At 34.1% G+C, this 144179-nt stretch overlaps 1 protein-coding gene and 1 long non-coding RNA gene across 4 annotated transcripts; both read right to left on the reverse strand.

Moving 5' to 3' along the window:
* Positions 1-4011: 4011 nt before the first annotated feature.
* CDH10 (cadherin 10) lies at positions 4012-100013 on the reverse strand. 3 transcript variants are annotated; one of them, XM_050331409.1, is made up of 13 exons: positions 96799-96868; positions 96415-96632; positions 60535-60913; positions 37469-37763; positions 29055-29174; positions 28277-28444; positions 23096-23283; positions 20071-20324; positions 17184-17320; positions 14734-14855; positions 8128-8236; positions 5954-6205; positions 4012-5081 (listed from the first exon to the last, which is right to left on the reverse strand). In XM_050331409.1, exons 3-13 carry the CDS (start codon positions 60763-60765, stop codon positions 4588-4590), a joined length of 2370 nt encoding a protein of 789 aa, XP_050187366.1. In that variant the 5' UTR covers positions 60766-60913; positions 96415-96632; positions 96799-96868; the 3' UTR covers positions 4012-4587. The 3 variants fall into 3 exon arrangements, with proteins under 3 accessions (XP_050187366.1, XP_050187386.1, XP_050187374.1); XM_050331429.1 differs by lacking the exons at positions 96415-96632; positions 96799-96868 and adding an exon at positions 99998-100013; XM_050331417.1 differs by lacking the exon at positions 96415-96632 and having other exon boundaries at positions 96799-96897.
* Positions 100014-100772: 759 nt separating this feature from the next.
* LOC126641732 (uncharacterized) lies at positions 100773-112142 on the reverse strand. Its single transcript, XR_007629291.1, has 3 exons — positions 111996-112142; positions 102198-102325; positions 100773-101942 (listed from the first exon to the last, which is right to left on the reverse strand). It is a non-coding gene; the product is annotated as an uncharacterized LOC126641732 (long non-coding RNA).
* Between the last annotated feature and the right edge of the window lie 32037 nt (positions 112143-144179).

Raw genomic sequence — 144179 nt, forward strand, 5'->3', positions numbered from 1 at the left:
TCTAGATTTTACATCTGCTGTCATGTAGAAATGACTTTTCAGCCAGTTTAATCATATTAGTATAGAGCTTAAATAAGCTTGTGAAAAACTGGAGAGACAATAGAGAAGCCTAGGATATTTTGTTGCAAAAAAAATTTGTTTTCATGTCTCCTTATATTTGCTATTACTTTCTTATGTTTACTATTTACGTGATGGTTTCGGACATAATAGATAACACTGTTATGAATAAATGAAATTGTTTTAGCATCTTGTGCATCTTGCTGTGAACAGATTACTGCTGGATGATTTCTGTGCTGTCAAGTAAGAGTGTTTGAAGGCATCAGGTAACTTTTCTTGTCAGATCTCTAGTTCACTTATTTGACAAAAGTAAGAAAACCTAAACTCTATTATTTATATTCTTATATCAGATGTATTTTAATAACTAGGTTCCTAAAAGATGAATTGATTTTTCTTTTCAATATTTAATGATGTATCAAAAGAGAATATTTACTTTTTCCCAAATGTTGGATAAACCTAGAGGAGTACTATAAAAAGTTTTATTTCTGATGAATAAAGGCTAACCAGTCTGAAGCAACTTGGAGCAATGACTGGATTTAATTTTCTCCATCATTCATGATGGTCTTTGTGAGTCCCTTCCAACTCAAAATATTCTGTGATTCTGTGATTAACATAACAAGCAGCTCTGTAACCAATAACAAGTGTTTTTGTAGTTAACCCAGTGAAAGCAAATTATAAGAGCAGGTTTGAAGGAGAATAATGTAGCGAATTTTGTTCTCTTTCTTTCAACTTTGTGTGACAGGTAGCACAAGAAGAATTTAAAGAAATCATTATAGGAACCTCTGCCTCAAAGGCAACAGAATCACACTGGAAAATGAGTGAGAGGAATGAGGTGCAAACTCTTGACAGACAGTAATGTAATTGATAAATAGTTTGGCCTGGGAATATCATTATCTATGATTGAAGGAAAAATTGTGAAAATTGGATATTTTTTAAGAGTGAATGAGTCAAAAACATCTGCATATACAGAGCTGGTAGCTGGTGAATATTGACCCGACCATGTGCAATGTGAGGATTTTGTTGGTTTAGGGGCTTGTTTTATTCTCTGGGGTTTTTTACTCTGCTTAGACAGTTCCTACTATCAACCTTTTCCCCAAAGGCCCTATGAAATACTACTATTTTCATTGTTGTTTTTAACATAGGATCTTGTACACATCTGTCTCCATAAAACCCATTTTAAAAAAAACATAATTTTTTTTCTTGCAACAAATTCTAAGAATGCACTGTCTTGTGGGGGTCCGGTGGCTGAAATAGTTTTGATATGCTTCTGAATTTTTAAACATTCAGAAGACCTGTCTTGTAAGCAATTTGTAAGCTCCACTTGAAATGCAATATTAATGTATTTTCTTTGTTATCTGTGGTCCTGTGACATTTTTTTCATAAGAACATATAGAAAATTCATTCAGACTAAACAATATCAGGATCTTATTTACTATTTCTTGTTATGCTTTGTGAAGTTTCATACAACTTCATGTGTCTAGGCTTAGGAGGTGCTACTTGGGAAGCAAGTATCCTGTTTTACATTTTCTCCACTTTGAATCGTCTAGGAGTTTCACTTTCCAATTCCTCACTATTCTAAGGATGTAAGAAGACATTGTGATAGTGCTCTTGACTGCTTTCCTCTCCCTTTCCATGACATATGATACTCACAGCATTCATCTTTTCCTATATGGCCTTACATTTGACTAAGCTGTTATGACTCATCCATGGTGTACAAGACCTTGAGGAACATTGTGGACTATTCTGTTACTGCATGTAATATTAAGGACCAGACTCAGTTACTTAAGTGATACAGGTCCCAAAATAAATCAGATATGACAATGAATTATGACTTCCACAATGTTTTTCTAATGATTTGTCCGCACAGGTGACTGCATATTCCTGTGCACACTTTCACTGTGTTGAAATAGCGTACAGTAAAAAGGTATACCTATTTGTACAGCGGAATTCTACATGCAGAGTAGCATCTATAGTGCTGAAATGAAATTTGGGGGTTGGCTTTTCCTAAAATGTACGGGAGAATAAATCTCCAAGGATATGGCAACAAGAAAATTTCATTTATACTGTTTATATAATAATATTATTACTATGTTTATATACTGTTATGTACTTTCACAGTGTGATTCAGATTCTGCTGAACAGTTATAAAATAACTTCCTTAAACATAATGATAGACAAATATTTCCATATTGTATTATTTGGAAATTAATACTGTGTAATGCAAATCAAAATAATAGAGTCTTATTTGACATTTGCTGATAATTATGAAGAGTGAGGGAGCTATGTGCATTTGTTTTTTCTTTCTGGAAACAAACCAGAGATTTTTACTGAGTTATATCTGAAAGTGTTGTCTTGACCTATTTAACCAAAATTTTGGTTTCAGCAAAGAGGTAAAAAGCCAGCTGCTTTACAGCATATTTTATTTTCTGTCCTACTACATACTCAGTTAAATACATAGGGTGTCACTGATCTCAATGTTGCTGTAGATAGAAAATAGTTTTGAAGGAGTGTCTTTTGTCTATTTATGTATCTAATGGATGAATATTGTTTCTTCCTATTACATGCTGTTAAAGGACTAATGGAGATTTGGAAGTAAAAAAAAATTAGGTCGCATTCACTACATAATTATAAAGAAGATCGGTTGTTTGTATCACCTATAAGACTGCTACAAAGCTTTGTCATGCTGATTATGTGAGGTGTTTCTTAATATTTTCAGAATAATTTTCTATTAAGAAATATAAAAAATCCTTAGTTAATGAAAATATTATTAAATGAAATGAAGAAAAATCCATCATATTCCCAGTTTCTTAATAGATCAAATAGTTTAACTTGATATCAAGTCAATAAAAATTTGATCTTCATTGAATGAAAATAGCTTGCATAATGGTACTGTATTCAGCTTTCAACTTCATTGGGTTTAATCAGTCCACTAAGGAGACTGAAACATCCAACCAAATTAAAATGCAGCATTCCACTTTTCAAAGGACTAATATATTTACACTATATCTTGTTCTTAAGCCAGTAAATGAAGAGAAATAGAGGAGGGATTATCCTTCAGATGTTTTTCTCCCACAGTAACTAAGTAAATACAGACCTTTTGACATCCTGGTTTTCCTCTGAAATTATTTAATCTCAGCACTATTTCAAGATTGCAGTGCTTATTTAGTATAAAATGTGTGTAACCAAAAGATTGAAAGAAAAAAGAGAAAAGAGACATTTTAAAATGTTTTCAGGTACCTCCTTTGCTTTGTGATAACTAAAGTATAATTTTGGTTACAGTTCACTGGTTGGTCAAGTTTCTTCTTACTAGACTTTTCCAAGATATCTTAAAGCTCAGTAGATTGAGTGGGGGCTGTGATAGTTTTACTGACAGTTTCCCAGTCTTCAGACTGAGAGCTTTAAAGGAGATTACATTATCCTCAGGTGTTTGCAATACAGCACACAGTGGTTTGTCATCAAATGATTTGTCTTTGGAAAAATGGAGCTTAAAAATGATTGTTTAAACATATTTTTACACTTGATCCCTGGCAGTTACAGACCATCTCGGATTATGCAATTATGATTCAAAATGGAGAACTATAGAATAAATAAACTGAGATTTTGAAACTAATTTTATGTGTTTGGATAAATTAGTTGTACAGGCTTTTAAAATAAGGCAATTCAAATTGAGGCAAAATGGTGATTCATCTTTCTAGGCTAGAATATGATTAGTTGAGTGCAAAAATAAAATAAAAAAAAATTCTCTTAAACATTAAACTGTAGGAAGCAGACTTTTGAGCAAACAAGTCTATAACTTGATCCTCTCCCAGTGAGCATAAGCACTTCAGACTGTTGTGCGTATAGTGAATACTGCAGCGCACAAGTACTAGAAGTTGGCTTTGCTGTCATTGGAGAAATTCCATGTTCTCTTCAAGCCTGAAATTCGTGGCCAGAACAGGCAGGCAAGCAGCAACATAGTTGTAAAAACTGGTTTATTTTTTAAAAATAAATACAAAAATATAAATATAAAACATTGGCAGATAGAATTTGATGAAATGAAGTTGCACAAACTTTTTTTTTAAACCAGCTGCATATTACACTTATTAACACCACATGTACATTTTGTTTTATTTTAATGTACAGAACAGGACATACTGGATTTTTTTCTTCTTTACCATCTCAAAAGCTTGCAGGGATAAGACATGTACCTAACAGAAGCGGCTTGTACATGAGGTTGCTTAAGGGATTATCACCCTGCCCAAATTTCTGAAGGTAAGATATTCTTTATTTTAATTACTAAAATGGACAACACTGAATTTCCATAGCTTTGGCTCTTGGAAGTTGATTAAATAAAATGCTGTATATATTCCAAGTGGCATCCTACTAGAAAGAATGAATGACATTAATGGACAAGTTTAAAACAAATTTTAAAAGGAAACCATTGTGCTGAGTGGCAGGAAAAAATTTCCTGAATGTTAAATACTGTTGAGTGCAGAAGGTGTCTGTAAAATTACTTCCACTCAAAGGAAAAAAAAATGAAGCTACTGTAGGTTAAGAAGCGTCTTTGTCACTTTCTCCTCCACCGTACATCTCAGCTAGCTTATTAAACCGAGGGCCCCATTCTCGGAGGTAATCATAGTTTTGGTCTCCTTCGGTAGTACCTGACTCCAAGGAGCTCAAAGATTCAGCTATTGAATCGTTTCCTTCATAGGCATAGGTTGCAAGCGAGTCATACGGTGGTGCGGAAGGATCAGTATCATGCTCTTTTAGCCTTTGGTTAATGAAATCTCGGACATCTGTGTTGTCTGGTGCCGAAGGAGTCCTGCGTGGTACAAATAATGTTTCAGGGATAATGTCTCGTCGAAGCTTCTTATCTTCAATAGCTGCAGGATTCCTCAGTGTGCCAATATCAAAGGCTTGGGTGTCTTCCTCTCCACCACCTTCATCATTATAACTCACAATGTTGTCTCTGATGTCCTCTTTAGAGAGGATCAAAGGCTCCTTCTTTCGTTGCCTCTTCAGAGCAGCAAATAGCACCACTATAACTTAAAGAGAGAAACAAAGGATGGAAGATCTCTATTGAACAATTTCTTAGCAGTAAATTCACCAGGTAAAAGAACTACGTTTCAGCTACATTTCAGCAACTCGTTTCTGTTTGATAACTGGATAAACACCTCTATCTGTATTATGGTAGCAAAGTAAGGTCTATATCAAAAAGTGCTATTTTGCACACCAGTGGTGTGCTCTGCTTTACAGGACTGTGAGTTTGTCTGCATGCTCCTTCTGTAAATGTAATGAGCTTTAAAATAGCCAGGTCTATTCTGAAGATATTTTCCCTTTTTCAGGCTCAAAGTACACTGTTAAAAACTGTGTTTGAGGTGAATTATAGGTCATTAGGTGATATTCTGAAAACTACAAAAGGAGGTTTTACAAAATTTTTTATTTATTACAGCTCAGAAACCTATGGATAGACAGTGCTTTAATATAAAAAAATATTGTTTACTATGTTATTATGTGTGAAATATATCCTGTATGTTGACTTTAAATAGTTTTTTTAATAAAAAGAGACGTTTCCTCAAGAAAAATTTAAAATGAAAGACATGAAAGCAGTTTTTGAATATGCTATTCCTCCCTTCTGATATTTCTTTTTTTTTTGGACAATTTAAAAAAGAACATAAATGAGCTTCTGTTAGCACACTGATAGTTGTAACAGTCTGAAACTTGAATTCTTATTTACAGTGTCCAATTAACAGAAAAACAGGGTTTGCCTTTTTTTTTCCCTTTTTGTTTCAAGCTGCAGTTTAATTCTTCTTGCAAAATCCACAATCATTGATTTTATCACCTGCATAGCTTCGTAAAATGAATCAGGACTGAAAGATTTGTTCCTGGGTGGGGGAAGATGCATTTCTTTTCTTACCTAGCAGGATGATGATGCAGAGGAGAATGGCAACCAGTGCCCCCGTGCTGAGGCCGGCAGGGAGGAGCAAGGCCTCAGCACTGCAGGACTGCATGTTCCCCCGGCTGTCGCAGGCACACACTCGAATGGTCAGCGTGCCCGTGCTGCTCTGGATTGGGTAGTCATTGTCCGATATCACCACTGGTAGAAGGTAAGTACTTATTTCATGTCGACTAAAGCCATTCCGTCTTGTCAAAATTCTGGCAGTGTTATCTAGGTTGGTTAAAATATATTGTTGTAGACTACATGAACATAAAATGTATCATTTATAGTAGATGCAAACCACCATATTTTACATCAGCAGTAGCACTTTGAAATAGTTCCTGGTATCATAGTGATATCTCTCTTTTTCTAACAACATTCCCATTTGATCAGAAAGCTATTTATAATTTTTAGGTACATCTGTTCTGCTTCTCTGTGCCTCTGCACCACTTTTGCATGTGATTTGAAAAGAGGATTTCTCAAAGCTTAAAATGTTTTATAGATTAATGCATGTGGTTCGTGACACAGTTGTAGTTCAGGGCTGAAGCCCTGAAATGCAATGGCCAACTGAGAAAAAATAACCTTCCACTTCACGCAGTTCAACAAGCACTCTGCTCTGAAAGATTCTTTCTATGGATCATCTGTGACAACACCCATGGGAATGCTATCTGTCAACTTAGTATGAGATTTGCTACACCAAAACACTTTCAACACACTGTAGAACAATGAATTATGTACCTTAGCACATGGAGTAGATTTTTTTTTTACAGAAATTGTCTCAGGAATTCAGAAAATGTGAAAGACGGTAGGTTTACCTGCACATTTATGAGAAGTGAACTTATTAAACTGTACTGCAGCAGACAAATCTTAGTTGGATGCAGTACACTTCAGCATCAAAAGCTATTCACTGAGCATCCAGAGGGAAGGAAAGGAAGAGAAGGAATGAATAACAGGGAGACTATTTCTTCTGTTGTTAGAGTCACAACACGAGAGTGTCAGCCAACACCAGAGTCATTAATTTTTTAGTCCAAAAGAGAGAAAATTAATATTTAGACTCCACTAAAAGGAAAATTTAATTTTCATTGTATTTTTTGATTGCTTCAGCTCAGTGGTTAGCTATCTTGACAGCCAACTTCAGGCTGAATGAAAATAACCCATGTGCAAAAAGAAAGAAAATCATTGCAGATAGCAAAGAAAGAGCAAGATCCATGCCTCTCTGCACTCCTAGTCACCAGGTGACTATCCTAGTCACCAAGATATAATATTAGTTTAAAATATTAAATTTTTCATAGACTTCAAGATGTGAAATACAAAGTTTTCCTTTATTGCTTCCCTCCATTGTTTTTATGTATTTTTATGTTTTTGTTTTTCAGTCAACATCAAAAATTATGCATCTGATGGATCTTTAAATACCTCTCCAGCTGGGGAATTTATAAGTTACCCACAGTATTTGATTTCAAGTCTTCACTTTCCTTATTGTTAGAATTCTTTTTTCTGCTGTTGCTTGCAGCCTATTACTTCCTGAAATCTTCATCAGGATTATTCCCATTGCCTTTATACCTTTAACACATTTGAAGACTGATACCATGTTCCCCTTGATTTATTTCTTTTGTAATCTAGAATCCTCTCCATTAGTCATACTTATAAAGAAGGTCAAAATGTATAGTCCTCCTTCCCCAACAGAAGCTTCTGAAAATTTTCTCTGATAAAGGAAGATTGACAATGGATCAATAGAAAAACCAAAGTGGCTATGCTCTCAAAACCATCATTTACGTTAATGGTCAGAAGGAAGTAAAACATAAGGCCAAGGGAATCAGAACTATATGACAGAAGGCTAAAGAGTAAAATCTCAACTTGCCAGTTGAAGGCATTTTTAAAGCTTTTTTTTTTTCTACTTTAGTCATGCATTTCATGTATCTCTTACCCCAAGCCAACACATACTGATTTTCTTTATAATTTGTTTTATCACATTTTTGCCTCCCTTAAACAGATAAAAATGTAGAAGTCCTATACCTCAAACATTCAGGCAAAGTATTTGTCTTGCTAGCATCAACCTTCTCTACCAACTGATAGATGTCAAAAGCAAATACATTTCAGGAATGCAGTGTGACAGCAAAGATAAACTCCTTCCTTGGAATAGGCGTGAATTTTACCTTCATTATCCTGAACAGTGAAGTTAGGATTAACGGCAGCTAAACTGAAGAAAAATTTCTGTCCACCAAGAGGGTCATCTTTGTCTACTGCACTTATGGTTTGAATAAGCTGCAGGGAAAAAAACAAGCAAACAAGCAACAAAAAAACCCCAAATACATCTAGGTTTTTGATACGGTTGTCTGATCAAGGAAGAAAAAATATTAAAATAACAATATTCAAACATATTGATTTAATAATATATTAACTGAACAAATATTAAACAAGTGTACTATATAAGTTTTTCCCACAAGAACATCTTTATCTTTCATGTGGTAGTACATGTACACCTATATTTTTATAGCTACATGTGGACAAAACTTGCTAAAAATAGTTTCAGCTGTAGCCTAAGTATTTTTTATTCTTCATCTCTGATTCATCATTTTAATTCAAATCATAACCTAAGACAGTACTTCACAGGAAGTTTTCTGTTTTTGTGATAAAAATAGTATTTTACCAAACAGATATTTCTGATAGGGAAGTTAAAGCTTAAAATTAAATTTCAAAATTAAATCATTTGTTTCTAAACATGATTTTTCTATTTAGTAGTGTAGCAAAACACATGAGTATGATTCCTGAGATGAAAAAGGCCAGTTAGATTATATATATATTTCAATTCTTATAAAACACAGTACATTCTAGAGACGCACCACCTCAGTGTGGGATGACAATCAGGTGTCACAATTCTCAGAGTAAGCTGCATCAGGTCAGTTTAACACTTGCACTGAGTGTTTTCTCCAATGCCTACAAGATATTGTGGGTATTTTTGGGAAAGTAATGGCAAACTCTTTATCAACATTTGTTTATCTGTTAGATAAGTGAATGTGTGACTTTTTCACTGAAGTTTCTATATCTAAGGGAGGAAAAATATTGTTTCCCAAACAAAATAAATTTTGGCATATTTATTGCTTAATTTTAGAGTGGGACATTTTTATACCACAGCGATAAAAAATGAACTTATAGCTGGATTTTTGTGCATGCATGCTTGAATGTTCAGTTATGTTCTTAAGTTTAACTTCCAAAAATAGATTAATCTTTAGTCTCCATCATTTTTCTTCTTGACTTCTTATCCATCATTTTAAATTGCACTGATTTTTCAACCATGGAATTACATCTAATTTTTAACAGTGCTCATTCCCTGTGGCATACTTGTTAAACCCTGTTTGTTTTTCCTCTTCCAGTTCTTTCAAATACAGACATTACTCTTCATTTCACAGCTTTTGTCAGGTCTGATCATCTTTAATATCAACAACTACAATGTACTCCTGTTTGCCCTAACAAATGCATGACTAACTCACAACTTCTCTATTGTCCATCCAGAAAACAGCAATAAATTTCTTCATGAGGCAAGGATCAGATTTCTTTAAATATAGCAGCTTCCTTACTTTCTCAACTGGAGTTTTGTCTTTCTCTAAATCTGTTTTCTTACATGATCCCCCAGTAACTTACAAAACAAACAAAACTGATAATCCAAGCATAGAATATTATTTATTTTTCAGGAAAGAATATTTTAATTATTTATTGAGTAATTAGCTTATAAATATTGAGAGGTATGAAAAAAAATAAATCAAGAAAACACTAGTCCATTTTAATTCACAACTAGAGAACATGAAGACCATCAGTTAGGATGATGAAAATAAACTGATTTTCTGAGTGTTCATACTTGTAGTTTAAAAAGAGTACGTAGAAATGAAAGCATTATATTGCACAGTTTCAAACTATTTCCTGATAATATTGGTTACTTCATCAGTGTGATATGTCCTGCATTGACATGTGGTTTCAAACACTGTTTTTATCTCTTAGACCTGTCAGCCATGGGAAACCCCTGTTATACCCCCTGTAAGTTGCTTCTTCTTGCTATCAATGCTGCAAAGGAGTAGCTGCAGGGAAGCCAAGGATGTTACTCTGTATGATAACAGTCAGGAAATTAAGTAGTCATGAGGGTTGTGAGTCACTAAAAAACTGATTACAGAGTGGAAACAAGTTTGCTGTATAGCCTACTTATTCCAACAAAATTCATCTTTCTGCTTGGTAGGCTGCTTTTGACCATCAGTTCTATCAACTGTTTAAGTAAACATGTTTTTTTTTTTTTTAATTCACTATATATTTGCTTTTAAATGCAGTACAAATTCTGTAACAGGTAATGTGCTATTAAGGAAAAAAAAAAAAAGCAGAACTTTTCAGAAACTGTAAATAAATTTGCAGTTCAAAAACTTTCTCTTACCAGAGTAAAAAAAGTAAAACTTTGAGAGTTTTTGAAAAAGGTAAGGCAAAAGGAAAATTCTGATACCAGTAAAACCACTAGAAGGTATCAGATCTATGGAAATATACTGAAAAAAACTATGGTAAGAATGAATCAGGGGACCTGGAAAAAAAAGAGAAAAAAAAATTCAAGTAAATTGACTACAAATTGTAGTATCTCAAAAGAAGAGAGGGAGATGCAATAAACACAGATAAAATAAGGCTTCAAGATTGAAGGATATAAGAAAGTTCTATAAAAACATCTGAAAAAAAAAAGAAGAGAAAATTGAAAGCTAGGAAATGAAACCACAAGAAATTTAGTTTTTCAATAGATATAAATTTTAGTCATTTTTAGAAAGACACCTGGTGAATATAACAAGGAAATTGCTGGAAATATAAAGATACCAAAGGTATGTTTAAGCACAGTTATAGAGAGAAAAATATCCCTGATGAAGATTGTTATATGGGTCAGATGTGTTGATATGAAGAGGAGTAACATAAAAAGAATTAGTTCAAGAAACCTACTGTGTTTATATAATTTATGCTGAATTAAGATATTATGAGTTAGACCTCTTTATATAACATGGGGACATATGAAAAGAAGAGTGGGTGAGTATAGATTTTGTAAAATGAAGGCTAATAACAGGAAGATTGTAATGAGCCTGCTTGGAGACCCAAACAAATGGAAATACATCTTTCCTCACTACTGCTGTGGGTTTGAAAGCTGTAGAGAGCCATGTTGTTTACCTACTCTTACCTCTGATTCACGGAGGTAGTCCTTTGGAAAAGAACACATGGGACCAGTAAGCCATTAGGCACCCTTGTTGGTATATTTTAGGTATACAACCCTCCCAGACACACATGGGGAGTTACAATGGCCCAGAGTAGAAGATGATGAATGGCCGAAGGGAAATGAAAGAAAAGCAAGCAGTTTCCCATTTAAACATCACAACATAGTTGTGTCAGGTGCAGGTGCCCCCAGTGCTGGCCGTAGGTGTCTGCCGGCATGGCCCCTGGATGGGGACCCCAGCGCAGGGCATGGCTGAGCCCCTCAACCACGGGCGGGAAGATGGGCAAGAGCCCCTGGAAAAGCCTGGGCAAGGGAGGGCAAAACACTTCCCAGTAGCCAGGGCTGAGGGAGGGGAACCGGGTGAGAAACAGCCCTGAGAGCCCTGAGGGCAGAGTGGGAGGAGGATAGGAGGGGAGAGACCTTGGCAGGGATGCCCTGCGGTCTGGGAGAGATCCGCGGTAGGATAGGTGTTTTCCTGCAGAGCTGGAGGTGACCCCATGCTGCAGGAGATTTATCCTGAAAGACTGCCATGCATGGGGAATACTCAGGCTCAAAGAGGAAAAAGAATGAGGAGGAAGGAATGTCAGAGACAAGAAGGTAGAGCAGTCAGTAGTGAAGGGGTGAAGGCGAACCTGGGAAGAAAGTAAGACGACGGGAAAGTGTTTCTTTTGTATTTGTTTTTCACCATCCTACTCTATTTTTAACTGATGGTATATTAATTTTCCCCAAGTTTAATCTATTTTACCAGTTATGGAAATTGATAAGTCTGAAGCCATTTCCTTTCTCATATTTTCTCCCCCTGTACTGTTGAGGAGGGAGGAAGTGGCTGGTTGGGCAGGTCAGCTCCTGCATTCTTTTCTTTTGGCAGGTCATTTGCAAAGAGAGAAGTAGGACATCTCTTCTGACCTTTACTATAGGGAAAAAATATATAGAAAAATCATACTCAACTTCCATGCAAAAATCTCTCTAAAGCAGAACTGATTTCTGCTTTCTACACTGCTTCCTATTTTTTACAGTAGAGGACCTTTGGAGGCTGGCTGCTGAGCTGCCAGACGTGTGACAGCTGGGAGCTGACAAAACCAGTGGGATTCCATCTGTCCAGATGCCCAGCTCCTGGCTCTTCTCACCTGGGGGTGGAGGACAGCTGAACTTCTTTGGTTACGAAGCTGCAGCAGTCTGAGCATGTCGCTGCTTTCCTTCCCTGACCTCCTACTGAGTCAGCCTTGTACAGCTCACATGAATGCCTGTGTCCTCTTTATGCCATCACACCAAGACTGTCCTCATTTTCAGGGGGTCGAAAGAACAGCAACCACCAAAATAGCATTCTGCCAGAGGTGCTGCTTGAGCTTTTTGAGATAGGATATTCACATTGTTTGTAAGGTCACAGCACGATCTGACATCAGCAGTAGTAGCAAGCAGGAAAACAATCACAGGCCTTTTGAGTCATTCAGACTACAAAAGTCACATTTCTCTCTTCCTATATATTTTCATATATGTGTATATACATGTATGTACACCCACATTTATCAGTATCACATATAGTGTGTGTATCTAATGTGTATGTATATATATAATTTAGGCTTCTTTATAAATTAAATAAATGGAAAACTATAATATTCATTAAAGTGTCTGTCTTTAGTAAGAAATAAAGTGAATACCACAGAATTTGTGACTGATGAAGCATCATTAGTTTCAGTGACCTACTGGAAGATACATATTTGATCATGGATCAAAAGTAATTACAAAAACCTGAAAGGGAAGAGAAATAGCATAAATGTGGGAGGAATCAAGCTTAGACAACCATGTTCAGTTGGGATTGATTAGATTCAGTCTCTCAGGACAGACTGAATTTGAAAATAACAAGTCTTATTTATGATCTACCAGTAAACAAGAAGAACATAATTACATTCAAATAGATTATTCATGTTATCCTGCATTGCAATTTTTCTCTTCCTGTAAATTACTTTCTCTAAGCCATCATTCACAACTCAGGTTTCTTAAAAAATGTTTATATTAATGGCCATTTTAGTAAATTTGGCAGGGTTTTTTTTCTGATAAAGAAGATGCTGTTGAGCTCTATAACAATTTAAATAAACCTTTGTGGGTGCATACACTTATTTAGCTTCACATTTTTTAGTCATAAATGATTAGTGTTATTTTATTCAACTTTTTAACTGACAATCTATTCTGAATGTAAACAGAAAAACAATGCAATGTAGAAATAACTTTTATATTTACTTTTAAATTATAGTGACCTGGATAATCTAGATAGTGGAGAAAAATCAGAGTTTCTTAAAATATATTTACATGGAAACTTAACTGTTATATTAACATTTTCTGTAAACTCCATTATTAGTATCCTGTATATAAATATTCTGAAACTTCAGGTGAATAAAATTTGTGGATTAATGCATTTAGACTTTTTTTTATTTAACCCAGGATTTTTTTTGTGAAACTGGAAGAGGAAAATTCAGTGTTCTTGTTTTCCAATTCTTAATCCATATGTCATATTGAAACTTATTAAAATATTAGTTTAGTATTTATAGAAGACATTACAACTGTCAAAAATTCTACATTTTTAGCCACTGATTTCCTTTTATCTAACAGCTTGAATTATCTTACAACTGTCAAACCAGACAAATGCCCTTGCTCAGTACCTCCAGATATTTTATGCATTACAGATTTGGGCCTTAAATCTTTTGTTCTAATTTCCAGCTGATGTCACTTTGGAATGAATAAAGGCAACCTGAATGTAAAATTTGTAATACAACCTGAATGCTATACCTGTGGGACTCAAACAGGTACGACAAGCTGGCACTTCTGCCATGTTCTATTCAAAAGTACTGAAAGGGTTGCACTGAGTTACTACTGCTACCATTTTAAAGGCATTATTACTGGCTGATTGTGCTCTGGGACATGTAATAGGAAAACATTTTTTTAACAGTTCTAATAAGCAGCTGTCTATTAGGAATTGGATATTAAGTAGTGCAGTCATTTCAATTAAATTGAGGTATACATTGTATAGCCTCTAAGAGGCAAACCAAAATATTATGTTACCAGTTTAAAAAAGCATGTTTTTTTTTCTTTTTCAGAAGTTTTTGATGTGATAATGAAAGATAAATCTAACAATTAAAAAAAAAGTGTGGCAGATGTAGTTGTTTGTAATCACCATCAGCATGGATTGAAATATATCTGAATTTTGCTATTTGAGAGTTAATGAAAAAATAGATCAAATGTTTTAGTAGTTACATATAGTGTTTTACTTTGTGAAATTAATGGCAAAACAAATTATTATCATGTCTCTTGTACACATCTAGTCAGGATTTAAGAGTACTACAGGATAAGGTAAAGAAAATTGATGTTGTTGCAATATACTGAGATTTCACTCTAAACCTCACCTACAGAACTACTTTGCTTTCATTTTTAACATTTCAGAAACTATTTCAGATATGATTTTTCTCAAGCAACAGGCAAGAATGATCTACAGTTGCATGCTGTAGCAAAACTGGATAGTAGGCAGTGTTTATCAGAGGCATACCTGTCCAGCTCTTGCATTTTCACAGACAAAAGTATCGTAGAATACAGCAAACTGTGGAGCATTGTCATTAACATCCAAAATTCTTACATAAACAGGAACACGAGTAGTATCTTTGGGGTTGTCTGACAGTAGAAGAGAGAAGAAAAAAGAGATTATTTTCTTACTAAGAATTTTCTGTTTTCTTCCAAATTTCTTGAGCAATAATCTTGTAAGATTAGGTTTGAATTTGATCAATATTTAGCATACAAACTCGTAACATGTAAGAATCAGGCCTTCTGAAAAATAAGGAAATTATTTGTTTAGAGCAAATAAAGTATTAGTATCTCATGAGTAATTAAGATTTTATATGAAAATAGAGGATGCAAATGTTAATCTATTAAAATTTAGTGTATTAAAGTCTGACATTACAATCATAACAAATTTGATTATTTGATAGGCTCAAGGTTTTGTAAGATTTTGATGTTTAATTTTAAAATTATTTGTGTTCTCATTTGTTTTAGAGAGAAGACATTACTGACTTTATGCATTATATTGGGTTTTGTTGGGATATAGTTAATTTAGTCAATGACATGCATATATATTTTGAACATTTATCAAGCCTGACTTTCCTCTTTTGTGCCTAAAGAAATTCCAACAAAACAGATAAAAGTAACACCCAAAAGAATCTGCAACAGAATTTATTAAAATGGGTGTTTATGTGTTTGAATTTCCTTAAAAAATATGAAGGTAGATTTTCAGACATCAGGTTAAGAAACAAAAATAGTAACCTCCCCCTTGCCAAATGCCAAAACCCTAATTTTATTTATAGAGTTCTCTTCTATTAGTATGGGTTAGTTCAGGAATACAAGTGTCCTTGTTCTCACTTGCTATCCAAAGAATATGAAGTAATGCCTGGGTGTAAAAAAGTGCAGCCGTTTCTTGGAATTCTGGTGGATGGTAGCTAAATACTATATGATTTTCGCAATATGAATGGAATGGGATAAGTAACAACAGTGAGAGATAATTCCAAATTACTGATTCCCCTCTTCCCCTGTTTTATTCTGCTTCAAATATTAGGAGCAGCTGGAATTATGTTCACTTGTTATCAGTAACACCTTTGCTAAAAAGTATGATAAGGATCTTTTTGGCATCCTGAATTGTTGAAAATGCCAGGTTTAGGACACAGTTTTTCATAGCCTTTTGCATATTTGTACTAACTTTTCAAATAATTTCTAGTCTTTACACTGCTTTCCCATTTTGTAATGGGTAACATTTGTAAAGATTTAAAGACCTAAATCTCTCCCTTAACTTCTTCCTCCAAAGCTAACACATCTCTTTGGAGAATGCTAGCTACTCCCAATATGTCCAGAATGTAAATTTGCTCTAAGTTTCATGACAAGGAAATAAGTTGAGCACTGAAATATAATTATACAAGGAGGCAAAGTTTTTTCATTATATAAATCTGAAAAGTATTTGCACAACATTGGACAGCACTCTGAAGGGTTCCAAGCTCAGGCTAATGCATCACAAGAAAAAAAAAAAGTCTTAAAAAAAAAGAGTACAGTTGTTTGATGTTTGTTTGTTTGTTTGTTTGTGTGTGGGTTTCTTTTGTGTTGTATTTTAGGGGTTTTTTGGTGGTTTTTTTGGTTTGTTTTTGTTTGTTTGTTTGGTTTTTTTTAGAGAGTGATTAATTGTCAGGGCACAATGTTCCATTTCGTTCTCTACAGTGTAGCTCTTGCCAGCCATGTTTCACTGCTGATCAGTATTTTTTTACATTTTTTTTTCAACTGACATAAAGTTAACCCTAAAAAATAAGTGACTTCGAAAACAAGTGGTTCTTAGTAGTAGCTGATTTCAAAGGTCAGACCTTTGTCCTTCAGAAAATCTTCTGTCCATTGATTAGATCTAATCTCAATAATGTAGCAGACTTAGGAGGACCTCTGCTTTTCTCTTTGTACTATTAACATGAAAATATCCACAGAGAGATTATTTAAATAATCCAAGAAAGGCTACATCGTAGGATCAAATTGAACAGAACTTGTAAGATATATTGATTCCAAGAGCTGTAGGTGTAGATACTATAGGAAGAGGTAATGAAAGGATTTTTAAAGAAAATGAAGAAAACAATAGAGATAAAAACATAGATTACCATTCTAAACTGCTATTTTAACAGCAAAATCATGTTACAGTCCTCCAAGAAAAGGAAGAAAACAGAATTACTCCAGTGATATTATTTAATTTGGTAACATTTGAGAAATAACTTGGACATTAAAGGTCAGCGATGGATGTAGGTGAGGAAAGAAGCAGTGAGGAAACAGTCATTGCTAGCTTCCCACAATTTGCCTTTCCAAAACATCTAGTAGAAAGGGAAAGGAGGTAAGAAAGGGAGGGTTTTTTCCTCACAAAGTCACAGGTGTAACTTTACAAGCTAAGGAAAACTGAAAGGAAAAAGGAAAACCAAATTAGCTTACTGATCTCAGATGCTATAACACTGAGATTGTGCCACTGTGATATTTCACGGTCAAGTGGCTTAGATGTATAGATGGATCCGTTTCCAGAATGAATGTTAAATATCCTGTCAAGGTCAGTGTGACGATCCAGAGAAAACCTAAATATAACAAAGAAATAGAAAGTATTGTCAATATTATAGAAGATGGAAGAAAGCATTTATTACAAGTCAATATAGGTTTTACGTTCTACGTGTTACATTACAAAGGTTAGTTTTGAGATGACATATATTTAGTTTCTATAAACACTTCCAAAAATTCTGAATATTAGCGCCATAGAATAAGGAATGAAAATTGGAAGAATTTAAAAAGTATGATGCAATAGTGTAATATTTGATAATCAGAGCTTTTACAGACATATATGAGAATCATAAAAAAGGTCCAAATTTCAATAAAATAATTTAAAAAAAAATAATCTTGAAAGGAAAGTTGTCTTTGATATACTGTTTTTTTTAGATTGAGACTAAACAGTAATTTATGAGTTTTTCAAAAGTATTGCTATAAGTTTACCTTCTACACTTCAGGATATAATAATTCACTAGAGATCAGGTTAAAAAAAATCTGTATGCAGAACTTTCATGAAGAGACGTTACAGGGCCTTCTGTATTACTGTAGTTGTTATACTTCTGCAGGCAAAACATCTCCTAACATAATATGCCGGCGTCAAACTATTATCAGAAAATTGCTCTTTCCTCCATTTTTTTCCCTGATATTGAACACTGCTTTCAATTAGGATTGAATCTTTGATGTGGAATTTAATGTAGGATTTTGCCAAATACAGAACGTTTATCAGTGTATGTGGCAGAATTGGGCCAAGTTTAAAAAAGAAGCTAGTACAATTGTACAGTGCAATAGAAACAGTTGTTCATGTTTCTATAAAATTTTATGAGTTATCTAAACGGTTCATTAAGTGTATCTGGTTTCACTTACAGTATTTAACTAAACTGAGCCAAATTAAAATTGTTGAGATATGAAAATAATATTTATACAGTCTTAGTGGCTATTGTTTGCTCACTCTACCAGACACAATAGAAGTAAATATGCAAAACAAACAAAATTCCAACAAACAAATCAACACCAAAATGAATACAAAAACAAAACAAAAGAAAATTAGAACAGTCAAAAATGACTTCTGAAAGTGCAATAAAGACTTCCTCAAATTATTTTTTTTTACTGCTAGCTTACTATAATAACTGTTAGTTACAATGAAATAGAAAACACTATTTGGTAGAGAAATTATATTTAAGACTATTTGGCTTGTATGATAAACATTTCATTTTACTTCATGCATGGTATTTGTTTTATTGAGGACAAGAACTTATATCATCAGCACTCTACCTAACAGTTTTTCAATAGGCAATAATCACTTCTCTAGCTAACAAGATCTGTTCTACATTGTTTCATTAAAACATGAGATAAGCACATATTTTTACCCCATCATATTACTTCTAATGGGATACAAATCGTACCAAAATTATTATTTCCAGAAAATACCTTCATATCCATTGAACAGAAATAGAAATTAGTCAACAGGAAGCTATTTGCATTTAATTTACAGGAAGTCTAAATTACATGCATTTTAAAATAAACAGATAAACAGGAAAAAAACCACCCAAACCTGAATCAATTCCACATTCTTAATCTCTGATTTTTTTTTAAATAACAGTGTTAAAGTATTATAGAAACTACTCTAATTTCAACATATGATAACCTTCAGACTACATTAGTTTAAAATGTTAGCTGTTTAATTCTGTACAAACATATTGTACTTTTTATTTGGTATTGATCTTATAAGAAATAAAAGCTTGTAAAAACTTATCCTAGGTAGTTATTATTTGAATGAATATACAAGGTTGCTTTGCAAGTTGAGGAACAGAACAAATGCCCTTCAAATAGTTTTAAAACTCTTGTTTTCAAATAGATAATATTAAGTGAAAGCTGAAATTACTGTACTATGAATAACGATATCACATATAACTTTGATCTTTTTCTTCAAGAGAACTAAATCTAGGTTTAGTGCTCCTGCTCAATTTTTTAGAAATTTCTTTACTCTTGCAACTATTGGTTTTCTCCACCTTCCTCTTCTAAATTATTTCCAATGTGAGAATGAAAAAACCCAACAGGATGTAAAAAAAAAGTATACAAAATAATCGTAACTTACAGTCTGTGTAAATAATAGTGATGAGGGAAATGCCTACAACAGTTCTTCAGTTCAAGTTATGTCAGATACAAAATAAGCAAAAGCTCCAAGTTTGCTCTTTTTCAGTCACAATTAAGATGCTATAACTACTAAACTTGGCAGTTAGCTCATGTAATTAAATTAAAGTTGCAATGTTAAGTTATTTATATATTCTTAAATTTTAAAGGTGTACTGTTATGTCTTATCTTTTCCATAAGTATGACTCACCATAGGAGAAAACAAGATTCATTTTCAGTTTCTAATCCACCTGGGCCTTATGAATATGTGGCAAAATTGACTATAAAGTCAGTAAATAAGGTTCTTTTGTCACAGTGTAAATTTGGTACTTTTTTTGGTATTTGAGACAGTATATATCCAACTTGGAAAGCACTGTCTTACATTTTTCTTAAAGCTTAAGAGTTTCAGAAAACTAAACTAATACCCTCCCCCCAAATATAGTTTATAACATACTCTTGTGTGCAAGTGACTGGTTGCTCCCCAGTGTGTTTGGAGGTTTACAGATTAGCATCATTCTCAGTTCTGTCTATCTATGGCACACAAATAACAGACGAAACACTACCACCTTATTCCTGTGAATAATGTGTACATGAAAATTCAAGCTGTATTACTCTTTATCTTAATTTCTTTGAGTTTACAAAGTCTTAGTATTACCTTATCGGACTTGAGGCTGAATCAGGATCCCTTGCCATTACCGTTCCTATTATTGTCCCCAATTCAATATCTTCATGCACCTCAAAAAGGTAAGAAGATCTGCTGAAAATGGGAGGTTCATCTACATCTTCTACAGAGATTTTCACAATAGTTGTATCTTTGAAAGGCCCAAGATAATAGAAGCGTGGATCCACATGAGTATTCTCAGCTTCTACTTTCAAAGTATAAAGTCGTCTTGTCTCATAATCCAGTGGCTAAAATAAAAATTGCGACAAAGTTTATTAAATTACATTTATATATTGACAGATATACCTATCCACATTATGGAAACTGAAGAGGACTCAAGCCTTATCAGATACTGCCTTCCACTGTGGGAATACCAAAACAATTCAGATTTTCCCCATCACAGGAATTACTTCATCTAGTAAAAAATGTCCATGGTTTTTAGACAAAGTGTCTCTTCCTAAACATTAGTTGAATTACCGCAGCATCAATGACAAAAAGTTTTTCAGTGTAAATAAACCAATTATTTTTTGCAGCTGTTTCATAAGAACATGGATTTGAAACAATCACAGAAGCATTTAAAATACTTGAAATACAGAGTGGAAATAGTAACATTTCAGAACAAGGTGCTCAACACTAATATTTCTCAGGAAATACTGTAAACTCCTGGAAAATTTAAATGGCCAGAATATTCTTATTGTCAGTCCTACGTAGCTGGTCTTAAATAACAGGAATGTTTCTGGTGTCTTTTAAGTAGGGTCTATACCTAGAGAGACAGTAAGAGCTTAATCTTGTTCCTTTTCATTTAATTTAGTGAATCCAGCAGCAGAGTTTTTTTGCAATATAGAGTTGACACTTCTGTCAGCAGTTCGTTTTTAAAATGGAAGGAGGAACAGCTCAGGGTTATAATTAGAAATCATTTTGGATAGAAAAGAATTCTATTCCTTCAAATTTTTCTAGCTGTCATAGATGAAAAATGTTAGCTAATTAATGATTCTGAGGAAATGAGCAAGATGAGAATTTACCTTTCTGACACAAAGAAGACTTCATTAACTCCCACAAAATCTCAGAGAGATATAGAACTAGTAGTTTTCATTCATCAAAATGGGTGGTTGAAGACTTATTTTTCTTCTGCCTAACTGCTTTTAAATACTAATTAATGTTCACAAAAGATGCAAAGTGACAGATTAGATATTTAAATACACTATTCAAGAGCAGAAAGATGCAGTACAGTGAAAGAATGAGTTTCTTCACTGCCCCAGACTTGTTTCAAAAAAGTAGTTAGAGCAGATGGGAGAATATCTGTGAATACAATTGAAAAATGCAACACAGTGCTATTTAACCTAGATCTACAACTATTGGTGTGTTTATAAAGTGCAGCATGCTGCTGTTAAAGGATGATGGCTTCAGGCCTGGAAGCAAAAAAAAAAAGATTCTAAATTCTAGTTCTACCTTATTCTAATTATGTGGCTTAATTTGCCAGAATGTGCACAATGAATATGTAAGCTTGCTACTACAACATACATATCCAATTTGAACATCTCTTCCACCTACACTGCAAAATATGGATGTGAAACCTGAGGATTAAACAGGTATTCCAACACATCAATAGTAATGAATTAAACTGTTGCCCAAATGTATGAAACTGTGGCAAATCAATTATTTTGTCTGTGAGAACTTGTATAGAAAAAATTGTATAGAAAAAGTTCTTTTACAGCAGATATTAAAATCAGACTTAATAACTTTAGGGCATAGTAAAGGAACACCAGCTATTTGTAGTTATTCACCACTGAAAACAGAAATTACAATCAATGGGGATAAATAGTAAAAATAAAAGTCCAGATTATTTTACTAAATCAATGAACTCAGCATTCTCATCTTCTTCCTTGCTAGTTAGTGTTGTTGTCTATGCTATTCAATAAACTACTTATTCATCAATAAGAGAAAGGATGCTTAAAAATGCATATTCTGTCAGACTGTTAATGAAAAAATCAGAAGATTTTGTTCATCAGTATTTATTAGTGACATTTTTCAAAGTGCTGTATTATAACTTATGGGGTTTTTTATGCTTGATTCTGCTACTGGAGTGGTTTTTCAAGACTCTATTAATTCAATATAACAGTAGACCCCAAACTTTGTTTTGTCGCTCTTTCCCAGGTAAACTACTACCCTGACTATGAACACAGAAGAACAGAGATTAAAGAGGAACACCCTCTTATCTTTGCAGAACTTATCTTTTCCTTGATTGCCATTGTCAAGAGATGTGGAGATATATTTTAGATCTGTTTGAAAAGCTAATATAAACAGTGTTTTATGATGGAAATGACACCTGAACTCATTAGAAGCACATCTCAAAAGCCCAAAGACAAGGACCAGGAGATTTCTGGAAGAGAATTTTTTGAGGAGCAGGCAAGTGGCATTTCTAACTGTGAGATAAGCACTTAGAAGATAAGCATCTGAAAGTGCCCTGACAATGCAAGACAGAGGGCAGAACTAAATCTAGCTCTGAAACAGGAACACCATTATTACATACATACAACTCATGTGGTAACAGTCTGATATGCTGCAAACAGAAACTTGAGCTTGAAACTCAACTTTCATGAGTGTGTTTGTGTTCTGGCATTCACTGGTCACCCAAGGAGATGAGAATCTCGCAGATAAGGAAAACCTATGTCTCCAAGTAGTGAGTGAATTGCTGATAACTTGCTGAACAAAATAGGTTACATGAATACGAAAGAAGTCTGCATTTGAAATCACAGAGATAATTAGTGCTAACACATTGGGGCTGGTCCTTTTTTTCATACTTTGCTGGCAACAACGCTTTACACCTATGCTGCGTCTCCACTATAGTTACCGACTTTTTTTTCCAGTTCATCTTAAAAGGAAACAGTTTCTTTCAGTCACTGATTGAGGATGCTTGCAGATGTTAAGCAGTTAGCATTTCATCACGTGATCTAAGCAATGAATATTTGTGATATAATATTAACAGAAAAATCATTTAGTGAATGCTGTTAATAGACACCTTTCGCACAGTTATGATGCCTTCCTGTGTGTCCTTCTGTGTCACAATATCAAACATGTCGGTCCCATCACCATCTATAATTCTGTACTCTACTTCTGCATTTTTTCCAGTGTCTGCATCTGTGGCTTTAACGCTGCCAATGGCTGTCCCAACTGGGGAGGACTCGGGAACCCGGAGATGGACAGTACCTGTCAAAGAGACAAAGAGCCACTCAGGACACCCACAAGACTGTACACATGCACTAAGTAGCATTGTGTCACACAGTAGCTGATAACATATTTCGGTGCACCTTTTATTCTAGAGACCTTGCCATTTAATACCAAGTGGAGGAGCAAATTCTGAGGCAGAGAACTATGCAGAGGAAAGCTCTAGATAGAAAACTGCAACAAAATTGTAGAAAAAACAGAGTCATAGAAAAATAGGCTTGAGAAGGACCTCTATTCTGTCTCAAAGAATCAACTGCCTGTACTTCTCTTGCCCTTCTTTTTCTTTCATTCCTGAAACATCATGTGGAAAGACTGTGTTCTTGCCAGGTTTCACTCTACTTTTTTCCCTTTGATAGCTAATCTTTGGGATACATTTTACATCTATTTTATCATGGAAGCAATAGAAAGGACAAAATTCCTTGACTTCACTGGTCAATTCTAAGAAACGGACTGACATTTCAGCTTTCAAAATTAGATAGTCAGATATCATACTAAATAAATTTGAGCAACATATTAATGCAAGGGTAGGCTTTTGAAAATCCACAAGCAGGTGTGCCTATACTTGTTAAAGCAGTTAATTTATATTTAAATGGGTCTATGAACATTGCAATTTTAGGGTTTTTCCACTTTTCTTGGCTCAGTTGTATCCCTTTATTGTAGTGTCATACATCTGATAAAGCACATATGAATAAAACTGTCATAATTCAGACGTGTTGCAGTAAATTGAAAATAAACATCTTACCATATATTTTAGTATTCTATGTCCTAGGCTTAGAGTGAAAACTGTAAATAAGATTCGAGATATTTGGTCCCATCTATCAGAACACATGTTATAAAAAACACGTGGGGGACCTAATGCACTATGAAGAATCCTCAGAAAAAGATTTTAAAATTAATGCAGATACAGTTGTCATTTCAAAGATGAAAGTGAAGTCATCAAATCTTTATTGAAAAATATTTTCTTCTATGGCCTTAGTTAAGTTTTCCAAGATTTGCTGTTCTACTTAGGGACTACCTAAATTGAGTCAGTTAGAAACATAGTTTAGTTGACAATAACAATAAAAGTGGAATTAGCAAAGGCCAGCAACTACGACAGTACAGAACTGAACATCCTACCCAAAAAGCAGCACATATATGCATTGTCATAAATAAGCAGTACAGAAAAGTCCATAAAGGTAGCTATTAGTTTTGTGCAATCAAGAAGAATCATGAGGAGAGAGCAGTGGCAAGGCTGTACAAGAAAGCCACTGGCAACATGATTCTATTATATCTTCAGGAAAGCACAGGTGAGGATTACTGGTGTATTACAAGCCAGCTACAGAGTGATACTCAGTGAAAAAAACCCTATTGTTCATCAGGTCATTTGAGATTTTCTTTCTGCTTCTACAGAGCTAATTTACAGAGCTAATTTTTTTCTGTTCTATTATTATGTTACCACTTGACAAGCCTAAAAAACCCTCCCAAAATTAAAAAATAAATACATTCACCTTAGTTTGTAATTAAATTTTGAATGAAAAATATTGAATTTTAATCTCTTCATATAATTTTACTTAGGCAGCTTTTAATATGAAACTGACACATAGCAGCAGAATGAATACTTTATGACCATGTACACTCCACATTCTATTTATATGTATTTATTTTTGTCAGTTACATTTTGGTGTTTAATCAAGTGATTTATCCAGCATTTGCTTTAACATTTTTATTACCTTTATCTAATACCTAAATCTGTATACTTTGCTACATTAGTAGAGAATCTCTCTGTAATCATCTAGTGGTTAAAAAAAAAAAAAATGGCCTCAGTACCCATTAGTATTTAATCAGTACTACATGAGAATATGGTGGAAGACTGTGGTGGTTTTTTTGGTTTTTTTTTGTTTTTTCCAGTTAATATTCATGCACTGTCATTATTTTTATGGAGTGTTAACTATTCGCCACATTTTTTTCTGGAGTGCTTAAAACTACATCCCTAAGCCATGACTTGTGGACATTACTTTGACTCCCAATGCAATACCCAAGTCATTAATTTAGTCTACAAAGTGGTAAGAGCTCATATCTTGAATTGCTAATAAGGTAGTGGAAACAGAGAGTGAAAATAACCAGAAACCTATAATCTGAAAGATAATTTTTAATCTAATCTATCCATTTATAGAAATCTCCACCATAGTATGAGACACTTCATTTTATTATTTATGTCACTGGAGACATTCAATGCATTGATTAAGTATGGGGTGCAGTGCAGCTTTATACACTGTGTCAGAACACAAATTTCACTGGACTAGAATTATGCTTGCAAAACTCTGCTGTCAATCTTATTTCTCTCTTCTCAGGAAAAGTAGTTTACTGTTTGCATTTACTTCAGTGGATGATGTTTTTTCATCTGTCTGTCAGGAAAAGAAATGGGAGGATCAAGGAAAGGAAAACTTTTCCATATACTAAGGAGAGTGGAAATCAACTGATAAGATTAAAGTCTACACACTTTGGACTGCAAATACTTCAATCAGTCATAAAGAATGAAAAAACAATCTTATTTTTTTGTTTACCCTTCTTTTGATTCACTTTTGAATAAGCATATAATGTAAATATTTTTATAGAGTACTACAGGCTGTAGTCTCACAGGAGACATGGGCTGCCATAATTTAGTTGCACTGAGTTTCAGTCAGACTCAGGCTTCTAAGCCCATAAATTACTTTTTCCCTTTACCATTGGTCAACACTATCTCCTTACTTCTGAGAACACTTGAAAATATTACAGTTGAAATAGAGATCCAGTGTCTGAGGTCTTTGATGACCTTTCTGCAACACCATGAAAAAGTTTTCAATTTTATCATTTCCTCAGAAGAAGAACCACTGCTATCTGTATGGTTTCCAGTATATGTTTAGGAAGAGAAAAATATTCTGAAGAACGCTTGTTCCATAGTCTAAACAGAGGAACTAGTGACTCCTTTTTTTTTTTTTTTTTTTTAAGTATGATAAAGTGAATTCTGTGAATTTTCCACAATTATAATATGAGTTTCTTGTGGGAGATATTTAAGCTGGTTTGAAACATTTTATTGAAACATATAGTTATAATATGCTGAGTCCTGTGAAAACATAATGGGCATTTTAATACTTTTCCTGGTAATTCATAAATCTGATATGAATATTATTGTCTCATGAACCTATTACATCTGGATTTTTATTAATGGAATAAAAATAATTTAACTTAATCACTTTCAATTCCAGTAGTCTCATGAACTCAACTCCAGTAGTCTGTTAAAATCATGAATCATTATAATGTCTATTTGCATTTTGAGATTAAATATAATGATTTTTTTGAAATTCAATAGCTATTTTTACTTTTATATATGTCTAGTACAATTACTCATCCTTATAAATGTTTTAGTTTTCATTTCCAGCAAAATATACATTTATATCTAGCAAAGAAATTAGCAGAGAGAAAGTAGAGAGAAAAATAAAACAACAATAAAAAGTTCATAAGGAGTAAGATTAAAAGTTTCTTTAAAACAAAGGACACATCTGATTTAACCTGACATTACAGAGAGGCTACATCAAGTTGTCATCTGACTCAAATATGATATTGGACTTCCAGATAAATCATGTAAAAATGATCGAGAAAGTTGATTCCATCATTTTTACCTCTAATTTTACACACTGTTTAAGAAACAAGAAAAAGAAAAGAATAAATACACATGTTTGAAGCTTATATGCTTTCTTAAATTTAACTGTTAACATTTTCTTTTCTTTGAACATTACAAAGACTTTGAATAGTCTTCCTCAATATGTCCGGGAAGGAACAATATAGCACTCCTCACCTACGCAATGATGGAAATACCATTATCGTTTATATACAAATGGATATTGTAAAAATAATAAACAAATTAAAAATTTATACATAGAATACATAAAATGATAATTTAATAACTAGTTCTGTCCAGAATAGCACATCTATGGAAATGCAGAAATTCTGTTCACTTGATTGTTCATGACTTTTTTGAGTGTGTATATGAAATCATATGCTGATAAACAACTTAGCTAAAACCATATATATTAATTGCAATATTAAATTGAACAAAATTTTGCCCTCCATTTCTGCCATAAAGAGCATCATTTGAAGCTGATTCTGTTATTTTGGTCCTAAAGAGTGCATCTGTAGCTACTGGATTCAGTAGAATTGTACAGAAGAAAAAATGTCTGGTGAGGATACTCTAAATCCTTGATGTATTAAGTAAGTCCAAATCATCTTGCAAATATTAAAACTTTAATTAATGCAAAAGGCTTCAAATGTATTTAAAATACTTAACCTTTACACATTTGATGTTACATCATTTAATATTTCTATATTAGATAGAGACTGAGAACATTTTTATGTTTTAGTTTGAGGATACAAAATCTTGATAGCTCTACTATCAGAAGGTAAAAAGCATTATAAAAAGCGTCACTAAACTTAAAAATTAAAAATTACCAAAAAAGTTAAATATTATTTACTTTACTTTTGGAAATTTTCTATTAGGTTTTATAGCTCTGTAGCTGAAAAAGTACAAATCTGTTTGATTCCCTTCAAGTAATTTCTTTTCCATGGTCTTCATGATTAAATATTTAAGCAGACACTACAATTCAAACATTTCTGCATATCTAGAATTACTACATGTTTTATTCTCCAGTGGGGGAGTGTGTGGGATTTAAGCAATAGGTAAGGAAAAAGAAAAAACATTGCTCTAATGCTCTTATGAGTCCACCTAACATCCCTTACCATACTACTGGGAAGTATTCCGGGTCTGCTGCAGTTATATTTGACCACGTAACTGATTTCTAACAAACAAATGCTGTAACATTTAATATACTGCTTTAATAATCATAATCAGTACATAAGCCTTTTGTTTATGTGTGCCCCATAATCTAGGTTTACTCTAAATTAAACCAGATGGTGACTGCTTAACTCTTACAGTACAAGGCAACTGTTAAATGCAGCTTACTCTGGGGGAATCGAGGTGGATTGTCGTTGACATCGGTCAAAGTGATGTTCACGGTGGTGGTCCCTGATAATCCACCCATCTGGCCTCCCATGTCCTTTGCCTGGATAACTACTTGGTACTGCTCCCTGTTCTCTCTGTTCATGTTGGGCAAAGCAGTCCTGATGATGCCTAAAATAAATAAAGAATTTAAAATAAAATTGTTAATAATATCTCTATGTTTTATGTACAGCAATCTGCTACATCTTTTTTTTTTTATTAGTCTTGAAATCTACCTCTAAAATGTTCATTTAATGTTTCAAAGTACAAATTTCCATCCATAAGTTTTATAATAATGTTTTTATAATAGCCTTTAGTACAGGCTATCTCTTGGTTGAAGACTTAGTTCTATATCACAGCTCCCTTTCCAGTTTCATGCAAAGAATTATTCAAAATATTTATGCACAAGGTTTATAAGTAGAAAGAAGACTTTTTATTAATCCAAGTAGAGCCATTAAAAAAAAAGAAGAACATCTTCTAGGATGCAAGGATTCTAGGATTCTAGGATTCTTCTTGCCTATATTGGAAATGCTGTTACTTAGTTCTTAAACTGTCAATTGTACCAATGTAAAATTACTTCATACATAACTCAGAGTTTTTATATGTATTACAAAAATTACATATAATGAAAAAAACACCAAGAAATAATAATTTGTTATTTTTCAATGTGATCTGAGTTATTTTAAATGAAAGAAAAAGTTTAAAGTTTATGGTAAATGAAAATAAAGAAAATTTTCCTGACCTGTTTCTGGCTCCACAGAGAAATATGGCTGTCCCTGAAGTATGCTGTAAATTATTCTGGCACTGTTTCCATATGAAGGATCATCGGCGTCATTTGCTGTAACTTGCACCACAGAAGTACCTTAAACATTCAAAGTCAACTTAGTTTCACTTGGCACTACGTGGAGGTTTAAGAGCATTAATTTCTGTTCCAACACACACCAAAGAGAATTTCAGCAATGTCAGCTGGATTTCCCAAATGTATTTGTGATCTTAGAGCCAACTCCAGGTTCATTCTTCCCTATTTCAGAGTCTCTTTCTACACAAATTGAATCTAAACTTCTCTAATCCCACAAGTGTAATTAGGATTTAATTAGTAAATGTAAACAATAGCTATGGTTGATCTGAATTCTTACCTTTACCCAGCTACAATAACTTCAGGTACTCACTTCCTTCAGAAGACATTTGTTTTTATTACACTGATTTTTCCAGGTTTGGAGCGGTTGTTGGTGGTTTTTTTGTTTTGTTTTGTATTATTATGTTGAATGATATCAAGATGATATGAAACTACACATGCAGGAACATGACAGAAAAAGATGATTAAATAGGTCATTGGAACTTGTGAAAAACAAGTCATCAGTTCTCCTGCTTTCTATGTGTTACTATAGATAGATACTACCAGAGGCAATGTTGCCACATGAACTTTGAAATCTGATGGTTATTTAGACTACAGAAAATTAAAAATATAGGAAACAATTGAAAAAAACAAGGAAAAAAGTCATCACACACATGTGCCTGGTTAGCCATGGGCTAATCTGAGGATCAGAAGACTTTAAAACTTATTTCTCCTTTTATCCCAATTCTTTCAAAATTCTTTTTCCCACCAAATACTGCCAAATATTACAAAATAAAGCATCTGTAAATCTAAGACCCTTATCACATCTATTTATTCCCTTTCATAGTGTGACTATACTATGTATTTATTCCACAAATTACATAGAATGGCAAGTAGAAGCAAATGCTAAGCTTCCTCCATTTATTTGGTATTTCATGACATGATGACAAATCTACTTTTCCTGAGTAAATTGTTCAATCATAGCACCAGTATAAAGGGAATTAGCACGTGCCTAACTGTTGAAACAGAGATTAGTTCTCAGAAATGTTCAGTTTTCAACTGCTAGACAATGGAAATACTTGTTTCAGTGAGTTCCTAAAACTACTTGCATTTCATAAAGAAAGCAAAATAGGCAGATTCCTGGTTGCATTATTTCATATTAAAATGGAATGAATCACAGATTTAACTGAGCAAAGTCCTAAACACAAAATAAAATTAAGAAAAGATAAAAAATTTTAAAAAAATGGTTTATTTGCACTGAAAAAAGATAAAAATTGCTACACAAGTATAATGAAAATAAAAGTTATGAGTAGTTTTTACTGTGTTAATGATTGTTTTACTTAGCATCTAGACTATGGCTGAACCTGAAAATCTGAATATCTTTTAAACATAAGAATGTAGGGGTGATAAATCTGTCCTAAAAGCTTTTTCTCTTTATGATTCACAAATGTCTTATGCCTTCAGCCACACTGGATTCCATTTGTAAATATATGTCTACATAACTGTTCCATTAAAAGATACAGAGGCATTTTTGTTGAATATATTTAAGTTCTGAGGATGTTGCCTGGAAATGCATTTTTTGGACCATCCTACATTCTAGCAATCTGCAATGCTAGAATGTACACTTGCTCCTAAAGAATATTTTCTCTGAAATAGCAAAGATATGTAAAAGAAAGATAAGAGAAATCACGTTCAGTACCTGAAGTGCTTCAAGTTAAAAAAAAAAAAAGTGCAAAAAAATATCAAACCATCGAGTACATTGACCAACATAGGATTATCCAAGTAAAGTTTACAACTCCTACATTTTATGTACCTGCAAACAGAGCAATGTCTGAACAGTACAATGCATTAATCAGAAAAGTCTATGTTGCAAACCCATGAATGACAATATTTTGTCTCTGATACATGTAACTGCATCATTTCTTGTTTCTGATTTTTACATTTTCTTCATATGTTCAAACTAGAAGTATTCATGAATAGGTCAATTGTATGAGATTTTTATTTCATGTTAGTTTAAAAAAACATGGAGAATCAACTTTGAAGGATAATTGGGAAGAAGTAAAGAGTATGTTCCATAGCTCTAAAATATAATAATTCTGTTTGAAATGTAATAATATGTATCTGTTATTGATGCCTTAATTATGAGTGTCACAATGAAAGTAAAATAATTAATATTATTTTAATACACATGCACGTGAAACAGAACAAATTGTATCATCTATTCTTCTCTCTAGCCACAATGAGCATGGCTGCATATATACACCCCAAAAAATCTATCAGACACTTCTGAAAACTGTAGATTTGAACGTGTTTCCTTTACAGTCTATGGGAAGAGACTTGGGCTCCTTACTTTTATCGCTATCACACAGGGCAATCTACTTGGTGGGATGTGCTCAGGACAAGGTACACCCCCTTACCCAGAAGCAGTAAGGATGATTTGTACCATTTAATGTTACCTCATTTCTTTGGTTTTTACAGGCCATGGGTTAGTTACTTGGCAGGGCAAGTGCAAGAGCACCACTACATTTCCATGTGCCATTCAGGATGCAAAACTCTCCATTTTGATCTTGGCTCTCACTCATAAGTATAAAAGAGAAATGATCTCTAGGTTTTCACAGAGGGATCAGTGATTCCTATGAAAAACCTGACAGAAACCATGCCAAGAAGCAAACAGGAGTAGTATTATCCATGTATCAGTTACATTGTGCACATCAGTTGTCAAACCACCAGCTGGTTTTGCTTTGTGTCAGTACACTGAAGATCACTGATACCCAATAATACAAATACATTATAATGGTCTGAAACCCGGACCAAAAATCCAAAGGCGTTGAAGATGATCAGTTGTGACAAGGTTTAAAAACTACAGTATGGGTGTCACTTAGCGAGCACTGCTTGGTGTAGGCCTTGGTCTATCTTCTATATAGACACGAGTTGCTTTTGATGAAGTTGGTCTTCGGCCCTCAGATCGTAATCTGAACTCTATAGGAGGGCATGAAGGACACAGTGCTAATATACTGGAGAGCTGGAGATGGACTTCTTTTTACAAGGGCATGTAGTGATAGGACTAGGGGGAATGGTTTCAAACTGACAGCAAGTAGGTTTAGTTTGGGTAACAGGAAGAAATTCTTTACTGTGAGGGGGGTGAGATACTGGAAAAGGTTGACCAAAGAAGTTGTGGATGACCCATTCTTGGAAGTGTTCAAGGCCAGGTTGGGTGGGGCTCTGTGCTACATAGTCAAGTGGGTGACATCCCTGCCCTCAGCAGGGGCAGTTGGAACTAGATGATCTTTAAGGTCACTTCCAACTCAAGCCATTCTATAGACCTATAAATATGCATTTATGATGCATATGTATTAATAAAAGTCACTGAAGATAATTATTTAGCAAAAGGAATCCACAAAATAACCATTGTAGAGCTGAATTCTAGACTTAAATTTTATCTTTTCTTTGCTCACAACTGAGTTATGTGATATTTACCTAGAGCAAGTACCCTCCATAGTAAATTATCCATACAAATAACAAGCCAAATTAATAGAAATTTTCTGCTCTTTCTAATGGAAAAGTGAGGAAATAATCAAACACTTTCTCCCCTGAAATAAAGTATTTAATGCTGCAGAATACAGAAAAGAACATGAATGGGTTGTATATTCAGAGAAGTTGATGTCAGAAAGGTCTTTGACTACATGGTACTCTTGTAACTTAGAAAACACTAAGTTGTAAAAAATCATATCAGTGGAAATTTTTAATTCTTTTAAAATATCCCTTTCAAGGAAAAAGAATGTTTAATCTTAACAGGGGTTTTCTTCTTTGTTTTATCTATTTTTTTAACTTTTGTCTTATCTCCTTACAGTAGGATTTGTGTGCAGAGTGAAATTGAACTTGGTAAAAAATCTAAAATTATAATAATTTGGGTTTTCAAAATCTGTCATTATTGATATAAAATTATAAGTCAAAAGTTGCAAAAGGATTTGGTGAGAGAACTCTATATGAAAAAAAAAAATTCTATGTTAGTAGGAAACCAGAAGGAAATGCTATAAGATAAATGCCATGGCAGAGAGGACTAAGCACTGAGAATTGATGAACAGCACTAATGAGGGATTATATAGGAAGCCTAGGTAAAAAGGTAAGCAATAATATCTCTAACTGCTGTCTGACGAGAAAGGAAAAATATAATGAGAGGTAGAGATGACAGGCTACCTGTAGGACACACAACATGTACTTCACGTGTAAACCTGGAGGGAGGTGACATCTCCTGAAGCATATATGATATGATATCCCTAATTTAGAAGCAAAGATACAAGATGGAATAAGAATAAGGAATGTTTAGGGTATATATAGAGGCTGTGAAGATAAGAAAAAAAAGTCTAAGTAGAAAGTTCTGAAAGTTTTTATAAATATACTAGTAGGCAATATCCATGGAAAAATCCATATAGAGGAAAATAAACTCATGTACAGTTCTGAAAAGAAACCTTCAAATGAGCAGATAGAGATATGGAACAAATATGACGGACAGAGCAGAAGATTGTCATCAAAACCATAAGAATATTGTGAGTCATAAACTTTGAAAGTATGGAAAGGAAACAGTGAAAAGACAAAATATCTAGTAATCAGTAAAAAGACTTCAGGAGAAGAAGTTGTCTTCCAGGATATTGATCCAGCTGCAAGATCCTGAAGTAGGTGCATTTATGTCTGCCTTCCCTATGTTTAATGAGCAGCAGAAGAAAGATGAAGAAGGCAACAAAGAATTTATGGTCCCTTGTCAACACACTCTGTTTGATAACAGAAATAGCCATATGCTCAAGTATTCCTCTGGTTAATGCCACATCTGAGGGCAAAATCAAAACTGCTGGTTTTTGTCTGAATGAGGCTGGTGGCTGGCTACATCATTGTTTGATAACTTAAGGATGGGGGCAGATGGAGTAGATAAAGATTTAATAGTCTTTTTCCTAGTTTCTAGCCATCTTTGTAGTACCTCATAGTACAGGATGGTTTAGGACGGAGCAAACCTTGTACCCTAAGGGTGCACAGATCTCAATTATTTCAAGTTTTTGCTACTTGTGCACTTCTTTCTTTTCTTGATATGATACTATTTTTATCTTCTTTCTGATACTCAGATGAGTGCATACAGAGTTCATATAAACATCTCATCACTGTGGCTACAACTGATGTCTATAAATTGACAACATAGTGGCAAAACTGCAGAATAGCTGACTTTATGACACTTCCTAAAGTGCAGATAAGATTAAGCCCATTTGCAACAGTGATATTCAGTACTGGGATTGAGAGGGCAGGCACCAGATAATAGCAGAAGTTTTGAGAATGCAATCTCAGAATAACATAAATACAAGGTACAAATACAAGTTGTAAGTTACTAATCATATTACAGACTGACCTGGATTTAAAGTACAACAAAGAAAAAAGAACCCATATTTATCATCTCTAAAACATCACTTCTGTGGTGAAAATATAAAAGATGATGACAACATCTACAGGAATCGGAACCAATGGACAAAAATGATTGTTCCAGCATTGCCTCACTCAATAAAAGGCAAGACATCTGATGAATGTTTACTGCAGCAGATCCTCTATCACATTTGGTAGTGAAAGAGCCATGCCTTTTCATTTTCTATCCAATCCATGTTACTATTACCACTCACCAATACTACTTATACATAAAATGACCTTTCTCTATATAGTTGGTTTAAATAAATTATAATAATAATAATATAATGGACTAGTAATGGGCAACTTCCAATACTATAACTGAAAAATAAAAATAATGAGAGAGTAAATAGAGCAATGCAGGAATTTCTTCCTATTTTCCTTCAAATGGGGAGGTCCAGTTATCATAACAAATATAATTGTTTCCTTTTTTCATAAGATTTCTCATGTAAATCTTCTCTACTAAAAATGGGTGATGTCAGAAAAAATACTGATTTAAAAAGGTTTTGTAATTGATGTGATAATATACTATTATTACACAAATACACGACTTTTTACATACTGACTTTGTAATTTCTAATTATTATATTTGTCTTAAAATTTTTATGCATCTTATTGTTTTAGAACATTTCTTCCCTTCTCCATTCAGCCTTCATTTTTGAGATTACAGAGTAGGGTTTTTTGAGTTGGAAAATTAAGCTAGTGTTATGCAGGAAATGAATCAAATTTGATGAATACTTTATAGAAACATGTCATCCCCTCATGGACCACAGATATACCTCTATGGATATATGGATATGGATATATAGATACACCTCTAGGGATAAGCCATAAAGCTAAAAGTAATAAAGCTAAAAGTAAATTCTATCTATAAGGTAGGCAGTCAGTCAGTCTAGCAGTTGAATGAACACATTTACAAAATATGGAAACATGATAAGATTTTAAATGAGTTACAGTTCTCTAAATTATGGTAATTTTATTGTCAGAAAAAGTCTATTCATTTCAGCACAAGTATTTGTGAAAGATGCAAAGTTAACACTCTAAATGTAATCAAGCTTTTTTTGTAGGGTGTTTTCAGCTATTGGCTGTTTTTTGATATTTCTCTTATAATCTTATAATCTCTTTTGTTGTTGATGTTGTTATTGTGATGCAGAAAAAATTACAGTTTCAAAATCTGTATGATCTATGTACATGTAAAGATACACTGGAACCTTGCAGTCTGAATATTTTAGAATCATTGAAATATTGCCTTGAATGTTGAAAACATTTTTAAAAAAACCCTTATTTATGGAATTCAGACTGAAAAAATTAGAAATCAGAAGATTATATAACAGTATAATATTTAATAAAAACACTAAATCATGTTCATATATTTTTCCAATCACATTTTAAACAACGCTTTCTGAAATTTATAGAAAGAACATGAGGAATAAAATGAAAACTCTAAGACATATTTTTTCAACCCTACTGTAATCTTGCCATATGCCTCTCTAGAAAGTGCAGCAATGTTCTTTCAAGATGCTTTACCTAAAGCTATATATTTTATGGAAATTTAGAGAACTGAACAGTAAATTAGTAAATTTGTATTACATTTTGTTAGAATTTGGAACAATAAAGATAGAAGACATCAACTATCTTCTTTAAGAGGACAAGTTTGATAAGATTTCAGTACAACCTTATGCAATCACCTGTGAGATTACTTTCTACTTCTGTTTTTAAATTTATTTTCCTTTATAATAAAAACTGCTTGCTAAATGTTAGAACTATTAGAAATTATTCAATCACAAACTAAAACCAGATTGAAATATCTTATTAGGCGTAGAAAATTATTAGTATTATAGCTTCCACATAATTCTATACAGCTTTGTTGAAACCATTCTCTTTCAATAATTATGTATTTTCTTGCTCTTTTAAGATTTTCCAAAGCCCAGAAAGTAAGTACTAAATCTTCAATACCTGTATATGTAAAATGTCTCAAAACACTCTTTGATCTAGTTCAGGCAGTTTCAGTAGTAGTAACTAAAATGGTAATAATAGGCAAAAGATTAATTTATTGTTTGTTTTCTGAACTCAATATTGTTACATCTACAGTTATACAGTGAAAAAAATAATATTAAGTTTTAAAAGAAACTTTGTATATTTTTAAGTTTTTAAAATTAATGCTAAAGAATTGTATGCACTAATTAATAACAGCTCCAAAGTTTTATTGTTTATAAATTTTACCAGTTGGCATGATCCAGGCCACAACTTAAGATAGGAACTGCATATGCTTTGCAAAGAGAAGAAAAGTTAACTCAAACAGCTGTTTAAAATTCTTGGAGCTGCCATTCATGGATGAACTTAGGGAGGAAGAGAAAACACAAAATGATTTGTCTATAGGGTAAAAAAACTGAAAGAAAAGAGAATAAAGAGAGTGTCTACATCCAGACAGTGCATTAACAGCATGAGTTAATGTGTAATTTTCCTCAGCCTCAGAGAGAGTGAAAGTGAAGACAGCTCTCCATTCAATGCCTATTATCACTGGCAACCTCCAGTGAAAATTAAAGAATAAAATTTATTGAGCTTTCAGAAGGCTAATTTAGTCATCTTATTCTAACAGGTCTTAAGGAGGAGGATGAGTCACCATTACCTCCTTTCTATTTATATTTATATTCCAAAGCACTGTAAGCTAATAATTTGAATATTCCACGTAGAAATGGACCTCAGATCATAAAAATCTGTTTCTGGATGCAATTTCAGTAACTGAACAAACAGATCAAAATGAAAAATACTTAACTCATCAGGTAGAATTCCACACATGACTGACTTTTCAGAGGATGGGTAAATAATTTCTCAAGTAACATAGAACAGGTATTTGTGTCGCAATATAAAGCACTCACCTACTACTGACATTTCAGGAACGCTTGCAGTGTAAACTTCTTCTGGAAACGTTGGTTCATTGTCATTGATGTCATGGATCTTAATGACAAACTCAGATTCAGGTTCCACTGGCCTCAGAGTTCTTCTATTGATAGCTTGGGCACGCAGGGTGTAAAAGGCTTTCTCTTCCCTGTCAATTCTCCGAGTAGCATGAATGTCACCTGTTTTCTCATCAATTATAAACAGAGTACCAGCCCCATCTCCTGACAAAATGTATTTGAGGGATCCATCTCCCTTATCCTGGTCAGAATGAAGCTGAAATGGAAAAAAAGAACATTTTTTTTTCAGAAGCAACGAAAAGGATGGGATGTTTTTAAAAATATTAACTATATGTTAAATTATTCGGTGTGTAACAAATATGTTTACTACCAACAAAAGAAATTAATTTTCAGTCACCACTGTCTGACCACCAGTGCTTCCTAACTTAGCTCCAAGAATCTTTTAACTTGACTGTTTTGGCACATTTTAGTTTTGCAGCAACACCTGTTCTCTGCTAAGAAACCTTTGCACCACAGTTCTTAAGGAAGATTTTTATGTTAATACTGACCTTTTCCTTCCTTGAAGAGATCCTATTAAAAATTCACAACTGCTGTGCTAGTTGTAAATTCACTAAGCAGATAAAGAACATGTCTGAATACAAGACAATTAAGGAAATTAGAACAACTGGTTCCGTGTCATAATAATTTTTTAAATATTTCATTACATATAATTTATATTTCTCCTAAACTGAAGAAAATTTAATTTTAAGTCATTATCATTTTCACACCACCAACTAATGTAAATAGCCTAAAGGAAAAAAACCCACAAATTTATTAAGCATTCAGTATTGATATAATATCCATTATATAAATAATACAAAGCTTAACTTCACATATATGACATGCAGTCCTGACTGCCTTTAGACAAAAAATTGTTCAGTTGTGTTGTTCAACACAGCAATGTGGATGGCTCATTTGATCTTTTGGATACACTTAGCATATTTTCTTTCATCACCTTGTTGGCAAGTTCCTTCCAATCTCACTGGTTTCATAATTAACTGAGAGAATCTGGCATTCAGATTTATTTTCACCATGAAATGTATTCTTGTTTGTAAATTTATTTTTGGGTTCAGCAGAAGGATCAAATCAAGTAGAAGCTCTAATTACAAAACTGAAGAGCAAATATAAACTTTTTTAAAATCACACTCAAGCAATATCAGAATATTCTTAAAAAGTTTAAGACTAGTTAGAACTAATGCATGTTTTTTCCTTTCTAAAAGAAGTTATTTGAACACATATTAACATACAAATCAAACATATCAAACATATAGAGTGGACTGGTGGGATAAGCCAGAGTCAAACAATAAAGCCTCTGTCCTAAAACATTATCAAACACTGCTTCCCATACACTTGCAATATGTGGAACAGAAGGAACTTGTGGAATCTTGGATCAAAGCCTTTATGGTAGAAATTTGAAAACTATCATTGTTCTGAACTTTGATTTTCTAGATAAAAGTTTTTTCTATTTTCTCCCAGTTCAGAAAAAAACCTTAAGAAACACTAAATATTTAGACCTATAAACTTTGTTTACATTACACGCATGTATGTTTACTTTACAAAATACACATTTTCTTACTGCTTCTTTTCATTCCATAATAAATAAAGAAATAGGAAATTCCATCAAACATGAAGAGTAGGAAGGTAGAGGTTAAGAAAAATCTTGCAAATAAATGTTTTTCTTTCTTTTTCTTTTGTTTCTCTTGCTGACTTCAAACTGAAGGTTTCAAGCCGTTATCACTGCTCTTTTGGGGAACGAATTTTTACTGTGAACTTTAATCCTTCATGTTCATCTCTTGATGACCCACTAAATTTGTGACCTTTCACCCTTCTAATTAACATTCTTTTTAAGGAACTGGACAGTATCTTAGAGGCTGTGGCCCATTTTATAATGTCATTTAGTGTAACTAGTCCTTCAGTGTTTTCTTTTCAGTTTCTTCCTAGGATATCATCTTATCTTCAGAAACATTTTGGTCCTAGGAACTTACTGCTGGTCCATGACCATTCGATAAAATACTTTTACAGCAGAGTGATGAAGAGGCTACTCTTCCTTAGACATGTGTGACAGAAATACAAAATAAATTTCTGCTTGAGCAAGAAAGATGGAAGGTGGGGAGGAGAAAAGAGGAATCTTGAAATGGGCATATTGTAGTTTTCCCATACGCTTTCTGAAGTTGGGTCTAGCACTGTAAATTCTTTAAAAAGTTGACAATAGTATATCAGTGCTGCAGTGCCTGTTGTTGGACTCAAAAGCAGTTAACAGTCTTGCAAAATCCATTCTAAAAGGCTATCTCCAGAACAGCATAACTCCATGCAAACAGTTCCCAGTAATAGTATCTGGTTAAATTTAATTTACAAATAATGCATGGAAATTGTTTGGAAGAGTGATATTTAGCAAAACCATGTCAGGAACTTGTAAAATAATTACCAATCTCAATATTTTAGTGTCTTAAAATGCTGCCTAGCACTGGAAACCTGAACAATGAAGTGAACAGAACTAAACCAGAAAAATCCCTATAGTAAAAAATACGAAGTTTTGTAACAACTATACTTAGATCCAATTCAGCATGTAAAGATCTTTTAACATACTTTCTTTTCTCATATGTAAGGTGCTATCAATGTTGATGACCTTCCATTGCCTCTCCTGTAGATACGTGTGAGTCTTAGTAAGCTGATTTGAAAATTATTTTTACACCACATATAAAATCATTAACCTATTTACCTCTGTCAGGTTCAAACTTCATGGTTGAGTGGGTTTTTTTGTTTGTTTGTTTTTTCTGTTTGAGAGTTTTTGATTGTTTTTTGGGTTTTGGGGGTTTTTTGGGGGGCGGGGGGGGAGAGTAGTTTGTTTGGTTTTGTGATGTGGTCTTTTTGTATTTTTTTCTTCCCTCCACCCCCCTCCACATATGTAAGATTCTGAGACATCCACAGAAAGACTTCTAAGGAGCTTAGAGTTGTACATCGGAGTAACATATATAAAAGGAATACCAACCTGCATAGTTTAGAAGAACACTTTATTATGTAACACTTTGTATTCTCTAAAAAATGTTAATAATTTCACTTTGGATTGGTTATCCAATTTAAATTAAACATATACACATATAACTGCCCACAGTTATTGTATAAAACCTTCAAATTCAGAATGACATTTTAGAAGGTCTTCTTGGGTGATCAGCAAACAGAAAACTCTGGATACAATCAGCAAGTCTTCCAGACATAATTCAAGGAGTGAAACCATGTACTATATGTAAGCAAGGGAAGAGAATACCTCTCATTTCATTTTCTTTAGCTCTTAATTCCATCCAGATGCCATTAGAGGAACCGAGGTGGCTAAAGACTGCCCTATGTGCTTGACAACCTTGTACAGTGAATTGTTACCCAGCTCTGAAATGCATGAGCAGTGTGTCAATCAGCACTGCAAAGGTTTCTCATTTTACTCAAATACTAAAAACAAATTCTAGAAAATATTTCCCTGCTACTTTTAGTATAAAGTGTTTCCTATAGTTATTTTGGCTAATGGGCATCTGTGATTCATGTCAGCCAAGTTGAGCAATGGAGAGACATCTGTTTCATTTAGCAGTTTTATTGCACAAAATGATCAGCTGTGAAGATGTGGTTTTGTTTTCATATCTGTCACTGATATTTTGCAAACTCCTGTTTTAGTGAATTTCTTTCTCTTCTTCCACAGAAATACTTCCCTTTTCAGTTGTCAGGGGTATATGTATTTTATGTATATTTTTTCTCACTTTATAGAAAATAGAATGTTTGTTGGTATAAATTTATATAGCCCTGTGCATCACACTGTAATTACAATTACTGTGAAAGACATTTTTGCATATTTGGTCTCCTACCTGAACTGGTTGAGCAAACTTTTAAATTCAGAAGGATTTCATGTAAATAAAAAGGAAGCTTGTCTTAAAAAGAAGATAATATTTAGAGAGGGCAACAAAATGGAGTGTTATGTGAATACTTAAAAAAGAAACTGAATTACCAATCCAAGATAGAGGTAAAAACAGGTTCTAAAAGGTGGATTTACTTTGTCTTCAATTGAAGGGAAAAAAACCCCAGAGTTATTTAATATATTACCTTCTTCTTCAAGATTAATGAGACCATAAATAAACTGATTTATTGAAAAGAAGCCACAACCAAATTAAGTTCAATATCTATCTGGATCTGTAAAAGACTTTTGTAAAAATACTTTCAGAAGACTTTAAATTAACAACATAATAATTCTGTTTAAAAATTACTAGAAAATTGCAACACAGGAATTTTATGTTATTTAACTTTATGTTATTTTTGTTATTTGACTGTGATTCAAGTCAAACCTGTCAATTACAGGATTTGGAGCTTTCCCTCCCTCCTCTCCCATGGATTCTACCTGATTCTGAAATCTCCCAAATGAATATAAAGGATGTGGACTCTTTTCTAATAGCATACAAAGTACTAATCCTATTTTCACCAGAAAGTGACAAGATGCTACTGTGAAAAACAGAGAGAGGATTGGGTTAGAGGTATTTTATCATACAAACGAGTTCTGAAATTTGAATTAATTTATGACAATGCCAGCTGAAATCTTCAAGATTTGCCATACCTATTTCTATTTGAATTTCAGATTCAGAAGTTCCTCTGTGATTTTTCAGTGACTAGTACTCAAATAACTAGAGATACAATGGGACTGTATTAAGAAACTGACCTTAAGTTTGGAAACTTACTGTAGACATTAATACAGTTCAAGTTTTTGTAATCTTAATTTAATGTTCTGTAACATACACTTTCAAATACAGGTTATAGTTTTGGAAGTCTTTGTGAAATTATATTCTATTTAAATATTAACATACTAAATGCATTCTTACTCTTTTACTTTGTGATTGTCATTTTTAACTGTGTAATTTAGAAAAAAGTTTACTACTTTCTTCTGCAATGTGTCAATTTTTTATTTAATCCAAGTATCAAAGTAACAATGAGACCTCAGCACATTCCTGGATTACTATCTTTTAGATTTTATTCAAATAAGTCTCAAATGCCTCCTAATTCTGAGGGCAAATTTCTGGACAAAATGTAATCTGTTCATTCTTTTCTACGTGATTATATTAGCCATGTGAAGCCAAAATACACTGTGGAAGCATTTACCTTTTCACTCAGTTTTCTAGTGTATATATAATACTAGCATGTTCACTGGACACTTAGTTGAATAATAATGATTGTCTCTCTAAGCATAATCACAACAATGGGCAGATTTGACATGAAATCAGCAAAAAGTAATTGATATAAAATTCCCACAACAGAGATATTTATTTTAAGCATCATGAACTGAACTAAGAAGTGATAGCGTTGTTTAACATTAACTGCACTTACTTGAGAAGATTTTCAGACTAGCTCATATCCTGTTAGGTATTCTCTCACTTGGTAGATTTAACTGTCATGCTTTAAGCCACATTTTACTCACCAGAGAGGTTCACTTATTTAAATTTATCCTAAAGGTAACATTTCAAGCAACTCCTTTCAGTGATTCTGTAATTTGCATTGTTTTATTGAGACGTTTCACATATTTAATATTCCTATTCAGTTATGTTGTCAGTTTACCTATCCTGTGCTATTGTGTGTTTTATATTTAAATAAGTTATTTATATTAAATATATTATTGATTATTTTTATTTTATATTTAATATTAATAAATTAAAATAGTAATTCAAATATTTTAATATATTATAATTAATTATTTATAATTGATAATTTTTAGCATTTTCCCCACATCCTTGGTGAAATATTTATTACAGAAATAGAAATATTATTTTTCACTGCTCTCTACAAACTCTGCTACTGATATGATCTGCAAGATTCTCTATTTCCAGAAACTAACCATACAACAAAGGTATTTTTTCATCATTAGATTTACATCTTTTCCCCATTATTGTAGTTTATTCTAAAAGGACGATTTACAGGACGTGGAAGGTAAATGGTCTTGTCACTGACTAAATATTCTATGATTTCAGTTGAGAAATTTAGGATTTTTTTTAAAGACATCATAGGAGTAGCAGCAAAGAGTCTTACATAGGTGCACTAACTCAGCACAACAATATCCAATCTCCTTTCTTAAGTCAAAGTCTTTAGCTGATGTTCAGAGGGTTAGAGCAAGGAAGTTTCAGCTTCATTAGGCTGTTGCAGCTTCTACTTCAGAAAACACACAAACATTGAGCTGAGATGACCTAGAGACTAATTGAATTTCATACGTCAAAAAGTTCTTGCATGAGCCAATATACATCTTCTGTTCCAATTTTAATGTAATACAGTCTGCATATCAGGTGATGACAGAAAGTAGAGAGCTGTCAGTGGACCTGAAGTGCCCTTACTTTCTGACAGTTTGATTTAAGAATAGAATTCTTCTGTTAAAAAAAAAAAAAAAAAAGTAAATCCTGACATATGGTAGTCTTTCTCAGACTTGGTTTGAGGTTTTTTAAAGTTCAAATTTTTTGTGCTTTAGGTTGTTTTGCTGGTTCTTGACTAAAATAATAATCTGTACTAAATATTGTATAAAGGATTAAATAGTTTCCAGAACAATCTCTCTATTCCACCAAGGAACAACCTAGGAAGGCAAATATGCTAAAACAATACATACCTTTCACTTACTGAATTCAGAACAGCTTTCAGATATTTGAAAGCTTTGGGTTTTGTCTGTTTAGTTTTGGGGTTTTTTAAAAGAAAAATCATCACTTATCCTTATGTTCTCTGCATTAATCACAATAAAAAAAGTTGTAACGAGCAACTGTAGGTTTGGGTTTTTTTTGTTAACAAGAATTATTTCATTATAGCTTATATATGTTTTCCTGAAGTAGCCTAGTTACTAACAAAATAACCATTAAAACAGCATTAGTTTTTATAAATCTTTATGTACAGTTGGCATCACACATATAAAGCATACCATTTTTTAAAAACAAAAGCAGAATACATTTAGAATCTTGACGCTTAGTTTATTTCACCTACTGTTGGAGACCACTTAAAAACATGTTAAACAAGACTGTCTTTGTTTCCATCTGAAATCATTGTAATACATAAATTGTTAAGACCTGTGAAGGTTTTCTACCTTTATGATGTGTGCATTTTCTCCTCATGCATACTCTATATGTATCTTTGTAAGAGGTGCTCCTAAAAGCAGCAACAAATTTACCAGAGAGAAGTGGATGACCAAGTCTGTCTATCCAGGAAGTGGAAAACATCAACCAAAGTGGAGGGAAGATATCAAAATTAAGGAATAAAAAACAGGAAGAGGGTATTTTAATAATCTCCAAAACAGTGATATCCATGATAATGTAATATTATTGTTAAATTGTCCTGAGGAAGGGAAGAGAGGGAAAGAGAGGGAGTTGACATATTTTTTCATATGTCTCAGGAGACTTCTGGTGAATCTGAACTGATGCTGTATCTAATATAGCATTTAAAACAATGAGGGCTAAAGATATCCTGGATCAATCCTGGCTTCATTTAAATCAAAATGAAGTCACTTGGACCATATATCCAGGAGAGATATATTGATAACTTAAAGATGTAGTCAAGGTGTTAAATGTGGATCCAGTGATAGAAGAGAGGTGGAATATTTCTAAGCTCTTAAAAGCAACTCACATTTTTATTTTTCCTTTAAATTTGTCTCTTCTCTAGTAAGTTATGAAATCTAGTGTTCTAGGGAATAGCATGATCAAGAACACTCTTGTCTATATATCAATTACTAAATAAAGAAGCTGAATTTTAAATCACTATATACAATTACATTACAGAATGGTTGGGATTGGAAGGGACCTCTGACAATCATCTTGTCCAATCCAGTCCAGCTCAAGAAAGATCATCTAGACTCAGTTTCCCAGGACTGTGTTTAGACAGCTTTGAGTATCTTCAAGGATGGAGACTCCACAACCCTCTGCATAACCTGTGCCAGTGCTCAGTCACTCTCACAAAACAAAAGGGTTTCCTGATGTTCAGAGAGCCTCTTGCATTTTCGTTTGTATGCATTATCTCTGAGTCTGTTACTGAGCAATTCAGGAAAGAGCCTGGCTCTGTCCTCTTTGCACCCTCCCTTCAGGTATTTTGTGTGCATTCACAAGATCCAGCTGCACCTTCTCTCCTCTAGTGTGAAGAACTGCAGCTCTCTCAGCCTTTCCTCACATGTGAGGTGCTCCAGTCCCTTCATCATTCTTTGCTGGACTCTCTCCAGTATGTCCATGTCTCTTTTGTACTGGAGAATTGGACACAGGACTCCAGGCGTGGCCTTATCAGTGTTGAGCAGAGAGGAAGGATCTCCTACCTTGACCTGCTGTGAGTATTTGTCTAATGCAGGCATTAGCCTGCTTTGCAGAAAGGGTGCATTGCTGGCTGGTGTTCAGCCTGGTGTCCTGCAGAACCCCCAGGTCCTTTTCTGCCAAGCTGCTTTCCAGCTGCTCAACCCTCAGCATATACTGGTGCCTGGGGCCGTTCCTCCTCAGATGCAGGACTTTGTACTTCACCTTGTTGAGCTTCATGAGGTTCCTGTCAGCCATTTCTCCAGACTGTTGAGGTCCCTCTGGATGGCAGCATGACTGTCTGGCTTATCAGGCACTCCTCCCAGTTTGGTGTCAGCAGCAGACTGGCTAAGGGTACACTGTGCCCCATCATCCAGACCATTAATGAAAATGTTTAGCAGTATTGTACCCAATATTGATCCCTGAGATATACCACTAACTAATGACCTCCAACTAAATTTAATATCCAAACATTCATGGTCATTTCAAGAATAAGTAGTAAATATTTCGTATGCTGATATTAAACATTACTGTACCTGATATTGGTCCCTGCTATATAAAACTACCTCCTGGCCTCCAACTAGACTTTGTGCCACTGATGAACACCCTCTGGACCAGGCCAGTAAGCCAGTTTTCAGTCCTCCTCGCTACTTATCCAGCCTGTACATCAACAGGAAAAGCTTATGGGATAGTGTGTCAAAGGCCTTACTGAAATTCAGGTATACAATTATCCACTGTTCTCCTTTAATTTCCAGGCCATTAGTTTCATTAGAGGTTATCAAGTTTGTCAAGCATGACTTCCCCTTGATGAAGCTATGCTGAATACTTTGGATAATTTTCTTGTCCTTACTGTGCCTGGAAATGCTTTCCAGGATTAGCTACTCCACGACCTTACAACGTATTAAACTAAGGTTGACTGGACCGTAGTTCTCTATGTTCTCCTTCTCGCCCTTCTTGAAGCTGGGGGTGACACTGGATTTTCTTCAACCTTCAAGTACTTTTTCCAGTCACCATGATCAGCAAAAGATTACTAAGAGTGGCTTTGCAGTGAATCAGCCAGTTCCCTCAGCACTAATGGGTGCATCCCATCAGAGCCGGTGGATTTATGAAGGTCCAGGTTGCTCAAATAATCCCAGTATTGAACCTCTTCTGCCAAAGATTCCTCTCTCCAACAGTTTGTTCCCCTCTCTGGGACCTGGGATTCCTGAAGGCTGGTCTTGGCAGTAAAAACTAAGGCAAAGGCAGCATTTGGTATTCCATGTCCTGTGTAGACCAGTCCTCCATCTTATTGAGCAACTGGCCTTTTTATCTCCTATGTACTTATAAAAGTCCTTCTTTCTTTTGACATCCCTGGCCAGATTCAAATCCACTGGGGCTTTAGCTTTCCTAACTTCATCCCTGGAGGCTTGGACAATGTTTCTATATTCCTCCCAAGTTATCACTCCTTGCCTCCATTTTCTGTATGTGTCCTTTTTGTGTTTCAAAGGAGCTCCTTGTTCACCTATGTAGGCGTCCTGGCATTTTTACCTGATTTCTTATTCACTGGGATGGAGAAGCCTTGAGCTTGGAGACGGTGATCCTTCAATATTAACCAGCTTTTGTGTGACTTTTTTTCTCTCTAGGCCCTTATCCTGTGGTACTCCTCTGGCAGATCTTTGAAGAGGCCGAAGTCTGCTCTCCTGAAGTCCAGGACTGCAAGACTGCTTTTCACTCTGCTCACTCTCCTTGGGATTCTGAACTCCACCATCTTGTGGTGACTGCAACAAGGCTACTTTTAATCTTCACATCCTCAACCAAGTCATTCTTTTTGGTTAATATGAAATCCAGCAAAGCACCTCTCCATGTTTACTCCTCAGCCACTTGGAGAAAGTTATCATCAATGCACTCCAGGAACCTTATGTATTGCTTGTGCCTTGCTGTGTAATTTCTCCAAAATATAATGAGGAGTTTGAAATCCCCCAAGAGTATAGGGCCTGTGAATGTGAGGCTGCACCCTCAAGAGGGCCTCATCCACTTGTTCTTCCTGGTCAGGTGGTCTATAGCAAACATTCATTATAATGTTGCCTTTACCTGTCATTTCTTTAATCCTAACTCATTAACTCTCCACTGGCTCTTCTTCCATCCCCAAACAGAACTCCATGCACTCTAGTTGCTCTCTCATATAAAGGGCAACTCCCTCTGTTTGTTTTCCCTTCATGTTCTTCCTAAAGTCTGTATCCCTCAATTGCAACACTCCAGTCAAGGGAACCATCCACCAAATATCCACAATCCCCAAAAAATCACAATCCTGCAGGTGGATACAGGTCTCTAATTAATTGCATTTATTTCCCGTACCACATGCATTATTATACAGGCATTTAAGAGGGGAATTTCAACATGTTGAGTTTCTGGAGACAGTTTTGGGATTTATCCATAAAGTCACCTTGTGGGCACCTAAATTACTTAGGGAATTACAGTCACATAGCAAAATTTAACTGAATTTAATCATGTTAGTATTAACACTGGGTAGGTAGTAATAATTAAAATTTCAATTAAAACCTGTCCTACCAAAGAAGTGTATTTTATTCCTCTATCAGATTGTAAAATAACAAAATAATCAGATTTGGCTATAAATCTTGAAATGTTATGTGTGTATGCATAAAAGACAGCATCATCAGCCCAGTGAAATGTATTCCTCAAATAATTTTAGTGGGGACAAAAAGCACATCCTGATCTTCAGTGCTACAAATTAGGAACTATACTCCACAGTAATTACTTTCCCTTGCACTGTTAATTGCTGGTTTCAAAAAATGTGTTCTGTGTACTACATCACTGACAAAAAGCTATTTCTAACTTACATGAACTCTGGTAATCAGTTGACAGGCTCAGTCAGTATTTCCATAAAACTTCTGTGACATTTGCTGGCATTTGTAAGACATCAGAAGCACCCTCTACCTAATCTCCCTTTCCCTAATTACAAGTAAAATATACTATATTACTTATGCTGCTAGTGTTTCCTTTTCTTTGTGTGTTTTTCTACTGCCTTATACCAAACCCTTCTATTCTTTTTTTTTTGTCTATAAAACAACAGAGATCTTTTGCATTCTCTTCCCCTCCACCCTGAACTAATTTATTTTCATGAAGTTCAACTCTTGCCTGCTGCACTATTAGCTCCTAATTTCTTCCTTTGACAGTAGAAAGAATTCTACATTATCCCTAGAAAACTTCCTAATTCTCTTTTATGGTACATAGTCTTACACAGCACTTGAAACAGTATTCCTTACTCTTTAATGTCTCTGTTTTCTATGGCATGTCGTTATCCCTTCCTAGGAAATACATCAGTGTTATTGGAATCTCTTCCATTATTCTTAAATGGTAAGCCTTGATTAATCCTATACAACTCTTCCCAGTGTCACAACCCTCAGCAGTCCTCTAGCTATTACATTACATTTATTTTACTTGGCTTTTACTAGACAAAATGCCACTCTTGGCTCATAGAGAATGGTCTGTCAAATAACCTGACCTAACTAAAGAGATAATTAAGCAATCAGTTTCCTTATCTTTCAACTGTATTATTTATATAGCAGTCTCATTATCCTTTTTGAATGACCTAAGACATCCTGCTGATTGCTAGAGGTATTCCAAGCCCTCTGTGGCATCTTCAGTAGCAACATTGTGTAAAAATTTGGCCATATTTCTGTGCAGTAGTTCTTCCGAGGGACAAGTAATTTTTAAAACACAACATCGATGGAGAGTTCTGCGAAATTTTCCAAGTAAAAAGATTTATACCAATTTACAAAAGTCCTGTAGCTTTTCTGGCTCTGTCACCTCATAAATATATTTATTGTCTATATGGTTATGCACATTTGACCTCTCCTGAAGCTCATATATTCTATTTGTCACATTAATTTCGCACTTTGCAACTACTTCCACTTTATTAAAATTTTCTTAAATGTTACTAACATAGTCTGAAATACTGTCTTATTCTATCGATCTTTTTGGTTTCCTTCCTCAAAATGGATTGTTTCATGACATTTCTTTAAATTCTCACTTATTAAAACAGAAAATTAAAAAAATAAAACTCTTTTTTTTCCTCCCTGTTTACTTCACGTCTTACACAGTTGTATTAGTCAGTTTTCTCACTGCCAAAATTTAAAATATCAATATCATTTTAATAATGTATTTCTAAGATAGATCTAACAAAGATTGCATACATAGTAATAGTTATGAATTATTGTATTCACTCCACAATAATATTTCTTAAATATTCCTAATTCCTAAATATCCCATTTGTAGTGGAATTAACAATAATAAACATGGAGACTGAAATTTGGATTTATGCATATTCTACAGCAAAAGTCATACCTCAAAAAAGGATATGAAAAAATTGTCATTAGAAGATGACTTTCTTAATATAGAGGGATGAAATCTGTATTACTACTTCATGTTTCTGGATATTAACTGTGAACTATTCTACTAATCCTTGTATTGTAACATATGTACTTCTAAATTACATAGAATTACTAAAATGATTAAAACATATTAGGAATATAACCAAGAAAAGCATTTTCATTATATAAGCCAGTTTCTAAACTAAATGGTAGGAAAAAAGTTGCATCTTTACTCGTGTTTTTGGACAAGGAAGGGACAAAGTTGTGGGGGAGTCCAGCTGGTTCTGGGCTCTCATGTCAAGCTGAGATATGGAAGATGGAACTTCTTACACCTGGCAGAGGGTTACCACGGACAGTGGGGACAGTAACACAGAGTGGGTTTCCTGTTGGGAATGTTAACCTATGGTGTTAGGACATGTGGCTGTGTGTCCAATCATGAGTTGTTATGATAGTGGTAAACCAATGCTGTGTGTACATGTGTCACCCAGAACTGTATAAAGGTAGCTGCACTGTTGCAATAAAAAAACCCTGGTATCCTGAAACCCATGTCGCCTCCTGCCTCGACCGCGACACAAAGTATTGTGTACGCTCATTCTAATGTATCCTGCAGTATTCCAACGTTTTCTACAGAGTAGGTTTGTTTGTGTGGTTTTCTACTTTGTATTTGTTTGGTTTTTGTTCTTCTTTTTCTCACCACAGTTTCACCCTGAAATATTTCAAATCATCAAGTCCAACCTCTATTTCCTGTTTTGGTAATAAACATTGTTTACGTGAGAATTATTATGAAGGGACAAATATTCTCTGGGAAAAAAAAAAAAATTAAAAATCAGAAGTAACCAAAATATTGGCAGTGAAAATTATTCCTAACTTTACACCAGGAGGAAACTTAATATGCTCGTATCTTCCTCCCACTGCTTTGAGATACATACTTAGGCAAGTTGAAAGGAAAGGCAGGATTGAAGGAATAAAAGTTCAGAAGCAGAGAGAGGACATACACTACTGCTTAAATAAAAATGACCCCCAGAAAAGTTAATTTAGTATGGACCTGCATTGCATGATAAATAATGCTCACTCCAGATAGCATAACTGGACTGAAGACCACAGATCTAGGAAACAGAATAAAGGCACAGAATATCTGTGCAGGGCAGTACAAAGAAGTAAGGCTTTTCTACGACTTGCATAAGGGGAACAGAAGTGATGAACAGAATTGCAGTTGAGCACAAAGGTTTTCTTCAGTTGTTACATATTCTTGTAAGTATCCAAAATTTTTTCACACAGAAATTTTGCATTTCCAGTCATCTGAGTCTTACAGCGCAGGCAGAAATCTTTGCAATGTCATAGTTTTAAAAAGTACAATAAATGAATATCCCAGAACATAATCTTCCTTCAGCTCATATTTTCCATCCAGCTGCTTGCATCCAGTCTGTTTGGACATGGCCTTTTTAGTATGCCAAGCCACCTAATCATTCATTAAAAATTTTCTAAGCTTTTAAGTGTGTTCAGATATGTAAAGTACCTTTGCACCTGCACTTCAAACAACTGGATGATCTATGAATTGAATCTTTGAAACAAAAGTAAGACAGCTTCTGTTCTCAGACTTGAGTGTAGAAACTCATCTAGAGTTGTAGATTTAAAACTACTACAGACCAAAATATTGTCATAAATTAGAGGATATTTTTTCCTCTCAATGGTCCAGTCCTCCTTTAATGCTCTGAAATAAACAGCTATTGAAAGACTCAGGAAACAGAAATAACTTTTTGAGGAGGTAACACTGATGAGTTGGACAAGGATGTTTGTTTACTCCTGAAAACAAATCCCACTCTATCTGCTGGAGACTTAGATACATTTTTAGAGCTACTTACTGGTTCAAAAGAGAAGGTATTAGGGGGTTTGAAAGAACTTGCCTTTACAGTCCTTTTGCTTCACCTTACTTTAAATTATCTTCAGACAAAAACACTCTTATAAATATAAGGAAAACCTTCCAGCAAGAAGACATTTTAAAAGAGTAAATATGAACTTTTAACTTATCAAAACTCTCTCCCTCATGGATATTTTGTTGCAAGTCACAAATTTTTTCTTTCCAGTATTACTCCCGGCTCTTCCTTGTTATCTGGGTATACAGGATATTTAAAAGGTCATCTGCATTTGATTTAAAAAAATAATAATCTAGACAGTTAAAAAGAAAAAAGCCTCAAAGGGGCATCACCCTTTGAATTGCTGCTGAAACTATTGGCTATTTATACATTTATAATTTCAAACAAGGTGTAGGTCAAACATTTCTAAAGCTCCCTTTTCTATTATGTTTTTTATTCCCCTGAGTGAATGAATGTACTGTGATGAAGTAGACTCTACTTTTCCTGAGTTGTGGCTTTGAATATAAATCATTTCAGTTTTATCAGTTCTTTCCTTTTTGGGCTATCTTTTTGTGACAAGTGGATACAATTTTAAAAGTGAAAGATAAAGTGAACTGAAAGGAACTGGAGAGTTCAGACCAAACTATTTCCCAGTTTCTTATACTATTTTGAAGCATGATGCCATTTTAAGTAGAATGCAAAATCATATACAAACTCCGAAAGAAAACTACCCAAGAGAGTTACAGCTCTTCTTCATAAAGGAAGCAAAATGCATCTTATTCATGATTTTACACCTTCTGGAAGGATGCCCATAATTTAGACTATCTTCCTTTTAAACGTTCCTGACAACTGATAGACATTATTACACTTTGTGCTTACAGAGATCAGAATTGTCTCTTTCAGAAATTAGTTTCAAAATGGTAGATTACTGCCACTGGGATTACTAGAAAAAAATAAAAATCAAACATTTTAACAGTTTTCTCAGACACTGAGAAAGGCAGTGGCAGAAAACCTGTGCCAGTGACTAGCAAAACCATACTGACCACTCAGTCCCATGTACCACTTCTGATAAAATTGATTAATGACTTGCACTCAAGTGTCAACGTGCAAAAGAAATAAAATGGAGAATTCAAATAATCTTCTTCATTTTTATATAAAAACTAGCTAGTTCTCATTAAACCATTAACTAAAGCAAGCCTGTCAGAATTCAAGAAGTACTTGGTCAATGCTCTCAGGCACATGGTGCGATTCTTGCGGTTGTCTTATGCAGGGCCAGGAGCTGGACTCAGTGGTCCTTGTGGGTGCCCTACAGCTCAGGAGATTCTGTGGTTCTATGATTTGTACATTCCAAATATTTTGCTTTTACCATGCTACCTTGTAGCACTCAATACCATCAGATGTGTAGCTTCCAATTACTTGTCCCTACTCATACTTGCATTGGTTTATGAGTAACTTGAAAAGTATTTGCATAATGGAATAGCATGTGAAACTAATCAGGTGACTGGATGTGGAAAAACATGAAGTGGAATCCCCCAACTGTTTTGAAAAGTGTTATTTGCAAAGCACTCATAGATTAAAACCAAGTATGAACATGATGTGTGATTTTAGCATACTGAGAATTACTGACACATGGACAAAGAAATAATAAAACCCCTGCTTTAATATACATGAGTTGAGCATGTTACCATATAGAATCGTGCCGGGGTGTCCCTGTGTGGGGTGGCCAGAGCTGCCCTGCCCGGACACTGCCGGTTCCAGCAGCTCCAGCGGCCCCAGCGCAGGGCATGGTTGAGCCCCTCAGCCTCATGAAAGCCTGGGTAAGGAAGGGTGAAAATGCTACCTGTGATATATGGCAGCAAATAAGGAATGCATTTTAGTGTTTTACCTCTGAAGTTAAACATATCTGTTGTACAAAAAGTTTTTATACTTGTACAAAAGCTGTACTTGAAACAGAAAACTTTTAAATGCCTGCAAAGAGTCATTTTCGTCAGGAAGAACTGTTAAATTTATTTAATTTTCAACAGTATTATACTTAATAAGTTTAACACTTTTAATGACCACTAATTAGAAGCTGCAATAGACAAACACAAGGTGGGTTTAATATTTTTGTCCCCTCAAGGAAAACCTTAAACCTATAAACAAACTAAAACTGCATGTAGGAGGAGTAAAGTAGAGGAAAATACTCATTGAAATTTTAAATTCTGCTAAAAATAGTTATTAAACTGTTGAAAGTAAGTGGTGAATGCTACAAAGCCTTTTCATTCCTCAAAAAAAATGTCTGTAAATTCCATCCTCTGCCATTCAGAAAAACCCAGTGTCTTGTAGGGATACATCTGGTACAGTAGCTAACAAACAATTCATTTTTTATGAGAATAAAACCTTACTATTCAGCCCAGTCAGCTCCTGGTCTCCAGTACTTTATGCTGCTGTTTCATGAAGCAAGTCAGAGCCTCCAATACACATCGAGGTTTCCAAAGGAATAGTCCTTTTACAAACAGAAAATATGACCCTCTGTACATTTCAGTTTAGAGTAAATGATGAATTTAAGCAGTTATAGAGTAAACTTCCTACTAAGCTGAGACTTTGAGAACTAATTTTTTCTCAGCACTCACTGAGAATCGATCAGCCTTCAGGACAATCCTACAGGAATCTTTAGATACCTCTGATGCCATGGAAAAAATAATATTTCACTCTGACACTCTTGACCTGTGCTGAAATATCTATGAGGTTGCACATGTACATCCAAAACCAAGCTTTCATATCTTGAAATGAATTGGGTGCCTTCAATAACCCTCTTCACAGCCTATGTTTTAAGCCTTCCTGAGAAAGAAATAAATTTCTAAATGTTATTGTTTCTCAAGTGTCATTTCCACTCCACTTTAGTATCTGCAGTAAGGTAGGGCTTTTGAAGATACACAGCTGTAACTTCATTTTTTCTTCCAGCAGTTACACCAAAAACACCTCATGTGGAAACTGTTAAAAGACTAACTGCTCTCTTTCACCTTGACAGATTCAGTCATTTATTCAGTTTGCAGAATATCTTCCCTTCCTTTGCATTCTTCCTTATTTATCCCTGTCACGCAAATCTGCTCTTGCTGAAAATTCAGCCTCTGCAAACTTCAGTGCCACAGAGCTGATTTCCTTCACCTGAAAGGCACTTATACCTCTCAGTCAGATCTTCACACCAGATATTAAGCCTGCATATGAGCACTTGCAATTCAAAATCCTACTCTTTAGTCTTTTGTAGCACCAAAGGTTTTTACAAAAGAAAGAACTATGGTAGAAATACTCTTCAGGAATCTAAATACAGAAATTTTTAAAACGGTTTGGTAAGTCTTCATCTTATGACTACAGTAGCAACATTTCATTGGGATCTTTTTTTGTGTGTGTGTTGCACTTGATGGTGAATCCTTTGAAATCAAAACAACATGCTCTTTTGTATTACCTTCTCCAAAACCAGTACTTTAGGTAACCGTTTCTGCAGAAAGAAAAGACTGTTCAGAATTCCTGCCCAGAATGGTTTCTGACTCTCATTTCTCCCAGGAAATAATTTTGCTTAATCTTTCCTTAAAACTGACTGTTTTTCCAACAGCAACAACCCTATACATATCTGATCTTAGCTAATCTTTATCCTTTCATGTTGACAGAACAAGAATCTTAAGGGAAATACATCTTTTAAACCTCTGATGTTGCCAAATTCTAAGTAAAATATTTTTCACTGGGTTATGGACTATATAGAGCAATACTGATCAATATGAAGGAATACCAGCAATAGTAACTCAAAACACTATATTTAATTCCAATACACATACACCAGAGTACAAGCAACATCTGAGACTTCCCTGCCTTACATCTTTGTGACTGTTATGTGGTGTATCATCTGCAGTGTCAACAGGCAGTTACTGAAACAGTACTTCTGTTCTTGAAACTGTGTCGTGTATGCATAGCCTGCTAAATCTTTGCCTCAGAATTATGTGTGTGTTGGGATTTTTGAAATAAAAGGAAGTAAGTGAGGTTGACATGTTCTACTCTTTAAACCATCAAAGATAATTACTACACTTACAAGCATGCAATAGTGGATACTACCAAGATAATCCTTTACGGTAACAGTTTCAATATGACACACACAAAAATTTATATAAATTTATGTGCAAAATTATGATAAACTATATTTTGAGATACTAAAAAACACTGCAGTGTAACTAAGAACTTCAGTCTATCAAAGTGCTGAAAAATTTGTAAACAGTTGATCCTCTATACAATAAACCCACTGTACTGAAAATTGCTAGAAAAAGTTGCTACCTATCTCAGAAAACAAAGTGGGGAAAATATCTGCAAAACTGAATGAATTACAAGATCTGGTGAAATGGCCCTTAGTGCCATGATATAGTAATTGGAGTTAGATCAGGGGTTGGACTCGATGATCTTGGAGGTCTTTTCCAACCCAATCTATTCTATGATTCTATAAAATAATAAGGAAGTAAAATGAACTGTAATGTGGATAAAGAAATTATTCACAAATTTATTTTTAATGACTGTGGACTAAGATATTGTTGGTACACAGTGGTGCTTCTTTTAGGTAACAAATTTTACAAAATAAGGTCTAGATTTAGTAGAAAAGTTTTTTTCTGGATATGCTCAAAGTAAACTGAAGTTTTTCATAATAAATTTGAAAATGTATAATACTTTGTATTTGCACCACTTTATTTGAAAAATAATAAATGGGTCTTGAAACTGGATACTAAGAAAAAGAAATAAAACTTATAAATCAATTTTCCATAGAATATACATAGAATTTCTGCAGAGAAAAAGACATAAAGGAGATATTGACCATAACTCTAACCCCAAATATTAATAAAGTGGGTTTTCTGATATGAGTTTTAAATATCCTTTTGAATACTCCTGCATTGTTTATCTGCAATTGGGAGAAGTATTTTTTCTGCAGAATTACTGTCTTCTAATATATTTTTGCAAAGACACCTCAAGAATAAATTGTATAATATGTAGACACGTTTAGTTTTCCACATGGTTCTTTTTTATGACTTCAACCTTTACTAGAAATATAATCTGGGGTTCTGCATATACAAAATTCATTTAGATAATTTTGATTTCTACTCTCAAAATGCTGTGTATTACATGAAGTAAAGGAGAACTATCTTCTTTCTTTACTTTGCCACAATTTCACAAGGATAGATGACTTAAAGAAGGAATACTTCAGTTCTTATGGAATTATGTATCCATTAATTCAATGAACCCATTTCCATGATATTTTTCTAGTCAAACGTTCTCAAGGTAATCTAAACAGTGAATAAATGAATGTATGAATTGCACTGTAAATTGTAGACACTAGTTTCAAGAGTAGTGTAATAGTCAACAGTTTTCAAGCTTCCCTGACAGATATATTAGATACAGGTTAAGAAGAAAGAAATAATACATCAGTCATGAGCTCAGAGAGCAAGCGGATATACACCATAAATCCAGATGAATGTGGTAGTCTCTGCTTTGGAAGTTCTGCCGAAGGAATGTTTGTCCTCTAACTATTACTGTCAAATTTAAAATTCGCAGTTAGTACTCGATTTTGACTGAAAATTCTGCATGACAAAAATTGTCTCCTAGTCCTCGACCAAAATCACTGAGTTCTAACTTGTCCTCTTACTACCTCACATAATTTTCAAACATCATCTCCAAACATGTTGCAGAGAAATTAACAGGAAGGTAGCATTTTATGTCACCTATCAAAATCATTTTATCTCTGGATAAGATCAGGTAAAAGGAAACATCCAGAAACACTTTGACTATGCAACTGAAATGGCTCTTGGAAAGGTAAGTGCATTATCAGGGAAAAGAGATAGATAAGTGTAAATTTTATGGTTTTTTTTTACCTAATAACTTGAGATTTTGGACTATCACACTAAAACAGTAATTAGTGTAACAATCAATTTTTAATTCTACATATCTCTTTCCATTTGCTTCCTTTGTGTAAAACTCTCCTTCAGTAAATACAATGCTATGGTACTCTTATTTTGTACTTTTTCTATCCTTTTTCCAACTTACCAGAAAATTACCATAGGGCAACTTTATATACTCAGGTTAATTTTAAATTTTCTTGCTCAAATTAACAACTCCTTTATTCTAAGTAGAGCAAAATAGATGAAAGTGCAGCCTTCACTGGTCCTCAAGTTTCTTTTCAGTTTTGTACTCTTAACCTGTCATTTTACTTATCTTTACTTATCACTTGACGTTTGCAAACAGTTCCCTCAGCCAAAGTAGTCAGTTTTTATCAACATCTTTCTCTTTTTCTAATGCAGATGAGTTAACCTATGTAAATGTTAACCCTTTCCCATGTAAAGAGTCTTCCTTCACTTATTTATGACTGGAAGAAAATTATGAAGTAACACCGCTCACACTGTGATTTGGAACCATAAATATTCAGAAAAAATGCAACAGAAAAAAGTAATCATCAGGCTTCTGAAGGAACCTAAATAATTTGAAACTCAGAGTGCTCTGTAAAGCTGTTTATTTCCTAGGATTTCTTTGAGCAATACACTTTCAGTACAATAGCATAGTGTTTTGATGCAGTGCCCCTTCCTATTTTGTGGGCAAGACCAATTTTCATCAGCTATCAGCCTGATTTGGACTGAGGAACTGACCTACTTACTTCAGAATACATGGGAGGGGTGACTATACACTTGAGAAGTGTATGAAATAAATATAAGGACTATTTACAAGACACTCAACATGCTTTGGAAATGGTGGTATTATTCAAATGTTAGTGTTAATATCACAGACTAAATGCAACAAATAAAAATTGGAAACAAAAAGACAACTTCATCATTCATAAGCCTGCACTCTTAAATTCTTACCTAGTACTTAAATTTCATAAATGTTAGTGTTTCCTTTCACAAATCCTCCAACATTCTTAATTCTTTCAAGAAACATTTTATAATTACCCTGTACACCAGTACATGCTGGAGCCCAGCTGGCTGGATAGCAGTTTTTCAGGGTGGCCTTGGTGTCTTTGTGGACAGCAAGCTGATCAGGAGCCAGAAATGTGCCCTCACAGCAAAGGTCATGAGCACCCTGGGCTCCATTAGAAAGAGCATCACCTAGAGATCAAGAGACAGGATCCTTCCTCTCTCCTCTGCCTTGGTGAGACAAGTCTGCAGTTCTGTGTCAAGGTCTGGGCTCACCAGGTAAAGAGAGATATGGAACTACTGAGTCCATCAAATATCCTGTAAATCGACTAAGGGACTAGGACATTTTTCATTTGAGGAGATGCTGAGAGAGCCGAGACTGTTCAGCCTGGAGAAGGCTCAGCAGGAACCTTATTAATATATATAAATACCTGTTGGGAAGGAGTGAGAGAGACAGGCTCAATTTATTTTCAGTTGTGCTCAGTGACATGACAAGAGGCAATAGGCACAAATTGAAATACAAGAAAGTCCTTTTAAATATAGGAGCAAAATTTTACTGAGTAGGTGGTCAGACACCTGAACAGTTTGCCCAGTTAAATTGTTGAGTCTCTACCTGTGGAGCTATTTAAAATCTAACTGGACATAGTCCTGAGAAAGCTCCAGCTTACCCTACTTTGAGCATGGGTGTTGGGCTAGATGATCTCTAGAGATGCCTTATAGTCTCAGCTGCTCTGATTCTGTGATTTTCAAAAAGTCATTATTTCACTGTAGTATATTTCAAGTTCAAAATCTTTCAAGAAATGAAAAACTAGTTTATACAAAATTGAATTTCTCTGTTTAGCACCAACCATTGGTGTTAACTGGTATCCATTACTGCTGACACCAACTTTCATTCCAAGAAAATTATAATTTTTAATTCATTTTTGTACTCATTTGAATATTATTGAGTGAACATTATGTTTTTCAAAAAATCACACGGCAAAACATAAGCAACAACAGAAAATAATTAAAAGGACACTTTCAATGTCCTTTACATATACCTCTAGTATGCTATCCAGTCATATGGGTCACTCTGCTGACTTCTATTGTAGTTCACTCCCTTACCACCTCATTTCTATCATGTTTGTTAATGAACTTTACTCACTGGAGTTTATTGAAATTCAGGGAGAGTGAAAGAGGAATAATATTTTTTCTTCAAAAAAGATTGCATTCTTCAAACATGAGCATGGAAAAAGAATGCAGTATCTTGTATGAAACATGAAATATTCTGAGATAGAGTTGAAAAATTATTTTATAATGATTTGTAAAATAATATGTTTTGATAAAGAGAACATACTGAGTGGGCTACTGGTAGTAACAATGTGCTGAAGCAAACAAATCTGTCAAAGATATCTGCATTTGTTTCATTCATATATTTCTGAATAGCTTTAACTAGCAACATTAATTTAGTGATTATAGCAGGAGAAACAATATACGTGTTGCCTGTAAATCTCCTTTTTACATATTAGAATACAACATAAAATCTAAGGCTCTGTAGGAAGAGAAACAAACTTTAAAATTATACAGAAAACATAATGAGAAACCTACCTTGCCTACATACTGATAATCAGATCCTGTGTATTCCTCTAAAAGAAAAAACTGATTCCACATCCAGCCTCGCTTCTGGCGGTGAATTGCTTTCCCATCATTCCCTGATGTACGTCCTCCAAAGCTTTTGGGTCTGAGATCAGGAGTCCTTCTAAACAGCATTTCTGTATGGCAGGGATGTGGTAGCCACATCCAGAGCAGCAGAAGTAGTAGGACTTGCTGTATTGTCATAGTTCTCCACTGCTGATGCTCTTCAAGCAGGTTGGCAATGGAGCCTTACAGTTTTGTTTTTCTTGACTTGTTTTTTATGTCTCTAGTTGCAGATGCAGACAAGCAGTTTCCAGCAACTCATCTCTGAACTGTACATATTAACCAAATCCTGAAAGTAAACAGAGAAGAAAGAATGTAAGTGGAAATGCATTCACTCCCTAGTGTCCAATGTCCGTGCTGCTGTGCCCTGTAGATACAGAATACTATGACACAGAAAGCAATCTGGTTAGGAATATAAAGGTTGTTCATATAGGGAGAGCTCTATGAATATGTTAGGTAGCTGCTGTCAGAACATTTCATAAGAAAAAGTAAGGGTGCCATTTAAAACCTTTCAATTTAGAAACTTCTAAGTGTTCTTTATTTAGACTGGTTAATATTGCTCAAACTTACACATTAAATAATGCCTCCTTTGCTTCAAATGTTTTCCACCCAATTTGATTTACAAGAGTTCCAGTGTTTTATTAATCTTACTATCAAGAGACCTGAAACTCTAACACAAAGTAGTTTTAGAAATTACAAAATGGTAAAACATCAGTACTCTAGGGTATTTTAAATGGTAAAAGGGAACATCATATGCATCAGAAGAACTACAACATGACAAGAAGAAAACTTTTAAATACAAAAAGTTCTTGAGATGGTCTTGCAACATGGGGTGATGCAATCTTAGACTTAAAATGTAGGAAGTATTAAGGGTATATTTTCAAGGTATCCTGGATAACTGAACTTAATCTCATTGTGGGAAGTGATATTGCAGAACAAAGGCAAGCCTCTCCCAACTCACATTTGCTTTGTTTCATTTGAGTTTTTTCCTTCTTCTAACAGAACCATGAGATGTTATTTCAGCAAGACAAATTTAGACAGGTTCTTTTAACTTTATTTCCATTCCAACATTTAAGGAATAGCACTTTTCGTTAGTGAGATCATTTGGTAATTGTTTCCTTCAGTAAATCACAGAAAACCTATGACTTGTCATCTTAATAGGGTGTCGTTTCTGCAAATTATAATCAGGGTGGTTTGCATGCCCACAGAAAACGAAATGCATGGTGGTTGCATTTCCTTTTATATTCTTCCATGTGACCCAAAAATCAAGTAGTAAAAAGCTTGGATTGTTTTTTCTCTCTTTGCCGATTTTGACAGGTAAGTAACATTGTATGCAGCAATACCATATGTCCTCTGCTTTCAATAACATTATACTATAGTTCACTATCATCTTAAATATTTCTATTTTTCAAAGAAGATGTATGTAAAAATTTCAGAAATTTTTCCTGTGTTCCAGTTTGATATTGATGTGCTACTTTAACAATTTCCAGTAAGCCTATGTTTATTAAAAGAACTTGTGACAAAATGTCAGGAGTTTCAAGTGGACAGACTATGAAATATAGTGATCTAGTTAAAAGGCTGTGTGTCTATGTGTAGGTGTCTGTCCACCTGTGTTAATAACCAAACAGATTCTTTTCAGGAACCAGCTGTTGTCTTCAGAGTCATATTGCCCCAGGTGAAAATTTTCCCCTCCCTCCCAAGATTTGGAAGAATAAATAACTTTACAAAGCAACTGCTATTAAGGACTTTAACCCCAAACCTGTTCATAGTAACTCACAGATGTCAATTTCCATTTATATCTAAACCAAGTTATGTATCATTTAATTTACTCTTTTTTCCTTTCTCCTAAATTTTGACATTTACTGGATTTGGAAACTTTGATTATTATGTAGAACAATCTGTTCTAATATAAACTACTAAAAACACGCTGAATTATATCAGCATGTAAAAACTGAAGGTGTGGTCCTCCACCTAGGAAATTATTTATCACAACTTGTATTTGCATTCTTTTGAGACAAAGGTATACTGAGTGAGAGAGGAGGGCTATGATTTATTCTCAGTTATAAATATTTCTCAAAGACCATAAGAAATTCAAAGTTGAAATTAACTCTTCAGGATATTATCAGTTTCCTTAAAATTTGGAAAACTATTAGGTATTTTTTTTGAAAAAGGCATATAATATTTTCTTCTTTCTCTTTGTGTGGGTTTGGTTTTTGGTTTTGGGGGGTTTTGTTGTTCTTTTTTCACCTTCTTGTGGCCGTTAGTATATATATTCCATTATACGCACATTATTATTTGATGTAGAAGAGTTGTTAAATGCCTCTTGGGAAATAATGCTTCAATATTAGGGGTTGTTATTGAATTTCCTTCTTGTTAAATTAGGTCAGCAGAATAAAAGCTCAGATGAAATTTGTTAAACTTACAAAAGCAGCTAATGCACATGGACTTGGCAAGCGCAGCTGCTTAATGGATGTACATACCAGCAAGGCCTTTTCCCTCCTTTGAGACTCCTGTTGGAGTTCAGTTTTCTGCTTTAAATGTAATGAGTTTGATAGTAGTGTACACTAAAGCAGTAACATTTACCTCTAAAAATAAGCTAGCAAACAAGAGAAAATGGACCAAACTAATAAAAAGCATTGAATAAAGGAAAATTTTGAAGGGAATTAGAGGAAGGAAATCTTTTAACAGAATATAATATACAGAAACTAGGCAGAAGTCTGAGTTCTGTATTACACTGCATATCTGGATTGTGTGCTGATCTGCCAGACCTGAAAAAGTCAATGGATGAAGATACATTTTTCAACTGCTTGAGTTTCTTGGGGGCTTTGTTTGTTTGTTTGGTTTTGCTTTTTGTTGTTGTGTTTCGGGAGTTTGCTTGTTGGTGCCTTTTTTTTTTTTTTTTTGAAAACTGTCAAAATTTTTACCAAAAAATTGTCTTAGAAGAAGGTATGAGAATTCAGAAGAATTTTAATAGTTTTACTGGCTCCAAGCATTTTTAGAAATTTAGAAATTATTTGAAACAGTTTAAAAACGCTTTAAATAGTTTTAAATGAAATTATTTTGTCAGTCTTTCTCCTCAAATCTCTCTCTAACTCTTCTTCCAGAAGAGTTCACTTATTGAATTTTCCCCAAAATAGAAAAGAAATAGGGGAATAAAACCTTTTAAAAATCTATCTGATATGTCCAAGGTTCCATATTTCTGTGTAATATCCTTCTAATTTACACTAAACTTACTGCAGAGGAACACTGTGCCCGACTGGGCTTTTTTATACAGGGGGTTTATTTTTAATGAGTTTTCTTGGAACAATCTCCAGGAGATGTATCAATCATCACTGAAGCTATTAATCATTTCACCATGAGCTTTCAGGTAATAATTTTCAAACCATTAGGCAGTACTTACTTTCCACAAGTTAATCACTTCTATATCTCTCAGAACTTAAAAGGAAATGTTCTAATGCCACTTCAACTCTATTCACAGAATCTCAGATATGCTGACTTGGAAGAGACCCATGAAGATCATCAAGTCCAACATCTGACCCTGCACAGAACCATCCCCAAGAAATACACCATGTGCCTGAGAGTATCATCCAAACATTTCTTGAACTCTGTCAGGCTTAGTGCTGTGACCACTTTCCTGAGAAGCCTATTCCAGTACTCAACCACCCTCAGGGGGAAGAAGCTTTTTCTAATATCTAACTTAAACCTCCCCTGATTTCAAAAATAATTTTAGCAAAATTTGCAAAATACTTTGCTCCTCAGTCACTCAACTTCCCTCCTCAATAATATCAAAACATACTTCATACAGTTTGAAACTCACAAGAGCTGTATAAGGGGCTATGAATGCCTTTAAATGATGCATATCTCAGAGTTCCATTTACTGGTTGCTCCAGGAGACTGATCTTTTACACTAGGGATGCTATTTCTATATTAAATTATATCCTTTTTTTGTCTGTTTTTTGGCATTACTGTATAGTTGTTTTTGGAATTCATCAGAACTAAATTTAAAGTAGTAATTTTAATATAGATATATAGATCAAAAGCTTGTGTTTGTTTGATTTTTGTAGGGTTTTTTTTATAAAGAAATTTTAGTAAAGCTCTCTTTCTTGTGAAGAGAAAATCTGAACAAAAAAAAATTTACTTGGGATAGCTGCCATTTAAGAATTTTGCTCTGTATTTAACCTTGGCTGGAGACCCTCTGTCATAGTTCCTACAGCCATCAGCCTACAGACAAAGTTCCTATGGCTATCAGCCATGACACACAATTCCTACCATTTTGGTTCTTCCTTGAAGTAGGCAACTTAGTAAGGTACCTCTCTATTTCAGTAGAACTCTGATTCCTGGCTTATGATGTCAGAAATGGAAGTAGGAAGTCACTTAAGTGCAAAAAATACTGCATTTTCAACGAGCCCCAGAAGAACCCTCAACTCAACTAATTTAATTGCTTTAATTTATTTGCCATCTCTTTATCAAAACCAGAAATAAAGTTCTAATGCTTCAGAGAATAGTGTGATGAAACAAGTACTTTAAAAAGCCACCTTTGCAGAAGACTCTAATTCAAAACACAACAATTATTTCCATCTGTATGTATAACCTATTAGTGTAAGTTATCCCTTTAGGGAAAAAGAAGACGATAGATTTTATGAATATTTTTAGGAGTACTTGAAACAGACAAATTAGCTCTGTCAAATGATCAATTCTTAATGGATTCTAATCTCATTATTCCTTGTATTATAGATTTATGTTCACTGCTTTATGTATTATATCCCAATGAAGTAATCTGAAGTCATTCATAATTTAATTGCTTAGTTCTGAACTAAGGAGATAATTGGTAAATTGTCAATAAGCTGCTTATTTCATAGGCTGAAGTAGAACCCTTACACACCACAGTGACCACACTTCAAGTTATTAAATTATAACATGAATTTGCAAAGTAGTCAGCTATACCTTTGAACTTCAGAATTCAGTTCCCTTTATGAAGTCCTGCAAGCCTTGATCTGCTTAGGAATTTAAATTAAATATGCATAGTCCAACGCTAAACTAAAAAAAACTCAGCAACTAACATTTCAGGAATTAGGTATTATAATTAGTAATACTAATCATATTTCCCAATCATAAAAATAATTCATTCAAAGGAGTGTTTTCCATGTTGTTTTCATAATTCATGGGGAAAAAGACTCAAAATCAAGCAGAGAAAACAAAATAAAATTATTATTAAATATTATTAAACACCACCCCGCCCCCCCAAGTTATCATGCAGTACATTGACTTCAAAGTAGAAGGCTAAAAATTTTATCTTCTTTCCAATGGTAGTTCAGTAACTGGATACCCAAAACTGTAGTTAGGCAGATGGAAATGCAGGAAAAAAAAGGAACAAGTAACTCCAAGCAGATGACAAACTGAAGAAGAAGAATTTATCAAACTTTGCCTCCTCTCACTTCCCCTGCTGGGGGGTGGAGAATACAATCCTCCATCCTGTAAAGATCTCTGGATGCCTCACCGCAATCCTTCCATGGTCTTCTTAAAGAAGAATGAAACCCTCAGGCTTAAGACACAGTGCAACACTGAAATCATGAGTAGAAGAGTGCTGTTTATTAATGAGGTTTTCTTCATTAATTAGATTATGTAGGTACCTAACAACAGTTCTTAACTCTCTGCATATGATGAACTCACTTTTTGTCACAGTAAGATATTGAGAGTACTACACTATTGTGGTGATCTCTACACATACACCTAAATTTATCATTTTCACTAAAATTTTGGAGGAGAGGTTATGAGTGCAGGACTGACAAAATGGTAGGTGACTTGTGGACATGCAAAATTTGTATGAAACTTTATAATTTCTGTACCCTGTGAGGTCCCCATAGCATTTCACCATGTGTGGCACCTTGTTCTCCCTTCCAGATGACTCTTTCTTATCTGTTTACTCATACTGAATTAAGTTGCACAGGTCTTGGTAGCTGGTATATACCTGGTATTTCTCTGCATAATTTGGATGAACAAGTATAGAGTCTGCATAAACCCTCTCAGCTGAATTAAAAAAAACAACAAAACACAAAGTATTAAAATAAAGTATTAAAAAAAAAAAAAAAGAAGAAAATATCTGAAATTTGTAGGGTATATTTAAAAAAAAAATTGAAAGATTGTAGGTTGCACAGCATGACAATAAACTACTCTGTGAGTTGACACAGGCAGGCAGCCAGAACAACCACAAAACCATGGCTGACATACAAAGAGGAAATTTATTTCATTACCTCACTAACCAGAGGATCCCAAAGCAGCACCCAGGTTGAGACACACAAGTGGGAATGTTAGGCTTAGTCCACTCTAGAGGGCCTTCTGTTTACACCAATTTATCAAGGGCCCTTGATAGGTAGTATAGGTAGTATACCATCATGCTTTGATCTCCTCTGCTTATTTATCATCTCTGAGCTTTGATCTTCTCTCTCCCAAAACAGGCAGTTCAAGAATGTCCATGAGAATGCCTCTATGTCTCTCAAAACACCTATGTTATCTCTATACAGAAATTCTACTTCTCAAAACAGACAGAGGATAAACAGCAGTAGATGTAATACATGGGGTTTCCCACACTGTTATTGTCCAGGCCCTGGCAATCTCAGCTGCAAGGTCACTTGAGTGAATCTACCATCCTCCTTGCTGTTCTTCTGATTTTAACCCTTTTCTCCTAGGCATAGTTCTGGAGAAAATAATGGAGAAAAAGAGTATAATAGTTCTGAACAATCCCAATGGTGTTTTTTTAATCACTTATCTTGAAAAAGAAAAAAAGAAAAAGAAAAAAAAAAGAAAAAAAAAGAAAAGAAAAAAAAGAAAAAGAAAAAAGAAAAAGAGGAAAAAGAAGATATGCGGACAGGAATATGATTCTTAAGAAATTTAAGAAGTATGAAATAATCGTTCCTCTCTGTTCAGCCTCATTTCTAATTCTGTGTCCACATTTGAACACACATCTAATTATTTACAACATGTAAATTATTAGAAATCAGGTTAGCAATAAAATGTTTAGGGAAAAAAAATGTTATTTACGAGGAAGGAACTACACCTATTTACTCAACCTACAGAAAGAAGAATAGATGATGAAGGTGGTAGTTTTCAGAAACACTGTTGAAAATAAGAAATTATTCTCAGTGCACACCACAGATAGTATAAGCAATTGACTTCACTAACAACCATGGTGATTTAGGCCAAGCAAGTAAAACTTCCTATATATTTGCAGGATTATTTGGCAACTGAAACGAGACGTGGTTGAAGGACTGGAATAACAGTCTGAGAAAACTTTCAGAAATGGGTTGCCTGCAGCCAGTATGATCAGAGTATTTCTCAAGATGTTTTCAAACTCCATCCTGTAAAACTCTATCCCTTCTTTTTCCATGTCATTATTTCTTTTCATTATGTCTTTCTACATCTGGTGCCACTGCTACCAGTGGCCATCCCATTCTCCTATATATGAGTATGTATCATTCATTCCAAATCAACTGCATCTTTTCCATTTATCTGATTTCATCTCAAAAGCAGCTTTAGATTTACTTTATTGGGTTGAAAGCAACTTAAATTCTCTTGCTTACCAACCAGCATAGCATGCTTTTCCATGTCAAATGATACAGTCCCAGACACATGGATCCCCCCCATTTAGATACGGTCTTACCAGTCCTCTGAGTTTCCTTCCATAAGATTTTATAGTTGTATTTCTCCTTTAAATTGTCTGCCATGCTCTCCCAGATAGTGAATTTAGCTCTTTCCTCCTCCACTGCGAATTCATCCCATGTATTTCTTTCTAAATGATTATTCCCTTTGTGTTTAGCCTATGACCATGCTGCCTTCTGAAACATCCAAATTCCATTAGCAGACTTTTTTCTTTTACAAAAAGATAGCCCTCTGTTTCATATACTAAAAAACCCAACTGAAATCCAAACCCACTTATAGTTTTTAGACTTTGATTATGCTTACTAGCTTTTCGCTTTCTCTTCCTTCCTTCTTTTTCAAAAACAAAAGCAACCAAACCAAAACCAACCAACCAAAACAAACATAAAATACTCTCACAATTAAAAAAGCCACAAAACATGTTGTGATATTTAGCAGGTATGCTAGGTGAAGAGTAGAAGAGAGTTACAGTGGAGAGGAGGACGATGACCTGTTCTGATGAGAAGCAGTGAACAAGCTCCAGAATGTTTTCTTCCTCTGAAGAAGAAAACAGTGACTTATCAGTGAAATTAAATCTATTTCCATCAATATCTTGTTGTAATTTAGACACAAGAATATGCTGAAAAGATTTTCTTAACACTCGATTTTCTTCGGCTTTTTCATTACATTCCATCTTTGACAGAGCATGATTTTTCTGGAAACAAAAATATCAGAAAATTCTGTCTGAATTTTGCCAAGAACAAAAACAGAGAGATCACTGAGTATCTAGAACTGGTGACTTAATATTCCTTCTCCTTGTACTGAACTGCTTTCCTGAATGGGGTGAATTATAAAGCATAATGCTGAAGAGTTACCAAGAGGACATTCTTTTCCTTCAGGGCAGGTGGATTTTTAAATCTCCTAGCCTTTGCTATCCAATGCTTTCACCTGCCAGCAAACTCTCTAAGCCTTATTAGAGAAACAGAATAAGCACAGAAGCGTGCCAAATATCTAAAAACTCACTCTAATCTCATCAGGAGTTTATATCTTCAGCTCAGGCTGAAACCTTACAGCTTCAGAGAGCAGAGCCAGTTCACTAAAGCATAAAGAATTGGGGCATTGAGAGACTGTGCCTGCTTAGAAAACTGTGTAATTTAATAAAGTGTTCATTGATGTCTACACAGTGGCTCCTCAAACTTGTGTTAGTGCCTGTGCCTGCAGCATGGATAGTCACATTCCTGCTAATTAGATGATAGCAGAAGGATTACACTCTTTCTTAGCAATCACGAAGAAATGGAAGCAACCATTTCTCATGAAAACACACAGTTGAAATTAGTAGGACGATCACATTTCAAGAAATTTTGTGGAAGCATACGATTTTAACTCTTACATTTATTAGAATAAAGTTATAAATACTAAAAAATGCACTATATTATTCACAAATTTCAAGAATGTTATATTTGGTATTTAAAAAAAAAAGCTTGAATGACAAGAAGGTACATTTGCAATGCATTTGATTTTTGTCCTACAAATATTTCTTAAAGTGCATAGCATTTCATCTTGTGTTCAATTTTTTTTATAATAACTTTATAACACTAAAAAATCTGCTATGGTTTTTTGTATTGTTCTCAGTTTATACAGCAAAAAAGTCCCTTTATGAGGTGACTGTAGCTTTTTGGACCAGGATGACCTGACATTACAAAAAAAAAAAAAAAAATTGTAGGGAATGTTAATGTCATTTATTATACTTGTCTGCTGTGGCTGGATCAAATGATCATAATTTCTTTACCCTTAGTGAGTCAGAATTATAGATTCTGCTTGGCTGTAAGCTGTTATAAATGTCAAACTACGATAACAAACCTCCTAAGAATATACCATATATATTTATAGGGTGTAATAATCTGTAGCCTTTTGTGCCTTACATTATACCAACTACAGTGCATTGCAACAAGATGAAGTACTGTACATCATGTTTTCAATTCAGGCAATATAATATTTGCTATTGCCCCTGCAACATGAAACTATCTGTTGTATGAGGTATGCATGAGGAGCTAATTAGAAAATCATATCCTGCATTTTCCCAAGTGATTCTTGCCTTAAAAGAGTACACAGCAGGTTGCAACCAATGTCTTTTCACAATTCGGTTTACAGCAGAAATAACTGTAAAGACTTGCAATTCATATAACAAAAATTCACCTTTTTTTGAATATCTAAGTAATGAAAATTATGTGTCTTGCCTAGTATTGCAAAAGGATATCTACTCTAAAGTAGTATATGGGCATGATAAACTGCTTATGGGCTTGAGACAATTAGAAACTTTAAAGGCAAGGAAATTTTTACTTAAGAATATTTCTTTGTGCTATAAAACTCCCTCTGTACTATAGTTACACTGACACTCAAGAATGTTCTTCATCTCAGAAAACATTATTATTCGTATACTGACATTACTGCATAAAAAAATAGAGGTAGATGTTGATCAGATAAATTAAATTATGCATGGTCTGACCCTGCATTCCAGACTTGGATCAAGAGTGTTCTGAATGCCTTCTGCAATATAGAGTTCTATGCTTCATACAATCTCTGTTAGTATCTCAACTTTCAAAGCAAGAGAGGTTAGACCAACACAATAGATTCTATTGGACTAGCAAGCTTAGCTGGAAAAGCCAGTTAAACTTGTGGATTTCAGAAATATTCACTGGGCAAATCTATTGACATTTAAGAATATGTTTGTATAGTACAACTTCTTTTGATATATCTTTCAAGGTCATGATTATATACATATATATGTATATATATATATGTATATTTTGGTTTGATGGTTTTCTATGTGCTGTAGTTTTTTGATGTTAACCATAGCATCTGAGAAAGCAGTAATAATATAGGACTATTGCAGAGATAGCCTGAAGACAGTCACTGAATTCGTGATGAAAGCCAAATAAAGACATGCTTACTTTTCTTGTCCAGATATCCTCTATGTAGAACACTTCTTGACAAAACACATACTTAAAAGTTATTTCAGGAAAAAAATCAATGTGCAGAAAACCATTTGTAATACCCACCTCAACAATGTGAAGATGTACACTTCTCAACAAGAACAATCATCTGGAGAACTTGCTAAGTGAATTCTTTTTTTTTTGTTTTGTTTTGTTTGGTTTGTTTTTTGGTTGGTTGATTTGGTTTGGGTTTTTTCCTCCCCATAATGTAATACATTTCACACACTGTGATATGTACTTTTCTGTGAAATACGTGGGTGGAAATCAGAAACCACTTTGCACTGGAAATGAACTTGCATGGTTAATTGGTGAAGGTCTGTGCCCAAATGGCACGTGACGTTTTTTTCAAAATAATAATTTTATCTTTCTCTCCTGATTTTCAAAGGAAACCAACAAAACACCTTTCAAAGATAAATTTGGAATAGAACTTCAAAACTCATCTGGAAGCCAAAAACAGTGAACTCAAATGAGTTTTTATTTTTAATTGAGCATTATACTCTCTCTCTTCCTTTTTAACCTCCATGTCTGCAGATTATAAACTAACTAAACCTCTCGTTTCTTTGAGAGCTAAATGTCTCTTGTTATTCTCTAAAACTCTTTTTGTAACAGTGTATTTCTTTGGTGACAACTGTATATGTGTATATGCATTCTTTCTTTACAGAGTAATGTAATTGATAGCTTTCTAATTAAAATTAGAGAAACTTCTTCAACTTCTGTATAAAATCCACCTTTTGTCTTTCCGAACCAAAAAAGCTCCAGTATGCTTGAAAGAATGTTGGGTGTTTTTTTTTCAGTTTCCTTTTTTAACAAATACAGCAAGATAGGTTAGTAAAATATTTTGACTTTATTAAAAAAGCTATATGTCAATTGTAACTTCTTGAATCATTACAGTTACAGCAATGCTAGCAATCTTTATGACATTCCTTAGTGCTTCATCTATGATGCAAAGAAGGAATATACTCTTCTCTGTTACTCTACAGAACACAATAATAAAATATTATTCTATTATTCTAGATCACCTGAGATTGTAGAGCAACTACGTGACAGGTAAGAAGGCAAATTGCATCTTTTGAAGTCTCAGGATACAATACTGAGTAGTCTTTCATTTATCCTCTTCTGAGACGCTTCTATTCTGTATCCTGTACTTATGTACCCTGTTTCAAGCCTGTTTCATTAGGTCATTAATATATGAATAGTAATGGATTTACTATTAGTCAAGTTAAATCATCTGGCTTCTCATAAGGAGAGAGTGTGGTAGAAAACAACAGTAAGCTCCTACCTGTAGGATAAACTATGCTCTGAAGAGCTATAAATACACTGAAGTTATTAGAGCTGCATACCTCAAGTAATAGAGCATTGATATAATTGTGGACTGATGAGCAACTACAGAATGTAATAACAAACAGAATCTTCCTATACATAGGAAGAGTGTCTCCTTTGCTGCCCCAAATGAAGAAACCTGTCTCAGATGACATGTTGAGTCAAACTATGTGGGTAAGCAAGAGCAGCCCTTGTCTTCAAAAGATGTGAGATATAAGGCAAATTCAGGACATTTGTAATTAGCACGTGAGCAGTTGCATTCTGAAGGTCTAAACATGATCCAGGTGTCTGGAGAATCAGTAGTTAAACAAGGCACGTACTGACAAACGGGTCAAATTGGAGAGTGAGAAGCAAGAAAAAAGACTAGAAAATCAGCAACTTGCATCTCCTTTCTCAAGCCCAAACCTTGCTTAGCAGTAAGTAGCAACATCCATGGTGTTAAGCATGAAGATATTCCAGAATAATAACATTTTCAAGGAGAGGGGCCAAGTAGCAAGGAAGAAAGTCTGACTAATTGTAAAAATTAAAAGGAATTATTATCTCATAGTGGTACGTGTGCATATTTGTTTGTTTCACCTTGGAAAGTAATGATCTTCCAGCATAACTAAAAGTGAACTAACATAGTGATTTGACTTAAGAAAGCCTGGAATAATCCCATATGATAATAGATAAACTTGTTCTTAAAAGGGTTATAAAGGAAAGAAAACTAGAGAATGCCTGAGAAATTACTCAGGCCTTGGAATTTGTCTGAGATGTTTTCTTGTGGTCTGCAAAGACTGCCTGAAGCAGGAAAGATGACAGACATATCCCTAAGAAAAGATCCGAGGTGTTGAATTTAAGATTTGAATTTATTGGTATGGTCAAGAGTGCATTAAAAACAAACAAGTGCCTCACCTACAGTTGTGGTATTACATTTTCTTTTCTCCCAATTTGTCTTATGTCATGGCATTAAGACATGGTTAAATATTGTAAAATACAAACTTTGGAAACTGTTAATTAAAGAAAGGAAGATTATTTAAAAGGTAGGATTTCTATTTATTTACCCCCAGCATGTTTCCTCTCCAAAATGTAACTTCATTCACTCCAAAATCATTCTCAAACTCAGTACAGATGGTAGCTAATCAGTTAGAGATGTTAACTGAGGCCATTCCTCTCCAGAAGACTGATCATCAAGTCTTAGGATCTCTTACCACCCGTCTCACTGGAATTGTTCCACACTGTAGACCTTTTTCATAACTGATGAAACACAGAAAAAGAGATAAGATGGAATGACAGTTGCCCAATAGACATGTCATTCAAAAAGGCCTCAGAAGAAGAAAAATCAAAGCCAGGTAGAATATTATATTACAGTTGTGGTTATATGCTGGCAATGTTTCATTCTGGCAATCTCTCCCTGCTCTTGCCTTCTGTGTGCAACACCAATTAGTATCTCTAGGAACCACACCATAAAAACGGAATAGAACAAGGTTTCCTCACTAATTTCCAAGGTGCTAACACGTTTGGAAGACATGTTTTGAGACTTGTGAGACCAAATTTTTTTATGTAATACAGAGTCTAATTACCCGTGAATTTCAGGTTAACCACGTTGCTGTATATAGGGACTTGAAAACGGAAATGTTCTTAACTTCTGGACACCTGAATAGTTTTCCTTCTGACAGAAACCATTTTCTTTCATTTCCCAATCCTCAGTGACCACTAGTATTGCTCTGAAACAGTCTGAAGCAATCATCCAACATACTGTATTAAACTGTTGGACAGATTTTTGTTTATTTGGGGTTTTTTTGTGGTTTTTTGTGGGGTTTTGTGTGTGTTGTTTGTTTGTTTGTTGGTTTGTTTTTTTGGGTTTTTTTGGTGAAAGAATGCCATCGAGTAACACATGCAGAATAAATTAACTGTATTTTGTAATACTCTGTAGTAAAAAGAGTGAGGTTTCAATATCATTTGCTGATAACTCAAGAAATTTTGTACACGATTTCTTTACTACAGACAGTTAATTCAGACAATAAAAGTAATTTTTAACCTTTTTCTGGCTTTTGGTATTTTTAAGATGATTTGGAGGTGAGAATTTAGGTAAGGTTTACTTTGGTGACATGTTACCTTTTTGAAACACAACAGCTTTGGTCAACCAGACTTCTAATTTGGAACACTGTAACATAGTGAATTGACAATTGGCAGGTAACATAGAGCCCCTACAATGCCTATAGGTGTATTACTTAAAACGAGCATCTGTTGGAAAGTTTTTTTCCATTTCAGTCAAGAGAAAGGAGAAATTATCCTCCTGAATAAAAACAAAGATTGGAGGAAATGAAGAAAATAGTCATACAAGCAAAATAATGGCCTATAATTATTTGTTAAAATGATCAGGAACTAAGCATAACATAAAAAGGTCAAGGTGGAAAAACGTTTTGAAGAGTACAGATAGAGTTAGAATTTTTGATAGATTTTTAGTGTTAGTTGGTTTCCTCTTCATCTGAATTCTCTGAGTTGATTTCGTGAAAGACTTTGGAGTTTAGATTATAAAACTAGAGCTCTTCAGACAGTTAAGGTTTTATTGGAAGTTCTATCTGAGAGGTGGTTGAATGGCTGATAAAATTTAAAAATATGTGGCTCTGGGTACAATTGCTTGTTTGTTTTATTTCTGTGCATATACGTATGTGTACATGTATAAACTTTGCAACTATAGGGATACTTATTCAGCAAAGTATATAGTAGTTGGAATAGTATATGAAGATAAGAAAAAATCTCTTCTGAAGGGAAACTAAAAGAAAACCAAAAAAAAAAAAATCAAGATTTTGGTTTACTTTTTGATTTATATTTTATTGTTCATCCTGTTCAATATTGTATTTCAAGGAAACCCACTTGTATTCTGTTTCTCTGATAACTCCCCTCCAATCAACTGTGCTTAATTTGTTCTGTCTTTCTTCCTTCCTCTCCCTATTGTAATATGTACACATATTACAATATATTCTGACACTTTATGCAAAAAATATTATAGGAAGTGTCAATATAGGAAATGTTGACCATCTGTTATCAAAATCACTCCAGGGGAAGTAAATCTATTTCCATCCAGAGCATACTCTAGGAGCTAAAGAATTACTGTTTTATCCAATCTGCCTTGATATTTTTACAGGATGGTATCCAGCTTCTCACTTCTGTAAGGCTTATCAGACAGGATCTCTGTCATACTGCTACAAACATTATTTGTTGCACCTGCCAAGAAAAATGCATCGACCCAATGCTAATGTCAGCATGGGAAGAAGCAATGCTGAGCATTTAAAACTTCCTATCCCCATTTATAGCTTGCTTTACAGTAAAGGAAGCAATTATAAGAAGGTTAAGACTTTAGACAGACATAGGAGGAAGGTTACTTGAGGTCCTACATGAATTTATTAAGGTTCAATGGATCAATGGTTCCAAACAGAAAGAGTGATTCTTAACAGGCTGTAAAGGTCACGTAAATTAAATGGTAATACATCACACTGAATGTTTTTATTCTTTTGACTCATTGTGTTCACTTTTCCAATTTCCATCCAGTGTCGCTCTTGAGTTACTTGTTCTAGCCTATATTTTGAACATCAATTTTCATTGGTATGTTGACAGTTATCCTTTCTTTTCACAACATTTTCTTTTTATCCCTGGTGTTTCTTTTACACCTCTTCCAAACGCTTGTTTGAGAACAGCTCACTAGCATAAGAATCTAATGTCAATGACAGTGTTATCTTTATGTTACTACAAGAATGTCAAGGATTTGTTCCCAGTGTCAGCAACAAAAAGCCAGCTTCTTAAGTGACTGAAGTATACTTGCTGAAGATATTCACTGATGCCACTCAGAGCAAAATGTGATATAGATTTAAAGTGTATTTTACGGTATTGAAAGAAATGATCAGATTTCTTCCTCAATGATGAGAAGCACATAACTAAAATGTTATGAAATATATACATAAACACAATAGCAAAACTTAGAGGAAATGTCAAGAAATTATTTCCTCCCTCTTCTTTAAACATTATTTTTGAGTAAAAGAGATATCTCATTTGTAATTAACTATTATATGAATGAGGAGCTAACAACTCAATTTCTTCCTGTACCTATGACCAAACCTTCCAACTTGCAATCCCTTCTTCATATTACTCAGTGCAACTCTAAGACAGACAGCTTCATGATAGTGAAGAAAATAAATATCAAAACCACAAAAAGCATAAATACCAAAACCAGCTTTGAAAGCTTTGCACTTTTCTTCTTCTTGTGAGGTAAGTCATCAAACGCTATCTGACAGACAATGAGGTCATCAAGAAGTCATGTCACAGAGCAACCAGATCACAGCAGCAGCACTGCTGCTGTCATTTCTATCCTCAACCCTGGCAGGTGCTGCATTTGTGTCCCTTCTTCTCTTCAGTAGGACAACAGCCACTTCGATACCTCTGCAGCTCAATGTTTTTCCAAATCCTGTTTGATAACCTTCTCCAATGTAATTTCCCCTCCAGCAGCTTTATTTATGCAAATTGCTGAGGTCTGAAAATGGTAGTCTATACCAAGGTATGCAAGCCTTTTCCACAGTATTAACATCTGTAACATCATTGTACTCTTTTCATTAACAAGCTTCTTTTATTCCTTATCTTATAGAGAACCTTCTCACAAGGAACAAAACTGCAGTTCCATAGAACAATATTTTGGAAATAACTCCATGACCTCGACTGCTTTGCCTTCCTCACTTAGAAGCCATTTTTCACTGAGGTATTAAATAAAAATTAATTATTTTTTACAGGAGCTGGAGAAGAATAAGGAAGGAAGAATTAGGTACTAAGTAAAAAGGATTCTACAGTAAGATGAAACATGGTTATGCTAAAACAGACATGTAACTTAGGTATAAATAGGAAATAGGAGACCAGTCTAAGGGCTAGGAGGATAAAAAGAACAGGTGACAGGGAGTCAGCAAGGATGAAGAAGGTACTGAATTAGTCATCCATCACATGTCTTTGATATCCATGTATTAATACAAAAAGCACACTGAGTGAACAGAGAAAATCTTGTAGTGTTTTGTTGTAAAAGTTGAAAATCATATGATAAGCATAATAGAGATCTGGTGCAGCATCCCATAGGACTGGAAGATTATGATAATGTTATGTGCAGGAAAGACAAGAAGACCAAAGGAGGAAGTAGTTTTTGAAAGAAACTGTATGGCACAAACGAAAGCTTTTGTAGTGCATAGGAAATGCAGTAAATAATAGACTCTGGTTAAGTCATCATAATTTCATTCAGAACATAGGGAAGCAAGCACCTAAAAAATATAAAATATACTGTATTGTTAAATATGAGTATAAAGGAATAGCAGAAAAAGAAAGAAGTAAGATGGAAAAAGTCAAGGCACAGAAAGAAAATTCAGATATATCTAGAATGAAACAATTCTGTAAGAGAATTAGAAACAAAATAAAGATTGAAAATTTTGGTTCAATACTCAGTGGAGGAATAGTATTTTCTAGATAGAATGAAGGAGGTCAGAGAATACAGTGTGTCCTCACAGCAGCATTGCTTCTAAAAGTAGATATAAGACAGGTAGCTAATACAATTATTATTGGCAGCAACATGTTATGATCTCTGCATTGAACAGGAAGGATTGATTGAAGAACCTATATGTGAATGGTCACGCTTTGCAATCCTGTTATCTGTGTAACAATATGAGCTTACAACCAAGAGCCATGAGACAATGGAGAAATCCATAAACAATTCCAAGGTGGAAAGTGATGTGAACTCCCCCTGAAGGGGATAGAACAACACTGGATAATGTGTGCAGCTGTAAGCAAGGTAACTGTTAAGTTATGGGATGACTCTTTCAGTGACAAGACATTCAGAAAACCCAGCTACTCAGTAGCAGTGCATTCATATATTGATAAAATAAAAACACCTCAGCATAGGAATCAACAATTCTTAAAGACCATGTACTGTTCACTGCAATCTACCGGTTTTTAAAGCCCTGGGTCTAATGAATTTGCCATTAGTATAGAACATGAATTGGCTGAAGCAGTTTCAGAATAGTTATTAGTCATTCTCTGATTAAAAATATATATTTTCCACTCCAATTCCTCTCTAAATTCTTCCTATGATTGAATAATTATCATGCCTTGTGGACAGAGAAAAACTACTAAATGTCAACCATCTTAATGTTCACGAGACAAACAGATCACTGAATATAATTTAACAGCATCATATGGATTCAAATAAAGAAACCAATATATAAAGAGGATTACTACCTATTAAAAAAATAGTGTATATCTTCATATATATATATGTGTCTCAGGCAACCATGGGAAGGGCTCAGTTAAAATAATAGATCCATTTTGAACACCACACTTTAAGAGGTGTGGAGAAATCAGAGTAAAAGAGAAACTGTCATGACTACACTGGCACATGTGAACAAACTGGTGTCATTAAGTTATTAAAAAAAAAAAGGCATATGAGAGGGGAGAATAAATTATAACTTAGAAATATGAAAGACTTCAGTAAACAGGACAGGGGATTATCTGTTATTCATGTCTACTGACCATGCAAGAAGTAATGGCTGAGATAATTTGTAGCTGAGAAAAAAACAAAAACAAAACCAAAAGCAGCAACAACAACAACAAACACAGCCCAGTGAATCAATTTATTTTTCTTTTTTGTAATTTTTATGATAATTACTTCTACAGACAGAACTAGCACACATTAACATAGTATAATTCATCTCTTAAGACTGTCTTGGAGATTAACGTCCTTTTCCACCTCTATCCATCCTTAATCTTGTAAGTGCTATACCCAGAAGAGCAACCCTGAACTTCATTTTATTGAGACTGAAAAAAAAGTAATAAAAGGCTATTATGTAATGTATACTTTCAGATGTCTTTCGTTTCTGCATAGTAACTGAACAAAGTAGGAGAACCATGTTTTTTTAGCCAATCTTAATTATATAGACCCTATTTTGTGAAATCTAAAATAATAAAATGTTCCGTTAACCTAGATTCAACTTAAGTAGTATTTGCAGACTGGCTTCCACAGCCCTCTAGGGATATAAACATAATTTGAAAAACTAAATGCCTACTCATATTTTTTTAGTAGTAGCTCACCGTCCATTTGCTTTTTTAGAGTTGTCACTTTAGACTACTGGATTTTCAGAAGTACCTTATAACATCACTGGAAACAGAAAACAGCCTGAGGGCCTGAACACAAAATGGTTAATGCTTATATACCCGCTGTGTCTTCAAGGAAAGGAAGATGGAATGATTCCAAGCATGCAGAAGAAATTCTGTCTGAAAGAGGAAAAATAGTATGAAAACAGTAATCACACTGCTATTAAGGATGACCTGTCTCCAATATAATGTTTGATTCTTTTAGATATTTCAACCATTTAAATCACACTTAGCTCTAATGTGATATATCCTTTATCATCAAACTTAAAATATGTTTCCAAAGAGATTGTGGTGGAAAGAAGCAGAGGAAACAAATCAATACAGTTTAATTTACAGAAAACTTCTTAAAAAAAATAAAAAAGTCAACATTTTATTAAATTGACAAACTACTTCCTAATCAGACTTGAAAGATTCAAGATTTATTTTATTATTGCATGGTTTTTTTTACTTGAGCATACAAATATGATACATAGCCACTGGACAGGGATGAACCTGAGTTAGGGCAGGTTATTTCAAAACTCTGTGAGCTATTCCCCAGTCTTGTCTACTTAGTTTATAAATGTCTTATATCTGTAACTGTGTCTAACAGACCACAACATTTCTAGTCAAAGAATTCCATGCAAAGATTTCCAGAAGTACAAGAAAATTCAAGCACCTAGACTAGACAGTTTACACGGGTCTTACTTAATGCTGGAAGCCCCAACACACTATAGAAAGATGTATTTGTTTGCTTTTCACTCCTGGGTAGTGTTAAATGGGTAAAGCTACATATCTTCATATGTTATGTGTTCCCTGGCTTATGTGTTTCATCTCCCATTAAACAGCTCAGACATCCTGGTTCTTCTTTCCCCCAAAACCCATTTTTCTTAATTATGGCACAAGACCTCAAGGCAGATGGAAGGTTTTTGAAGAGGATAACTAAGTCCCACCAGGATTTTTACAAGGAAAGAGCCCCAGAGATTATATGTAAACCACCTCAATTAGTAGGACAACTTCCCAAGATGAAACTGAGATAGTGTGTTGTTCTCAAAACCTATACACTCATAAATGTATAATTCCAAGCAATAAGGAAGACTCGATTTTACGTTTTATTTGGTATTCAGTGGTGATAGAATTGCTCCCTCTCTAGGCTTAATACTGATTGTTAGTTCAGTTTGAGTTCAAAACAAAAAAATCCCATCAGTTATGATATTATTTATTTTATGTGCTTCATGTGCTGCTCAACCACCTGTATAACTCAAATTTCTAGTAGGTAGAGTGGATATAGTTTGGAGAGGTGGTGGGGGTGGTGCTTGTGTTCCTAATATTAATATAATATATTAAGTGGACAAAAAGCAACCTAAAGCTCTTTCAGCAATTCTGAAGTCTTTGCTGTTCTGCAAACAACATGGCAATGCATAAATAGATGAGATTAGTGCTTATGCACAAACAGTGCTGCAACTCAATAACCCCCATTGCTTCACATACCTTTCAGTAGTTAATAAGTGATATATGATAAAAACTGGTTTATCTTTATCATTAATTAAATCTTCATAAATAATAGCCTACATACACTGAAAATTATCCAGGAACTATAGCTGTACATCATGAACACTGTTGATAGCATTGAATATTCTTAAAAGCACTGATATGCAATAAAAACAATGTTTAAAAATGAGTAAAACAGTGAAGAAACACTAGAAAAAATATATTTGAAAGCATATGCAAAGTATCATAGCATCTCCAGAGTCATCTGGATGTGTGTAGTGATATCTGGAGACAGTTTATTGTTCCAGGTAGATGTAAAAAAATCCTGTGATTGTTGATGTCTGAACACTTTTTTACTGTTTCTCCTTGCTACTGTGCCACGTCATCTCTTATGTGGTTTCAGGGCATTGTTACCAAAATTAGGTCTATTCAAATGTAACCAATTTTTGTGGATCCTGGTTATGCAGCCCTTGAAGACTATTCCTGGAAGAGCTATGACAGTACTTAGTGACACACTAAAACAGAAATTTTGTATGCCGAGCCAGAATTCATATACTTTGATATTAAAAAAAATAATTTTATATTTCATCTACATAATCAAGTTTCTCACAAAGGACTTCAGGCTCTTTTCAGCCTGTCACCATAAACCATTTTTTCACAAGAACCAGAATTTCAAAGCATTCAATTTTTAATTTGTAATATTACATCATACAGATGAATATCTGTATGATGTATCTGTGGTTGGCAGGAAATATGAAGTAAGAAGCAATGAACATAAATATGTCCTATGCAAAGAGCATAACACATAAAAGGAACATCATAGTACGAACACCTGCATAGCACAGAAAGAAAGTAGGTGATCAATTTCTGAGTAATAGTTGGGCAATATTAGAATATAAAAAACATTACAAAAATGTTGGTTATAACTTTGGAAATTTTGTGAACAGAAACATATAAAGGATGACACAACAAATATTAAAATTTTAGGGGTAAAATATGTGCATAAAAAAGGTACATAAATGAAAGTTTGCAATTTGATTTTCCTTATAATTTTAGAATATAGTCTTATGTGGAAGACTTAATAATTCTAAAATATTTGGCAGTGTGACTTAGAACACTGTAGTATTTAAGTGAGATAACTAGTTACTGTTTTATTAAATATATATTTTTTTTTATTGCTTTGAATGTGAAAATTTCTACTCAATGCACCCTGAAGTAAAAGCACAATTAAGTGTTTCCTAGGTAATAAGACTGGTTAGTTCAGCGTAGGTTCTCCTTTTGCACTTCTCTTCCAGGGCAAGCTCTGATCATGTCTACTCTATGTAATATTCATTCCAACTGTCGTCTTAATTTCATTACTAAAGGAGAACATGTACTGTGGTTCTTAAATCAATTAAATCAACTATCTTACTGGACATCATTGAAAGGCTATGCAAAAAGTCACTGCCTTCTAAAAATTTCTTGAGAAATTAAAATTACCCTTTTGTTAAAATCAAGGTGGAAAACAGTGAATTGTCTGAAAAAATGATACATCCTAAACACTACTACTAGACATCGAGACAAATATGTAAGGTTGATGGTTGACTGGAAGTTAAAAAGTTAACCTCAGAAAAACAGAGTTGTTTTATTCTTAATTTCTGCTAGAAAGTTAGTCTCGAAACAAGGTGCAGCTTTGATTAAGGATCAAAAAGCATGAGTGTGTACATATCTGCACAACGTTAAAAAAAAATCAAATGTGCTAAAATTTATAAATCTAATCAAATGCTGTCAACACTTACAGAAATTAAACACAAGTTTAAGTAATTTTTTAAATGTTTGAGTCTCCCCTGCACAGAAGCACTTGAGTTTATCAATATGCCCTGGCCCTCAAACTTCTGCAGTTTTCTTAATACAAGCTCCAAATCTGCAACACACAATAGGAGGTGGCTTTTAGTCCTTCCTGGAGGTAAAACTCTTTCCCTCTATTTATGAAGAGGGCATCAGAAATCCACTGACAGTGAGGAGCTTCCACAGTGCTGTCCGGCCCTGAATCTCCTGGTTCTTCACATGCATGACTCTTCCGCCTGAACAAGCACACAGTACTTCAAGCATGGCCTAATTGACAAGAGCACCTGACTGCTACTGTTAACAAAAATGCCTTTCAGAGAAAGTACCAAAACACACAGAAAGAGGCAGTGCAGATTAGCTCTTATTTACTCTCTTTCAGGATTTTTTTTTTAAATGAGTAGGAAGAAAGACTCTAATATGGTCTTTTCAAAAACTGTAGAGTCCTTATGGGTAGCAGTGTGGACTAATAAAGAGAAAGCAGGAGAGCTGATAATTGTCACCATTTTTTTCTCATGTAAATCAGTTGTCAGAAACTTGGAGGAGCTAGAAAAGAACTCTAACCTGGTCTCTTTAAAAGACAGTTCTAGAGACATAAGGGTTTAGTTTCTCTGAAAATGTTTCTGTCCGGCATAAGACATGGTGAGGCTATTAAAAGAATGTTAAATTCTTTTTAAATGTGTTAAAGCAGGAAATTTTTCTCCCATTTTTAAGAAACTGCAATTTCTTTTGTTTTTTGTTTTCTCAGTTGGTTAGATACCAAGGTTGTGTGTTCAATCCCCATATAGGTCATTCACTTAAGACTAGACTCAATGATCTTCAAGGGTTCCTTCCAGTTCAGAATATTCTGTGAATTTCACTGACTCTGTGCTTACCAAAAAGTGACAATTATCTCCATGACAGTGTTTCACAGTGCTTTACATCAGAGAAGATGGCTATAAAATCATTGCAGGAAAATAGAGTTTTATTTCTGAAGCACATTGACTTCATTACATTGCTCCAATAAGAGATAATTTTAATTTTTATCTTATTTCTATATTCAAGCTTCAAAGACTGTTTATATTATTTCTACACTGTAAACCTTAGGGAAGGAAAAAATTGCCTCCTTTCCAGCTAATGTATACCTGGGTTTCTCTGTTCATCATCACTAGAAAACAATTAAGTTCACTTTGGTAAAGGAAAGATTTTTTAACCTTATGTCAAAAAGTACATATCAGTGTCACAACTCTTATTTTAGCAGTTCTCTTTTCAATTTAAATAGCCCTTCTCAGGTTTGCCCTGAGTATTGTAATCTCCAAAGGGCAAAGTCATAGGAACAAACTCATTCAGACTATTTCTGTAGGTATCTTAAAAGATGCTACACCTACTTTTAGTGTGTAAGAACAGCACCTGTGATTGTTGGGAACCTGTGCTTTTGTGACCTTTAAGTCTTGTTTCGAATTTCTCTAGGCATGTCAGTTATATGCTACTGCAGTTGTACAGCAGTATGGCTTTTTTTCTTTCACTGCCACAGCCAAGGTACATGTTGCTTAGACTACATGGTTGTCACACTAGATATAAATAATTTTGACAGTCAGGAGTACACACTAAATACACAAGTTCCACAGATCAGTAATCAACCTTATCTGACAGACTAACCTCAGAAACAGTTTTAAACAGCATTTTTTTCCTTTTGATCATCTAGACAAGTTGGGTGACAGACACTTTTCGGTCTCTCCTTTATATATAGGATCTAACAGTTTTCAGCATAAATAATGTATTTATTTACCTACCTAAAATTCTAACTAAATTACTCACACTGGGATTGAAAGAAAAAAATCTACTATTCAACAGGTGTAATTTGCAGAGATGGTCAAAAACATATTCTGAAATGGGCCTCTACATATTTCCAGGCTTTCCTGAATACAATCACAAAACAATTCACTTCTGGTTTTTTTTTTTTCACCTCCAGATGCCTCACAAATAGGAATGATCACTTTAATTGACCATGTCTCCTCTTCCCTCTCTAACTTCAATGAAGACTTTGATTGGTTGAATTATTTCATCTTTCAAATACAGTTTCCTAACTGTCTACATACTCTTTTTATCCCTTCATCTTCTTTTCTGTCCCTCTTTTCCACATAGTACTATCTGCAAATTCACTTAATCCCATGTCAAATTTATTTCTACTCAAATCCTTGGCCAAATTATTATTTCTTCTATCTGAATATCATACTTCTTTTGCAAATGGTTTTATCCTTCATTTATTGAAGGATGGTGCAGTGCATTTTCATGTGAATTTAGAGATGCAACATTTACAACACTTTCTAAATTTCAAAACTCTTCTGTTCAGGAAGTGAATGCTTATTTGAAGTGCTTCAGGGATGCATATCAATCAATCCATTGTTCTTCCACAATGTCAACTGACTTATCATAGTTTTATTTCTGCTTTTTTGCATTGCATGAATACAATCACATCTCACTGGAGACTTTCTTTTTGGTAATTTATGACATGCTGTGTCATCTTTCTGTATCTGTGCTTGATTTTTTGCCTGTCTGTTTCTGTGTTTCAGGTGAAACATACTGCCTGCCTTAACTGAAGCTTTTATAAGAGAATATATTTTAAGAAAACCTTAAACCAAATGTAAAAAACCCCCTGCAAAACATTCTACATCTCCCCTCTTGTATTCTGTACTCAGTTTGCATTAAATGTAACTACATGAAAATTACACTGACATGCCTACACATGTGTATTAATCCAGAACAAGATGTTAAAGTTGCAATTTGGGTAAATAACTTTCTAGAAAACTTTTTAAGATTTCATTTTTGAAGCCGTAAGCTTCACACCTTTCTATCAGAACTATCATATGCATTTAGATTTGTCTTCCTTGCAAGGGACTTCACAGCATGTCAATTCACTTAAATGAGCAATTGCAACTCTTTCTTTTGTTAATTCACCTACTTTAATTTTGTAGGTAAAGTGTACTATAGAAGGTAGATACAGAAAGAGAGAAAAGCATTTGAGTGTGTTAGTTGTAAATAGAATTTTACTGAGATGAGGAGGAAATCATCACAGTGTCACATACATGTACAAAACTGTTGAAATTCTATATCTTCTTACATTAATGTTACGATTCTTCTCTTCATTCTTGCTGATAGGCAAAGAGTTTTATCTCTAACTAACCCAGTTAACCCTAAGCAGAGAAATCACACCATCTCTAACCATCCAAAAGGAATGCTTCAGCTGTTGACTGATTCATCACAGTGAGGAGCTGGTACAGCATAGAACTGTACCTCAGTAAGTGATTGTTTATTAAAAATCATATTCTAGTGACTAACGTTTTAATATATACCATATAATTGACAGAAAACATATCTTGCATTGTTACCCCTATAATATTTTTATTTTCTGAACAAATTTAGAAAGCATATAATACACAACAAGGCAGTACTGGTCACGTGTACAGAAAGTAGTGAAATCATCTGACATTACCAAAATATTCAATTGGAACACTACTTCTATTTCAAAGGTGAGATCTTAAACAGTGTTTTCAATTGATACTAATTTTGATTTATAGTATTTCGTCCCTCAGCTGGGGGGAGTAATAACTCACAGAGTAATTATTTGCAGTTGATTTTCAATGACTAGGGCACATTTTCATGTTATTTGAAGCACACTATAATATATGTCTTTCAAAAAGAAAAAAAAAGTCAACCTTACTTTTGAAGGAATGAGAACCCCTGCCTTAAGCAGGAGTGACATCTTGATTATTTTTTCCAACTCTTTACAGTGAGTAGTATTTTTGCATCTAGAAACTTTAATCAGAATAGAAGTTTGGGCTAAGTAATAAAATATGAACTATCACATAGGAAACTCCTTCAGAAATTGACCAAGAATGTGATCTGTACTGATTACAGAGAGCTACAAGTATTATCTTCAAAAAACTCAAGGTATTAAACTAGTATTCATTTAGCACAGAACCAAAATCACTCATTTTGCTGAATCCCAGTGAAAATATCTGGAAAATATATAGCATTCTTGTGCTGTTACTCTTTTTTTGAATGCAGGCTGGTATGGATTTTCCCTAGCCAAAACCAGAAAATAAAATGAAAAACAAGAATAGTACCACAGATCTTGGCTTTCTGTTAAACATTACAGGATGCTGAAGTGGATATTGCCTTGAGCTAGCTAAGTATTAAAGTATTCTACAGAGATATAATGCACTAATACAATAAAATTCTATTGAAAATTGCCTTGAATCAGTTAAGTATTTAAGTGTTCTACAGAGATCTAATGCGACAGACTAAAAATCTATTTCTATGTGGTAATGACAGTCAATTTTTGTGAGATTTCTCAAATCGATATTTATAGGCACTTGCAAAGAAAAAAAAACCACAAAAACAAAGAGAGTTTTGTCCTGTGCATGATTTGGTTTGCCATTTTACAGTCATTATTAAAATTCATATGTGCATATCTATCACCAAAGCAAGGAATTTTGCTGGTAGGCATAGAAACTGTGCTAGAAAAGACTACCTCCTTGTTTTATATAATTATCCTCTTGCCACGAGATGGCACTAAAAGATTAAAAATATCTGCATTCCTAGGGCTCCTATCTGAAAAAATGAATAAACTTTTCAGGGAATTGCACAAGAAATGTCTTCAATATTTGACTTTCCATTTGGTTAGCAAGTTGTGAATACCATTCTGCTTACTTTGACCAAGCACTGAGATGCAGAGACTTACCATAGAGTTGATGGAGAGAAAAATTGTTTTACTAAAGCTTAAGTGTCCTGCAAATTTCAAAGAACAAGTAGTGGACATTCAGAATGATATATTTCCTCTTTAAGACAAGGAAGTGATAACATAACCAGTATATATATTAATAAAAAACTGAACAGACACAAGAAAAAAAAAAGAAAAATTTATAATCTTCCCTAAGGAAAATGTATCAAAGTTCAACAACTTATGCATTAAGAACTACTCCTTTACTCCACTCAGTTTTCCATCCCAATTGCAATTAAAAAAAAAAAAAATCTGATCTCAAATTTAGTGAGCTCTTTAAAAAACTGTGTGGTATATAATGTGAAAAATACTGAAGAAACCATATTTCTAGCTTATAGGATATCAGCCTATCAAGTGAATGCTTTTCTATTCCCACAGCAAAACCTCATCCTTCACAAAGAGTAGCACTATATGACACAAACAGCTCAGAGTGGACAAACTGCATGAAACCAAACAGAAAGAAAACCCTAAAGCTTCATGTGGGACAAAAAAAAATTCAAAACATAATTACTTTACTGGAAATTATTTCATGTAGCACATTTCATTTATCTATTAAAAAATCCAGCAAAGCAACTATTAAAAACAGTGTCAGTATTGTCCTGATCTTCACTGCCAGTATTTTTGACTGTACAGAAAAATATTAAGCTACCCTCAAACATTTTTTTCTGCACATCATGTCACTTTAGCTCATATATTTTAAAGCATTAATGGATTACTCTTGAGACATCAGTGCTTGATAAAACATTAGAATCATTGAGATTAATTTTGTTTACTTAATGTTGACTTTAATTCTTTATTCTTTTTTTTCAGTCATCATACCATTATTACACCACAATTTTTTCATGTTATTTTCCTGATAACTAATAGCCCAGTTTCAGGAAGGATTTTAATACACTAGAGGTAGAAATGGACTCCAACCAGCATACCCAGAGTAACAAGGAACCAGTCACATCACTAAAGTCTAAAATGACCCAATACTCACAGATACCTCTAAGACAAGACTGTCTGGGTGCTTTTCGAGAGATTGAGTTGGAACCATTTAACTGGCAGCTGTGGGTCTGATCCACCTAGGCTGCTTTTATGCCATTAGACCTGACTTTCACAGCCTGTTCAAGGGGCAAAACAACCTCAGACCGTACATACCTACGCATTTACTGGTTGGATCTTGATAGCTGCAGCCATGGAGAAAGGAAAGTGCAGGTATTTTCTCTCCTGAATGTACATAACCCAAAATTTAACAAGAACTTACTGCTGTGTTAACACAGGGGTTTTGGTCCTGTAATTTAGAAGGTTGAACTACTTTGAGCTTTACCATTTGTGTTTAACTTCAGCTAAGTGGTTGTTGTTAAAAGTGAAAACTTAAAAGCTCACTTGTAGATGGCTGTTTGTAAATTCACTTCTAAAATACAATATAATAAATATCACTTAAACTCCTGACTATGGTGAAATGAAATTATGCTGTTACTCTTTTTTTAAACCCAAACTTCTCATTTCAGAACATAAATAATTGATTTCTCCTTCTTTGACACAAAATTTTAGGTATGAAATTTGGAACATCTCAAGCCTTTTAGTCACACTGTAGATTCCTAAATTCTCTTAAGATTTATGCCCATCAAAAATTAATGGATTATTATTTTAATGCACTATACCTTAGTTCTTCTTTCTTTTCTAATTCTCGTTATTCTGACCTCAAATAAAAATCTGGAGGAAACCAAGACACAATTAAGATATAGTCACAAATAGCACAAGCGTTTCAGAGTGGTTCAGAGGCCTTGCTAAGCAAGGATAGAAAGAGGAATTGTATGATTATTTTTCCATCCTGTACATATAATCCACACACATACTTAAATTTTAAAGATCAGTTTCTTCTGACCATCAGAATGATTAAAGACTGTCTAAATAATACAAACAAACAAAGTAAAACATTATCACCTTAAGAAATATTTTCTCAAATTAATTAGTCAAATCAGGGTACTACTTCATTTGAAAACACTTCAGAAGGGAAATTTGAAGGAATTGTACAAGCAAGGAAGAAAGGATGTATTTTATAAAAGAGTACTATTACGGAGGAAAATCCATCTGTGTATGTATCTGTACACATACCATTCAGTTGTAACTAGAAGAAAAAAAGTAGATCCAGACACAGATAGCACTACTACCTTAACTTTTGAATCAGAAGCTTAATAAAATGCCCCTAAGTGTTAAGTCATGGAGAGAAGCAATTGTACCTAATATGCCTGGGGCCCTGTTCACCCATTTTAATCAAGATGTCAGCATCAGTGATATCTTCACCATGAGCACCATGCTCTTACTCAAGGGAAAAGGCACATCTCAGAACACTAATGACAGAAAAAACTTTGTCCAACAAAGGGGGAAAAAAATCACACTTCTCAAAATGGTTCTCACAATAGTGTTCTACATCCTACTCTTTTATGGACATTACAGATTTCTGCCAAAAGCATATGGAAACCATCCCAAAGGGAAATAGTATTAGAAGACAAAAATGCTATTTAAAACTTGGCCATGGGAAGTGGGGAGCAGTAGCATGTTTGGGAACTTGGATGTAATATGCTTAAGCAGATCTTAAACTATACTTCATGTCATAATCAAATGTTTTACTTCCCTAACCTTAGAAGCAAGGAAATTTTTTCATTTGGCTGCAAAATAATTAGGTGTATGCCGGTAATTCATTCAAAAATTGAGGTCTATGCTATTTTTACCATTTAATACAAGACTTTTTTACTTAAACACTGCTTTTGTTTTGCTTTTTTTAGCAAAAAGTCATGAGAGCAGGCTAGTAGCTCTGGATAGCTTATGTCACAGGATCAAAATTATGATACAAGAAAAAATAATAATAATAGAAAACAGTATTGACATGTAAACATCCTCTCTCTACTAAATGAAATAAAAAAATTTAGAAGATATCTGATAATCATAATGAACATATGATCTATAGTGTGATGTAAAATTTTTGTGGACTGTTATTTGCATAATTTGCTATTAAAATTTATATACAGGTGGAGAAGAAATAAGAACTGAACTATTGTCATTCTCTTGTTTCAATTCATCATGTTTTGCCTATTTTTTCTTTTTATTCTTTCTATTTTTCTTGGGTGTTCTTTTGCAATTATTTCTAAAAACTTACAATCCAGATCATCTTCTAAATAACCCTATGTTAAAAAAACAATCAATCACCAAACATTAAACTGAAGAATTAAATCTTATCAATCTAATTAGCATGTGCAAACTTCTAGTAAATGTATGTAGCCTAGTTGGCTCAGAAGCCCATCCAACCTGGTCTTGAATACTTCAAGGGATAGGGCATCCATAACTTCTCTGGTCAGCTTCTTCCAAAGCCTCACAAACCTCTGAATAAAGAATTTCTTCTTAACATCTAATCTAAATGTCTACTTTTAACTAATTTTCAGGTAACACACAAAGAGAATCGATGTGCATTTATGTTTTCCAGTTCCACTCACCGTGGAAAAGTCATCAGGAAAATGGTAGGTCACTATTTGTAAGAGAAAGGAATGTATACATTTAAAGGATAATTTTTCTTAGAATCCTTAGAAGCAGAATAAACTTAATCATTCTCTCTCTATCCTGAACATTACCTCCAAGTAATTACACATTATACCTTTTCTCACCCTCTTTTAAAAACTCAAAAATTTTCTACATGTATTTTACCTCATGTAAGATATGAAACATGGTCAAAATTGTCTTTGATTCCAGTGGAAATAAGAATTGACTATGATACTTAGAGGAACCAGTGACAGAATTCACAGCACCTAAGGTTCCTAGACATAGGTTTATCTGTTTTATTTGTGTTTGCTGTTAGGGTGACATAAAAATAAGATAGTTTTTGCATTCATTAAACAGGTGTAAATATAGTTTGAACTACTGAAGTGTGGTAGACACACACAATAACACTTCAATTATATATATTTATTTTATGGTATTTTGGAGTAGAAAAATTAACAGTCCTCTTCACCATTGCATTTTGAGCCTTGCTCATAGTGCTGCAAATTACATTGCTTTGTGCCCTAAATTCTTTGTGTCCTAAAAATCTGGATATTATAGCATTGTAGAGTTCACAAGGATTGTACTCATCTTTGAGGATTGTGATCTGATCTGGCTAAGTGATGGTATATTCATGTTCTTTATGTTGTAATGCAAAGCACTGCAATAAGATGATACAATAAATCCAATATCTAATGTCATAGGTGATGGAATATTAACAATAAAATTACAAAACATACATCTTTCATACAGGTATGTCATATCATATACAGTTCTTCATGAGAAAATATTTGGAGAGGGTTTTTTATTTTTTTAAAACACAGAAGAACACAGTTACAGCTTTTGAGCAACGCAACTCTGGAAACACCTATTTACAAATCATGTTTTGAATCACTACCTTTACAGGAACACACACGCATGCCCTCTTCCTTAAAAGATTCCCTACTGTTTGAATATGATTCAACATTCACTTTGAGTTACAATTGAGAGATGTTGTAATGAAGTTATAAATAAAAACATTATGTGAAGAATGATATACATGTGGGGATAATATTAAAAAGGACACCTGCCATATTGTTTTTCGTTGTGTCCAGTTAACTTCCTAAATCTTTGTATTCCCCTGATGCAGCCTGTTGGTACAATCATTAGAAGACTTGAGTTTACATCCCAGAGCAGGTGTCCTGTGACAGTATAAGCTGGATATATAAGATGTTGCTAGAGCTTTATATCTCCTGCTGGACACACCTCTTTAATAAATAAGTGATAAACATTATCTATTTCATTTAAGTTAATAAAAGCAGTAACAGTAGTGGGAACTTACAGAAAAAGTCAAGTAATAAAATGCCGAGATAAATTAAGAAAGAAACTTTACAGTATTCTGCTTTCTAGAATGTAATCCCTGTACAAGCTAAAGGTTGTCCCTGTTTTACCTCTACTGTACACACACACACATTTGAGGTAATTGTCTCTGACATTTAATAATCAGGAGCGTTGCATGTAAGAAGAAATGTGTATAAGGCTTCAGCTGGCAGATTTTCGGTAGATCCTCAAGACATTAAAAAATAGACTGATAAACCAGTAAAGAGAATATATAAGCTCAATACCCTTTGGTTGGGTGGTGTTCTGGCTTCCCACCAGATGAAAATAGAGCAAGGAAAAGAATAGTGTTCAGGTCTAGTTGATTTTTTTTTTCTGTGTACAGTAATGCAGCCTGAAAACTATAACACATTTAACTCCCTAGAGATGATGATTCTTTTCTATTGCTGTGCTGTAAAGTTGCTAACCCACAGAAAGAGACATGTTAGGGAATTGACCACGCCAAGGATTCAAAGCTGAAAAACTGTAAATCCAGGGAGCTAAAAACAAGCAACTTTTAATACAGGAGTTCCTTTTGGCCTGAAGAGAGATTTGGGGAACATTTAGAGCTCAGATTACCATTGCTTCTTCTTCTCTTTTTCTTTTTTTTCTTTTTGCCTTCAAGTTTTTCCAGAAATTGGACAATAGAGGAAGTATGGGGTTTTTTTCAAAAAGTAAGTGGTCATATTAGTAGATCTGAAGGTGCAGGATGTGCAATGTCTGTGGGTTTTAGTCAGCTAATATTTCAGTGAACAGTACCTTTAGTTTCTACGATCTTTTGCTGATAGTTCCAAACTATTTGGAGAAATTGAAAGCGTGTTATGATGGGGCATCCTTATGTGCAGTGAAGTCACCCTTCATAATGTTCTACTCAGGCATATTTTAAACTGTTCGTAAGAAAACAGCTTATATTCTTGTAATTTCAATTTTCTTCCTTTACAATAAATGATTCATCAAATAGTAAGTTATTAAAAAACCCATACCAAAATGTTTCTTAAACCCTTATTTTCTGTCCAAATAATCAGTGTTTTGCTTCCATTTCTGTCTGCCATGTAATATCGAAGAGTTAAGTATACAGTAAATTTTTTTCAAATCTATGATGGACATAATGTGAAGTTAAAACACCTTGGTGTTTACAAACTTGTAAATATGAATTAATTAAAATAATGCTATCATAACACTAAATTCACCCCATTATGACTATTCAACAGTATTTCAATCTTCATTTGACCCCCTGTACCAGTGCTGCAACCCAGTGGTGTGATAGGGTACAACATGATACTGCTTTGACCTGCAATCTGCCTGTAAATATGGTTAACAGACCTAGCAACTGTCACCTGCATGCAGAATTACACAGATGAGATAGGCTCTATTTCATTCACTTGTTTCCTTGGGAAATGATGTTGACACCAGGAAATCATTCTCTCAGAATCAGAAGCAGATATTATTTTCAAATCAACATTTTTAGACTTTTCCATTTAATTATTTAACAAGAAAAGCCTTACATTACTTAGCTGAAATTTGTGTAATGTTTTTCATAGTTAAATGTGTATTTTATGAATATCCCTCTACATTTAATTATGTGTTTATTTGCTGCCACATATAACATTATTTTTGTGTGTTTTTCAACTGCAGCCAGGCACAGAAAAGAACAGTAACCACAGTGTCTACTGTGAGCACATTTCAGTATTTCATCAGTTTCTTCACAGATCCTTTGTCTACTGAGAACATGCAAGTATGAAGTTTTAGTCTATCTACACTCATTTACTCTAAAGCAAAACCAACAAAACTGTTTAAGAATACATAAGGTTCTACATATACACTCTTTAAAAAGTATTTTGCTATTTTCTTTTCCATGAACTGTTACAAAGCATTATGAATATAAACGGTTGGCAAAGCAAGCAGCCAACACATATTTTCCAATGCTATCCAAAGTAACAAAAAAATCAAATAATCAGAACCAGTTTCAAGCCTAAATATATGCATTATAGTCAGCACTCTTCAGACATTTCAAAGTTCCTACTTAAGTGTACAAAATTGTCTTGACACCACACATAAAAAGCAGACAGAAATCTAAACTAAAATTAACAGAAACTGCTGAAGAAATGACCTCACCTCTTCATTCAAACTTTTATGTAACAAAGTATATAAAAATATGAGAAGACTCCCTCAGGCACAAATTAGATTAACAGTTTATAATCCAAGATGCATTCCTCTCTTGACATAAACTCATGTTGACTCTAAAAAACTGTTTTTCAACTCCTGAGGAAGATAGCTTGTGTTTCCTTCTTGCTTTTCTTAGTTCCCTAAGTTCCTTCTTCCTTTTCCTCCTCTAAAACAGCATAGACTACCTTATAAATTCAAAAAGTAAACAATTAACATAAAAGTTTGAGTAACTGGAAAAATCACAATAAATGCTTGCAACAGACTCACAATATCCCCAATAAACAGCATATTTAAAAAGGATTTAGAGATTCAGAAGTATGTTCCAGTCTCCCACTCCCTGCTTTTCCCCTCCAGTAATATCACCATGTATATTTAAAGCCTACTAAAGGCTTTAAAAAAAAAAGCCTAGAAAAAAGAAAACAACAGAAAAATTTCCAATTTTTTACAAGCCTGCTTCCTCACCCTGTGCACATACACGCTCATATATGCATATACACAAACATGCACAACAACTTGTATGATTCCAAAAATACCTTAAAAGCAATGGGAATGCAGTTGGGATAATACAGAGGCTTTTACTGAAATGAAAGATGAAGATTATAGGCAACAGAGATGATAGGTCAGTTTTAAAATGCTGGTTGCTACTTGTCACTGACTGCACGTGCAGATGCATTCTCCTAAGCTGAAGGACTGCTAGATTTCTACAGCTGCAAGTAGACTCATGTACAGTATCAGCCTATTGAAAATTCCCAACACAGCTGACAATGCCATCAATAGTTAGTAGTTGGAAGCATGGATTTAGACTTGTATTGTGCTGCACTAATTTAACACCACATCAAATATGGATTTTTTTGCAGCAGTGACAATAAATGCTCACACAGGTGTGGACTAAATTTTTCCTCCCTCCACCTTTTCCTTTCTTTCCCCTCCTTTTCTCTTCTCCCTCCACTCCCCCTTTACTGAAATGTCAAACCAGGCAATATTTTCACCATTTGTTTCCATATAGCTCAGTACAGATATTTGAAATATTGCCTGTATTCACTCTGCTATCCCTCTCCACAGGGATTTCTTTCATAAGAAGCATTTGCTATGAGTGTTGAGTGTGGATAATTTTTCTGAAATTTAGTTCAGGGTAGAACGAATAACAGTGAAACCTGCAACAGACTTGCACAGGTATACAGAAAGTGAGGGCACATATGTGTATGTTTCATGCTATGTTCATAAGTGTTACACTATGAAAACCTGTGTTTTTTCAATTCAATCACTATTGTATCGTTCCCCCCACCAAATTTGCAGGAACTGAATACAGATGGAAACTCTTACTTAAAAAAGAGTCTGCTTACTAGGAGAAAAAAATCCATAAAATGCTTAGTGTTTCAATCCTGAATACATATGATATTGGTTTAATTTGAGGAGCAAATGCACAGCAGTTATTTCCTATCCCTTATGTCATTACTTCTGATGTGTATTTATAAAATGCAAAAAGTTCTATATAGTAAAGCAAATATATGAACTGCATTAAACACCATGCTATAGCTCATGCTATAATAATTATAATAATATCAATAGAAACAAAATAGGATAGGTTCCTACCTTTTATTCTGCTTTTGAGAAAGTGATGTCCACCCCACCAAAATGAAAAACGAGTTATTAGAGTCCTTTTTTTGTGTCTGTTTTCTCCGCTTATTTTTTAAGACTAATCCTACTTGGATCCAACTCAGGCTTTTTCTCCCAGCATCACTTAACTCTGGACAGTCGGGAACCAAAGCTAAGGGGGAGCTCTCCCTCCGACTGCCTTACATTCAAAGCTCCTGATTAGAGGAAGAAAAAAAAAAAAAAAAGGTACACAACCACACACACACACGCAGTGTGCCCAGATACACACACACAGAGACACAGACACACACACACACACTCACTCTCCCTCGGAGGAGGGGAGCGGGAGAGAGGCACTGCTGACAGAGCCGCAGCACTTACCCTGGGAAGGTTGGAGATCGGGGAAGTGCAGGCTTTTCCGAGCACACAGTGATTTGCAAGTGAATGCGGTGGGAGGGTACAGCAAACGGAAAGCTTTTTTTGTTAAAGCCTGTCGCCCTCCCTTCGCTGCCAGAATGGTTCTCTGGTTTTGAAGCCTAAGCCTCATCTGCTTAGCTTGTCGTAATAATGAATGCTGAAAACACGTCCGCTTTTTGTGGTGTGTATTTCTTGATTAAATATAACCACTTTACGGTATCACCAGTGATCTTACAACAATGTTTATTAAATATATATATGTACATATTTTTAAAAATAGTATGCTGGTAAGTTAAATGAAAACCTTGGAGGGCTCAGATGAAACCAGAGAGTAATTTTGTTTATTAAACTGCTTTTCCTATTAGATTAGAAACATTTTTTGATTCTGAGATTTTTCCTCATACTTCACTATTTTGCATTATGATTAATACAAAACAAGGTAGGTTCATATGAAATTAGGTATTTTCACATTTCCAGAGGTTATAAAAAAAATCAGCATCACTAATTCCCCATATTTTCCCCTTTTTATACATGAGATACCTGTTTTTATTTCAGTCACTGTATTTGGACTCCACATTTTGCAATGTGTTTCTTTTCATCGAGTTAATCTGAGTTGGTTTCATGTTTCTAATACAGCAAATTGGACTTAGCACAATCCTCCTTGGATCATATCAAGTTCAATCCTTTCATTGTGATACTGTAGAGGGTTATGTGTACATTAGTTAGAAGAGATTTAACAAATAGTCACATAAGATTAAACCAATGGATGTCAGTATTGCTCTATCTAAGAAGTGTCATAAGGGACCTTCTCTGGTTGTAGAAAAGTCTTCCAAAAAAAGAAAAAAAACCAGCCAAATTCTCTTAAAATGCAAGCTGAAAAATGTGTTTGGGAGTGAGGAAGAAAGTAACAATGAAATCTATTTCATTGTTAGAAAATCTAATACAGAAATAGATCACTGGCTGCTGTTCGGCTGCTGAGTGTTACTTATTCTGCTTGTTCTCAGCTTCTGTCAGGAGAAAAGACAACAAAAAAGAAAGGCAAGATCCTTATCACGACTAGTATCACTTCCTAATGTAACCACCTGCCGTTGCTTTCCCTTATTTGTAATAATTAGGAGGAACAGAAATGACCCATCACCTAAGCACAACCTTTTGGCAGATGAGCAAGTCAGCATTTAAGTAACATGCTATACTAGCACGACATCATCTGGAGAAAGAAACACATAAAGCAGCAAAATCCCAAGGGGAGGAGCAGGAGGAGTATCTTTTTACTGCCATATATGAAATTATTTGGTTTTGGAAAAATTATCTACTGTGACGGCTTTTTAATCTTTCAAGGAAAGCAATTAAATTCATTGGCTTTCACTGTACTTGGGCACATAAATACAGAGTGTCATGTGTAAAACTTCTGTAAAAAAAAAAATTCTTTCCTTCTCCCTTTCTCATTGTTGTATCAATATAAAAATCAGAAGTGTCATGTGTCTGTCTGCTCCTGATTTCCAAAGACTTTCATTCTCAGTCCTTTCAGTGGAAAGGAGAAGGCTGCAGAATCTAACTCTCAAGCTTCCTAGTCTCTGCCACAATTTGATATTACACTATGTAAAGACACATTCACAGTTCTCAGTAATCCATTTGGAACTGACAATATTGAGACATCTGTGCTCTCTTCCAAGTTTACCCATTTATTTGTGCAAAACTGGAAAAGTAAGATTTTTTTTTTATTTTGAGCAAATCCTCTCACACTGATCTGAAGGTAAAGTTCATGGTACTTTCTTTTCTGAAAATACCAGCTGTGCTACTGTCTCCTAAAACATTAGATCTAGGCTTTGATCCCACCGTAGAAAGCTGAGGATTTTCTTAGAATGAAAGGTTCATTTTCAATTTGGTAATACCAACAAATTAAATTATGATGAAGGGAGACACAAATATTTGGAAATATGTGGAAATGTGAAATATGGCTTGGAAATAGCTTTTTAAAGCTGGAGTGCTTTTTGGACACTGAACAGAATATTAAGTATTAAATATCAAGTTAAAAAGTTCAGTTCCTTTTAACATTTTCTCTTCTGTCATTTAAGTTGCAACCAGGAAGTAGGTAATAAATGACAATTGTTGTATATACACAAAAGTCTATTCTACACAAGCACACACACACACACACAGAGGGAGAGGGAGACAGAACTATTCCACATTCTGAAGTCAAAGAAAATAAATGATTTAGTGGAATTATGCTGGAACAAGAAGGTCAGAAACCATGAATGTGTGCTTGCTCACTTTTCTGCAAAGTATTTTGGTGTATTTCTTTTAGGGTTTTATTCAGCTAGAGTGAACCTATTTTATCTTAGAGGTATATTAATTTATTCTGGCATAGTTACTGCAAGTCACATTTGTACCCTTAAACTGGACTGACTTTGGTTTAACTCTAGAAAAGCCATATTTTTTCATGAACTCCTGTTTCTCTTGGTATGGTCAATTGGTTAAAATCTAGTATCTATGTATGCTGATAGCATACAGACATCTAAGGCAAAACAGTTATTCAACCATATACTTATTCATACACATGACAGTAACTTTAAAACAAGGTGGCATCATAACCTATTTTTAACACTGCCTAATAATTCCCATTAGAAAAGTCCTTTTAGAGCTGCTTATAAATTTACCAAACAAATTATTTAGGATTAAATTTTCTACACTGATGGTCTGCCTTGGGCAGAAATCATTTAAAAACATTTCAACCAAAATGATACTGAAATTTCAAAGAATCAGGAAAAATTATAGACCTGAAATTTTCTCACAGGAATAAAACAACATTCATGCTTTGAAGGCAGAATGTGAAACTCCGCAGGGTACAGTTGGCCTTTGAGTCAGAGAGGCTTACCAATGGGGACAGATTAGGTCAAGGAGCATTAAAATAAAGAAAGTGGTAGGAGCAGAAGGAGTGGAGGGTGGAGGATGCATTCTTCTTGACCAGTAAAGAAAAAAAAAAAAAAAAGCAACAACATATATCTGATAAAGAAACAAGAAGGAAAAAAAAAACAGTGGCAGAACAGGGAGAAGGAGATAAATTCAATGAGACTGAACAAGGAAACCTGCAGTGGGGAGGGAGGGAAGAGTAAAAAAAGAAGTACACCGGATAAAATTACAGAAAGAGAGATAACGACCTTACCAGGGACTCTAAAGTTGCTTTTTGTTATCTTGGTCTTCAAGGTAGGCAGTTTTATCCTCTGAAGTGGTATATCCAGTGTAATATCTACTCAGACTGCAGTGGAGATGCTTTTCTTGCTTTTCATTTCTGTTTACAATATTGGCAGAGATCCCATAAGCCAACAGTTGCATTTTTAGGAAGATGAAAAGGTATATGAAAGATGAGAAAGAAAATATCTGGAATTAGACCCAGCATTTTCCTAAGCATTGCTATTGGCAAATCTTTGTCAAACCTACTGAATTTCTCTCCTCTCGGTGTTGATTCGCATGGAGTATGAGAGCACATTAGTAGCCTCATAAGCTCATGAAACAGTGATCAATGTGGTGCTTGTAAAGACCTCAAACCTAGCAATGACTTGTATATAACCTGATGATGCTATTTCTCCTTAGTTTTATTCTATGTTTGATATATTTTTAACCTCTGTAAAACTGTACATAAAAACCTAAGAATAAAATTAACAAAGACCAGACTTGTTTGCTGATGGAAAATAAAATTATTTTTATGAAAAGAAGCCAATTTATTATATACATCTCCTAATTATTTTACATCTCCCTTCATAAACTTCAAAAGCACCCACCCTTAATGTACCAGATGAACTGGTCTATGACTAAGTCACAGCACGGAAACTGTTGTCTAGAAAATATTGCCTTTTGTAGTGTGGAAGCCAGAAAAATTGCAATAACTACACTGAATAATGACATTGAAGCAGAATTTTTATTAAAGAAAATATGTGCCTTTAATACAATAATATACCAAAATATCATTATTCTTATACACCTCATGTTAGCTACAGGATAAGCAAATAATTTTAACATTTCCCTAAGTTCTGCTTATTTGAATCTGAAGTCTCAGTAGTGTTACAGTAGATTGCGTGCACATCAGCATACGAAATATTTACTACTTATTCTTGAAATGACCATGAATGTACTAGGTACTTAGGTATAAAATTTAGTTGGAGGTCATTAGTTAGTGGTATATCTCAGGGATCAATATTGGGTACAATACTGCTGAACATTTTCATTAATGGTCTGGATGATGGGGCACAGTGTACCCTTAGCCAGTCTGCTGCTGACACCAAACTGGGAGGAGTGCCTGATAAGCCAGACAGTCATGCTGCCATCCAGAGGGACCTCAACAGTCTGGAGAAATGGCTGATAGGAACCTCATGAAGCTCAACAAGATGAAGTACAAAGTCCTGCATCTGAGGAGGAACAGCCCCAGGCACCAGTATATGCTGAGGGCTGACCAGCTGGAAAGCAGCTTGGCAGAAAAGGACCTGGGGGTTCTGCAGGACACCAGGCTGAACACCAGCCAGCAATGCACCCTTTCTGCAAAGCAGACTAATGCCTGCATTAGACAAATACTCACAGCAGGTCAAGGCAGGAGATCCTTCCTCTCTGCTCAACACTGATAAGGCCACACCTGGAGTCCTGTGTCCAATTCTCCAGTACAAAAGAGACATGGACATACTGGAGAGAGTCCAGCAAAGAATGATGTAGGGACTGGAGTACCTCACATGTGAGGAAAGGCTGAGAGAGCTGCAATTCCTCACACTAGAGGAGAGAAGGTGCAGCTGGATCTTGTGAATGCACACAAAATACCTGAAGGGAGGGTGCAAAGAGGACAGAGCCAGGCTCTTTCCTGAATTGCTCAGTAACAGACTCAGAGATAATGCATACAAACGAAAATGCAAGAGGCTCTCTGAACATCAGGAAACCCTTTTGTTTTGTGAGAGTGACTGAGCACTGGCACAGGTTATGCAGAGGGTTGTGGAGTCTTCATCCTTGAAGATACTCAAAGCTGTCTAAACACAGTCCTGGGAAACTGAGTCTAGATGATCTTTCTTGAGCTGGATTGGACAAGATGACTTCCGGAGGTCTCTTACAACCACAACCATTCAGTGATTCTGTGAGAACACATAGACAAAAATATAGGAAAAGAATTACATTAAATAGTAGATAGAGATTGATGGTAGAAAGAGAGCAGAGTTTCCCATGTCAAACAGTCTAAGTAAGGTGGAGGAACAAATAGTACTAGAAACAAGAGGCTGCTCACAAAGAAAGGAGGAGTGAAATAGTTCACAGTACATGCATTAAGAAAAAAAAAAATCCAACAGAACAGTACACAGTCCAAAATGTTACTCTTCTAAAAGTAACATCACCTCTCCATTCAGTTCAGTAGTGTTCACACCAGCTCCTGCTCCGAAAATAGCACCATTCCCTTTAATTCTCCGTATAGTCTTAGCAATGTCTTGCAATGCCCCAACTTCTGTTATAAATCCTCTTTGATCTATTGTGATAGGAAAAAAAAAAAAACAGGAAAATTGTTTAACTTCTTTGAGTTTCTGACATCTCATTTTGACCAAAACATTTTTTTTTTTTGCAGTTATTGAAAGCCATAATTAAGTAGCTACCTTTAAAGGATCAAATAGCCATTCTTTCATTCATTTCAGTTATTCCATAGTGCACACATCCTGGTATCTGCTAAAACTCTCCTGTTTTTTTTCTAAATCATCTGCCCTCCTACTCCTTTATCTGAGAGTGCATATTTTCTGTTGATACAAGTGAATTTTAGTACAATAAACTAAAAAAAATTGTAGTTACCTAGAAAACCTCCATAAACATGGGTTTATGATCCATTTATAAAGAGAACATAATTCATACAGAAGACTACACACTTCTTAGTGTGTTTTTCTAAGAAAAAGATTAAATTACTAAGAAGGATGTCAATAAAATACATATCTTGTATAAAAAAACTTGTCTGTGGTTTACTTAATGATTATGGAAAAAAATTTATAACAACCATAGAGACAAATCTTTATGGATTATTGGTAGAAGTCTTCAAATCGTCCATCACTTCTCTAGAATTTAGAACAGACAGAGTACTTTTATGAAATAATGCTGTATTAATACAAGCAAGCAGAAATCTTTTGATAGAACAGATATCCTCTGATTTAGACCAAAATTATTTCTGTATAATACTATGAAAATAAATGTTACAAAATATATCTTTACTTGTCTTCACTAAAATTATTCTGTAGATTTCCCCTTTTCAAGTCAACTGGTTGTTTGTAATTTTTTCTGTTAGTACTGATTTGTGCATTCTTAAGGCTAACTTGCAAATATAAGACGTTACATGGTGTAAACACAACACTGCAATGCAAGATGTCCTTAATAATAGTTATATGAAGGTTACTAGATCCCTCTTTTCCTTGATCTTTCCATTTCTTAGTTTCCATTCAGTGGCAACTGCACCAGAAATATTACAAATAATTCAAAAAACTTGTTGTTTGATTCCTATCTAGCATTAATATGTCTTTCTGTATTCATAAGTAGATGATATTTTTCTACTTTGGGCTTATTCAGATGTTTGCCTTAGTTGCATGGTTTTGATTTTACTATCATATACCAATGTTTTATACACCTGTCTGTCTCTTCAGGTTTATAAGAAGGTTTAGAGTCATTCCATTACACTTAAATAAGAATGTGATGTATATGCAATGGCAAATAAATGAACAAATACACAAGAAATCCTTCCTCCCTTGATAACATATCTGGAAGAACACAGATTACATGTATCAATTTTGCATTTGGCAAGTGTAATGGTGGTATGTTTAGAACAGCTAAACCGCTAAACAGCTTTAGATCAATTGCTTACACTTGAAAGAAGCTATATTTTCACAGAGAACAAAATCAAATTAAGCATACATTTTCAGTCTAAATAATAGGAGGAATTACATTCATAGATAAAAACAAACAGTAAAGTATAACCCTGTTCAGAAAAAAAGACAAAAATACAAAGAAATGCTCCATTTCAATATGTGTATAACGTTGTAGCTTCATTACATTTGAATTCAGAGACTTAGGGATATTTTAAGCTCCTTATTCATTGAACTGTTCATATACAATTAGCAGGATCCACTTTGACTTTTTTCAGCTTTAACAGATTATGAAAAGTGCTACTCTAGTGCTATCCTCTACTTTACCAAAAGATACACCTTCACGTTAGGCTAGCATACAAGAAGTGAAATAAAGAAAGGATCTGTTCTTATGCTCTCCCTGATATGAGTCAAGCTTCCAATGTACAAAGTAGTACACCTGAGAATTTTTCTTTTTTTTTCCAGAGAACCTGTCTCCAAGAGAATGACAAATAGAGGGCACAAGTTAGACAAAGAAAAAAATACAACAAAACCAATCCTCCCAGCCCCAAATCTTTCCTAACAGGTCTTAAATGATTTGCAGTTACCAAGTCCAGCTGCAACTAGCAGGTCTGGAAGTCCCATTAGTAGTCTTTCCTCATTCTTCTAAGTTTTCACCTACAGATTCTCCCAACAGGAATCAACCATGTGCTTGTACTCCACCTTTACTTTGAAACATCTCCTTAGTAGAGCTTATACTAGGGACTGGATGAGAGTTCATGTTCTGACTGACAATACAAAAGTATGTAACAGCAGAGGCATTTTTTTTTTTCTTTTTTTGCTAGAACTGGTTCAGATAGCTGTTCTTTTACAGATTCTATTTACAAGAGCATGTAGTGACAGGACAAGGGGGAATGGCTTCAAATTGGAAGAGAGTAGGTTTAGATTAGATATTAGGAAAAAAATCTTAACTGCGAGGATGGAGAAGCACTGGAATAGGTTGTCCAAATAGGCTGTGGATGCCCTCTCCTTGGAAGTGTACAGGGCCACATTGGATGGAGCTCTTTGCAACCTGGTCCAGTGGAAGGTGCCCCTGGCCAAGGCGGGGGGCTTGGAACTAGATGATTTTTAAGGGCCCTTCCTAAGCCGAACCACTCTATGATTTTATGATTCTTGATTTGCAAGGCTAAGCATTTTCAGTCTCTTCTTTGATATCTATAGTTACGCAAGGATAAACTTAATGGTTAGAGGGAAGGAAGTTGTCTAACAACAGAAAAGTGATGTGGCATTAAATGTTTTACATCCTACTAGAAATAACAGTAATGCTAAGTCCCCTGTTGAAGATCAACCTGGGCTCTTCCAAATAATTAAAAAAAATATTTCTATCTATTATAGACAATCTGGACAATAATCTAGTTTACTTTTGAGAATAGGTAGAGGGGGACTTCACTGTATAATTTCTTAGTACCAAAACTCAAAGAGAAAACCAGATGTTTCAGTTCAGACGCTTAAAATACATGCATTTAAACACTACAGAAGTGATAATAGAGAACCTAGGGTCTTTACCAAAAAGCAAATCAGATAAACAACATGCAAATCAAATACTCCCAGTTTCTGGTTATAGCTATTTCATGCAAGTCTAGTATCATACGTAGTCCAATATCCAAATGTAAAAACTGAGAGATTGGTAGTAAATTGACATACTTAGCTTCTCTTCCTGATGAATTATAGATAGCTAAAAGTAGAAATAGATAAAAATATATCCTTAACTAGAATATTGGTATGAACAGCAAATGATTCTCTCTTAATGACAGGAAGTAAAGATCGAATCCTTTCAATTATTACTGTCGTTATTGAAGGTTCAATTTTATATTTCAGACTCACATATTGTATGTGATCAATGGTATTAGCATGAATTTCGGAACTGCCAGGATCAGAACTGCCAGGATTAAAGCCAAAAAAGTTTGGCAAAAATTCAAGCACCAGCAATTTGCAAATGAATCAAATACAAATCAAATTGGGACCTTGTAGAACAGATTCTTTTAAAAAATCATTTTACTCAAGTACCTGAAAATGGCAAACACATATCTTAGGGCACAATATGAGTGTAGTAATTGTATAGGTATAGTATTATTGACAGTATCAGAATTCTTCTAGACCTCACAAGATCTGACGCAGTGATTAACAAAAGGGTTAAATGGTTGCTGCATATTGGAACTGATTTTAATTTCTTCATTGTGAAATCTTATTCTGAGAAATGTGATATTCAGAATGTGGAGGCAGTCAAGATGCTCAGTAAGCTACGTTTTCAATGGAATGTATAATTATTACTAGAAATTTTTATATCTGCTTAAAACATACATCTAGGAGGTAGCAAGTATGAGTAACAATTGATTTATGTTTTAATTATAAGTATGTCAAGACCAAACCAGTTAATATTTCATAGAAATGTGTTCCTCTTCTACTAGAAGACAAATACAGGTTTTATACATTTGAATTCATTAAACTCCAATATTCTGTCATATTGAAAAGTATTTCTTGGTCTGGTATTTTAGCTACCCCTCATTAGAAATTATGGAGCAGATCTTCCACCTACATCCCACCAAATGTTCCCACTGTGACCTATTCTGTCTTAATAAAATGCATTTTCCACCTAGGATAATATCTTCAGTGTTTACTGACTTCATCATCAGAAGCTTTTGAGTTGCCTATATTTTGACAGAGACCTGAAGAGGCTAGTACACAATGGTGTGAGACTCCAAATGTAATCAGACAGTCTGAAAAGAAACAAGACAGACAATGGGTGAAAAAGAAATCATGTAAAATTGGTTCACAATTTCAACTGGGATTGAAATAAAAAATTTCTGCTACCTAGGCTGATGCAATTTGGCAATACAGTGGCTTCATCCTTATCTAAAAGGCTTCAGTGTCTTCTTCCTTTCTGCTTGGACTGTCATGTGATCTGACTTTTTCACATGTATTGATGAATTTCTCCTCAGAAGGACATCCTTAAGGCCATTACTGTCCCTGCTAGCTTTCAAGAAACTGAAACATCAAGAGATGTTAAGTGTTCTGCCCCTGCCACTTAGGATAGACATGGTAGAATGAGGAAGAGTCTTATTGGTCCCATCAGACTGACAGAACTGTCCTCTACAAATGCCTGTCTTTGTTTTCCTGTGCACTAATAAGATAAATAATCCTAGAAAAGTTGTACTTGCAATAGAGACTTATTTAAAATGTTTCTAACCTAAGATTTGAAGATAATATGATCAGAATAAATAGAAATAAATGAAAGCATCAATAAAAATAAGTATAAGGGCAGAAAACTTGGGAATGTGGTGAACACTGTAAAGAGAAGAGTAATATATAGTTTAACTAACATATTTTAGACTAGATGTAAAAGAAAACAAAAGGTGAGGAAAAATTAAAGTGTCACTGTAAAACAAGTAAAATTATAACTTGTATAGATGCATGTCAAAAGACATGTAACAAAAAGCAGAAGGAAGTTTTAGTATTTTTGCAGTAAAAGAACAAGGCACCAAAACAAATAAAGTTAGCACCTGAGTTCCCAATCACAAAGTTGAATCTCTTCTCTGGACACTTTATGTTGAATTAAAGGGGAAAAAGCCCAACAACAGGCTCCCATAAAATAGAACCAACCAAACAAAAAGAAACCTAGCAGACAATTCTCTGAAACTCTGCCTCTGTGCTAAAACAATGTAGCTGGTGCACAACCTTGCACACTGCACCTTTTTTTTTTTTTTTACCCCCATGTATTAGTGTGTCTTAAACTTTCTCAATTTTGCTGCAGGAATAGCAATATCTTTCTCCGAGGAAGGGCTCAAACTACAAGGTCAGTTTACTCATAGTAATCTGCAAAACTATCATCAATATCTGCGAGCAGATCTGTTTGTTTTCTAACCTCTGTATTCACGTTTTAAATTTTTGGGTGTTTTTTTTTTAAAATTTAGTGAAATCATCGTTTCCTCTATTCTAAATCCAATACCAGAGACAGATCACTCAGGAGAGTTGTAGGGATTTAGGTTTTAAATAGTACCCCAGATTCATGCTTTTAATATTTCAGTGGGATGCAAAAAAGACACAGAACTGCAGGCTGCAGAAGAATTACTGTCCTCACCTGACAGGAAAGGCTTCAGAGTGCAGGTAAGTGCTCTACTCTAACCCCAGGGGCAAATCACCTGAAATCAACAAATGTTCCTGTACATGTTTGGATGGCACAGTTCCTCCTCCTGGAACCTTGAAATCTGATCATTCTGTATGGCGAAAAGAATACCACTGAAGCGTCACTGAAAGAAATGCTCATTTTCAAGTCCATCTGTCCTTTACTAATTCCAGCTGAAAGATCAGCACTTACATTGTGTGCAGAGCTATTGTCATTTAACTCTGAAAAAGACATGTTAATTGTCAAAATACAAGTCTTAGTCAAATAAAAACTTACTTAATTGCAACTCCAAATCATGTGATAGCTACAGGTAAGTCTCCTTTTAGAAATTAATGTTTCGAGAGTAGGGAAATATATACATAACTGAGGAAATGCCTATGCAGGTACCTTATACTAAAATTAAGCCTGTACTTTCAATATAGGAAGTCTTCACCGTTTAATGTCCAGTTAGTGGTTTAAATAAAATCACTTTATTGCTTGGACAACTTCCCAACAAATAAGTACCCACATCATAAATATGTACACATAAAATCAGTACTCATTAGAGTAGCAACCTTGTCAGCAGACTCAACAGAAAAGGAAAGAACTGCTTAGGTGACAGTATAACCTCTGACGCCAAAATAAAAATGAATGAACAAACATTAGCATAGAAAGCCACCTAGGAAGTCACAAGTTTAAAATCAATCAGTCAGTTACATTTGATTGTCCCAAAATCAAATGAAAGCTAATGCATGCAGTGTGTTGCTTCCTTGCTGGTTTTCATGGCTTAATCAAAATAAGACAAGCAAAATTTCTTGCAAATAGTATAAAAAAGCACAATAAAACCAATACTTTAAGGTCACCATATATTACTTTTGTGTTTAGCTTTAAGCTTCTTTATATAAAATTGCATACTTCCTGGCATTAACAAAAATAAACATGTTAGTTTTGTGGTTTTGTTAGATATTTTGATAGCAACAGATGTAAATTACTATTCATCACTAACTGCAACTCAGAAATTGTTAAATTGATATTATTCCAAATCTAGCTGTAAAACTTTTCTGAGGTTTATGCACATATTGTTACAACATTACTAGCAACTGTTTATCATATTTTGAAAAATATACTGATGCATATATTATACTGAGTAAAATTAAATAGATACCTTTCTAGGAACATATTCCTCTTTAACAAGATGCTTTATGCAAGAGTTAGGGAGTAACCTAAAAGTTGTAGGAAAAGAATTTACCTTCAAACTCTGACCCTTCATCATTTCAGCACAATATGACCTTTATTAACATAGTAACATAACAGTATCATAAACCTCTAAACAATGATTCACAATTCAGTCATTTAATACTTTCTCTATTTTGTTCAAAAATGTCACAACATAGCATAAAATGAATTTTTCATACAGTTTTCTAAAAGATTGTAATATTTTAGCCTCAGGAAAATAGCATTACAAAAAGAAAAAAACCACAAACCAAATTGAACAAAACAAAAACCCACCAAAACAAGCAAACAAACAAACAAACAAACAAAAATCAAGGAAGACCCAAAAGAGCCAAACCCCTTGGAAAACTTATCTTTAAACTGCATATGAGACAAGAAGCTTGGGTATATTATCTTGTCAGATCATTTATTGTGCTACATTCTGATCCTGAAAAAGCAAGTATCCAAGAGTTCCAACTTCCGGCATTTTTTAATTATGCTTCTGTGCAGTATAACATGAAGTTATAAGGTATAATGAAGGCCTACGGGAGACTATTAGCATAGTTTTTTTAGGACCTAGGAAATAATTTTTAATATTCATTTTGTCATAAATGCCATACGAGGAATTAGTAATTAAGAGATAGAGAAGAAAGAACACAACCCTGAAAAACAGAGTATCACAGTTTAACTTTTTTAATATAATATTACCCTTGATTAGTTTTTTATTTTAAGTACAAAACAAAACAAAAAAAAAAAAAAAAAAAAAAAGAAATTTCTTTGAAATGTCTCAGGTCTCTTAGGTCTCAGGGCAGTTAAATTGTATAGAAAATAAAATACGAAGTGCACTCAGAGAGAATACCATGACAGCCTTCTATGTTTCATTGTGAAGAAAAGAACACTCCTGAGTTTTTGAAAAATTGACGTAACATAAATGAGTCAAAAAATGTAAAATTTAATGTTAAACTGTGAAAGCTATAAGATGATGCATGGGATATAACTCACTATTAATGGGTACTTGTAAGAAGCTGATAACTGCAGAAAATCTCTTCTATAGGTATTATACAGTAGCTTAAAAGCTATAAAAGCTGTCTAGTCTAACTGCAACTACACATGGCAAGTTCTAGAGATAATAACCTCTATTCCATCTCCATCATAAATGCCTTTTGTGAGTTTTGGCCAATCACTTAGCTGTGTTCATCACTATGATGGAGAGATTAATTGTAGAATGAATATATTTCACCTTCAATTTACAAATTGCTCATGCAAAGCTTACAGTTTCCTTCCATTTCTTCTGTATAATTAATCATTTAATTCTCAGTTGACAGTTTTGTTTTCCACTGAAACTCAGGCAATGCTGGCTAATTTTTATTGAAAAATATATGATAATTTTTTTTTTTCTAATTTTGTAAATCTAGCTTTTAAACAATTGAAATTCTGTTACCGGCCAAAAAATATTGGCAGAAATCTAATGCGAAATAATGTCTTAGTTGACATTAAAGAATGTGACATAATTTCTGTAAGAACTACCAAATAATAACTGTATTTATTTAATTTTTATTTATTGGCTTTCCCAAGAACTGTAAGAAGTATCATACTAATGTTCATATCATGCTATTAGAAAGCAACTGGATGTTAACAATAACAGCTATAAAAAACAATTATTTACAATGACTATATGCTTTCTACAAAGGGTATTAAAACCACTATATTTTTATAAGAATATTTTGGGGTTTTTTCTTTATTTGGATCTGGAAGAACAAATCTAAGGTTTTCAGTAAATTTGACAAACTTGAAAGATGACCACTCCCACTGAAATGTCAAAGGAATTTCCCCAGAACCTAAGAATGCTTCCAGAACAATCTTTTACTCCACAGTGAGAAGCAAGACAGAGAGAAATGGAAATAGTGCCTGCAGAGAGTAGCAGTTAAATTTTCACTATGTCAAGAAATATTTAAATACAAAATACTGGCCAAAAGGGAAAAAAAAATCATCCCAAAACATTCTAGCCTACCTAGTTGAGGTAACTGCAAATGGATTAGACAAACCTTCTATGGATCACCAGAAAGGCAAAGGAACCCCAGAGTAAGACAGCTATTGTGTTCATTAAAGACATACTGCTTTTTTCAAAATGACGTTCTTTCTGGGTCAAGCTTACAGAAAGTCAGGTTATCTGGTGAACGCAATATGCTTTGTTGGTTTAACCTTCACATCATACAGGCAAAATACAATTATATTATTTTATAAAAGCATGCTATATTTACAAGTTATTTTGGATTTAAATCCTTATTTCTCACTTTAAATGCAGAAATAAGAAAGAGAAATTAATCTCATTAAAATAGCCAGAATATTGAAAGCGACACTCTTAGATTACAGTCATATTCTGAAGTTTCAGTCCTTTTAGAATATTTTTTTTGTTTCCAAGGTATAAATTAGAAATGTCCCTTCAGATTCTGACAAAATAACAACTGAGAATAATACTTTGTGTTTTATTACAAGACGACAGGTGTTGCTACAAACTTTGCCTTACAGTACTCTCTGTCATATGACAGATACTACTTTTAGGTCATGTACCCACTGACTTTCCTTCAGATATGCTGTGAACATACAGGTAAGTGAATAGCCATATCAAGATCGGCTTTGTTTCATTATTTAGATTTCTGTGCATCTTTAATGCAGAATACTTTTAAAAATAAAATCCTTTACTTTGAATGGAAGCATTCAGAAAAGAACTTGAATATACTATGATGGAAAGCAAACTTAAACAGTATGTCATTTGAACAGTAATCTAGGTACCATTAATTTCAAAATACTTTCATCTCAGACTTATTTGTAAACCCTGAAATTTGCATTTAGCTTTATTTTCAAGCTAAAGATCATCCTTTAACATTCTTTGTCTTTGAATAAGACAAGCTAATCCTTGAAAAAAGGCTATTTTGTTATCTACTTACCTTGAGTATGAGCAACTCTATTCCATTAATTAGTTAATTTCTGAAGAACCAAGATCCAGTTTCTGCGTCATAACTGTTGTTGGATTTCTATTTTCCTGTGGAAAAGAATAGAAAAGAGGGATAAAGAGGGAAACTGCATTACAATAGAAGTATTTGTTAAAAGATGGGAGAGTCAAATAAATTTAGGGAAAACCTTCATCTAAGTTATACACTGAATTTAAAAAAAAAAAAAAAAAAGCAGTTCTAATCTAACCAGCTTTACAGAAATTATTCAGTTTCTCTTGAGCAATGCATAAGCAAATCAATTAGTAACCAGGGAGTACAAGCTTAACTCTTGTATGTCATTCAAGACAACCGCATAGTGTTTCTAATTTTAGTTGCTGTTACTTTTACATGTGAATCAGAACTGAGAGAGATTCTACATGGCAAAAGAACTTTTGAACTTAAAAAATTATTTGGGTTAAACTGTTATAGTTGTGGCATTTTATTTAACCATAATTCTCTAATTATTGTTCCCAGAGCCCTAAGTTACTAGTCAGCCATATAGGATACATCTAGGTACATACAATAGGTTAGGTCTAGGTTACGTATGCCCTAAAGCCTTTTCTTCCATTTCAGAAAAAAGTCTGCTCATATGGCAGTGTGTTCTGCAGAAAACCAGTACAGACAATAAAGCTCTTATTTTGGGGTTAAGAGGATGTATAGTGTGGGTTTTCTTCTGTCAAGAATGGAAAATGTATGTAAGAGTGACCCTGAATTTTGTTAATGTTTAATAATTTTTTTTTCTTATCCTTCTCCTACAAGTTAATTGACAAAGTGGAGGATTAAAGAAATAGCAGCTCAAGATGATTATGCAGCAGCAACTAATTTCTAGTATAAAAAACTGAGCCAAATCAGGATGCAGTAAGGAACTGAAGTACACACTATACTGCATCTTCAGATGTTCTATCATCTTAAGATGTAAAGACTCACAGTTTTTAAACAACAAAAAATACACCTTCGATTAAAGTAAACCTTGTGAGTGAATCACAAGGTGGTCAAACAGTAAAATAGTATGTATAAGGTAAAATAATTTCCAAATCAACTACACTTTTTAATCAAAGAAAACACAGTTAGTTGCATATACAATGACCTTAAACTGCTCAGAGGGGATTTGTCAGCATTTTTGAAGGTATTTCTCTTCCCTTTTTTTGTCATTTAGATACAATTACTACAGGAATTAGAGATACAAAAAAGGTGATTAATACTAAACATTTTTATACTGTTAAAAAGCATTAGCCTATGCATCAAAACCAAAGGAAACAGTGAGAAACCAGTCATTGACAGCGGGAGTGTGTACCTCTGATTGTGTCACAAGATGTGCTGACCAAGACTTTTTCTTGGTGATAAGACATTTGTATCATTTCTCCTGAATGAGCATTTTCTGGTATCTAAGTAAGGGTGAGTGCACACTACATCTTTAGTACAATTTAGCTTGAAGAGTCAGCTAACAAGAAGGAACAAATGCACTGGAAATTAGCCTCCTGCAAGCTCATAAGTCTTCCAATAACTCAGAGAACTATTACAAAAATTCCACCTGCTTTTATTTATTTGATCCTCAAAAATATATTTTTTTATTTCTATTGTTTATGTCAGTTCAACATCTAGAAGGTCTCCAGTTTAGTGGCTCTCTGAAACCAAGTTCTACCACTAGTATATCATTGTTGGCCCATAAATACCTTATTTTATTTGAGTTCTGAGGTTAAGTTCCAAAGGAAATTAATGACCAAAATAATGAACTCTATTCTTTCCCTTGATGGACACACAATTCTGTTTACAGAGTTAAGCAAAGTTAATTAACAAGTTAAGAGGTCTTGAGTATTTATCTCAGTCTACTTTAGTAGAGTGAGCCATTAGTTACAAAAAGCTTTACTGCTATTACAACTGAGATGAAGTAGGGAAGTGGTATCTATATAATTTGTCAATTTGCTTCCATAATTTAAAGAAAACTTATTCCAGAAATAAATGCATCACTTTATCTGGGGAAAAAAAAAAATCTACCAAACACAATTGGCAGGAGACATTGTTATTATCCATTCAGTAATGAATGAAAAAAAAATCAGTTATTTGGTGGCCCAGGAGACATCTTCAAACTAATAATACTAGCATGCAAATTTATCATTCAAGTTGAATTTTTGGTAAATATATAATAGTAATACAGTAGTTAAATAAAAGCTAGAGAGATTAGGACAGTGGTACACATCACAAGCCATTATTTGTCACTAACCGTTACCTGGATTTGTCTGCATACTGTTAGGTTACCATCCAGACTGGATTGGTTGATTTTAAAGTTGCATTGATGATCATGTGTAATGAAAAATAATATTTGAACCTTGCTTACATTATTAAAAATTATCAAAAGGGATGCCTCTCCCCGAGGGAAAACTTGGTTTAATTAAGTTGAAGGCAAAATCTTTGAATGCGACATAATTTATCAAAAGTCATCAAGTCCCTATCTGTGGAAGTAGAAATCTCTTCACTAGGAGAGCAAGTATTTTTTCACTGTGTTATACTGATCTTCACCTGAACATGAGGGTGAGCTTCTTCACTGTGTGGGGGACCAAGCACTAAAGTAGATTACTCAGAGAGGTTGTGGAAGATATTCAAAAATTGCCCAGATGCAAATCTATGCCATGTGCTCTGGGTTGACCCTGCTTGAGCAGGGAGGTTGAACTGGATGACCCACTGTGGTCACTTCCATCTTTATTAATTCTGTGAATCTGTGATTATGTTTACTGGTTGGCTGGCTTCTGTTTTTTATTGGTTTTGAATTATGAAATTACTCCATTTAAACTATCAATATATGCAATTTCAGTATGATGTCTTCATTTAAATTTTTGTTACTTAGAGACATGTTCCCTAAAAGTCCAATACTGTTATTGGACAGTTGTTTATTAATAACCATCTGATTACTTTTGCTCTCTAAGAGTATTTACCGCTTACATGGAATAAGAATAGTCACAGCTATCTATGGCTTTGGTAGTCAGTATCTATTGACTCTCTCTCTCTCTCTCTCTCTCTCTCTCTCTCTCTCTAAATATGTATTGCCTGTCTTCTGCATCTGGCCTAGTTAGAGCAGCCGGGACCAGTTCATCACTGTGTGGGTGTAACCCAAACTGTGTATTCTGCACCCTCTGTGTCATTTCCCAGAAACTGTTAACAACAGACCATCTGCAGCAGCTGCCCAGAGCACACCTGACCCCTCAGGCTGTAAGCTGGGTGTTGAGAGGCCTGTGAGATAGGAGGATGTTCCTGACCTCACACCCCCAACTCACAATAATCACCCATTGTGGAACTGCCCACCCTGGGGGAGGTGCTGGGCATTCCTGCCTGAGTGTATATAATCTTGGGGTCTTGGGACTTCTGGTACCACTCGTGGGATCCAGAGGACCAGAACCTCCACCAGACTGCGACAACCACTCTCGACTGGACTGCAACCACCGCTCTCAAACAGACTGTGACCATCACTCGCACCAAAAGGTTCTTCCTCTCCCTTTATTTTTGAACTCAGGGGGCCCACGAGGGGCTCAGCATGGGGGCCAACAAACACCATTCTGTTCATGCCCCAGGGTGCCAGGTTATACCTCTGGGGTTTTTTGTGGGTTAAAACCAATTACTCATCTGTATAATTGTATTTATTGTATTATTTTTATTAAATTGTAATTCTGACTTATAATGTCTTTTGAGTTGGGTTAGTTTCTCCTGCCGGTTTGCCTTTAAAGCAGTACAGCATCCAAGGTACATAGTTTCTTAACTCTACTTGGACAAGTCATTGGTTTCTGTATTTGAAGCTGTCTGGAAAGGCTGCTATCAGTGTTCAGCTTCTTTTTCAAACTAACAGTACAGTCTAGGATATTTAAAGTCCCTTGAGACACATATTTTAGAAGTTAGAGGAAAAAAATACAGGATGGAAATAAAACTGATACCAACAACTTATTAATATATTTAATAACGCAAAAACTCTTGGTCTGTCACCAAAGAGGAAAATATATAACACTGTTACTGGCACCTTTTACTCTCTCATTTTTCTTAGAAAGTTGTAATTTCTTCATTAACAAAAGTTACAATGGATTTCAATATTAGGTATCATAAAAAATGAATTAATTAAATGGCTTCTGACTTAAGTTAGGAGTAGTTAATTCCTTGCCTAACTTGTCTTGGAAAGGTGTTGTAAAAGTGTTTAATTGTCTTGTTAACCTTGTGCATTTGGAAGGCACATTAAATAATGCTGTTTAACAAGTACACTTTTATACACTTTTATACATAGTGCATTACATAAAAATTGTATATATGACTTTGGAGAAAATTATTTCAAGAAACATTGCAATTACATCATTACAAAGCAACTGTTTACAAGAATATGATACCATGCATTTTATATCTCCATGATCTACACATGGCCAGTTGTTTGAGTCATTAACATTTCAGTCTCTCACACCTAGGAGAACTAAAAGCTGCTGAAACTGAAAAATAATTACTGGAGAGCAAAGGAAGGAACATTAATAAGTAGGAGAAATCCTGTGATTTTTATTTTTTTCCCAATATTGAATCTCCAAAATTGAGTACCTGTAATTATCTCAAACCATTCAATAAAGATAATTTAAGATTTGCTTTGTAATTAAAACTGTGATATTTTATTAGCTAACCAAATGCTAGCTTTGAATAAACCTAATCTAAAGTTATTAAAGAGAAAAAAAGTAAGCATTTCAGATATTTCCAAGTGTCTGAGGCAAGGGATTGGATTAAAAGCTTTTAAGTAACAAAATTAATGTGAAATTTGTTCATTATCATGATGCAATAAACTGAAAACTAGAAATGTACAGCAAATAATCAGGAGAAAGAGAACAGGAAGAGGACTTCCAGATGCAAAATTCTTTCAAATAAATGTTGATGCTAGTTTTTAAACTTAGTAGTGATACAACATTCACAGAAATGGATATCTCAGTTCAGTAAGAGGCACAAGACCACATGTGGAAACTGTATCCAGGTCTGGATCCCTGTAAAAGGAATATAATGCACTGGAGTGAGTCACAGCAAAGGGCGAGGAAAAGTTTGGCTTTAAGAAAAGAAAGTGTAAGGGTGATTTAATTGCTATCTACATCTACCTTGAAGGGAGACATGGTGGGTTTACCATAACTCATGGCCAGATGCCCACCAAGCTACTCTCTTGCTTCCCCCTTTAAAACAGATCGGGCAGAAAAAAGGATGAAAAGGTTCAAGTGTTGAAATAAAGACAGATAACTCTTAACAGTTATCATCAAAGAGAAAAAGGAAAACTAAGTAATTTCCAAATAAAAGAGATTTGAGTACTGTGTCCATACGGGGCAGCTGCAGTCTCTCCACAAAGGGGTTGCTGCCCACTGTAGCAGTAGTTTACACGCCCTGTGAATAAACCCATCTCCAAATTTTCCATCCCTTACAGTCCTATCCCTTAGATGTTGTACAATATCATGTTGTTGGACTAGTTGAGAGCACCGATTGTACTGATAGATCCCTAGATGACTTGCAAACAAGCAAGTTTCAGATCAATATATTTATTTACAAGTTGTACAGACCAATTTTGAAGTGCCTGTTTGAGGCTCTTAATAATGCTAGAAATTATTATATGAAATGAATCACTGGATGGTCAGCACACCTCTGACCTCTGGAAAACTCAGAGTTTGGGAATAATGTCAAATATCACTAAGGTTTTTAGAGAGTCCAAAATTCCTCTCATTTCTATACATAAAACTTCAGCTGAAGTATCAGTAGGAAACATATATGATAGATTTTACATAAATAAGTCTATTTATTTGTAAAAGGGAATATAATAAAATAATAATAAATGCATTACTGATTTCAAGGTCTGTGACATTTCAAGAAACTCAAAAGATTAGCAGGCCTGTAGGAGAGACTTTTAACTTCTTCCTAGTCCAGATATATTTGAGATTCCTTGTGAACTTTTGACTCAAATTGCTTCAGCACAACTTTTCACTTTTTTTCCCAGCAGCTTGAGCGTAATGGCCATTAATTCGTCCTATGGCCTCAAATATAGACTCCCTGCTGATACACATTTTTCATTTGAATGTTTCACTTAGGTACTTCTGTCTAAAATAAGAGCTATTGTGTTGTTTTCTGGAAAAACTATGCAGAGACTAAGTACAATACCTTTCTCTGTTCATGGGAAAAAGAAAACTTTATAATTAAGAAGTTTTATTTTTTATGGGGTTTTTTTGTAGCTTGTAAAAATAAAATAAAACAAAAGCAACCAACCAACCAAACAAAAAAACCCCACAACACAAAAAACCCTTACCAAAAGACCCAATGACAATCCAAACAAGCACTCCACACCAGAAGTTAAATTGAAATACCAAAAAGCATAGTTTACGTGGTTAGGTGGTTAGAAAAGATAACTGGTAGCTAGGCATGGTAACATGGCAGTTGTGATTATGCCATGGAAAGGAAGCCTTACAATTAAGCTAGGTTTCTCAAAGTTATAGTAGAAAAATAACAAACTAAAAGTGAAATCACAATCTAATCTGTTCATCCTTAAAATCCAAATAGAAATCAGATTTTACATCAAACCATATGTTTCACATGTGAAAAGAAAAGCAAAAAGAAAAAAAATATCTAACCCGTACGGACATTTTGGAAATAAGAAGACTAAACTAAACAAATCTCAATGGTTCTGACAATCTAGGCAGTATTTAACTTCTGAACACTGCTCACAATTAAGATGCAAGTTGAATTTGCAAAGGTAATCAAATTAGAAAATGAGAATTAATTAAATTCTGGCAATGAGAATCCAGAATTTTCTCATGATAAGCCAGGCAAGACTTTACTTAATCAAATGTCACAGTGACATTGGTAATATTGATCTTGTTGCCCAACTACCTTATGGAATGTTAGTTTCAAGGGAGAAAAGTTAAAGGATCAGACCAGTTGAAAATGTTAAGAGAGGAAACTAACTGAGCTTATGCATGTCAGTTCTAATAATTATTAAGTATTCTAGTAACATTTTAGTTTTAGAGAACTGCAAAGTCTAATTTCTGTCTTCTAAGTGTTGTAAGTCCTCATCCTCCTCACAAAGATATTAATTGTCTTTATTGGCAAGTTAGTTTTTCTGCTGTAAGCATGAAGATATTAGCTGCTTCTCCCTTTTTAAATGCTTCTCTTTCTCTAAAATACTTGTTACTCCATTGTATCCATCTCAATATTTCCCTCGTGATTTCCTTCTTATGTCTTTTTCCTTCCCATTTCTTTTAAATCACAACCCTTCCTCATTTCATCCAATGAAAACAATAAAATCTTTTCACTCTTTTTGCATTCTTTTTCTACCTCACATTTAAGTTTCCACAGTTCTGAAAAAACCCTAACTTCCTTTTGGCTCACCTCATAGATGCTTTCAGTTCTCTCTTGTTCCATTTCTGTTCCATCTGATTAGGCTGCTCTTGGTTTCAGGCCATGTTTCCCCCGTAACAGCCCAGAAAGTTCAATTCTCAGTAGTCTGGCTCCTTTCCCCATGCTTCAAGAGCTGAAGTTAAACACAGTTTCAAACTGCCATTGTTTTTACTAGTTTTATAGTGATGATTTTCCAGTCAAAACATTTCAGATATTTTTCTTACTTTAAGGTCCTATAGTTAAATTAATGGCATATTTATGATTAAATTTGTGAAACTGTTAGAACTTCTGTGTAACAGGTAATATATATTCAGACAATTTGCATGCTTCCACCTATTTTGGTTAGGATCCTTTGTATTTATTGAGTGCTGATTGCCGATGTACAATGCACATACCTCAAATATTTTTCTCCAAAATTATCTACAGGTCTACTTGCAGTTCTGCCAACATTAGAGCTTAGACACCACCTTTGCTGAAATACTCTTGTTTCCTTCTTTTGAGACAGATGAGATGAATCCACATAATTAAATTTTATAAAACAATTCATTTACTATTTAGTCCCCTTGTATTCAGAAGCCCTGGCTAGGAACAAAAAACTTTTCAGTTGAGTTTTAAAATTAATCTAAGGTGACAAAGAAGAGACTGTTAGGCAGCAGGAAATGTAAAACAGTGGGTTCTTTTACTGATGACACAGTGCAAGAGACCAATACTGAGTGAATCTCTGTAAACTGGTGTGGAGGAGGTGATTCACAATTGCATTTCATAATCAAGTGTTTTGTAATTAAGCTTATATGACATGTTTAACAGAAAACAATGTGGCAGTAACCCACCGAATTAGTAATGGTTTCTAAATGTATAAACAACTTCACTTGACAATACCTTTTAGAACTCTTAATGAATCCTAATAAATTAGTATATTCATCTAATATTATGACAAAATTTTTCAATGGCACTTAGAAATTTTTCAAATTAAAAAAAGGATACCTCTGGTGTACTTACACAAACAAATTTAATGGGTTTTTTTTATTTGTTTGTTTGTGTTTTTTGTTTTGTTTTGTTTTTTTAAATAGACATCATTCACAGACCAGAGAGTTGCAAGAAACAAAGCAAATCAAGGCCATTTTGCTTGGTTTTACTGTGGTTGTCTTTAATCAGAAATTAGGTCTAATTCTTTCCCTTTCCATCATAAATCAATATAAAGTGCAATTCAGTTAAAAGAAAAAGCAATAATTGTTTTATAAATTTCCATAGATTAACAAAATATTTCCATAATCTATTTTACTCTGTATGCTTCTGTATATTTTCTTAAAATAAATCCTACATATACAGCAAATCTGCACAACTAAGAATACTTGGAATTGGTTCATGGCACTTTGAAAGCATGTTACAACTATAGTTCCTTGATATGATGATCAAAATATTATTTTTGAATTGTAAGAAATTGCTGTAGTATTATGAATCACATTTTTTAAACATAATAGCTGAAAAACCACAAGTTATCTGCTAAAATATTTGCTGGTGACCCATGAAGAGATATCCACAGACTTAGGTAATGAGCTAATGTGGGTGTTTTTGAAGGATGGATATGTTAAGACATGAGATGGACCTTAACATAAGCAATGTAGTCAGTCACCTGGGGCAACAAAATAACCTTACACTGGTGGCTACTTTGCCCAGGCTGTATCCCTGGAAACGTATAATGCTTGCAACTCATCTCTGCTAAAGTATAAGTCTTTTTGGTCATGGCCAGTCATAAGCAGATGTGATAATTTCTAACATTAGTACTTGGCTTGTCCATCCTACCAGCAGTATCAGAAACAGGGATTCTTATCACCAACTTTACCTTTTGATTGCCCACTTTTATGCAAAATTTTCTAAATTCCTTATTCCATCTGTTAGGGCACATTTATTCCATGTGATACATATTGCAGAAAGTTTATATCCATCTTTCCCCAAAGTAGTTGTGCCCAGTCAGCTGGGGATGGAACATGCTCAAGTACACTGGATACCTAACACTGTTTCCATAGGGAATTACAGCATAGGAAAACAATCTTTGAAGACTATGGGTAATTAGTCAAGAATTTGCGTCTGTACATCCATGAGTAAATGTCTAATATCTTCTCCCAAGAAGAGGAAAGGAGAGATAAAAAGTGTTCTGAAAAATGTTTTACCATTGCTTGCTCTTACAGATCATAAAAATCCCTCACAGGTCTCTCCCTGTTATTTTCAAGGTATATCCCTTGATAATAGGGTAACTTGAGTGAACTCTAGTCCATCATAACTTTCTTATTCTGATGTTTTTTACAAAAAAATGATGTAAAGCAGGAAGTACGGGAAGGGTTTAACCAATGTTGACATAATTATTTGTGAATAAAATTTTAAATAATAACCATGATTAAAAATATGTCTTATTCATACAGTCTATGAACAGAAGCAGTTAGAATCACATCTCCATTTAGTGTTTTCTTACAGAAATACCACACCTGATGCTGTCAAGTTTTTTATTCTGTGAAGTACCCTACTCTGCTAAAAAAAGAGGGAAATATAAAGCTAATAAGTCAATCTTCTATATCAAGCCTTACAAATATATTAAATCTCAAGTACAAATTAATATCTGTTCCTGATTACAGAAGTAAAACCTTGAAATTGTTGACTTATAAGATTCTTAATTATAATTTCCAGGACACACACACATGTATATATAAAAGTATTTATCTAACATGCACATTAATGCCTGTATTTCATATGACAGCACACATTTTGACCCTGTCTCATACATAGATGACAAGAAACTATCAGTAATAATTTGAATTATGAATAAAAAGTTTGTTCCAGCTTTCTTTCCCCTATACTCTATGGACTTAAAATGTTTACAAGAAAATTGTCCTTATCCTCATAAAATAATTTTGTGTTGCAGGGTAGTCACTTAAAAAGTTCAAAATGGAAAGATCAGTTAAAAGTGAAATAGAAATATTTAATTTGTTTTCCATACCAAGAGACTATTGTAGCTTGCAAAACAAAGACTTCAAAAGCTATATTCAGTTAAGTTTCTTGCAAACTGGTAAACTGTTTCTAAGTGACGCAATCAAATTTTCTGCATAAAATCTACTTCTTTCCATTGATAGATAATATACTGTAAAGAAGTAAGAAGTTAAGTTTGAATAATGTCTGTCCTTCTTCAAGCCCGGTCACTCAGTGCCTTCATAAACAGTATTTTTTTTTCTTTTAATTGAGTGTCTGCAGTACTTCCTCTGCAGCAGAAACAAAAAGGAGCCATTTCTTAAAGACAGCATTCATGTGTCATCTTCTTGTCTTAGTCCCTCTGCATTCTACAGCTTCTTTGATAAATAAAGGCACTTGTGCTTAACTGAATAGAGGGTGCAATTGAAGTTGCTTTGAATTCTGAGTTTTGAACAGTGCAGCTTAAACAGCCTCTTGCATTACCATGCCAAATAACACATGAATTAGGCTACCTAGACGTTAAAGTGTTCTGCATTAGACAAATGCATTTGGATAACGAGGAAGAATCAAACTGATTAATAAGACACAGTTTAGTCTTGTACCCCTCAAATGACACCCTGGAGATCCATTACCATCTGGCTTGCTGTCTTTTCCCTGAAAGATGAGGAATACCTGTTTACTTACTAGCCATTCATAGCCTGGGAAAGACGATATGTTGCTACTGCTGAGAGAACAAATCAGTGGCTACTACTGTCCTTCTGGACACAGGCTGTACAGCTGAACTTATGTGGTGTCCTGACAGTTCCTCCCCTTGCACATCTTTCCCTATTGCACAAAGGAGAGACATGCAGGTTGCTCCTAATGCCAAGGAAAAAGAAAATGGTAAGTGCTTCCAGCAGGCTGGTGGATGAAAAAATAAAAGAACAGAAATCCAGCCCCTGCAATTGCAGGTTTTGCACCGCACCAGGGCATGGTTGTGTAGATCTTATATACATGAGAGATTTTAGCACACAGCAACAAAACATACAGACAAGAATCGTTGTCATAGTGTCTGAAGGAAGAGATGCGACCTTTATGTTTAAAGTAACGGAGTCTAATCTGACACAAATAAACAACAACAAAAGAAAAATTAGAACAATAGTACAAAAAGTTTCTTAAAATTGTTTAATTTTACTTTTCAACTTAGAGTACAATTTATTATTAAATAAATACATCAAATTTTGAGATTTAAGTACTTTCTCCTGCATCAGATATTGCAAAACTTTGCAAATTCAAAGGAAAGTATAAAGAATCATGTCATTCACACATTTCAAATCCTCTTTTTTTAATGTGTAATTCCTTTATTTCTAGCTAATTTTCCAGTGTAAATAGCTTGTTTAATCTTTCATTAATATAATATCGCAGGATCCTCTGTTTCCTTTTACATGCATCACATCTTCAACTGTATATAACTTGAAAAGAAATTAATTACATTCCTCAGCAGACATTTGTATTTTCATCATTTTATCTTATCTATGTTTTAAGAATTCACAGAAGAACACTTTTCTCTTATAAAAGTTTTTTTAAATACCAAGAATGACTATTAATATTTATCTGTTTTCATTTTCACTATTTTAATGAAAACTATGAAAAATATTTGTGAGGGTAAGCAAGTAATTTGGTCTGACACTTAACATATATTTCATTCACTCCCCTCCAGAGGCAGGTGAGGGGTTCATATATTTGCAATAATAGGAAAGACAAATGTGGTAAATGGTGATAACTTGCTGTATTACCGTCTGTTCAGTTTAAGCATAGTCACAGGATCAGGTCTCCTCAGTCAGAAAATGAATCAGACCTTTCATATTCAGAGAATGGGAATAACCACTGAACTAGCTGACATAAATGTAACAACCAAACTGCCTTACCATATATTTTCAGCTTAAAGGATGCTAAGAGTCCTAAATTTATAACGATTTGGAGGTGGGACGAAATGAAGGGCACTGCAACATAAAATGAATTCACAAAAAAACTCCAAAAGTAAAATTGCTATGTATATTATGATACTCACATACCAACATTATTTGGTTCCTTACTGTGAAAATGGCTTCACAGTGAAATAGTTGAATACAATTAAACATCTTAGATTAAAAATTTAACAAGGAATGATGTGCCTGATTTTTCAGCTAAAATATCAATGCATAAATGTTACACTAAATATGGGGTATAGGTAAAGTTTTCCTGTGTGTTTAAGAGAAATCAGAACGATTAAATAATATCTTGCCTTGGATAAGAGACATTATATTTCAGAATTTTACAGAATATTCTCTAGCAAATAATGCATCTACATATGGTTTCTTTCACATAAAAAAAAGTCATGCTTAGTAACCTGCTATATATGTCTTACAATAATTGCTAATCTACAGAGTATCATTAGTACTAAATAAATAGACCTTGAACATTGGCATGATTAGCCTCAAGTGATCTCTCAAATTAAGAAGTTGAATTTGGTTTGTTTTTCCCCTCTGTACTAATAAATTCTGTAAAAGTGTTAGGCAGTTCCAGTTATCTTTACCAACTACACAACCCAGTACATAAACTGTTTTAGTAAGCATAGTTCAAAACAGCTTTGAAGCAAAAAGTTACAGCTGAAATTAGACTTCAGAATCCTTTTCTACCTTATAATATATTCTGTGCAGAAAGAATTTGGTTTAGGCTGATTGAATGTCCCATTACCAATTCACACTGCAGATATATTTTGCAACTGAGTCTGCAGAAGTGCTGTGTGCTGTTGAATGCAAAGTGGTGTTATAGGCTTTAAGAAATTTAAATTAGAATATAATAACACAAATATATAAAAAGCTCAGTTTTAGATTTAAAAACTACACTTCTTTCACCTAAATATTCTGCTCTCCTTCAAAAAAAAAAAAAAAAAGGTAAGAATAAAAAAGAAACTCAGATCTTGATTATATTCTTGTGAAAAATATTTAAGATATTAAGGCACTGATAGCAAATGCAAGAAAATCATAGAATGTCCTGAGTTGGAAGGGTCCTACAAAGATCACTGAAATCCAACTCTGGCCCTTCACAGGACAGCCCGAAGAGTCACACCGTGTGTCCGAGATCATAGTCCAAAAGTTTCTTGAACTCTGTCAGGCTTGGTGCTGTGACCACTTTCCTGGGGAGCCTGTTGCAGTGCCCAATCACCCTGAGGGTAAAGAACCTTTTTCTAATATCCAAGCTAAACCTCCTCTGACACAGCTTCATGCCATTCCCTCAGTTTCTGTTGCTGGTCACCAGAGAGAAAAGTTATGCCACTGGAGTTTTTTCCAGTTCTGGACACAGTGGTCCTCATCAGCCATTGATACAGATCCATTGATTACTGTAGCTCAGAACAATACTTGGAGATATAAAGAAAAGGTAAGACACCACTGTATTTCCTAAGGGATCAACGCTTAACAAAGACAAAAACATACATTATAGTCTCCCAGCTCTGATCAAAACATGAGATCTTCAGTAATGCAAAGATTTAGTGATTAGTTACCATTTCCCAGGACATACCAAAGCCTTTTCACATTATAGATGCTAGTCTGACAACCCTCAGAAATAAAATGTCTTCTTGATACACCATAGTGCTAGTAGTTATACTAAATTAGATAACATCTATGCAATCATGAACACTAACAGTTATGTGCCATGTAGCTCAACAAAGGTATATTCTATACCATATGAATAAGGCAGACCTTGATTATTCTAAAAAGAACATGTGTCAATTGAAATTATTCAGTTTTTAGAGGATTGGGGGAAAAAACTATTTGAAAATAGTATAATTAGATTACTAAAAAAACCCTTTGTGACAATATATAATCAAAGTTGACATAAAATATTGATATTCAGAGAATTGGTAATTTATTTTTTTAACAGAAGTTGGAGATAATTTAAGTAAAAAGTATTCAAAATATTTTTACATTTAAAACATTCCTACATTTAAAGCTTCCCAATGTTAAGAATGAAGCTAAGATTCTTTTCCTTGCTATGTTACACTACATAGGAATTAACTCTGTTGTAGATATTTTTGTATATATTACTGTTAAGTGTTGTGTATTTTCTTGCTTACCTGCTATATGAGAATGTAGAATTAGTATCAGTGTAATGTATAAAGAAAATACAAGTCACTCTGAATGAAAGTGCACAGATACTACTATGGAACCATGACTGATTTGTGCAAACTGTACTTCATCTGCGTATTTTGGCTTTTGGTTCTGTTTTGTTTTGTTTGTTTCTTTGTTTAAACACATGTAACTAGTAGTCAGCCATAAATGGCTTTAGCAAATAAAATGAGCTTTGTTCTCCTATGCTTATATTTTATTTCTGAAACCGACAATAGAAAATTAACTGCTTTCCAAACTTGTTTTTATGTGATATAAATGTTTTTCTGTTATGCAACTTTACTGAGGACTATATTTAGAGCAAAAATATAGAGGTGGAATAAACTAGGCCTGTGGAAGCAAATGATCTGGTATAAGGGAAACAGGTGTAAAGAACTAGAGATCATTGTGTTAACCTGTATGAGACTGAAAATAATTCTGTGAAGAAATCTAAGATATATTTCAGGGGAGGGACAACCACTATTGTTATCCCTGTCCATTTCTTTTAGATTGCGTAATATCATTTGACTATTTCTCTTTCGAATAAGTATGCAATATATGTACTGTATATGTAATATATGCAGTGAAATACAAGAGGAGAAAGAAAAAAATAATCTACACATAAAATCAAAATATTTTTCACAAGGATATATTCTTCAGTGTTAGTAATACAACATTTCTAAATTTGTCTAAATTTGACTTGAAATATATCATATAGTAGCTTTAAAACACAGGAAAGAATGTCAATACCATCTGTGTGAGATCAGATGACTCTACAATTCACTTCAGTACTTTATGAAAATGTGTAATGCAACATGTGATAACAAACTCTTTCAGTTTCTTTCTCCAAAGCCCATTCCTACTTAAAGGGTTGAAGAAAGATCAGTGAAAATACTAGTATGTTGATAAACTGAAAGGGTGTTTTCTGGTTTCGATTGTTATTGCTTTGGTCTTTTATCTTTCCCTTTATTTGTTGGAAAATAGGTACTTATAGAAAGTAATTAATCAGAAGAGTCAATGGTCATACTGATATGTAAGGCTGTTTTGCTAAAAAGGAAAAAAAATGTTTATTATGTAAGAAATTGAATGGAAATAGAATTACAAAAAAAAGTAAAAATAAATTGCCAAATACTATTAAAATACTGTCCATTATTTGATGCTCACATATAGAAATGAATGTATTTTAATAATATTTTCACATTCCAGATTTCCTTTGGTCCAAGTTAAAAATATCTAAACAGGACTAGCCAAGTAAAATTTAAACTTTTCACTTGGCTAGTGATCTCTACAACAACTTAAGGCTTCTGTATGAAACTTTCTGGGCTCCTGGGAATTTTACAAGCAATAGGAGAGAGTAGCATTTTGTTTTCTTAGGAAAAAAAAACACAAAAGAATTCAAATTATCATGTGTTTTGGGTTGAACTTGTCTGGATGTCAGGTGCCCACCCAGCCACCCAGCCTGACAGGGGAGAGAGTAAGATGAAATACAACTCGTGAGTTGGGATAAGACAGTTTATTAAAGCAGAAGCAAAATAAAAGCTTGCATGTGCAAAAGCGAAGTGAAAGATAACATGGTTTATCCTCTACTTCCCATGTGCACTGATGGGCAGCCACTCCTGAGCAGCAGGGCTTCAGCACGTGTAAGAGTTCCTCAGCAGGCAGCCACTGGAGACAATGAATGCCCGCTCTCCTGCTTTGTGCCTCAGCTTTTATATCTGACGTGACGTCATATGGTCTGGAATATCCCTTTGGTCAGTTTGGGTCAGCTGGCCTACTTGGATCCCCTCCCAGGATCTTGCCCTCGACTGAGGAAGGAATGTTACAGTGCTGATGCTGTGCTCAGCAGTAGCCAAAACACTCATGTATTATCAAATCCTTCTAGCTACCAATGCAAAACATTGCCCTGTGCTCTCCCATAGGGAAATGAGCACCACCTCGGTCAGACCCAATACATCATTTTTCTAAATTTTCTCCTTTGAGATCTCAATAATTTCTCCAAATGTTTCATTCCACTATGTCTCATCATCAAGAAAAAGATATGATGACAAATATGTTCTAAATAATACATACTTTTAAGTATGGTAGAGTAGGTAAGAAAAACCTTGAGATTTCCGTGAAACTGTACAACTCTTGGAGCTGCTATTTAGGAAAACAAATTTTCAATTAAACCAAAGGATTTCACAATATTCTACTCTATTCAGAACAACAAAAAGGGCTCTCATGGAGATAGCCATTTACTCAGCTCAATTTATCACTTAAAAAATCATTCCTAATCCAATCCACACTCAAATCATTGCTTGATGAATCACATCATGTGTTAGCCGTGCTAGCAGAAAGCCCTTTTCAGAAGCAGAGTGACATTTTGTCACTTATATCCTGTTCTCACATTGTATCCTTTACACTGTGAAGGATAAGAATGTCAGCCTGAATAAGACAGAGCAGAGAGATATGGTTTCTCACAGAAAAATAATATAGGCAGTTACCTGTGCACTGCTCCAAAGAAAAACAACATAGATAATGTGTTCAAGGGAGGCACCAGAATTGTAATGCACACACAGTCTTTTCAAGGACATCCAGATCATTATCAAATATTCCAGATTTCCTTACATGTCCCCTGGGGTGTATGTACATAGAGGTGAGAGAAGTTCAATAACAGATTATGAAAACATAAAAAAGATTCATAAAAATTACATTCAGAGTCCTACTTTGCCTTTGATCCTAAAAGAAGCATGTACCTTTTCTTCTCTAGGCATAATAATTCTGCACTTAGTTCACAACAACCACCTGTAATGCTACAGGCTTGGGAAAGACGGCTGGAAAACTGTTTGATGGAAAGGGAGCTGGAGGTACTTATTGACAGCCAGATAAACATGAGCCAGCAGTGTGTCCAGGTGGTCAAGAAGGCCAATAGCATGGCCTGTATTGGCAACAGTGTAGCCAGCAGGACAGGGCAGTGATCCTCTCCCTGTAGTTGGCACTGGTGAGGTCTCACTTCGAATCCTGTGTTCAGTTCTGGGCTCATCATCACAAGAAAGACATTAAGGTGCTGGAGCATGTCCAGAGAACAGCAATGAAGCTGATGAAGGCACTGGAGCACAGGTCAGATGAGGAGTAGTGGGGGAGCTGCGTTTTTTTAGCCTGGAGAAAAGGAAACTCAGGGGGGACCTTACCACTGTCTAAAAGTACCTGAAAGGAGGTTGTGGCCAGCCAGGTAGGAGTTGATCTTTTCTCTCAAGTAACAAGCAATAGAACAAGAGAAAATGGCCTTCAGTTGTACCAGGGAAGGTTTAGATTAAATATTGGGGAAAATTTCTTTGCTGAATGGGTAGTCAGGCATCAGAGTAGGTTGTCCAGGGAAGTAGTGGAGTCACCATTCCTGGAGGTATTTAATAGATGTGCAGACATGATACTTAGAAACATGGTTTTGTGTTGGGTTAACAGCTGGATTTGATAATCTTAAAGGTTTTTTCCAATCTAAATGATTTTTTGATTCTATGATTTATACAGATACTTCACAAGTTCAAAAAACATTGATGTAATCCTCATTTTTTAGATGAGTAATGGAGAAAGAGGCATTAAACAATTTATTGTTAAAAGAGTAATAGAGCAGAACATCCCAAACAATAGAACTCACGTTTTCTGATTTGTTTTTATGACAAAACATTATTATCAGCAACTCATTACTATTAGCAACAAGTTTTTTAATGCGATCAAACAAATGACAAGGTTTACCTATGGGCCACAGTGTTGCAGAAACTTTATTTTATATACTGCAATATTTGGTATTAGGCCTTTAGTTAGACCTAACATCGACAGAGGACAGTTTAGTGATATCTGCAGATGTCATCTTGGTTTCCTTTTGTTGTTTTTCTGCATTGCACATCACTAACATGACATGGAAGCTATCATCCCTGCTACCCTGTTGAAAAGGCAGTTCATCCAAGTGCTCAAAATGTCTGTGTGAATATTCAAACTGATCTGGTTGATTTTGCCTGGAATAATTATGGAGCACTCACGGGAACTCTGCATCTGGAAGAAGTGTTATTGCATGCCTACTTGATGCTGCTGGGAGTATTGGGGCAATCTAAATACTTTCTTTTGTCTCAGGAACCTGCATACAGTCTCAGTTTATGTTATATACAGAAGATGTTGGAGATTTGATTGTCTTTCTAAATATGTTATTACCTAATTGCACAAATATACTCTTAATTAGGAGAGTTCATGATTGCCATTCAAGATTTATAGTTTTGATGGAAAGTATGTGCTTTATTTGCTCATAGTTTTCTATTCTGTCTTATTCAAAGGATTTGGTCAGCAGAGAGTGTGACAACCGGCTTGCTTCTGTAACCCTTGCAGAGTCAGCAATACTCTTCCACAAGAAGCCTGCTCACCTTGAAAATGTTTTTACAGTATAGGGTAGCATTTTATCAGATCGTAAGTGCAATGTAAGCATAGCCAACCTACCTTGTCTGAAAGGTTTCCTGAATCCGGAATATAATGCTCAAGAACAGTATTTGTGAAGTTGTGTGCATTTCACATGAGAAAGACAGAGTATGATAGGAGTAGCAGTGGTAAGTCTTGGCTTCTGGAGGAGCACAGAGATCTCTGGAGATCCAAACATTGATATACATATTGAGGCAGTCTGTTTTTTATTGAGCCTACTGTCTTTCTGAGGAAATTTATTGTCTCTTTTCTTTAGAAAAAGATACCTATTAATAAATAATTTGTACTATGAAAAAGACTTAGTTTTCCTTCCCCCCTCACCCCAATCCACATTTTAAAATTTTCTTTCCATTATTCTGGCGAGTGGACATCAGTATGCTACACTGTTTGCCACTAGAGCATCTTCCTTCAAGTGCCTCTATTCCTGGGAATAGAACTGCCTAACCTGATAAAACATTATTACATGATAATCACCAAACAGGATAATACAGTGTTTGTGCTTTATAGATTCATTAGTATTTTGACTTGTCTCAACAATTCTGATTTAGGGAAGAATTCAGATTTTGCTTTTGTGAAAAAGGATCACTTATAAGATAGAGAGAAAGTACTACTACTGTCTTAGAACATTACATATGTGATTGACATATGCTCTCAGTAAACTAAATAAGTTGTTGCAATATAAAGTCCATTCTAGTGCCTATTAACAAAATGAATTTTTCTTTTTTTGTAACTCATTTGCCTGATCACTTACAAATCTTTACTTTATAGCTAATTTTTCTCTTCCTTTTTAATCTTTTCATATTTAGGAGAAGATATTACATTTCCAAGACTGTAAAGCCAATTGTAGACATAGACTATCAAAAGTTTCTTCACAGATATTATTTAAAACACTAGAGTATTTGAAAGAGACATTCATTCTATGCTTTAACTAAATATTTTCAGTGCAGGTTTGCATCAAAAGAGCCCTGTGTTTTCTCTCCAACTTGGACCAAATGCAAAAAAAAAAAAAAATAGCAATTTTCCTTCTTTTATAATAAGCACTTTGGAAAGGCAGCAGTTTTGTGGGGTAGTGAAAATAAACCTGGATTATTACAGTTTGTTACTTCCATCAAACAATGATGTAGATCTCACTAGACCATCATTTCACTTTTTTCGTCTCCAAGAATTCATGCTTTGATGGAGCTTTTGTTACTTTTTGAAGTGTATTAATGGATTTTGCACATGAAAAATGACAAAGTGTGAAAAAGAATGTCAAGTATGTCACACAGTTAAGCTAATATTTAAATATACAGACTTAGTTAAAGGGAAGAAATAGTTATTTTGTATTTCAGGAAGTACATTCAATTGTCTCATATAATTGTCAAGTTTTTGACTAAGAATTTCAGATCATGTTTGACCTGCTAAGAATGCCTGATTTATCTTCTTCCTGAATCAGGAAGAAATAGCATTTCCTTCTTATAAAGTAGTCTTTAAAATTTATAAATTCAAAAAGCAGTAGCCTAACATAGTCTGTGATCAGGGCCAAAACAGATATTGATATATTTCCAAGATTTTCCATGCCATTTTATACATTGATTGCTCAGATTTATCAATAAATCACTTCAAGAGGCATCATACAGTTTTCTAGTATGTCCTGCTTGGCCTTTTAAGTTGAATCACAGATTAACTATACATACCTATCCATTAACATAGGCGTTTATTATAAAAGTCTGTACATGCAACTGTTTCTTAGCTACTGATTCCACACAGCACTGCTTAGAAGAGGAAGGTATGGCTTGTTTAGCTCCAAAGTTGACAAAGAAATGAAGGCACCACCATAAAGCAACCATACAACACAGGTTAAATCTAAATGTGCAAACTTAACTTTTTTATTTAATTGCACGCTCAAACATATTTTTGTTTGCTTTACAATTAAATATGACTAATTGCATATTTCCTATTGCGTATTTCCAATTATCAGATTGAGATTTTCCCCTCAAAAGTGAGATCATGATCATAGTAAGTATCTATCATAAAGTACAGTTTTCTACTGGTTGTTACCAAGTCAAATCTAGTAGCTGTTGTGTAAAGAGATATGATATCTGTGATATTTTAATGTTATGTCAAGGGCACCTCAACACAGATAGATATTTCTTTATTGTAAGTATAAATCAAGCACATTTAACATTATTTAAAGCAACAAAATCGAATGTTTTCTTCTCTATACCTACCAAGTTGTGTTGTGTTACTAATTTATGCTGTCATATGTAGTAAATACTCATTGTTATTATGTTGGAAGGATGTTATGAAGCTTTAGCTATTATCCTTTTTTTTTTTTTTCCCAGATGCAATCAGGTAAAAAAAATTATTCTATGGGATTTATTGTTGTTGCAACACACACAGGAATTTCTGGTCTTGAACCTATATGAATACCTGAAAAATCACTCAAAGAAGAGAAGTATCAGAAAACTTCAAGACATCACAAAGCAGAGAAATACAACTTATCACATTTCCATTAGACTTATTTTTCATGACATCTGGATGATCTGTCTGTGTCATACTATACTAGACATATAGGAAACACTTGGTATTTCTCCATTTTATATTCCTAATTTGTGAAAAGTGTATTGAGGATCTTTACACTCTTATTTCCCTCTCAATTTTCTTCTACAATCACAAGTAATTTATATGCTCTCTCTCTCCTGATCATTTATGTTTGTTGGCCCCAGCTTACTCTGGGCAATAGGGCTGTTCTGAAACTTCAAAATATTTGTAAAGACCAGTAGAAAGGAAAACAGATGTTCAAAACTTCTTTATAAACAGACAAATTAGGACAGTGTTCAGGACTGTTTCTCTATAGTATTTTCCTTTGAGGCACTTTCTATGGTTTGCAAACACCAGATCAATTATGAGGGTGAAGTATCACAAACTCTTATGCAAGCAACCACAAAAGACAGATTATTTCATCCAGACAAAATTAATCAAAACATTTTCTTTGATGAAAACCCTGGAGAAGCATATTAAAGAAACCAAATGTGCAAGAAAACAACACTGAACACCCAGACATATAAAGAGATTGTAGTGGAAATGCTAATTATGAGAAGTTATTGAAGGCTTGTTTCAGTACCCTAGCCAAACTCCAGTTTGAGGTTTATGCTAGTTAAATCCATTGGTTGCACAAATGAAAAATGCGACAAATAAAATTTGTTTATAACTAGATCTTAAAACTTTAAAGGCAAGTGAAAAGAGATTTGTTTTTCCCCTTCGTTCAAACTGAACACTGACTTCTCTGCATATTATTGATATGAAGCCTCAGCCTTTGACAATGGCAAATGGCAGATGATTTAGAAGGTGAAACACAGCCCTTCAGCTCAATGTAAATAAACAACACAAAACCAACAAACAAAAAACCAAACAATTTTTTTTCTTTTTTTCCTGGAGTTGTCATTATGAATATTTAAATTATGTAACATTACTTCTTATTGAAATAATAATAATTTTAAAATCATAATCATACTACCCATTCACATTAAGAGACAGAATTTTTAAAAATATAATTCTTTATCAGAAAATGATGGTTAGCTGAACAGAGGCTTAAAAATTTGATACTACAAGACTATCTCTGTGCCTTGTTTGAAACAAGTTTTATATTCCTGGAATGCATTTAAAAAACCCCTCACACTTCTCTGCACTCAGACATTTTCTTTCTTTCCATGTAGAGTTAGCAAAATTCATAACACAAAAATAAACCCCAAAATAGCTAAGAAAAAAATCACATTGTAATTTTTAACTTTCCTTGATACCATATCCCTCTTTTTTCTCAGTCCCCTTTAAAGCCTAATACTAACTCTGCTTCATCATGTTTTTCCTGAATCCTCTGTTTGAAGGAGGGGGATAAACATAGCTTCCAAATTCCTCAAAGTATTCCCCCAAGTGATTTACTTAAAAAGAAATGAAACCATTGGGAATCTTTACAGGCACCGTTACAACTAGTAGTCCTCATATAGCACAAAAAAAGTAAAGATAACACCACAAATGAACTGCAAGCTAACTAAGGGAAGGCACAATTAACAGAACTAGCCAGGAGTACAGGTTAATTTTCACAATCTTTACCCCCTCTGCAATAAGACTGCAGCAAATGGTTGTGGCATTATACCCAAAAAGAATGAGCAAATAATACCTAGCCTACCATAAAAGGTTAGGTGTTAGTTGCTTTATATCTCACAGCAGTCTCCCCCAAAATTATTTCAACAGGCTCACTGATTCTGTGAAAGCCTTTTTAAATGTTAGACACGCACAAATATATAAAACTTACAGAAAAATATTTCAATATAACATATTTAGTGAGGACAACTCAGATACATGAATCAACAGAAATAAGAAGTCATTGGAGAAGGAGGAGAGGAGGAAAAAGGAAATTACATCTTAACCACCCTCTACTTTTCACCTGTTAGACATATCTTTTCACAGTTAAGAAGTTTCAGTAGGTTATTTCGGCAAAATTAGGCTCTCAGAAAAATTATTAAAAAAACCTCAAACAAGCAGGTAGAAATCAGTCTTTTATAAATTGTGACAGGGGAGCTTGCCTACCTACTTTTCTTATGTTTTCTATTATCTCATATCTTGAGTAAGACCCTAAGGGAACAATATAGTCTAGGATTTATTAATACTCCCTCTTACAGTTTTAAGTAATCATTTAGTTTACAAAAATGGTGGAAATAGATACAATGATCTCTTTATTTTTTTCCCCTTAAAATAATCTAATTCTTTATGTTTTAACTCCCACATGAAACTTACGTAGACTTCAATGGGAATAGAAGTAAGTCACTAATCCTTGCTGATACTTTGATTTTAATCATTTGACACACCAAACACTGGCATGTGAGGACAAAAAAAATTTCTTCCTATCTATCTATCTATCTATCTATCTATCTATCTATCTATCTATCTATCTATCTATCTATCTATCTATCTACATATATGTGTGTATATATATATGTGTGTATAAATATACATAGATAAGAAAGCATGCAGGAAATCATGTATTCTTTCTTTATCTCAGTAGTAACCAAGTCAATCAAATGGTTTAGTCCATCTGTAATTAACTTAAATGAAAAGAAAATGTTTAATATAGCAATAAAAATAATGGTCCCAAATCAAATAGCACCATATTGCCTTTACCAAATGGTGAGAAAAATTGTTCAATCAAAATAGAAACTATTATCTTAGACCAAGAAATGCGGTCATGAACTACTGTCCAACAGTTATCTATACCTACATTTACCCCAGCATCATAGCTAACTGCAATAATTCAATAATCACAGAAATAATAATAAGTGCAGCTGTACAACAGGAGTGTCATGCAATGGAAGATAGGCATCTTCTACTTTAAATCCTATTAAGTTAAACAGTTTCCCTGTATGCCTACATTTAAGATGAATAAACACAAAAGATGTTTATAAGTTACTTTGTTTTATATAATGGTAAAAGTTTCTTGTGAGTGAAGTTCCTTGAGTTCTGCACAGTCTCTGGAGTGAGTTAGGTGCTTTAAAATGGCAGCTGTAGAAATCCTTAGGTTGAACATTGAGCCACTTCAAGTAGGTAAAAAGAAAACTGTAGGTATAAAGTTGTATCAACTTGTCGGATGGAGATTTTCTCTGAGGCTCAAGCAACTCTATCAAGGATTTGGAAGCCTCTCCTGTAACAGTTCTTTGTGAGAACTGCAGAAAGCTGTTTTCTAGCAAAACAAAATTGCAGGAAGAAGAGGAAACTGATATTTCTGTACTTAGTAGTTAAGATCCTCAAGCAGGTATCTTCTCATTTCTCTCTTAAAATGAAAAAATTTAAAATCTCTATTTCCCAAAATCATCTTACATAGTAGGTAATTTAGCTTGTCCAAAATGAAATTATTTTCCATCTTTGTTTATAAAGTGGTATAGGAAAAAATATAATATCCTTGAGTAAGAGAAAGAATTAATTAATATAATTGTATGTAGATAACGCAAATGCATGTAGCACCTTATGTCAGTGGTTAACATCCACTCAAAAAAAGTTGATTTTTTTTTTCAGACAAAACAAATCTAAAATTTACTTTTTCAATTATTAAACTAATTGTGAGTTAAAAAAATTCCCAAACTAAATAAAGCAAACAAACAAATAAACAAAACAACAAACCAAAGTAATAAAAAAAGAAGGTTCCCTTCTAGCTTCTCATTTAGTTCTACTAAAAAAAAAAAAAAAAAAAGTATATCTGCAACTCACTGCCAAACTAAGCCTTATTCTTGTCTGTTATATCAAGAGTCTCTAAAGATTTATATGAAAAATGCCTAGTTCCTGAATTCTGGGTTAGTCACAAATCAGAAAAAAGAGGTGTCCAGTCCTGGCTGTACTCATCAGACAAACTTATTTCTGAGAGCTTGAAAATAAATGATAACATTCTATAGTGACATAGAAGACAATTCTGACTGGGATTGTGTAATTGTATTTATGGAGTCCAGTGCCTCCACTCTGCCTAAGACTTTCATTCTGCCTAGTAAACATCAAGTGTTCAAAAGTCCAGTTTTTCTTCATCATGTTCTGAGTCTTCATTATACAGCAATCGTGTCTTCCAGTCAGAGCATCTGAACTGAGTGCTACCAGATAATTCTTGAATGGCAACTTCATTTTAAATACAAAAATTATTTGTCTTCAGGATGGGTTTTATTCTTATTTCTTCTCTATGCTAAGAATATTAAAAATATACTTGCTTTCATATCTTTTCCTCCATAAATGCTCATGCAATCTGTGTTTCTCAAACAGAAGTCTGAATTATTTAAAATCTAATATTGCAAGCGAAAAGAACATATACATGTGTCCGTCCCTCTGTTAATACGTTCAGCAACTGCGTAATATCCCTCTTCTGGTTTTTTGTGGGTTTTGTTTGGTTGGTTGGTTGGTTGGTTGGGGTTTGGTGTGTTTTTTTTTTTTTTTTTACTTTCAGACAAAACTAATATTTTACCTTATAGTGCATTTAAAAAGTCTTCTTAATGTGTAGGAGTGACTTGTGTTCCTCAGACACCTAAGGTTACCACTGTGGGCAAAATCATAAAAATTTTCTGAAGTTCTTCTTATTTTACTAATTTCTGTATTTTTTTTAATCTGCATATGTTTAGCCTATATATGTCTTTCAAAAAAATTTTGAAATTAAATGAAAAATCAGGGGATAATCTGCTCTTCAGAAGAACATATACCATGGTGCTGCCTGCTGTCTAAGTAATCTTCCTTTATTTTTAAGAATGTTTGTTACTTTTTGAACAATTTATAGTCTAAATGGCTTGGAGCTGCCAAGATTTGTACTGCTGAAATGTACAAAAAAAGTAATCCTGATAAAAGAACCAATCACTGTGAAACTTAGTAAACTAGCTTCCCTCTACAAATCACAGAATATTTTGAGTTAGAAGGGACCCACAAGGATCATGAAGTCTAACTCTTAAGTGAATGGCCTATATAGGGATACAACCCATGAACCTTGGCATTATTAGCAACATGCTCTAACTAACTGAGCTAATCTCAAGTAATTCTAAATTTATGTGGTTTATACAAAATAAACCATGAGTTGTTTAAAAGTTCCTCTAGCTATTGCTTGGGATAACCTTAATTCTGTGCAGTAAGAAGGTGATACAACCATTTGAAATTCATGCACATTAAGCCTCTTGGCTACAGCACACAACGATTTAATCTTTAAACTATTATGATTGGCAGATAGCTCCCAAAACAACATCAGTAAAAGGATTAGACTATAATACAATATCAACTATATGAATAAAACCCCTGAGTCTTTTCCATAGCACTGTACTTCAAGTATTCTTCATACATGAGTTTTTTTTCCTTTTGTTGCTTGGAATCATTATTTTTTCTTTGAATCTTTTTACAAGAACTGATAGTCATTAATCAGAAACAGGCTGGTAATGATGTACCAGTAGCAAGACTTGTTTCTTTGCCTCCAGCAATCATTCAAGTATCATAATTTTAAAGGTTTATGATTCATTATACTTACATGTTTCCTATAATAAGATATTTTACAACATAAATGAAGTAATAATGTGCACATTTTCACATTTCAGTCAGAGGGATTTGACAGAATTCTCAGCTCTGCCACAAATATCCTGTGCTTTTCTGCTTTATGTAAAAGCAGTCACTTATTATCTGTGCTAAAAATGACTATGAAGTTTTTTTTAGAATTGAGAATATTGTCTGTACTGGCCTTAAGATATGAAAACGAGGAAACCTGGTACAGTGAACTGCTAGTGTGAACATTGCTTTTCTTTTTGGAATCAAAATTTTATCTATTGAGGATGCTTATAAGTCAACATAGGCTGTTTTTAACAGCAGTACTTTTACTGCTGTTAACTGTAACCAACTTTTAACAAGTTCCCTGCTCCCCCAAAAATTACACAAATGCAAAATTTGCCACAGAAAAATGTGCAGATGTTCAGATATAATTTACAGTAACTGTAAAATTACCATTGACCATAAGAATGACTTGAAAACATGCATTCTGTGTCAAATTAAAGTTCTTAATGTAATTTAATTAAATTGGTCTCAAATAATATTTATAATATGAGAAAGAGCAATAAATATTGAACTATTAACATCACTCAAAAAAGGAGAAAAAGAAAGAAACCTTGTATAACATTGAGTCATCTGAGATATCCTCAGTATTTAATGAGACAGAATGAACTTTTGCAGCTGGAAGGTTAATATACTTTTATATAATAGCATTTTTCAATAAAAGAAAAAGTATTTTCTGAAATAAAATTTTAGTCTTAATCTGAATATTATTTCTCCTTTTTCTTTCATGTTATCTGACTTCAAAAGAATAAAAAAATATTTCCAGTAAATAATGTATATGCTCCAATTTCAAAATCAGCGAAACCACACAACAGTATGTGAATTTTTCATTAAGATTCATATAGATAAATACAATATTCAGTGCACTGTAATGTGGCATTTCCAAACAAATGCTCATAAAGTTTTCAGAGCATACCGTCTTCCTTCAGTCCACTTGATTAATTCTTCACCCTTATTTTGTTCACTTTAGAGAAACAAAATAAGCAAGTAAACAAACAAAAAACCTTACAAAATTCTCTAGAAATATTATCCCTGGATGATGAAACAAAAATTTCAAATAAAGTGTAGAGACATATCTGTAAAAAAACCATACTTCCTATGTCATAGAAAAAAAATTATAGAAATATGTTAGTGTTTTGTTGCCATTTTATTTTTTTTTCACTAAATGATCCAGCTGAGACAGATTGCTTACTGTTGTGAAGAGGCTTATACAGCACTAACGTCATGTATTAAACAGATGTCTAGCTTTGTTTTATATTGTGATTATAACCAAACAGGATACAGAGAAAGATTTTATTATGACATGAGATCTATAACAGCAAATGCTGCATGTCCTGGTGGAAAGTGTTCTAGTATTAGAAAACTCCTGCTTCTGGTTTTGTAAAGCTTAGAGAAACACAAACATCCCAAATTTGCTTCTAAACGTCAGGTTTGCCTTCTACTGAATTTTGGATTAGTGTCAGAGTATGGGGATCAAGTGGAAGAGAGGTGGAGGGAAATTCTAATAGAAACACAAAAATTTGGCAGAAATTTTGACAATGACTGATATGTTGGGTTTCTGATGTCAAAAGGTAAACCACTGATCAGAGTACACAGGTGCTGAACACTTTATGTGCTACACAATGTATACTTGTAATATAATTGACATTTTATATCTACTATGTGGTTTGTTCTTTAGGTCTGTTATTTTTCTTATGGATGCCATCATGTAAGAGAAGTAGTGTATATGAATGTATACACCTTTCTTTTTTTAATGCAAATTTAAAAAACGTAGTTTCCACCAATTGCTAATATGAAGTTATTATTAACTAGTGTATTAAATAATCTGATTCACTCCTTTTGTGTTTGGAGAGTTCATTTTCTGCTTAATGATCCTGACAATCTGCAGCTCTTGGTTTCCTCTGAAGGGAATGGCAAAAATTAAGTTCCTCTATCTGATTTAAATAGTGGTATAGAGTAAATGCATTTGTGATAAAGTAGCAATCATTACAAATGGAAGGAGTTTATAAAAGTCTCTTTCCTACAGTATTCCAGTAATTTTAAAGATCTATTTCTATTTGGTTGGCTCTTTTTATTTTTAATGGCACATTTTTAAGGAAAACAAAATTAGAGAGTAAACTTAATCTAAATCCTGATTGAACTAAAGGCAAAGAAAATACAGTGCTTAAAATTTGTGGTCCTCAAGTAGGTTTGGAACACAAAGTCTAACCTCACATAAATTAACCAGCCTTTCCAAATGTTTTATTAGGTATTAGAAATATGTTCTTTTTTTTTTTTTAATAGATCTGAACTATTTTGTTTCTTTGTATTGTTTTAATAAACCAGACACACAGAACATTTAATTTCAGCAGAATCAGGGAAATGAAGTTATAAATCTCTATTCATTGGTAGTGTTAGTGTAATATGTAAGATGTAGAATGAAGTATGAATTAAGTATGAATTCATAATGGATTTGCAATCACATCTAGTTGTGCACTGTTGGTAAATAGCATTATAAACCAGGATCAGTTCAATACAAGCACTTCTGATATTCAAGGGAAAGGTAAAATTACTATAAATCCCAAAGGTCCTATTTATGTACACGAACATAAACTTGTCTGTTGTTTATGATCAGTGCTGCACAGGAACTTACATTGAACTTGAGAAGCAGACACACTTTGTCAGATTGTTGAAGTCTCAGAGTAGTGATGGGCCCAAGTAGATATTCATTTTGCTTCTGGTAGGCATTCAAATATCTTCTTTTACAAGTAAATTATGGAAGTATAATTAAATCAGTATATAAGATACCTAGTCGTCTATGCAACTCAAGCATATGATCACCTGTCTACTATCATTACTAACTATCACAATACTACTCCTGATATACTCGTTCCTTACTTCGAACCACAGATATATTGTAACTCAATTTTCTTTTGCGTTTCTGGTCTGTGTTCCTGTAATCTTTTTTTCTGACATTCTCCTATTAACCAACTAAGATATCAATACATTAAATATATTTTTTTCCTATTTCACAATGGACACATCATTATGTTGCCTTCTGGATGAAAATATTTCTCAACTGGGGATGATTTAGTATTAGTAAAGAACATTCTGTCAGATCTTTGAAAGATTTTGCCTTTCAGAAAGTAAAATGCAGATAGACATTTTATGCAACTTATAGTATTCTTGCTTTTTTTTTGTTTGTTTGTGTTTTGGTTTTTTTCATGAAATTGTGTTGAAGTTTTAGTAGTTCTTCCACTGTATTTTCCTAAAGATATGTTTATGATTAAAATCTGGTAAAACAATAAAAAAAAATTTGTAAATTTTGTAATGCCTACCACTTGATATAGTCTTGTTGAAGTGTACATATATGGAATTTCTATGCAGCAGTATTTGGTCTCCTATTTTATTGAATTCTTAATTCACTGTCAATTAAAATGTAAGTATGATAATTGATTTAGTTGTTACACTGTAGTTTATTATTCATGAGACATATGCTTTGGTCCTCATTGTTTATGCTTTACGTTTACCATTTCTGCTTCTGTGGAGTTTAAATATGGGATATTATTTCTTTGGAAAGCATTTTATACACTAAAAATTAGATAAAGTACATACCCACCTTACCATTGTGTTAAAAAACAGCAACAACAAAAAACCTCCAAGCAATAAATTAACCAAATTTACTGAATAAACTGTCCTGTTCACTGCAATTAATTTTGGAATTATTTTTTTTCTTGTAGTGGTATTTCATTATGATTTTCTGAAGCTAAGGAACAAAGAAAACTATATACAACATTGTGGCTTTATGCTTATCCAAAAAGTTAATTTGACATTTAGTATCCAATTAAATATTTTAACAGGATATTTTAGTATAGTTAAAAAAAAAAAACAAAAAACCAAAACCAACAAACAAACCAAAACCAACCAAACAACAAAATGCACAAAACCACCAACCAGCCAACCAGAACCCAATCAACAAAACCCACTAACTTAACATTGTAACTTAAACTATCTTAAAACCATATACTATTAGTGAAAAGTTTTGGGGGTTTTTAGGCTTCAATTAAGTGTAAGGACCTATAATGATTTTGTGAGAATTAATTATTTCCATTTGTATAATTTAACTGCAGCATAACATACATATTAATAAAAAATAAAAGTAAAAATGCTCTAATCCCAGATAGTGGGATAACATTAAAACAAATTAAAAAATAATCCAGGTACTATGGAAATTTTCCTTTAAAGTTATGTAGTCTTAAATTATATTTTTATTCTAACTACAGCACAGTAAATTCTGGCATATATTAGCCTATATATTTAAATGCATACATACACTTTTCATTCTTTTAATTTCTTTCATTAGAATTGAAACTGATGATTTCATGTTCTACAGTTGGTCATAACATATGCCTGATCCCTGACCAATCTGGCAGACTAGAAGAGTATAGAAACTTTTCATCCTTGCATAGCCTGCTTAAAAGCCATGCATCATCTATTTTAAAATCCACTCTCTTGTTATAGAATTGACTTCAAAACAGAAGGTACACATGATGAGTTGACATAATTATTGCTATAAACTCCCTATAAACCATTCAGAATATCTGAAGCATAAAGTTAACTGATACATACGATATTAACATTGTTAATTTGTTAGCAACAGCCTTTCGCATGGAGTTTGCAAAACTGAGTCTTGTCATAGTTATTTTGTCTCAGCTTCTGTTTACCCTTCTAAAGCTTTGTTTTTACTTTACTTAGCTCTAAGGCATTTGCTTTTTTCCCTAATGACAAGGTAGCTCCTCTGTTTTGTTTTACAATTTCTTTTATTTTTATTTAGATTCAAATGATAGAAACATTCTTTTATACAAATAGTAGTCACAATTAGTTATTCTGTGCAGAATGCAATATATACAACTCTAATACAGTGGTATAGTATAGAGGAATACAGCCTTGATATGATAGTGAGGGCCTTGAAAGTTGGAACACAGGATACCATGTAAAAATGCAGGCATAGGGTTTAACTAGAGAGGGGCAAAGGCAGGCACTGGAAATCCCAGGCTATAAAACCCAACAAATGTCAGAAGAAGAAGACCTAAAGCTGAGACTAAGCAGTCTTAGGATAAGAAAACACAAGTATGTAAGATATGTCACATTTACCCTCTACAGTAAA

Source organism: Myiozetetes cayanensis, unplaced genomic scaffold (assembly GCF_022539395.1).
Source record: "Myiozetetes cayanensis isolate MyiCay16 unplaced genomic scaffold, myiCay2020 scf1, whole genome shotgun sequence".
NCBI classification, from domain to species: Eukaryota; Metazoa; Chordata; class Aves; order Passeriformes; family Tyrannidae; genus Myiozetetes; species Myiozetetes cayanensis.

Excerpts from the sequence above, each read along its gene's own strand:
- CDH10 (XM_050331429.1), bottom strand. The coding sequence starts at position 60,765 with ATGACAATACAGCAAGTCCTACTACTTCTGCTGCTCTGGATGTGGCTA. Across the intron at positions 8,237-14,733 it reads AAAATGCAAGAGCTGGACAG|CTTATTCAAACCATAAGTGC; the intron begins GTATGCCTCTGA and ends TTTTCCCTGCAG. Across the intron at positions 6,206-8,127 it reads CACTGTTCAGGATAATGAAG|ATAACACTGCCAGAATTTTG; the intron begins GTAAAATTCACG and ends TAACCAACCTAG.